A 107,680-nucleotide genomic window follows, 5' to 3' on the forward strand; every position below is an offset into this window, starting at 1 on the left:
AGCAGAGAAGAATCTCATCTAATTTTAACTCCCCTGATGGATGGGCTTTGTTCTTTCCCAGCAGCTGCCCCGCAAGGTATGAAAACACTCAGCTATGTTGATGTAGAAAAACAAAACACACAAATCAGCCCGTTTTCTTCTTCAAGGCCAATTTACCTGGAGCTGTCAGTGGAGGGAGGGGAAGTGATGAGCCCTGGGGAGCCGGGGGAAACAGCCTGGACCTGCAGCTCAGTGGGTACCAGTGTAGTTGGGCTGATGCTCGTGGAGCATCTGGTCCATTCACTCCCTTGCTTGCAAGTCCCAAAACATCTCAGACCTACAGAAAACAGGATGACATTTTCTGCTACAATTCCCCAAAGCGCAATTCTGCTCATGCCCCAGGTCATCCTTCTAAACAAGGGGAGCTGGGTGCAGACCCCCCAAAAAAGTGGTTCACCACAAGCTGGGCTCCACCTGGGTGCCTCTACCACACTGAGTTTCTCACAGATGCAATGAGGAAGGCAGAAATCCTCCGAGCACATCCATCCCACCTGCCTGAAGGGGCTGACAGGGTGGGGTGAATCAGGCCCTGAAGAAGTGTAACAGCAGCTCGGGGCGAGCAGGGTGGGGGTTGATAAATCCCGTCGGCAGGGGCAGGTGTATCACACATGTAAGGGATGGAGGGACAGATGGATTTCTGTTTGGGAAGTGGGAGCTGGCATATGGGACTGCCTTCACCACCTCATAACCTGGTCCCTGCCTCTCACTGAGCCTGGTTCTGGTCCCAGCACCCAGCACCCATCTCCTCCCCAGGATGCTCAAAGGGGAACCAGGATCTACGGGGACCATGTGGTTCTGACACAGCCATGCTCAGCCCCTCCCTGCCAGCCTCGTTAATTACAGAGGATTCATTTGGGCACTTTCTTACAGTTTCTCGTGCCTCGCTTTCAATGCAGCCTCCCTGTGGAGCCCATTTGATCTCTGGCTCGGGGAGGGATGTGCCAGAGTCCGTTCCTTGGGGGAGTTCAGGACAGGGCACCCCAGCAGCCCTCCTGCAGCACCCACCAGGTGCAAACAAAACCCTGCTCTTATTGCACGTGGTTCTCTGGGCGCTGCAGCACCCACCTGGATCTCCAGTCTTGCAGGAGCATAGAAGCTCTCTCCAGCTTCCCATCTTTGACCTGGAAAACCCCAGTGGCTCAGCCTGGGGCCATCCTGGTGAGGCTCCTCCTGAGCAGAAGGAGCTATTTCAGCTGGCTCGGCTCTGCTCAGGTTGCTGTCTGCCCCGCTTAGCCCAGCTGCCTCCTCACATGCTGATCCCCCTCCCAGCTCCTCTTACGCATCCTGCTATTTTTAGGCTTCGCCTGCAGACCCTGCGACGGGTTCGCACCGCTGAGGGCAGACGGCTTTGGCGAGCAGAAGGGAAGGGAGCTGGTGGGCTCGACAGGAGCTGTTGCCTCCCTGTACCACGCTCCTTCCTTCCCCACAGGAGGGCTTGCATTTGCTACCAAGAGCAAAGCTGTGCAAAAAGTCCTTCTCCTGGCAGTGTGCAGAGGAAACATTCAGGAAACTTTCCAAGCAGCATCTGATTTTGAATTCCGGTGCTGTGGATTTGTTGAGGAGTTTATTCATTTGCTGCCCCAATGGGGTTATTTTGGCTTCTCTTGAGCACCTGGATATGTGGTGCGCTGTTGCCAGAGCCCCACAAAATGCTTTTGTTGAGGGCAAGTGGAAAAGCAGACAAAGGGATGGAGGAAAAAGGTGTCCACACATGTGGTGTTCCTTGCCTGCAGGTACCATCCAGCACTGGTTCATGCCAGGGTGTTAGGAAGGGTCATGGACAACGATGAGACCAAGATGCAGCACTTACGGTGGCATTTCAGTCAGTCCCCATCCCTGCAGTATCGATTCCAGATGCTAAGCTCCAGGTCTGAGCAGTATTTGCCTTGAAAGCAAAACCCTGCACACATAAAAAACCTGCTTGTGTAGCACTGGGAGGCGAAGAAGCGGCACATGAGCTGCAACGCAAGCCAGGGAAAGCCCGTGCATCCAGCACTTGGGGCAGCTCATCTTACCAGAAGCAACACTCAGCCCAGCTGAAAGCCATTGCGCCCTGCTGCCCCAGCACCGCTTCTTCACATTTTGGGCAAAAATCCCATAAAAAGGGGAAGCCAAGCACCGGGGAGGGGGAACAAAAATTATATCTTCCACTTTATGCATCACAGCCCTGAATTGTCAGAGGCAGGACTCGAGATGGCTGCCAAACTAGAAAGTATATCAATATAGAAGTATTTATGTAATTTTTTATACATTCATATCTCAGTTCTATACCTGGCAGAGCTGCCCTGGCTCCCCAGCTCACACCTTGGCCCTGTGGCTGTCAGCACAAGCCCATCTTGGCGCTGCCAGAGCCCCGGTGCAAGGCTCTTTCCAACAGGACCATGGCAAGACAAGGTGAGCAGCACGGATGGAGGCTTGGTGTCCTCCTGAGTTCCGGAAAATCTTTGGGGGGAAGTCATCTCCCATCGTTTCCTCCTCCATTAACCTCCAGACATTCTCATGGATTTTGACTGAAGTCCTGCCAGAGCAGATTCATAACTCCTGTGTGTTATTTTTATGGCCGTTTTAATTAAAAACAATAAATTCCAGAGGGGAAGGGGGTCTTCCCACAGTGAAATATGCTTTGTTGAGTTTGCAGCCTCTGAGTAAATCAAAACACTGCCATTAGCTACAGCTGTAAATCCCCCGACAGACCCCAGCTTGCCGGGCAGATGAGCAACATGAATTTTCCTCCTTGAGAGCCTCAGCATCGCTGTCACCACCCCAATTTAACACTCTCCCTGCACAGGGGGCGTTTGGAGGGGGTGGGAGAGGGCAGCATCCCCCTGTTATCCAGGTTGTGGAGGAGAAAATACAGGCTAAGACGATGCCACGGAGAACTTCCTAAGAGGAGCAATCCCCTGTAGGAGAGCAAGACTCGACCCAAGATAAAGTGGCATCAATTAAACCCAGGGCTCAGAGAGACGTCCTGGCCATGCCCTCGTTCCTGCCTGGGGGCTGGCCAGCCCAGAAACGGGGTCAGGACTTGCAGGAGCCATCGCTTCCCTTCTCCTGCTGCACGCACGGTCCTCAGGCTCCATGCACCGCAATGGGGTGATGCTCTCCCCTCCATCGTGACCTCCTTGCCTCATTTTCCCTGATTTTGGAAACTACATCCATGGCGCTAGCCCAGCGCAGGAGGTGGAGCAGCAACAACTCAATGCAGGCGGATGAGCAGCAAAGCTCTTTAAAGATTTTCCATTTGTTTCATGTATCTGCTGGGTTTATTTTTAACATTCCAGCTGAAAAAAATAAATAAATGCCGGAGAGAGCTGAGCCCAGAGGATGTGTTTGCTGGAACCTGCCAGGATGATTAGTCCTTTGCAGATAACCCCTTGGAATAGTCAGTGCGGGGTCTCTGGCCGCACCAGGAGCCAAGCAAAGGGATGAGCTCTCTTCCAAAGAGCTCCTCAGCCACGCTAAAAGCTATTTTGCAATCCCCGACCCGACGTTTCCCTCCCACCGGGAGCGATCAGCAGCCAGACTGCGTCAGAGCTGTGCACATCAGAGACTCGCCACCTTGCTCTGGGCCTGGGAGGCTGTTATCACCCCGGGAAGGTGTTTAAAGCCGAGGCCTGGATGACACACAGGTGCAGGACGCAGACCCCTGCCCTGCCTGGGCTCTCGGTGCCTCCTTGCAAAACCAGCTCAGGAATGGAAACACCCTCCAGGCAGAGAGGCTGATGCATCGCGTCAGGATGCAGAGTGCAGGACCCAAGGCAGATATAGCACATTAAAGCCATCCTCACGCTCTCCGTTCCTGCCAGTGCCCACCCCACCAGCCCTCCGGGACAAAGCTGGAGCCGCTGCCACCAAAACCCTCACCCTGTGACGGCAGGGACCCACCGCACATCGCTGCTGCCTCCTCGGTCAGCAGCCCAGGAGCTGTTTACCATCTGAACCGTCAGATGAATGAAAAGCTATTAATTCCCTCCTAGGCATTTTGATGAGGCTCTTGATGAAATATCTGGATGCTTCGACACTGCAGGAGTTTTGTGCTGGCAGAGCACTACGCAGACTGAAAACCCCATCTCCAGGGTTGAACCAGCTGCTGGCCTTTCCTCCACATCCTGCATCCACTGCTCCATCCCTCCTGAGCTGAAAGCTCCCCAGATCACAGCAAACCATCCTCCCCAGTCGAGCCTGCTCTGTCCCAGGGCGCAGGGCAATGGATGAATCTGTCCCCAAAGCAAAGAGGCGATGGAGTCACCCCAAATGTGGGTTCCCACAGCCCCTGGGTCTCCAGAAAAAATTAAGGCTCCTGCCTCTTTGCTTTGCAGACTCTGGAAGGGGGAAGACCTGCCAGAGGAGTGGGGGTCCTGCCCCAAGGATGCATTCTTGGTAAGGGGAGGGTGACGCTCAGCATCCCACGGAGCAGGTGGCACAGATGGGTCTGTGTTTGCATCCGCACCGTGCAGCATCCCCCTAAATCCCTCACCCTGCAGCAGCACCCCTCCTTCTCCCCCCCAGCACCCCTCCTTATCACCCCCAGTGTTGCTCCCCCAGTCTCTCTTCAGCATTTCCCCCAAACCCCTCACCCCACAGCAACCCCCCAGACCCCCACCCCACTGCCCCATCAAACCTCCCCCACAGCATCCCTCCTGACCCCCGTTGCAACATCCCCTCAAACCTCAGCATCCCACAGACCCCCCACCCTAGAGCATATGGGGGGAGAGAAGGAGGGGGAGAAAAAGCACGGGGCGGGGGAGGGGGGGCGGAATTGGGGAGACTCCAGCTTTGCTTTGAGGACAAGGGGATGTTTGCACACTCCCCCCCCACTTTCCAGACAAAGAAAATCTGAAAACAGCTGTAGCGTGGAGATACATCGTGCTCCCCCTCAAGCCCGGCTCCCCCGGGATGCTCGGGGCCGCCCCTGCAGCCCCCCCGGCAGGGAAGGTGGCAGGCAGGGATGGGGGGCAGGCAGGGATGGGGGCGGAGGGGTGGAGGCAGGGGCTGGGAGGGCATGGCCCGGCAGGGAGACGGAGACAGGCGGAGGGGAGGGGGGGACGGAGGGGGAGAAAGGCAGGAACGGAGGGATGGGGGGAGGCAGGCAGGGCCGGGGGGCACGGGTGGGAAGCACGGGGTGCAGGCTGGGAGCAGGGGGGCTGCAGGTAGGGACCGGGTGGGCATAGGGAGTGCTGCAGGCAGGGAGCGGGGGGCTGCAGGAGGCATGCAGGCAGGGAGCGGGGGGGCTGCAGGGGGGCTGCAGGCAGGGAGCCGCTGGCGGGCGGGGGGAGGCAGGGCGGGGGGAGGCCGGCAGGGAGTCGGGGGGAGGCGGGCAGGGCCACCCCCGGCCCCACGTGGCTCGGGGGACACGCCGGTTTATAAGGCGGGAGCGGCCGCCGCGCGGGTGCGGGAGGCGGCGGCTCTGGCGGCAGCGGGACTCGAACCCGCTGATTTCGGATGCGCCCGGCCGCCACGGCGGGGCCGCGGCCACCCAGGGGCCATGGAGCTGCCCACGGCGCTGCCCACGGCTGCCGGTACCGCCTGGGGCAACGGCTCCGCCTGGGCCCCCCTGCCCGGCCAGGGGGCCAACGACACGGGGCCACCGCGGGCCAAGAACGCCACCTCCATCCTCATCGCCATCGTCATCACCGCGCTCTACTCCGTGGTGTGCGTGGTCGGGCTGCTGGGCAACGTCCTGGTGATGTACGGCATCGTCAGGTGAGAGCGGGCACCCCGCGCCCTCCGCCGTGCCGGGGAGGGTGTGAAACAGGCGAGCGAGGGGCCTGGGGTGGGCTGGGGGTGAGAGGGGAGCGTGTGCGGGAGCTGAGTGTGCGCCTCGGGTGGGCATGCATCAAGTGTGAGCCGGCAGCCAGAGCCAGTGTGCACCATGTGCGAGGTGTGAGATGGCAGCAGAAGTGAGTGTGGCCCAGGATGGCGTGCGCACCAGGGGCAAGTGTGCACCAGGGGCGTGACAGCAGCAGGAGCGAGTGTGCACCAGGACTGAGCGTGTCCCACGTGTGACAGCAGCAGGAGCGGGTGTGCACCAGGACTGAGCGTGTCCCACGTGTGACAGCAGCAGGAGCGAGTGTGCACCAGGACTGAGCGTGTCCCACGTGTGACAGCAGCAGGAGCGGGTGTGCACCAGGACTGAGCGTGTCCCACGTGTGACAGCAGCAGGAGCGAGGGTGGGTGTGCACTGGCTGCGTGTGAGCAGGTAGCATGGGTATGGGTGTACCTGATGGCTGTGATGTGCGTGTGACCAGCAAGCACACACATGTGGGTGGGATGTCCACCCCAAAAAAAGGAAAAAACAAAAGGAAAAAGCAAAGACGGCACGTGCACAAAGCAGCATGGGGGGTGCACGGGAGCCGGTGGCTGGGGAGTTGCTGGGGGACACACCCCGACCCCAGCAGCCGCCTGTTCCTCGGCCCTGTGTGGGAGTGGGGGTTGAGGAGCCGCAGGGGTGGTCACACTGCGGCTGGGGGAGGCGAGAGGCTGGTGGGGGTTTCTTTCCGACATGCAAATGCCACCGTTGAGAGTTGCGGTGTCTGCAGGGAGGCTCCCGAGCCCCCACCCCCACCCCAGCCCAAGGAGAGGATCTGGGGGGTCCCACCAGTACCTACCCTGCTCCATCAATGGGACCCGAGATGCGCAGAGCGTGGATTACCCACTCCAGCCCATTCCTGGCTCCACCGCAAGCTCGTGCTTGTGCCGTCGGCAGCTCCCAGCCGGCTGACTCCTGCTTTTCTCTAACAAAGAGCAGGACCCGCATCGCCCAGCCCCAGCTCGCACCACGGCTGAGCTGTCCCCCGGCGCCCCAGCACGACCTACCGGCTCCAGCACAGAGACACCCACCCGTGTCCCAGGGGATGCTGAACCCCGCTTTGGCTCTGTCCGGCATGGCAGCGGGGAAGCAGGCACCGGAGCAGGACCTTGGCTGGCAGAGGCACCTCTGCTGAGGGTATCCCTGGGCAGGGAGGGGGTCTGATGGGTGTCTGCACCCCAGGACAAGCAACCCACCTTCTCAGACAGGGCAGGGCGAGACGCTGCTGCACCCAGCCCGGGGTGCGACATTCCCGGCCCCTCTGAGCCCTTTTGTCCGAGCCGCTGGTTGATCCTGTCTGGGTAAGACGGGTTGATGTGGCCAAGGCTGCTGTCAATATGGGGAAATCGATGTGTTGCAGACCACAGACCACCACCGGCAGCGAGGAAGCACGGACCCCCCCATGGCCCCCGGGCCCTGCCAGCAGTGGAGGCAGGAGCCATGCTCGCCATCACTCCGCTGCGGTGACCACGCAGAGACTTCACCCCCTCCAGCCTGGCAGGAGGGAGCACTCTCACTGGGTGCCTGGGCTTCACAGCGCTGAGGGGGGGGGCTTATCCTGGGCCCCCCAGGATTCATGGGGTTAACCCCAATTCCCATCACCCCAGGGGTTGCTGTAACTCCAGCCGGGGCCAAAACCCTGGGGCCAAGCCAGAGCTTGTGGATGGATTTAGGCAAACCCCCCATTTTTAACCATTTCCACCACCACCCCCCCAGCACTCTCAGTCCATAGCAATCATTACCGGAGGTCAGCATGGCCCGGCCCTGCCTGTGCACGAAATAAATGCCGTGACTCACCGGCAGGGAAGGAAACCAGCCCCGAACGTGCCCACGAGCTGCACCAGGCTGCCCATCACCCTTGCAGCAGGTCCGCCACCCCTGGCTCTTGGGTTGCTCTGGTACTTTTAACCATTGGAGAGGGTGGGCGATGGGCAGTGGGATGGGGGTGTCACTTGCTGACCCCACCTGACACCAGACGGGATTTTTCATCCACTCGAAGGGGCTTTAAAAATCAACCCTAGTCTAAAAAAGCAGATTAATGTAATCGTGGCAGAGACATACGCCACGTACAGTGTCATGGTGAAGGATGCATGTTATTAGACCCCCTCCAGCTGGTTCTGCTCCGTGAGGAAAAGGAAAGGCATTTTAAAGAGAAAGCTTTAATGTGGTACAAACAACATCCTCCCTATTAACTCACTGAGTAACCTAATGTTACCCGTGCTTTAGAAAGCCTGACTCTACAGCTTCCACACATCCCGAGAGGGGCAGGGTTTCTTGTCCCCCATTTTCTGACCCACCAGCTGATGCTGGAATTAAACACATCTCCCAAGGAATGAAGAAACGTTCCTCAGAGCCGTGGGGCGGGAGGGGCTGGCCGAGCCTGCTGGGCATTTCATGGTGCTTCGCTGGCCGAGTCGCTCACGTCGCAGGGATCGGGCCAGGACTAGGTAGGCTCCGCTAGGGAAACCTGTGTCCATGCAGGATAGGGCTGTGGGATGGGAGCAGCTTGGATTCAGAGCTTGCAGCCTGCAAGCACGGCTGGAGCGTGTCCTGCAGGGCTCAGGGTCCCTGGGGATGCGGTGCTGAGGATGCTGCAGAGTCCGTGCATGCCAGGGAGCAGGCAGACGCAGGACCCTGCTCCAGGGCCCCCAGCTGAGCTCCCCAGACAGACACCCAGCACCACAGAGAGCCAAGCACAGCTGAAACCCAAAGCACTCCTTGCTCCGAGCTGCCAACAACCAGCCAGGCGCCCGGAGGAGCTCAGCACCCTTTGACAGCAGCGCAGCCGGCAGCTCTGACAGTGACCAGCACTGCAGTTACCACTGCATGGTCAGGCGTTTTTAAAAATACCCCTGGAAGCAATTTGCAGCTGCAAGCTCAGGCTTGCAAGTGCCCACGTCCCCGCAGAGCCCATCAGCCCCCCGCCAGCTCCCACACAGGCTGCGAGGGCATCCCTTTGCTGGGCGCAGGGTTTGTTGAGCCAGGCTCCTTAAGGCAGCAGCTTTTAGCAGCTCCAGGAGTTTTGCGAGTGGTTTCTTTCACTTATTTATTTTCCAAGAGGTTTGGAGACCTCTAAGAGGGTCCCTACCTGGGAGTCCAGATGACGGCATTGCTGTTGGCATGCAGAGGTGCCCTGCGCTTGCTCCGGCCCCTCCAGCTCCATCTCCGTCAACACCTTCCAGATTGTTTCGTTCAAGTGCGTAACTTCCCAATCAAGGCACTTGCTTAATTGCGATGGGTTTGGCAGCCTGGGGAGCTCCATCAGCAGAAGCGGCCGGTTTGCTCTGCTGCCGGTGACAAACCTCTTTCCTGGAGCAGCAGCTTTGTCTGCAGCTCTGGGGGTGTCACCAGGCTGGACCCCCCACCCCGTGCAGTGGGTTTGACCCTCAGTCCCAGAGCGGGATGAATCCTGCACTGAAACCCCAGTTCCAGGGGCTAAATTGTCATCCCCATCATCCCAGTCATCCCCATCCCTTCACCAGCACAGCCCCATCCTGCCTGGGGAGGGGGCTACAGCGCTGCACAGCCCCCCCTTCCCCCCCCCCCCCAGCACAGCTGGCAGGGGCTTGGGGAAGTGCTTACCCAGCATGGCCGAGCACGCCTGGCAGAGCATGGCATAAATCACCGATTTTTTCCAGAGACCAAAGAAGTGTGAATCTACCTGAAACGACTATTTTTTAATCTAGGCGAGGTAAAACCTAACAATAAGACAAATCCTCAGCATGTTGTTTAACCTGGAATTAGGCTTTTCTAAGAGATGCATTTGCAAAACAGCTTGGGAAAATAACACTAAAGAGAACTGAAAAGGACTTTTCAAGGAAAAGACATTTTTAATGCCATATTAAAAATAAAACAAAAAAAAGTTCAACTGAAATATTTCCACCCTTGGGCAAGGGGCTGCCGTTTGCAGCCAAGGCAAAGGAGAAGGGAACGCTCTTGGAGCTGGGTGCCCATCCAAGCTGCTCTTGTCTCCCAGAGATAAATGGTTTTTTGTAGCTTCCATCTTCTGATTCTACCGACAGTGCAACCCAGTGGGTCTGTGTCCCCACCAGTGCGCTCTCCTGACCCTGCTGGGATGGATGGATGAAGGGGCTGGATACCAGGGGATGGATGCTGGGGCTCTTTCCTACAGCAGCGTGCTCTCCGGCCAGGGCAGCAGAGCAACAGCCATCTGAGATGGGAGCTACTCAAGCCCCTCACCCCAGTTTACCCACCAGACCCCCACACACGATGGGGTCCTTCTATATGAGCTGTGCCAGTCACCTTGTCACCTGGCAGCCAAAGGGTTGCCTTCCCCCCATGCACTGGGGCTGAATTCAGCCCCCCTGTCTCTAGGGCTGAACCCCACCCCGGGGGTGCTACAGGCAGGTTTAGCCACGCATGGCAACGCTCGTGTTCAAACTGACACTTTTGTTAATTAATTAGGGTGCATCTAAGCACGCTCAGGGCTGCGGGGATGCTCTGAGCAACAGGGACTTGCTGGAAGCGAGCGCAAGGAAAGGGTTTGAGCCGCTGGTGTCACCCTGCCCACAGTCTAGCAAACAACTGGGGGCTGCTGCAGAGCCCCCCCAACCCAACCCAAACACACTGCCCTTTGGGGACCCCCGCCAGCCCCTCGGCAGCAGGGATGCGCATCCATTTTTCAACCCAGCCACACCATTCAAAGCATCGCCTTGAGCCACACCTGTGGGGCTGGATGCTCCAAGGACCCACCCCCACCCCCACCCGCCCTGGCACCCACCAGAACTGTGCCTCATCCCTTCAGGAAGGGTTTCGGTGCTCAGGACTGGCTGTTTTACCATGATATGACAAGGGCTGGAGCCGGCACACCAGCCACAGGCGGCTGCAGCCCTTGCTGAGCACCCTGGGGAAAGCAGCACCGTGCCCCTGAGCCGCGGATGGTGACCGAGGCTTCCCCAAAGGCTCCGGAGCTGGAGCCTGGATAATTGGGCTGCTTCCAGATGGCCTGTTTCCGAGGGTCATCGATCCAATTTCTGCAAGTAAACTCGACAGGGAAGCAAGCTAGATAATCACGATTTACTGGGTGGAAAATCAGATAAAGGAAGTTTCGGGAGGTAAAGGACATTGTGCAACTGATTCAGGGAAATGGAGTAAATCGATTTAGTTGGAGAAGTGACTTCTCTGAAAATTTCTTCAGATTTGCTTGGAATAAAGACAGCCACAGGAATAAGTGTCATCTCCCTGGCAGGGTAAGGGATAACCACTTCGGAAGGGTCCAGGTGCCAGGGCTTCAACCCACACTAAAACCATGCACGGACACAAGCACTTTCTCAACATGCTCCCTGGTCCACCTGGAAAGGTGCTGAGCACACTAGTGGAGCAGAAGGGCACGTCACAGGCACGTGCCTTTGCCCACCGAGGGCGATGGCACCTTGCGAGCAGCCAGGGAAAGCCAGGCTGTGACCCCTCCTCGTCATACTGAGCATGCACGTGCTTTGGATCACAGGGTCATTTAGGCTGGAGAAGACCCAGCACTGCTGAGCCCACCACTAAACCACGTCCCTGAGCACCACATCTACACGTCTTTTAAATACCCCCAGGGATGGCGACTCAACCGTGTCCCTGGGCAGCCTGTTCCCATGCTTGACCACCCTTTTGGTGAAGAAATTTGTCCTAACACCCAACCTAAACCTCCCCTGGGCAACCCAAGGCCATTTCCTTGGGCATGGTAAGCCAGCCCTGACCACCTGTCACAGCTCCCTTCTCTGCCACCCCCAGGTACACCAAGATGAAGACAGCCACCAATATCTACATCTTCAACCTGGCCCTGGCAGATGCGCTGGCCACCAGCACACTGCCCTTCCAGAGCGCCAAGTACCTGATGGAGACCTGGCCCTTCGGGGAGCTGCTCTGCAAAGTTGTGCTCTCCATTGACTACTACAACATGTTCACCAGTATCTTCACCCTCACCATGATGAGTGTGGACCGCTACGTCGCTGTGTGCCACCCAGTCAAGGCCCTGGACTTCCGCACACCAGCCAAGGCCAAGGTCATCAATGTCTGCATCTGGGTGCTTTCCTCCCTCATCGGTGTGCCCATCATGGCCATGGCGGTCACCAAGTCAAAAGGCAAGTGGCTTCTGGAAAAGGTCCCCTCCTGTCCCATCTGTCCATCCCGGGGGGGAGCTGGCAAACCCAAGCCACCGGTTCCTGCAGCAGGTGGGAGCTCAGCGATGGGCACCCCTCTGTGGGACCATAGCATGTCCTGCCACGGAATACTCGGCACAGTGTTATTTTCTGTCTTGGCTTCAAAGGCTGGAAACTGTTCCAGAAATTGTCCTCCCCCCTTCCCTACCTCCAGTCCAACCAGTGCCTCTCCCCAGCTCCTGGGTTGCAAATCAGGAGCCTAAAAACCCCCGCAGTGGTATCGCAAAGACCCCAGCTGGCCCACGCTGAGATCCGCAGCTTCTGTGTGAGGACACCAGCCCTCGGCTGCTGGGAAAGTTCTGGGCGTCTTGGGGAAGTGGGCAGGTTTCAGTGGAAGGTGACATGGGGATGTGACCACCACAGTGGTTGGGAGGAGACAGCATGGGGATGGCCCAGGAGGCTCTGCAGGGAACAAGTCCCTGGGTCACTGCACCCACTGCATCCTCTCAGCACCCCGGGGCTGGTGGCACAAAGTTCCTGGGAGGGTCTCTGCAGAAAGCTGGCAGGTAGGCATGCCTCTCCTTGTGTTTCTAACAAGCATGGACATGCCCAGCCATGACCGATCAGAAGGCAGGCAGTATTCACAGCAGACACTCCACCAGCTCCCTCTCTCATCATCTTCTCTCTCACAGACGGGATGGTGCTGTGCACGCTCCAGTTTCCTGATCCTCCCATCTACTGGGACACCGTGACCAAGATCTGTGTCTTCATCTTCGCCTTTATGGTGCCCATCTTGGTCATCACCATCTGCTATGGGCTGATGATCCTTCGCCTGAAGAGCGTCCGCCTCCTCTCGGGCTCCAAGGAGAAGGACCGCAACCTGCGGCGCATCACGCGCATGGTGCTGGTGGTGGTGGCAGCCTTCATCATCTGTTGGACACCCATCCACATCTTCGTCATCGTCTGGACGCTGGTGGACATAGATAAGAAGAACCCCTACGTGGTGGCCAGCCTGCACTTCTGCATTGCCCTGGGTTACACCAACAGCAGCCTCAACCCCGTCCTTTATGCTTTCCTGGATGAAAATTTCAAGAGGTGTTTCCGAGAGTTTTGCCTGCCTTTCCGAGCCCGCGTGGACCAGAACAGCTTCTCCCGCGCCAGAAACACCACGCGGGAGCGGGTCTCCACCTGCACACCTTCCGAAGCTCGCAACAAGCCAGCATGACTAGACGTGGGCAGCTTCCAGCGGGGCTGCCGGGACCACGGAGGGGACGACCTGCGCTCAGAAGTGACCCAGGTCACCACCACGGAGCTCTAGCAGGGTGGTGACCTGGGTGCTGCTCGATAATGCCGCTGGGTTTAAGTTCAGACTGACAGCAAGTGACTGCAAAGACTTTTTTCATCCTGGAAAACCAGGGATGGGGGAATCGGGACCCCCCCAGGCAATGTGGGGAGAGGACCAAAACAAGAGGCAACCTGGGCAGGGCTGCTCTGCTGCTGGTCCCACCGCGGCTGGGGACAGTCGGCAGCCCCGTACACCCAACGAGGGCTGTCACCCTCCAACACACGGCTACTGGCAAAGCCTACGCATCCTGGGACACCGTGACTGCAACGACCACCTGCTTCTCCTGCGTGGGCCAAGGTAGCACCACAGCCCGTGGCAAGAGGGGAAACGCTCCCCTGGCAGAAGCGGACTGTGCCAGGGGGTGATGCCACATCACGGGGCCTCGCTCCATCCCCCTCTGAGCTGTGTCTGGTTGTTTTTTACAACCAGAGATGGGAAGAGAAAACAACACCACTTCAGAGACACTGTTATCAAAGAGCCCCAGGTCCACAGGAAAAAATTTACTGGAGTTCTTCAAACAGGGACTGCCTCCAGAGGACAACTTTCTACTGTTAACGTCATTACTGTATTATTTAGAGACCTCTGGCTGCAGCCAGGGCAGCCCCAGACACAGATGTGATAATGGGAATATGGATACACGGCCAGGGGCTGGGTAGAGGGATGGAGCAGGACACATCCCAAGCCCAGCCCGTGTCCACGTGCCAGTGCCAAGTTCCCCTGGCCCAGCATCCATCAGGGCGACAGGGAAACCACTTCCTCATCCGTCTGCCTCCGAAGACATTAAGGCTGAGAAAGATCTCATTAAGGGAGCAATTCATGGGAATTTGAGGAGTTTCTCGCAGTGCTAAAGCAATTAGGATGGACTAACGGGCGGCGCTGGGAGGGCTCTCTCCCCTGCCTGCCAGGTGAAGGATGAGCAGTAGCACTGCCCCAATTTCCTTTAGCAAAGCCAAAAAGGATAGGGTTTTTTTTTAGAAGAAGATGGGAAAAACATCACCATCATTTCATGATTTCCCAAGCAAAGACAGATGTCATACAAGCACTGGGAAAGGACCCACCACCCACAAGAGGCACAGATTTTGGGATTTCATGCTCAGCACTCATCTGGTTGGAGCAGCCATCCCTCCGAAGAGGCAGCCGAGCTCCGAGGCAGCACATCCTGCGGGAGCCACCGGCCAGGGACCTCTGGACCACATTACCTGCTGCTAAACGATGACTGATGGGTCCTCGCAGCCTTCCGCTCACTGAATCTCCCGTGCTGGCTGCCAGCAGCATCCGGGAGCCACGACTTTTCCTTCCTCTCACCTTCCCACCACTGTGGCTGCAACTGGGAGGTCAAACAGCCGGAAGAGGAGGAGGAGGCGGTGGCTCGGAGGGAGCCATAATAGCATTTATTGGACAAATTGATGCAGCTGGAGGAAGCAGGCGAGTGCCTGGGTGCACCTGGGGCTCGTGGGCTGGATGGAGAGCCTGGGCTGCATCTCTGGTTTTTCCAGTTGCATCAATTTAGCCTAATAAAGGCCATTACCTCTCCTTACCAGCCCTACCTTTCTCCAGAGCCTGTGGAAATTGCAGCCTCCCTGTTAGGAAGGCAGAGACGATGAGGCAGCCAAAACCAATTTCTCTTTCAAAGGAACCAAATAAGGTGAAATTGCCCATCTGGATCTCGAATCAATTGCTGCCGAAGCACACGAGCCATCCCCTTGTCTGCCTGCCCCTGTCACCCTGCCCCGAGCAAAAGCATCTGGCTTGGTGTTACGTCAGCCTGGAGACCTCCAGCTCCCACCCAGGGCTCCTCTGGATCCCTTTGCAGGCACGGATGGAGTCCTGGACCACCAGCAGAGCCACGCTTGGTCTCCTCGTCCCCTGCCACTGCAAGCCTGGCTGCTTGTGGAGCATGGAGCATCGGGTGCAGGAGGGCGAGCAGGACAGGCTCTGGGGCAGGAACTGGGGGAGACCCCCAGGGTCCTACGAGGCTGAGCTTCAGCTCCATGGGAAGAGAGACTAAGGTGTCCAGAAGGAGTTGGAGACCACCTTTCAGCTCTCCACCTCCACCCACCCTGGGGGCAAAGCCCTCAGCAGCATGTGGTGGGAACGGCTCTTGGTCTGGAGCTGGTTCATGGTGAGGTCTTGGCAATGGTGGGGGTCCCACCAGGGCTGGGTGTCCCTGCAGGGGTGGAATGTCCCACTCTGGACCAGGACATCTTGGGTTTCACTCCAGGATTCAGCATGAAGCTGAATTCCAGCTTGATATCTTAATCTGGGGGGTACCCCCAAAAATTTGATGACTCAAAATCATTGACCTCTTCACTCACCTTGGCCAGTGTCTCAGTGTCTCCTAGAGATGCCAACCCCATGATCCAGGCCGGTAAAGGCACGAAGGACAGCAGAGTTCCCAACCACAGCAGCAGTGTTGCTGAGAGCACAGCGAAGAAACTGGGGGACACGGGGGAGTCGAACCCCATCAACCGTGGATGGGGCATCTCTGCCCCAGCGCAACATGCTGTCATGTTGGGGGGGTCCAAGCTGCAAGTGCTGGGGGCTGCAGGATGGCTTGGGACTCCACAGGCAGCTTGGCCACCCCCCAAATCTCAGCCACCCCATTCCCCATCCCCACGGGGCCTTTTTTCCATCTGCCAAATTCTCAGCTTGCTGGGACATGTGCCTGCAATGGCCTTAAAGCAGGTTAAAAGGCTTCAAGCCATTATTTTTTAAATACAGCCACGCTTGGGCAGAACTCGGAGCCCAGGACACGGGATCGTGGCTTTTCTTAGCTTAGGTTTTTCTGAAGAATAATAAAAAGGAATATTCCTGGGGGAAAAGGGGACGCTGATGGCAAACACTGTGCCGGAGCCCTTGCAATGACACGGCCCCAGAGCATCACCCACCTGCTTGTTCCAGCAGCATTTGAGGGCTGGTCTGGCCTCTCCCCACAACAGCAACCCCCCCCCCAGCTCCACCAGCCCCTCGTTCAGGCTGGGAGCACAGGGTCAAATCCTGACCCAGGGAAACACCACTGGGAGCTTCTATCTGCCCGTGCAGGGCCGTGCCGCAGCTGGGATGCTTGGAGGGCACTCTGTGTACTTATATATATATTTAGATATATGTATATCTCTCTGTCTATAGCTGTATGAAATTCAAGTGACCCCAGGTCACCCCAGCCCACCCTGCTATAGCAGACCCTGCTACTCTGTGTGATGGAGCTCGGGCTCCTGCCGGGTCCGCAGCACCGACTGGGACCTCGCAAAGAGCTTCAGCTGGTACCTCCAGCTCCAGCCCTCGCGATTCTGGGCTTTTGATGGCATTTCTGTATAGGAACGATGCTTTCTAAAAAACTAAATAAAACAAGAGATAGCAAACAGTTTCCAGCTCTCGACTCTCAGGGTGATGTTCGGGGAGTGATGGGAGAGGAACCTCTAAATTCAAGTTTTAAAGACCCCCATACCAGGAAAAACCCACCTTTGTGAAACAGGGAGTCCCTTTAGCCGAGGTTATTTTGCCAGCACCGATAACCAAAAGCCTTTGCACTGCACCAGCGGCACGTGAGGGGTTCCTCTGCTGCCGGTCGTCCAGATAGTTTTATTTCAATAGCCCAGCAGCTCAAATCCTAGCCCAAATTACATTTGTAATTTAAATGCTAATGAGGATTTAGTGAAAATCCAACGGAAAGGGGTGTTGGAGCCTGTAACTCCATTCCCACTTAGTGAGACTTTGGATGTCAAAGTATTTATTGCTTCTGCCGTGTCAGTTTGTGAAGTGTTTTGTGAGTTCCCAAAGAACGGCAAAACCGCAAAGAGCACAGGGTGGATGCGAAAACCAGACTTCCCACCTGGAGATGATTTCTAGCAGGGTCATCGCTGCTCCAGCACTGCTCCAAGACCCTTCTCCATCATCCAGCACCCTCGGAAACCGAAGCTGGGCACCGCCTCCAGTGATTTCACAGCCCAGTTAAACCAGCAGCCAGCCCAGCTGAATAATGCAGCGACGCGTGCCAGCACACGGGAGCTGCCACGCACCTACAAGCTATTTCCAGGGACCATCTTTACAGTCTAGTAACACATTCGCTGCAGAAAACATTCTTTTTTTTTAAAAAAAAATTAATCCACCAAATAATGAACCCTAGTGTAACAGGCTTTATTCTTACACGTGTGATTAATTATGAAGCTGCCTGTTTCTTTGTCTGCACTGCAGGTTTAGGCTGACTTTGTAATTGCATTATTATGCATATGGAAATGAGTAAATCTGGCTTTCCTGGCGAGGACATGGGTGGTATCTCCCACTACCCTTGCTCCAGAGCAGCCCGGGGTGGATTCAGGCTCTCAGCCCTGAAGAGATGCTTCTCATTTTGCAATTCATCATTTAAAAAGAAAAAAAAAATCCACTATGAATAATTACTAGGGTTTTCTCCCCCCCTCCCCTGATTTCATAGATACAAATTCTGCTCAGCTTGTGCTATTTTATTCCCTGTGCAAGTGGGACTGGGGGGAACACGCAGAGCCCAGGCGCCGGCGTGGGTGGTGGGTGTCCCATGGGAGCACAGGGGCTTCTCCAGGCAGGGAAGGGGCCAGGCTGCTGTTTCCAGCTCCCGAGGGATGTCCTGGGTTGGGTGAGAAGTTTCCTGAGTTTTGGCCTGTTAAACGAGCTGAACCAGGACTTCAGCAGTTTTGGGAGCGGGCAGAGAGACCCATGCGTCGCTATTTCAACCCAATTCCCATCCCCAAGAGAGCCCACAAGCTCCTCTACCAGGAGCCACACCAGACCATCACACGCCCCACTTATACTGGCATATACTGGCCAGTTTCCCGGCCTTAACGACAGGACTCTGGGAGGTGAGACCACCCGGTGAGATGACCAGACTCCTTAACTCCAGCCATCGTTACAGACCTTCGTGACCCGACAAGCTGTAGCAGGCTGTTTAATTAGCCCAGGGAAAACTACGTGGCCCTGCCAGCAGGCAACTTGGCAATAATTAACACTCGTTTCCTCTTGGAAGCAGGAAAAGGAGAACAAGAAATCAACTTAGCATCCCCCAAACCCTCTTGAAGATGCAGTTCCCTCCCAGTAGATCCTGCAGGAGCGTTGCATAGGTAGATTTTTTTGGCATTCAAAAAAGCATCATGTTAAAAAACAAGAAAAAAACCCCAGAACCCCACCCATCGCTCAAATGACACACAAAGTGCTTTTTATTCTGGAGACAAAAGAGCTTCACAACACCAGAGCTCATCCACTGTGGATGCTGAAAGCCCCAAATCCCATTCTCATCTTTTGTCTGTAAATTAAAAGCCTTTTACACACTTCAAATAGCAGCAGATGGGGACCGGGAGGGTGGGGATCAGAGCCGCTGACCCGGGACCCCCGGCAATGGGAAAGGGTCTGGCTGTGCCGGTGCTGGACCGAGACCAGTCCCTGGCACAGCCAGGAGTTCCTCCCAAACCCCACCACAGGACTCAGTTTTCTCCTCCTCACCCCCAAAACACCGCTGCCTTGCTCTGCCAGTGCAAAACCTTGTTAATGAGACATTTCCCTTTCCTCAATTAAACTGTTTTCCTTCGCCCACCCTCTCCCCTCTTCGTGGGGGCTCATCCTTCCCCCAATTTCCAGCAACTTCCCATTGAAGTGTCACTCTGCCTCCCAAGACAATGCCGGCTGATTCATCAGCTCTGAATATTTTAAACCCTATTGTTCTCCCCAGCCCTGTTTTCCCCCTCTTCTTGAAAATACCAGCAAGCTCAGGGATGTTTTCCCCTTCCCGGGAGCACAACCAGCCCCTTGAGGATGGGTGGATGGGAATGATCCCATCCCATTTGGGAATGACTGGGGTTTTGTCCCCGGCTGCAGGAGCTGGAGGTGCATCGGCTCCTGGCAGGATCTGGCCCTGGGGCCTCTTGCACCGGCTTTTCTTGGTTCAGTTTTGCATCATGAAACTTCCCTGTCCAACAGCGGGACTGAGAAGGCGGGATTGAGAAAAGCTGCCCTGAGCTGATGGAAGGAGAGGAGCTGGGAGCAGAGCCCGACCCACCAGGGATGCCCCAGGGTGCCAGTCCCTGGTGTGATGAGGGTGGGGTGATGAGGAGGGGGGAGCCAAACCCCAGCCAGCCTGGGTTTGCACCGGGGAGGTTACAAAGCAAAACACTTTGCTGACGGCTGGGCAGTCGCCGGGGTGCGGTGGGTGCCTTGGCCAGGCTGGTCGGGTCCCTCTCTGGCCGCTTTGCACATCCCCTTCCCCTCCAAGCTGCCAGCAACGCCTCGGGGGGCTCCAGCCCTTACCAGGGTGACTTTTGTCCTTCCTAAAATAGTTTTCTATGAAGTTTTGAACAGGACATCACCTCTACAGAGTCCTTACCCTCTTTGGCAGGCATCCGCACTATCCAGGAATGGCACCAAACCCCACACCTCAAACTCCCCAAACCCAAACCTGGCTTACCTGGCGATTTAACCCATCTGCATCCAGCCCCAACCAACGCCGGGGGGCCCGGGGCCGCCTCCTTCCAGCCGGGTGCCAGGAGCCCCTCAGAGCCAGAAGCTGCTCTTCCAGCCCCAGCAGCCACGGTGGCTTGTCAGCATTGCCCCGATGCCGGAGGAGTCCCACGTCTCTGGTTATTAAGTCTCTCTGCATTTCTTAGCTATAAATAGGTCAGCGAGGTTCAAAGCGAAGGGCACGAAAACACATGAAAAGCAGCCGCTGGAGCAGGACTTTGCGGAGCGCAGCACAGCCATCTGCGTCACGATGGCATCCAGGGGCTTGGAAAAAGAGTGGCAAAGCAACTCGGAGTGGGACAGGGTTTCTTCCCTGGAAGGGCTATAAAAATACCAGTGCTGGTTTTGGAGACAAGACATTAATGTTGAGCTTGTCGCTGGGAATCAGGCCCAAGACAACGAGCAATTTCCCCATCAGGTACCAGGACCAGCAGGTCACGTTTGATGGGAGGAGGAGCATCAAATGGAGGGTGACCGTCCCTGGGGAGCAGCATTAACCGTGATATTAAGGAACGCTTGCCCCTGGCTCAGCCCGCAGTGATGGCAAACTATGGGCTCCGTCCTCAGCGGCAGAACGCTCCCCATGGGCCCACACCCCACCCGCACGTGGTGGAGAAGAGAGCCCTTTGCAAGCCCAAATCCGCAACCACCAAACACAAACCTGGCCTTTAGTGGTGGGAGAGGCGGGTGCCCAGCCTCCTGCCGGACCCCCTGCCCGTGGAGCTCATCCTGCCCCAGCCCAAAAGATGCGAGAGCAGTGGAGGCAAGAGGCTGCCGGCAGCCCCAGCTGCTCCCAGGACCCACCAACCGCCTGCCCAAAGCCCGTCCCTGGCTGGAGGCTCATTACAGAACCTGCTCCCTCCCAAACTAATTAAGACTCAACAGATGGGGACTCTGGTCACACCAGGACGCGGAAATTGGCTCATCCGTGCCAGTCTCTGCCGGAGCACACGCACGCGCCCGGCTCAGCTCCAGCTCTGGGAGCAGCCGCAGCACCCAGCCTGCAGCGGGGATGTGCCAAGACACTTTCCAGCCACGCTGGTGGGCTCAGCTGAGCCTCTGAAGGTCCAAAGACACTAGGGATGGCCCGCCACAGGCAGGGTGCTGCAGGGAGGGTGATGGGGACAAGCAGGACCCCACCGGGACCATCCCATCCCTGCCCCACTTCTCCCAGTGCAGCGCTCCAGCAGTCCCAGCGCCTTCTCCTGCTGCCATCCCGCGGCCGCGTCCCACAACTGCACACACGTGGCACCGGGCACGGCTGCGACCGCCACAGCACCCAAGGGTGGTCCTGCACCCCTACAAAGCCAGCTCCCATCTCGACCTGTCCCCAGGTGCCACGGGAACAGAGGACTGGCTCCTTGTCCACGGGTGGCAGGAGGCCAAGGTGTCCCCAGTCTGTCCCCACCTGCCCCTGAGCACGGGCTGAAGGATGCTGAGCCTCTGCTCAGCCCTGGGCTCCCCTCCCTGGGGCCACCTTGGTGCAGATGCCGAAGCTCAGGTGGCAGCACAGCTCCTGTGGCAGCTCGGGGACAGGAACGTGGCAGGGTCTGCGGAGAGAGGTGGCAGGAGGGTTGCCCACCCCTCCAAACCACAGGAAACCCCAGGGTTTATCAAAACTCTGTTTATTCCAAACGTTAAAAGATTACATTTTTTTTCCCTCTCTTCATCAATTAATCAACCAAAATACTTTACATTTTCTTTTAAAAAAATTCAACCTATTCTGAACCATTGTACAAGTCCCAACCACCAGCCCTGCGCACACCCACCGCTTCCCCCTATTGCTACAACTTAATGTATAAAATTTCATCTTCACAGACCACCTTCCTCAGTCCAGGTACCTGGAAGGCAGCACGGAAAGACGGGGCAGGCCGGGCGCAGGGAGCCAAGACCAGCTGGACCAAGACCAGAGGCGATGAGGAGGCAGTCCCGTTGTTTCAAGTGATGCGATGCATAGCTGGGGTTTGGCTGTCTTCTCAGTGAGGCCCTAACAGCAAATGAAGCCCCTTCCTCAGCAAAGGAAAGAGAAAAAATTAAAATAACAAAGTCCCCACCTGTGGGATGGATTTTGTTGGGTTTTCAAAGGCAACAGGAATCAGCAGGAGCAGTTGGGACTGCAAACGGCAGCGCTGGAGGTGGCCTCTCCAGGCAGGAGCCCCCTGCCCTTTTCCAGCAGCCCAGCTCTGCACGCAGCACGGGCTGGGCATCATCCAGCAGCGTTCCCCCTCGCAGGCTCCCAGCCACATCATCCACCCCACCGCAACCACAACTGTCGAGTGAATTGGAGAGAGCTCCCCAGGAGCATGTCTGCTGGACCAAAATCTCAGCTGGGCCAAGCCCAGAGGGCTTAGGTGGGTGGCCACAGACAAATCCAAGCTGGAGAGGCAAAAGATGTTTAGGTTAAGGGGATGAAGGAGCACCCAGAGATGGGGAACATGGGGACCTCAGAAAGCCTGATGCTCAAACCCTTTTGTGAAGAACAAGGCCTTCAGCTTTGCCAGTGCAGGAAATACTAAAAAAAAAAAACCCACCAAACAGATGAAAAGCGGAAAACCCATCCAGTCACAGTACTGAGACCAGTTTAGGACCAAGCTGACCCAGGGGAGCTGCCAGAGCACTGGGCACCTGGGAAGACAGACACACGCTTGCAGGGAGAAAACACGAGCATCCCTGAAGAGCCCTGCTCCAGCCATGCAGACACCGCTGGGGCCTGGCTCTGCCCTCCCCACTGCCGTCAATGGCAGCCCAGAGCTGGAAACCAGTCACCCGACCGGGGCAGAAGGCGGGGGTGCGTGCACAGGTCCTGCAATCCTGCTGGGCTCAGCTGCGTGGCACTGCTTCATCAACTCTGCTCTTTGTCCTTGACCAGCAGCACAGTGTGTTGCCCGCCGCTGGACACGGCCAGGACCGTGCGGTTTTCTAATTGCTTGCCCGTCATCTCCACGGGGCTCCAGACGTCATCCTCCTCCCCTGTGCCCAGCTGGTAGTTGGTGCCCATCCCCCAGGCAAACGCTCGTCCTGCAACGGAGGTGATGCAAGTTGTGACTTCCAAGCGGCTGCATGGTGGGGTGGGAAGGGGAGCCAGCAGCCAAACCCAGGGCAGGGGGCTGGGCGATGGGCGCCAGAGATGCAGGCAGGAAGAAGAGGAGCAGCTATTGCAACTCAAAGAGGTGTTTCATCACATAGCCAAGGCAGTGTTTTGCCCCTGGGGAGCAAACCAAATCCATCAGCCCACCACAAACCCTCCTCCCACAGCTGCGGGCTACAGACGCGTGTGCAGCGCCAGAGCATGGAGGTCTCGCAGCAGCAGAGTTCAGGGTGTAGAGAAGGGACTGGCAGGCCAACGACCTGGTCAACACTCTGGTTACAAACCTCACTGCCAAGGGCCCACAAAAATATTTGAGCAGCTGCTGCCCAGCTGCCCCCAGGCCGGGTGGTCAATCAGCGCCAGGACTTGGCTCCAGTCCCGACCCAGCTGGCAGCGTGTGATGAAGACAAGCGGGACTGGCCGGATCCAGGGGGATCAGGACGGACGGATGAGGGGTGGGGAAGGAACACAGGGTGGCAATCCCAAGCCCCCGAGGCCCCCGGCACTCACCATCACTGCTGACAGCGTAGCCGACCGATGCGCCGCATGCGACAGAAGAGATGCTGGGGAGCTCCGGGATGACCGTGGGCGTGCTCTTCTCCTCTGCCCCTGCACCGAGGCCCAGCCGGCCGTACTCTGCCCTGCCCAGGCTGTAGGCTTTACCTGGAGCACAACGCACACACGAGAGGGGTGGCACGAGGCGGGAAGAAGCCTGTAGCAGGCCACAGCCAGACCCTCTCTCCCCAGTCTGACTCCTGGAGGAGCATCACTCCTCTCTGCTACACCCTAGATCCCAACCAGGAGGTGCAGGGTGGGACAGAAACCTTTGAGCTCCCCAAAATCAGCAGGGTGGGTGGGTGCCTGGACAGACTACTGAGCCTGCAAGAGCAGAGTTCACAAGTGACTCCAGGTTCCTGTTACCCTCCCTGCCTTTTGCTGCAAATTCACACCCTTGTTGCCTTGAACACCAAGGACCTGGAGGGCTCCAGCACATCACCCTCACCCCAACACCTCCCCAGCTGGGACGAGGGCTGTGGGCCTCCCCCCATCCTGCACTGTGTGACTCCCAGCCCGCCTGTCATGCCTCTCAGGGTGCTCACCCTCTGAGTCGACGCACACCGTGTGGTGCTGCCCGCCGGAGAACCCGACCCAGGACTTGGTGGAGTTCTTGAAGCACGTCAGGTTCTGCGGCGAGAAGCAGGGCTCTGTGCCCTGGGTCCCTGTGGGGCAGGATGCACAAACCCAGGCAGATCAGGTCCGCAGGCACAGACAGCCCAAGCCAGGAACCGGCAAAAAGCCATCTGCCCTGTGGCTCACCCCACCAGAGCCTAACACAGCCCCCCCCCCAAGCCCCCAGAAATCAAATTTCTGCCCAAATCCACCAGCTGCTGCGCCTGGGATCTAAAGCCAGAGCTATGCACGATGACCCCCCCACCCCAATTTCCAGCTCCGGTGTGTCTGGCGGGTGCTTGGTGTTCAGGATCTGGGACGCTCAGCAGTGCTCCCCCCCAGGCCAGGGCAGTACAGGACTGGGAAGTCCACACCCAGACCAAAGCAGGCAGGAGATCTGGAGGGATGTAAATGAAACTCACCCAGCTGGTGGTAGTTGGAGAGGCCAAATCCATAGATGTGTCCCTCCTGCGTGACAGCGAAGGTGAAGTAAGCTCCGCAAAAGGCATCCTGGAAGCGCATTTTGCCTCTGTTGCCTTTACCTCTGACAGGGACACGCTGGGGGACCAACAGGCGCTCTGGGGCAGGAGACAAGGCATCATACAAGGACTAATGATTTACACTCTTCTCCCTCCCCCTTAGATCCAGCTTACTGAGTTCAAGTAACGGATTTACATACAAGCCCTTGAGCAACAGGGGAAGAGACTGGGTCTCTTTGCTCCTCTGCAAAGTTGGGGCCAAAGGACGCAGCACCACACACCTCCGAGCACCACAGCAACTCACCCAGCCCTTTCCTTCCTCCTCGGTTGGCAAAGAGTGCCGGCACTCTCCCCAGCTGGCCCTGCTCGCCACAGCCGCAGGTGAAGAGGTCGCCATCCACCGTCAGCATCACCAAGTGGTCATTCCCTGGGAGGGGATAAGGGAGAGGAGAGAAGCAGGAGTCATGCTCCAGGAACCCAGCAAGACCCAGGGGCTGAGATCTCACACATAAACCCCAGCTCTCCCAGCTTTCCAGAATTTAGTAGGGTTTATTACTGCATCGGATACCTTGACACCAGCTTCTGGCACAACTTAAACCCCCAGGATCTCCCTTTTCTTGATCCCAGTTCCCCAAACGAAACTTCAAAGTTTTTCTGGGAAGGTTTAGGGGCACAGGTCTCCCCCAACCTCACCTGGGCCCTGGACGAGTTCCCTGGCTGCTCTGCTCAGCTTCCCCAAGTCTAGAAGAGGGCGAGTGCTTTGACCCTGTGGGATCGTGGTTAGAGCACTCTTGTAAGGCATTCTGCATCAGATTGGGTCAAATATTAACATTACCATCAGGGCTAGAAGAGACACAAGGTCTGTTCTCTCAAGAGCCAGACAAGAGCAAGCACAACCCTGTAGCTGGCTCGCAGCAGCCAAGGGGGAGGAAAAGGACATGGACTTTCTGGACCTTCACCTTCTCCCAAGGGTTGCAACTGCCTCGTGCACCAGCCTGACCCAGGCACACCCCAAGACCTTGCTCACCTGAGACAATTTTAATGACAGGTGCACTGAGCTGGAGCAGCACAGGAACGGAGCTTGTCTTCATGGGCTCCAGCAATCCGATCACCCCATTGTTATCCTGGGTGGAGAAAAATGCAGGGAGATGAGTCACAGAAGCAGCAACCATCAACAGAGCTTCCAGCGTCCAAGAAATCAACATACCCGGAAAGAGCCCCAGACAAAAACCCTGCCGTCATCTGTCAGCGCAGCTGTGTGACTGTCCCCCGCAGAGACCTGCACCACCTTTTCCTGCAGCTCCACCAGCCCTGGTGTGGTCTCTGACCCTTCTGCTGAGGTGTCACGCCCAAGGGCACCTTCATCGTTGCAGCCAAAGGTGTAGATCTGCAGAAGAAGAGCGAGCTGCTCAGGATGGGACCCAGAGGGGCAACAAGCTGAGTTGAAGTGAGGGGGCAGAGACCCACCGGGCTGAATTATCCCTTTGAGTCCCCAAAATTCTGTGGTCCACGGCATGGGGACCACAGTCATCCCTGGAGCTGAAGGGAGCTACACGACTGGGCAGAGCAAGGTCTGATTCAGACCACCCCTGCTCAAGAACAAGTCCCAGAGCTCGCGGGGAAGCACAGCTCAGTCTCCCCATGCCCCCCGCGGGTGCTGCCCTGTCCACGCTGCACTCACTTTTCCCGTCTGGCTGAGGCACACCGTGTGCATCCCTCCGGCTTCCACCTGCACCACCATCTCCGGCAGCGACACCAGGGCCGGCTTCTTCCTCTCCATCACGTCCTCCCCCAGGCCCAGCTGGCCAACATCACCCTGCCCCAAGGTCAGCACCAGGCCGGGCTGCGTGCAGTGGGACGGGTGGCAGACTGCAAGATGAGAAATAACACGCATCACACATGGGAAACGACCCTTCCGATGCAACCGGTCCCTGGGAACAGGGAGGGAAAACTCCCAGGGATTTTTTCTTACCTTTAATCTTCTTCCTTCCTGCAGTCTCTTCCAGCACCGGGCTCTTCTTCGCAGTGCGCTTCCCCGGCATAGTGCCTTGGATCTGAATGCCAACGACACGCTGTCAGGGGGTCGCCCACGGGCCTGTCGAGTGTTCGCCCCTCCCCCCTTTCCCGGCTTTAACGTCACCTCGGGTCACCTGGGGGGGGCTGCCGAGGGAGCCGGGCTGCGAGCGCCCATCTCTGCTCCCTCCCAGCAGAACGCAGCTTGGGTGGGATTTTCCTTGCGCGTTTTATCGCGGTCCCTCTGCGGCGCTGCCGTCAGCCCCCATCAGCCCCCCGCCCCGCGGCGCAGCACCCCGGGGGGGCCAGGCCTGCCCGCCCCCCGCATCCCGCCCCCACGCAGGAGCACGGCCCGCGGGGGGCCCGGTGGGACCCCCAGAGCTAGGCCGGGCCCACGGGCGGCGTGTCCCGCCCCCACGGACGGCGTGGGCCCAGCTCACCGCCCGCGGCCCCCCCCCGGCCCGGTCGCCCCCCCCGCCGGCCCCTTCCCGCCGTTTGAATTCCCCGCGCCGCCTCACGTGGGGCCGCGCAGGCCCGCGGCCCGGTCTGGCCCCTCCCGCCGCCGCCCTCCGCTCGCCCCGGCGGCCGGGCGCACCCAGGGCGGGCCGGGGCTCGGCGGGCGCGACACACCCGCGCCCCCCCACCCCCCCTCCGCGGCCCCCCACCCACCGCCCCCGGGGCCGCGCCGCGCTCCCACCTCCGCTCCGCCGCCGGCCGGGCCGCCGCGCCTCCGCACCGCGCATGCGCCGCCCGCCCGCCACAGCGCCCCCTGCCGGCCGGCGGCTGCGCGGGCAGAGCCCGGGAGGCAGTGCCAGGCCGGGCGGGCAGGGGAGGCAAGGCAGGGAGGGCAAGGCAGGCAATGCCCGGGAGGGAGGGCGATGCCAGGCTGGGCAGAGCGCAGGCAGCACAGGCAGCACCAGGGAGGGCACAGCGCAGGCAGGGCAGGCAGCACCAGGGAGGGCACAGCACAGGCAGGGCAGGCAGCACAGACAATGCAGGCAGTGCCAGGCAGCTGCCACTCCGGAGGCCCTGCGCAGGGTTCTGTGGGGTGTCCTGGCCAGTGCATGCCTGTTACCAGTACACTGCCTGTCCTGATGCCCCACCTCTAAGAAGCAGCAATTCCTACGGGCAGCACCACAGGCACAGCAGGGAGGGGACAGATCTGCAGCGTAAGGTATTTAACCCAAGGAGTGCCTAATTGGACAATGTTAATGAAGCAAGACAAGGTATCAACAACATCCCGCGGGCCCACGCGCTGAGGTCTGGAAGCCAGGACCGTAGCCAAGCTGGCATCTACCAGAGCTTGTTCTGGAGGTATCTGATGGAAAACACAAACTTACGTAACTTCTTTATGCCCTATTTGATCCCTTTGGATTGGTTTGGAACAAAAGCCACAAGTTGAGTAACTCGCGTTGGTGTGATGCCGAGGTAGCCCGCAGCCCGTCCCGTTCTGGGTAGTCAACCGAGAAAGCAAGTTGATTTCAGACCAAATTTTCCAAAGCATCTACAGCATTTTTGACCGTTTCAAGCGTAACAAGAGATGTTTGTAGCGGCCTTCTCCGGCTCAGGAATGCCTAATTATGGAAATAACGATTGCACGAGTTGAGGAAAAATTGACTTGTCTACAGAGGATTAAAAGCATCATTTACAACATAAAAGGGCTTCACTTGAGGCTCCTGCCCATGGGGTGGAGGACTCTTGCAAGACCCCAGTGTGGCTGAGCTGGGTGTTGGAAGGTGGGCCACCACCACACGTTCCCTGGGCCACTGCCGTGCTGGCAGGAACACCTCCAGCTGCTGGGTTGTGAAGAGCAGCTGGGTATTATTAAGCACATTTGACCCAACTGAACTCTTCAAAAAGGGTGAAATGCTGTCCAGACCGCTCATTTCCCGGTTGCTGCCAGAACCCAACCATTGCTTTGCCCGTTTGTGTGGAAACGGGATGCTGAATTTCTAGCATTTTTGGCAGTTCGTGCCATCAATGTTCCAAGTCAGTTTCCAGGACCGCTCAAAACCCACTGTCACGTGTAATCAGATTCACCTTCACAATCACACTCCTTAAGAGTTGCAAGGACACTTCAGAGCCAGTGACTGGAGTTTTGGAACTTTCTGGTCCTCATAATTAGCATTACAATATAGCTTAAGATGAAACCAAAAGCTTTTATCCATTTGGCTTCCTGAGAGTATTGAGGCAGAGCTGACCACAAGGCTCATCCCCATTATGGCCCTTCATCCTAATGTTCGTTACAGCACACTCCACCTTTACCATCACCTGTCCACTTTTATTCTTGGAGCAGGAACTGGATAGTTTCTTGCTGTCACAGCAACCAACAGTCTGTGCTTGCACCAGCAAGGCCTGTCTCTTACCCAACAGGAGAGTATTTCCTATTCCACATTAGTACTCTTGTTAATTTGCAAATCCACCCCTCGGGATGCTTTAGACCAAAGGTCAACATAATCCATTTGGCATGTATTAACTTTTTTTTTTTTTAAACAGAAGCCAAGCCAATTACATACTTAGCCAACAGGCCAGCCTCATCTACCCTTGAACAGATCTGGCTCCTGAGGTGCGCTACCCACCCAGCCAGTAGCCCAGGTGATCTAACACCCTTCCATGGAAAAGGATAACCCTGGAATGTTTTATCAAGTTTTTCCAGACACCCACTGGATCTCTTTGGATGAGCTGATGGGACATCCCTTACCTTACCCTTTCCCTTTGCATTTCACGTGGCCAAGGGCAGGATACCCAGCCAGCTGCTCAAGGGCAGCAGTAGGTAGCCAATTATTTACACTCCAATCCTTTAATCCTAAACCACCCCCACAGAAACCACCCATCAGAATCGTTCCCCTTTTGTTGCCATTCCCCCCACAGCAGACCCGACCACAATCAGGCTTCTGGGTAGGTACTGCCCACTACTAATGCAGCCCAAATAGCTGCCAGCACGGGTTTGAAGTGGGTTTCTGCAGCTTTCCCGACTAGGAATCCACTGCTGATTCCAAGTGAGAGGCATCAATGTCCTGGATGTTTCATACTCCAGGCCTAACCAAACAATTCGCTCACAAAGAAACACACACCAAGCAAAAAAAAATAAATTTATTTAATTCTTTACTGCAGCTAAATACAGGTTTAGAAATCGGGAATGTAAGGCCTTTTTTCAGGTAACACAGATGCACAAATTGCTGGCCTTGCCCACATCCCTCCAGTATCAGCTTCCCCTGGAATGTCCTGGCCACACATGGGAGTCAAATCCACTTTCCCAGCAGCAGGACTGGCCCCACTGGAGAGCAGGGTTGCTGGTCCACAGCGCTCCTTCCCATTCCTTCCACACCCCAGGCTCCCACCATTTGAAGGCACCCCAGATGCAGCTCCTTCCTGGCATGCCAGGCCACCCACAAGTCCCGCCCTTGACTTTGTGCCGCCTTTCAGGCACACGCAAGCCAATTCTACCATAGTCCCATGGCTTTATCTGCCTTTTTTGTGTGCAGCCAGCCCACCAGGCTCAGCCCCAGTCCGTGCTTCTTGTACCACACAACTGAGCAGCCATCTGACCCACCACGTGCCCAGGCACACTGCAGTTCTGCTCGGGCCCCCAGAAAGCTACTTCATGGCAGTCCCCAGGGTGAAGCACATGCTGTTGGAAGGCCAACAAACGCAGATCTTTTTTCTTTCCACTTCCAGCCCATTCCCATCTCTGCAGCTACATTTTGATTACACACACCACATGAACTGAACCTTAACTATCACCCTTATTAAGTATTTGGGCTGGTACTCTCAATATACTCACCCTCTCTTACCAGCCATAGGGATTCTTTGTTAGCAGCATCTCATCTCAATTAGCGACGAGTGCCTGCAACAATTTAGGAAAAAAATGTTTGTTTCTCCTCTTTCCCCAATTCCCATAGCACAAACAAGGCCCTAAGATAATCAAATTATCTCCACTTCACCAAGGACTCTTTTTTTCTCTTTAAGATGATTCTGGAATAAGGTTTTTCCCCCCCACCCGTCCAAAGTCCAAAAATATCTTAGAAGCTAGGGAACGCCTGAGCTAAGCTTTCACTGTTAACTAACACCTATAAAGTCTGCATCGGCATTCAATTACTTTAAGCCTATCCAATTCAGTTTTCATAAGGAACTGAGAAATAGCAAGCCAACTGAAAATATAAACTAATAAGAGAACCGTATAGTATGTACGGCCAACAACATTAGTGCAAAATTACCTTCCAAACCAGTGCTCTGCTCATGCCAAACTTTTCAAGCTTGGAACTGGAAATGATAAAAAAGTACTTTAAGCCATTGCTCAAGGGTTTTTTTCCCCACTCGCCCTTCGCTCCCCTCCCCAAGCCATGCAGCCCAGCACATGCCCCCCCCCCCCGCCAGCCATTTTGAGTGGCCAAAGTGTTTCCTGCATGGTTTGTCTCCTCTGTCACCGCCCGAGGGCTCAGAGAAGCAGTAGGAATATGCAGGCTGCAGACTCAAGGCCCGGCTTGTTCTCCAACGTCGTGGAAAGGGACTGTACGTCAGGGGCCCGAAGGCCTACGCTCCCGTGCGCCACACGGACAGAGCCGAGAGAGAGCGACTTCTCCGGGTATCCACGTTGGACCGACATTTTAAAGCATTGCAGGCCCCCTCCATCCCCCCCCCCCCGCCACGCAGCCCACAGGCGGGACCCCACCAGGGACACTCACACGACGGAAGCAGAGCTGGACAAGGCGGGACAGCATCAGGCGTCAGAAGAGCCTTAAGAGAAAAAGATGGTGAGGAGCGCGAGAGGACTGCGGCCCCGGGGTGCCCCCCAAGCAGCCAGCTCGCCACCTCTTACGAGCATGGAAAAAGAAACACAACGTTCCCAGAGCTGGCCACAGGCAGCGTGGCCCTCCACGGCCGCAAGGACCACACGCCACAGGGAAGGGAAGGGAAGCGGAGGCCGCGGCGCCGCCGCCGGGAGCTAACTTACCTGAGCCCGCCCCGCCGCACGAAGAAAGAGAACGAGATGCGGCGCGGCGCGGTATTTATAGGGCGGGCGGGGGCGTGGCTAGGGTGCGCATGCGCACGGCGCACAGGGAGGAGCTAAAAGTCCACGCGCCGTGTGGTTGGCGCATGCGCCACGTGAGGGCGGGAAAGGCCCCCAGGGCCACGCCCCCCGCGAGGCCGTGGAGGAGGAGCGGGGCCTGGGCCCCCCACGCTGCTCCCCCGGCCATAGCATTTAAAACACGACCACGAAAATCAGGGTTTTTTTTAAAAAAATCCTAAAATACTTTTATTCAATAATTAAAATCTGTCGCTGAGGAGACTGATATACAATGCAATGATTTAGTCTACAGACGAACTGTACAGGGGAAGCTGTGAGGGAAGCCCCCCGCCATCTTCCACGGGCAGGCCGCGGCTGTGGGGTGCAGGCGGCCGGGGATCCGGCCCCGGCGTTGGCACGGCGTGGGCAGCACGGCCAGGGCCACCCCAAGCGACAGAGGCTGTCTGTGAGCAAGGCAAGTCCTCTCCGTTCCTGCATCCTCCTCTTCCTCCTGCCGTATTCCCTTCCTTCACCTGAAGTGGCATCTCACACATGGGTTCAGTTCTGTGCATGATACAGCAGTGGCCAACACCAGATTATTTTTTAAAAACACCCACATTTAATGGTTTGACTTGGTGATCCTGAGGGTCTTTTCCAACCTAAATGATTCTATGATTTAGGAAGAACCAATATGAAATCATTCTCAGAAGAGAAAGAACATCTTTTTAAGGTCACTTTTTAAACCTCTTCCCCTCCCTTCCACCCACACAGTGAAATTATCAAGTTTCCAGTAGGTTTAGCTGTAAAAATGAGAAAAGGCAAGTTTCACCCTGATCTGGGAGCGTAAAAAACATCTGAGAGGAAACCACAATAAAAAGAATTGACTACTCTCACAGCTTCCCCAAATTAAGAAGTTTTAGAAAGGCAACAGTCATTTCCTGGTTCTGTAATATGTTAAACCAGCCTAGATATCTCAAGACAAGATCTGTTAACATCACAGCAAGTGTGAGAGTGGGGAGGGAATGTTTTGTACATTTAAAACTGTATTTTTCTTTTTTTCTTTTTTCTTTTTTTTTACAAAAAGATGCAGCATATGTTAATATCTATACAATTCCCTTCCAAGACAACAAACCATTGGTCAGTAGTGATTCAGGACATTAAGAACATGACAGAGACACAAGCAAAACCAAAAAAGTTAATTATGAGTCACATGTCAGTTGTCTGGCGGGTCAGCACCTGCGCAGGGTTCTCTGTACACAGCTAATATACACACGTGCTTCCTAGCACATCCACTCTCCACTCCTCAGCTTTCCAACATTAGAGCTGCCTTTTTTTTTTTCCCCCTCTCCTCTTGGTAAGGAGGAGGAAACAAAGAGTTGCACTCCCAGGAGGAGTATGTACAGCTGAGAACTGGGCCTATCCAGGCTGAGAAAGGGAGCTGGGGAATGAACCGTTCGTTCACATGTGCATGGTCTCCTGGCAGGGATGCTGGCGCTGGAGCAGAGGCGTATTGCTGAGCCGAGCGAGGTATAGTGTTCAGTTCCAGCCTGATGGCACGCGAGATGTGTTTGTTCCAGTGAAATGCTACATTCAGACAGGATTCCCCTTCCCTGGCCGAAAGCCCTTTTCTGGATATGTTTTGAAGGCAAACCTTGGAAGAGCCGAGGTTCCACCCTCGCTGTATTGCCTAGGAGAGGGACGCAGAGAACTTCCAGTCCTCTCGAGTCTCTTGCTCCCTTCTTGGAAGATTATGGTCGATGGTACCTAAAAGCCAAGTGAAAAATTCGTGTCATCCTTGGAACTCAGGTTAAATAGTTACTGAGGCACTACAGATTGCCAAACCCAAAAAAACCCCAGAGTAAACTGAATTATCTCTGAACTCTCAAGCTCTCAGTGAAGCTGTTAACATCAAATGATTTCACCTCTGCCTTAGAAAGCTCTTGTGCTCTGCAAACACTCACCCTAGCCACACTGAGCAACTGTTGGGGGGGAAAATAATCACTTGAACCATGATCCACAGGTTACTTCATAGATAATACCTGAGCTAACTACTGAGCTGTTTTGTGACTGTGGCTTCTGCTGCACATGTCTCTAGCCCCAGAAAAGCACACGCCAGCTACAAGGTCACACTGGTTTCAGATACACCTCAAACCAGCCACCAGTCACTTTGAGTTTCCAGGATCAAAGTCCCAGTTTAAGGAAGAACAACGCACTTTGTGCCTGCTGCTCCTCCAGTCATCCAACACCACCGAGGCAGACAGGCACGTTAAATCTCTAAGTGCTGTACAGGTCATTTTCCTAAGGTTTTTAATGTTTTGCCTCAGCACAGCTCTCCCAACAAGATCAAAACTCCGAGTAATGCATTCTTACTCACCTCGTGAACTGCTTGCTGTCCTCGTGGACCTCCATTTCACAGCTCTTAAATTCATTCAGCTCCTTCCGGATGGCAGCCTACACAGAGGAACAGATCTTTTTTTATCTCCTGAGGCACACATATATTACTCTCTCGGCCATCTCAAGGGAGCTCAGACATGGCAAAAAGGTGTTATACCTCCAACACCCCTGCTCACATCTGATCTGTACCACCCTTCAGTGGTGAAGAGTTCAGAGCAGTTTTCATGGAACTACAGAACAGCTGGGGTGGGAAAGGAGCTCTGGAGATCATCTAGTCCAACCTGCTGCTAGAGCAGGCTCTCCTCGGGCAGGCTGCACAGTCGTGTCCAGGTGGGTTTTGAATGTCTCCAGAGAAGGAGACCCCACAACCTCTCCAGGCAGCCTGTGCCAGCTCTCTGCCACCCTCCAGGTAAAAAAGTTTTCCCCCATATTCAGCTGGAGCTACCTTTGTTGCAGTTTGTGCCCGTTGCCCCTTGTCCTGTCGCTGGGCACCACTGAAAGGAGGCTGGCCCCATCCTCCTGACACCCACCCTTAAGATATTTGTAGACATTGATAAGATCCCCTCTCAGTCTTCTCCAGAAAAAACAGGCCCAGCTCTCTCAGCCTTTCCTCATATGGGAGATGCTCCAGGCCCCTGGTTTTGATAGTAGGGCTGAGTGCCGCAGCTCCTCTGGTAAAGGCAGGAGCTCAGGTTGTGGCAGCACCCCAGCTTTCCCAGTCCGTTCCCACTGGGCTGAGTTTAATCTGCCCCACCTCCTGCACACTGAGGGCTGGGCAGTCCCACAAGTGGCCAGGGAATGGCTTCCCTGCAGCCTCTTGCCTCAGCCTGCCCCAGCCTGCAGGGAACAGCACTCCTCCGACCAGCACCCCTACACCCTCCTGTACCGCTCAGAAGCGGAGGCAGCGGCCACAGGCCGGCGTGCAAACACCGGGCTCCACACCGCCACGGAGGGTGCAGGAAGGCAGGGCTGGGTAAGGCGCACAGGGTGAAGGGGCACTGGTGGTGCTTGGTGGGGTGGCAAAGGGAAAGACGAAAAGGTGAAGCAAAAGGAACAGAGCAAATCTCCTTGGCTCACGCCCCTCTGCATGGGATGCCCTGATCCAGATGCCGCCCTCCACACCTGGGGACAGGGCTCTCCCCATTACCTTGTCAGCCGGTGTCAGCTTTGTCCACGGCTTATCTGCTCTCCGGTCATAGTCTTGAGCATCTGTAACTTCCACATATTCGTTAAACCTCAGGATCTTCCTGGCCTGCAGCTCTGCCACTGTAGGCCTCTGGCTAAGCTGAGCACCAGCAAGAACAAAGGAAGTTAGTTTGTGCCTTGTCCACAACGCAGTTCAGAACTAAGCATCCCAAGCAAAACTAAAACCAGTTCTCTCACTGAGCCTGAGCCACAGATAGTGCTAGGTCCTGCTGGCCGCCTGCAAGGAACGGGCAAACCCTCTTACAGTGTAATCTCATTTGGATTACGAGGTCAGGCTGGGGCAGAACCAAGGCCACATTGCCAAGACTATGACAGACACCAAGGGGTTTGGGAACAGCCTTTACACCCCTAAAGCAAGCAAGCTCGTTCCCTGCTTCTGCAACAGCAACGCTCACATTTCATACCCATAGGCCCCTGAGATGTTTTTCCCAGCTGTGAGTAACAACCACAGGTAACTTGGAGGTAATAGCTAAAAGCAGCTGTTGCTCTGCTCCACTTCTCCCACACCATTACTTTAGAAACGGACTTTGGGGAGCCTGGTGTGAACACAGTGTTAGAACAGCCAGGCCAGCACCAGCAAACCTTCCAAGTGCCAGGTGCCAAATATAGTTCTCATCTAGCTTGTTACGCTCGATGCCAGCTCAGATCTATCACTGACAAACGTGGCCACCAGTGCCAACGGCTCACCGTTGGTGACAGTCCACGTTCCAAAGTCACTGCAGTCAGAGGGCACTGGGGACACTTACACAATAGCCCTGTGACTTCACCCCCAGCACGGTACATACGATGTGCCCATAGCCACCACCATCCCGACAGCTCTGCCAGATGGCGATCACAGCACGGAGGCCAGCAGTACCTTTCTGGTGAGCCTGCGTTTGATCTCTCGCTTCTCAGCTTGACGGTCAGCTTCATTTTTCGCTGCCAAGAGAAAAAAAAAAAAAGAATATAAAAATACATTTTTCCTGTAAGCATCACCGGCTTTGAAAAATGCTTTCTGGATTTGAATGGAAAGCAGTACTGAGCTATATCAGATTATCTACATAGCTGAAAGCTCACTGTGGCACATCTGCACTTAGGACAGGCAGAGAGTGCAGTCCAACTCAATACCCTTCCCCACCAAGCACCCCCCTGACTCACAGTGGCACTATGGGCCTTTACACAGCGTGAATGAGTCATTCTCTCCAGCCCTGTGCGTGTTAAAGATTAATGGCTATATTGTCAAAATACATCTGAGCCACTTTGCAGATTGCTCCTCCCCAAAGCTATTATACTAATAGTTTGAAGAGAATAACAGCACAGATAAATATTTTAAATGGAAACTTCCTGAACTGACATTTCCCTTTCCTCAAGACGTTTATTTAAAACTTTTGCAGAACGAGTTATGGCCAAGAGAAACACCACTGACTGAGCAATGAACTGCTGCTTTTTGGATCATGTAATACAATGCTGTAATGTCTGGACCACAAATACAAGTCCAGCCCAAACAAAAACACCTTTAACAGTCCTTGCTGTGTAACATCAGAGCCTTAACCAGTTCACACACTTTTCCCTGAGGTGTCAATAAGATGCTTTGAATCTTATTGCTTGGTACCACTGCTAAGGTCTGATTTTACCCAGAGTCAGTTTCTGACAGTAACAAAGTACTGGGGGAAAAAAAAACCAAAACAGCAGAACTGCTTTACTACAACAATATAACCAAAGCACAGTTCTCCATTACTACATTTCAAGCAGATTCCAGGTACACCTGGATTAAGATGTTAAAGGCAAACCTATCGTGTTACTTAGGACCACTAGAGAAGTATTACTCACGTTGAAGTATGTTCCTCTGCTCCAGCTCTTCCGCTGTTGGTCTCTGACTCAGTCGCCTAAAGAAAAGTGTGGCAAGTACATAATGTTTTATCTGGTCATTCATCACTAGGGGGTGAAGAATACAACTGCTTGGTTTCAGTGCACTGGAAAGCCTCCCTGACACCCTTCCTTCACCAGTGGAGATCACTGCTGCTCTGTTTTGCACTCTCCTCCACTCAAACTGCTGCTCACCCACAGGCACGGGTCTGGGAAGTGCTATGGCCTCTCAAAAGCTCAGAAGCAACACTGCAGGGAGCTCAAGATGACAGCAGAGCCCAGACTATCAGCAGCCCCAGCTTAATCCACCATCTAAAGCATCAGCGCTCAGCCTGCATCTATCCACATCTTTCTGCACCACCTGTGTATCATAGCAGTAACATTTCTGTAGTCCTTGAAACCTTCCCCTCCCGGTCCATTTAACCTCTGGAAACAGCGGTCTGTCAGGGGATGTTGCTCAGCTCCAGGAGGAGCTTCCAACTTTCATAATTGGGGAGGAAAAGCAACACTGAGCCTGCCGACCCTGCCCCAGCAGCAGTGCCCAACCACCCATCACATTCCAGCACAGGCTGCTTAGACAAGGCGACAGCTTTGTCCAGTCCCACCCCTCTCACGCTGTGCCAATGGCTCAAACTTCACGCCCTCCCTCCATTCTTTGTACCTGATCAGCGTCGTCCCAATCTGGTGCCGAATTTCATTCCACTCCTCCTTGCTCTTCCGAGGGAAGACAACCTTCTCCTCCTGCAGCGTGGTTGTGTTTCCCAGCTTTATAGCTAGCGTGTCTTTCCTCTTCACTTTGTTAGCCAGCGTGCCTGCGGGGAAGAAGAGCAACGGGATGCGACTGAAGACTGCAGTGCCCGAGCACAGCGATACGAGCACGTGCCCCTGGCAGTTGTGCTCTCCCCCCTGAGGCTTGCCTTCCAAGCTCTGCACTACAGCTCCAGAGCTAGTCACTACAGAAACTGCCCACATTTCTGCGTGATGCCCACATGCTCGCCCACCTGAAGGGGTGGGACAGCACAAGCTGTTGCAGGAGCCATCTGCAACTGGAGGGGGTGCACCTCAGCAGATGAGCATACAGGTTTGGCTGTTAGAGCCTTTGAGAGAATGAGGAGGAGGACATGTGGTACACCATGAAACCAAGAACCAGCTGCTTTGAAGCACTGTGTGAACTAGGTCTTTGATCCAGATCTCAGTACGGCCAGGCACAAGTTCAGCAGAGAAAAAAAGCCAGCTGCAATGTCAAAGCCTTACTGTTATGGCTTTCATCTTCTTCCTCATCCTCATCATCTTTGTACAGGATGGGCCCCTCAGAGTCAGAGTCGCTCATCCCTTCATCTCCTTCCTGCTCCTCTGGCAGGACCTGGGGCACCAGTTTCGGGATGACTGTGACAGATGGCACATCTCCAATATACACACGAGGGCCCGAATTCTGCTCCTCTTCCTGGTCATCATCATCTTCTTCCTCATCGTCTGGACTAACAAGAAGCACAGTATTGCATCTCTTAACACATGCCACAGGGGCTGGGGAATACCCCTGAGATCAAAGCCTTGTTAGCTCTCCCCAGCCTGCAGAAGGCAGGTCTGTGGGTAGCCCCGGAATCAGAGATGCACGAGTCACCCCATGATCCTGCAGTCCCCTCTCTCCAAAGCACAGGGAGCTCTGGCAGAGGAAATGCCAGAGGCAGGTTCTTTGCAGAACCAAACAACCCTCTCACCTCGCTACTCTGGGATCTGCAGGTTCAGCTCTGTTATAAGTACGAGACAGTCCTTTTCCCACTTCTGTTTTGCAAAATGCTAAGGCAGGCCACAAACGCATGAAATCTTGTTTTGTCTTGGTGCAATTAACGATAGGCCAGGCATCAGCTTGTGTTTTTAGTCTGGAACTCATTTCCCTTTGTGAGCAGTAAGATCCCAGAGCCAGCGTTAATTTAATGGGGAAGATGCATTGGCCCCACTAAGAGGCTGAAACACAGATTCAGCCAACAGACAAAGCCGTTTCTAGGCTGTTGCACAAAACAGCAAAGAAACCAGCCCTGCCCACAGCCCTCCTCAGCACCACAGCCTCGCAGAAGCAGGGAGTGACACCGACATCTCAGAGCCCAGCGTGACCCACACACCACTGCGAGGTGTTTACCGCACACGTGTACAGGAGGTACTCACACTTTCAGCATTTCGATGGTGACAGGCAGTGACCTTGTCCTGCCCAGCGTGCCATTGTCTTCTCCAAAGCCATCGTTCTCGAAGAGCAGCGAGTGAGCCCTGTGTGACCCCTCGGCAGGCGGCGTGACAGGCTGAGGGCTGGCCAGAGCCTGCTGGATACGGATGTGCAACGGGATTTGGGGCAGGCGAGGCAGCATGAGAGGTTCGCCAAACCCTTGCTCTGCTGTCCTCTTCGACACTTCCAAGGACCTGAAGTCTTCTGGAGTAGGAGTCGTAGTTGTCGTCATCTCTTTGGGTAGGTCCAGGGAGTGCGGAGGGTCCAAGACAGGGGTGGAGGCAGGCAGGGGCAGGCGTGGAGGTTCAGGGGGTACGTGTGTGGGCAGTGGTGGTGAAGGTGAGGGTGGTGGGTAAACAGAGGTCATGTGCATCGGTATCAGCGTGGGGCGGTTAGCTGTCATTGTCCTGTCGTTTGGGGGCTTGGAAGCGGTAGCTGCCTCTGACGTGTTGTTAGGCGGGAGGCCTCTCTTTGGCGGGAGAGGAGGGGAAGGCTTGGACAAGCCTGTACCACTGTTCATCGCTTGAGAAAGTTCAGCTGAAAATAAAAACCCATAAAAGTCGCTGTATTTAAGAGGGCATTTTCCAGATATCCCTCACCAGTGTGGAATAAGCATGGCAAAACACTCAGAGCCCTGGACCAAGCAATCTCTTCTGCTTTTCTGCTAGAACACGGTGCCAGAAATAACCAGGTTGCAAGCCTCTAGTTTGTCCTTCCTGCAGCAAAGGTAAGACCTGGGAGAGCAGCCAGAAGCGAGCAGGCTGGGAGAGGGTCTGCGCATCCTGCTGCTTCGGAGAGAAACAGCACCAGCCCTCCAGTGACAGCAGATGGAGCTCACCCAGATCAGCACACAGCCTCAGCCAAGGAACGCAGGTATGTGGGGCACTTTATGGCTATATTTACAGCATCAGTTTGCAAAGGAATCTGAGACATCCAGGACACCCCAGAACTCCAGCTGTGTTAACAGCTCCTTTGCACATTAGAAACTTTTGGGGAAGTCTCGCTCAACAGCGGAAGTCAGCAGAACTGCAAGCAGCAATGTGTTCTCCCTGTTTCCATTCACCTGCCAGACCCAGCCCAAGAATACCTTGCTGCCAGCAGCTCCTGCCTGTTTCAGGATGAGGTTCTGCTCTCCTCCCTCTGCACTCTGCTCCTTCAGCCCCATATAAACTTCTCTGCAACTACAAAATAACTAGAAAAACTTCCAAACATACTTAAGAGCCTTGGGACTACACAGAGCTTATCTGCTGTGTGATAGAGGGGAGAGGGAGAAACAGAGACTGTCTCATCTCACAGGAGCTGCCTGCAGCAGGCAATCGAGGTTCCTCAAACACCCCTTGGTTCCTAGAGAAGAAGTCACACCAGTGAAGACTGCTCCTGCTTGTAGCCTTTAACATACATGTGTCAGTAGCTTCTTGGGCTTGGAAAGGTTTTGCCCACCTGCTTGAAGAGGATCTGATTTACCACACATTTCACCTGGAGTGGGTGATGGCCCCAGCACAGAGCTGGGAGGACTCCCCAGTACCAGACACCGCAAGAGGGTGCTGCTAGCAGGGAGTGCTTCACCCAGATAAGGCTGCATAACTGGAGAGAGGTGGGCACATTTTTGGGATGTTTGGCATTTTCAGACTTTCCCCTTGTAGATCAAGGGCCAGATTGTGCAAAACACTTGAGTGCCCTCAGCTCCCATCAACTTCAGCCCAGAGGGACTCCAGTATCTCCTCAGCAGTGCTCAAAGCCTGGCAGGACCAGGCTCGAGGCACCTTTGGGTAATTACAGAATTTGAAAGGGACCAAGCAGCTGGCAGAAGGAACAGACAGAAAAGGGGCTGGGTGCCACTCAAAGCATCCTCCCCAGCCAGCCCGTCTCCCTTCAGTGCGATAAACCCACTGCACCAACTGGCACCACCTTTTGTGACATGCCACCGTGGCCAGAGCCGGTGCTCTTGCACAGGCTACAGTAACTGTGGCTCCTGAAGCCCATTAGCAGCACCAAGCTCCCAGCCAGCGTGGCAGCACCGGTTGCCTCTGCTTGCTTTTGCAAGCTGATACCAATTCCCATTCCCCAAGGGTTTCTGAGCCTTACTTTCAGATACTGCATCACACACTGGAAAGGCTCAGAGAATGAACATAAGGGAGCATTTTCAGGAGGAACAAAGGGGTGATCTGCACAGTAATGGCCCTCCCCTCCCCACCTTAGGTCGTAACAGCAGCACAAAAGCAGACACATGAGTCAGAGCAGGTATCAAAGACCTGTGGAGAGCTCATGAAGCCAATTCCACTGCTGCTGCTTATCCCAAAGCCACAAAACAAGGCTCATGCAGCAACGACTGCACACGTGCCGCAGTTACAGCTCCACTGTGCCAGATGCACAGCCCTGCAGAGAGCTGCAATGCCTCTCTCTGCATCTGCATTCTCATCCAGGAGACAAAAGAGGGGCTGACTGCTGTCTCTCCTCTCCACTCCCACACCCCTGCAGCCGCAGGTGCATCGAGCCCAGCCCTGTATTGTTGGGGAGGGAGGCAGGCTGGGTATGAACATGTTTGATAGACTGCTGTCTCCAGCCACATTTTTTGTTCCACAAGTACCTCCTGCAATTAGCACTGGGGCATTTCAAATGCCATCTGTGATGTGTGTGCAAGCAGCTTAAAGAAAACAAGAAAGTATTTCATCAAGTGCTCAGGCATGGTCAGACTAATCAAGCTGGTCTGGCATACAGGAGTGTTTAACACCCTATCAAGGTCACTTGCAAAACCTGCTAGAGCCAGGTGAAGCTGCGAGCAGAAGAGTGATGCAGGTCCTACTGAAAGCAGTGGCCCAGGCGGCTTCAGATGGTAACTTGCACATGATCTAAGCTTCTACCACGGCCTCCCAAACCACACCTGGGTACCGCCTCCAGTTTCTGTGATAGCAGTGCAGACCTGTCTGATTGATCTTCCCAGGAACGGCTCTCCTGATCTGTACTAGCCTCTGCTAATCCAGTCCAAAGATCAGGAGGTGGTCTGTGAAACATGAACAGCCATTGACTGGATGGAAGGTGTCTCATTTAAAGATGCAATATTGCTGGAGCAAGATTTCTCAAATTCCTAAAGAGAGCAGGGACTCATGCAGCTTTGAGAAAACCTCCCAAGACCTGCTTAGAGACGTTACAGAGATAAAGGCATTACGTTCTTTAAGTGGGAAGATTCAGCTCAAATGACAGTTGAGCTGATTTATCCATGGGACAAGACTTAAGGACAAGACTATTTGGCAATACCCTAGCCACAGACCTTAGAGCAGGTGCCCAAGTATAACCAGGGAAGTCTGAATTATCCCTGCCAGCTCCTGGCTTCCCTGCACTAAGTGGAAACCACGTGGCCCAGCAGTGACAGACACTGTTTGGTACGATGTGGATTTTTTTCATTTTGTTGGGTTTTGAGTTGTTTTGTGGTTTTTTTTTTCCAAAGACCAGTTGAAAGCATCTATTATCACTGACCACAGTCTCACAACGCAAAAATCTCATGTGCTGTCCCCCAATTCCAGCTGTCCACAGCTGAGTCCAAGCCCTCAGTGAAGCACCAGCATTCAAAGACACTGCCTTCCCTCTCTCCTTGCACCATCCCCACTCCTGCCGAGCGCAGGCAGGGTCTCCCTCCTGCAGGTAGCTGTTGGAAACACATACGTCTGACAGATTGGATGGCTCACGGCAGAAGACTCCGGTAATTACACTGTTCTCAGCACACATGCACCTTGGCTAAACACTGTCAGATCTTCTGAGTCCAAACTGGACTGTATTCAGGAAAGATACAACATTTGCTACACCATACTAAAAAAATCTTCCCTTACCAAGGGAAGAGATTCTCAGAGCAAGGGCTCCAGAATATCCCAGGCTACAAAAACCAGCTCATGGAGGCACTTACCTATTACTGAGTTGCTATTTCTGTTGACAGGTTTGGGAGGAGGGACGGGAGGCTGTTTGGCAGGAGCTGTGCTGGTTGTACTCGTGGGAGCAGTAGTGTTGGCACTGGCTAAAGCAGGGGGCAGAGTCCTTGGAGCTGGGGAAGGGGCAGCTGTGGAATTGACTGTCTTTGCTACAACAGGGGCTGTGGTGGAGGGTACAGTTTTTGTAGTGCTGCTGGCAGGCGTTGGATCCTTTGTCTGCGCTTCGTTTGCCTCCTGGGAAGTGGAAGGAGGTCTTTTTGGAGGAAGCAGAGGCTGTCTGGGAACATATGGCTCCTGAGGTGGTTCTAGTTCAGGTCCAGAGTGGCTGCTGGAGGAGCCTGCAAAGTGAAACAGCTCGGTTTATGACACCGGAGGGCCCAGAGAGGAGGGGGAAGAATCAGATAAGAGTTCAAAACTGACCCTGGAAGAATCTAAAGCAACTGATTTTGCACACATCTGGTTTCTTACCCTGCCTTTTCTTTGGTTCCTCAGCTGGAACAGGCTTCCTAAGGCTGGATGGCTTTGTGGCCTCTTCCTCCTGGCTGGGCAGGTTACAAAGCCCGGGACCGCCGATCGGAACTGTGTGGCCATTCTTCAGTGCAGGTGGGTTCAGCTTGTCTGGTTCTTCACTATCTGCAAGGGGATGGGGAGGGCAGAGAAGCAAACAGAAAACACTCAGAAAGCAGGAGACTGAGGAGGTGGTATGGCTGAGCTGACTGAACCACCACTGATCCACACCAACTCCTCTGGCTTCTGAAACAGCTGGTCTTCCAGCGACCTTCTGCAGAGGAGCACACAGCAGCATCAACTAACTGAAGCTGAGAGCCCTTGAGTTCATTATCAACAAGCAAAACAGTACAGCACTGTATCCCATCAAGTGGTTTTCTTCTTCAGCAGTATCTTAATCTACCACCTTGTTCAGAAAGAACATTACTGCATTTAAGACTAGTATCCCCGATGCTGTGCCACAGCCCACGTTGCGATGGCAGTTAAAACCTCCAGCAGCTTTTGCATCTACCCGCTGTTACAGTATTCATAAATTCTCTGCTGTAATACAAATTCCAACACTAGCCAAGTGACCTACTGGACATGCAAACCCAGATTTTGATAGTCTTAAAATTAGTTGAAGCACCTCTATTTTCCTTCTGTTTCTACCCCGAATTTGGCAAAAAAACCCCAACACTGCTCTCCCCAAAACATCCCACAGCAAGGCTTATTGCCTCACTTTTTTACCTTTGTGTTAATCACATTGAATGACACATCTTCAGAATCTGATGTAGTTCAGCTCAACTTTCTGCTTTTACAGATTCTAGCACGGAGTTTCCCAAATGTTAGACACAACACCTCTTTTGGAAAAAAACCCAAACCACCCTCTTTTCAGCCCACGCTTTTGAGAGCACTTAAAGCCCTAGTCACAGTGAGGACACTCAGACATTCTCTGCCTCTGTAATTGCCCTAACAGGACAAACTCTTGATAACATTATTCCGAAAATCAGACTCTAGCACCCGGCTCTCGTGGGGCATTGCCCATTTTGACTGCTTTCCAACTCAAGAAAACTTGAATAGCTACATCACCAATTTGGTTAAAAAACCTTAGTGTTTTCAGCCTACCATCTCTCAAGCAATTGCAGCGTACAGCATCACAGGCCCTCAGGGGTCAGACCCCAGTGTGCTCTGCTGCTCTGATTTTTGATGATTTATTCAACTACTGTCTCCACCCCTCCTTTCCCCCTCCAAGGTACTACCTCTCCCTTTCTGTAACCTGGTGTTACGCACAAGCTGAAAGCAAAGACGCCAAGGAGCCGAAAGCTCCCCAGGCTTTCTTTTCTGTAAAAAACACCCTTAGCTCCTGAGAGGCGATGGAACACCACGCTGCCTCGCTTGCTTCGCTGCCCTTCCCTGAAACGCAGGATGTACAGACAGCCACAAGGAGTTTCCTTCCCAGCCGGGGCGAAGCTCAAGAGCTGAGCCAGAGTTGTTTATAGTAGCAGTTGCCTCTGGCCAGCTGAAGTTTTCAGCCAGGGAGACAGGACGGGTATGACCTAGCTTCCCTTAGCACTCAGACCCCGCATGCCCTTCTGGGCAGGGAGCTGCAGCGCACACAGAACCCTCCTGATGGCCTTTCCACACCGCCTTACTCTCGACTTCAGTTCCACTGACCTCCTTCAAGGTCAAGGCAGTCCAACGCTATCGTCTTTCCTTACTGTGAGCCCAGCACAACCTGCTGGCTGCCAACCCCGAGAGCAGCAGGGCCTCCTCTCCCAGCTGCACCGGGTTTGAAAACCTCCACTATACTTCTCTTCCCTGCCTCCTCGCTTACTTGTCTCATAAGATTTCCAGCATTTTTTTTCCCTTAAGAACTCGCCTAAGAAAATTTACTGACCTTGTAAAAGCAGGTTTTAAAATTACAAGCAAATACAATAACCAACCATCACCATTTTATGGCTGCCCAAGTGTCTTAAACTCATAGAAGGGATTAAGATAATGAGCTTTCTAATCTAACCCTCCTGACAATACCGACTGCTCCCTCAATACCTTGGGTTTGCACTTCATCCAGATTCTAGCCATCTTCTGTTTCTTAAGCCAGATCAGATGACTCAAAAGAAGAAAATAATTCCATCTCAAGCCACGCTTCTGTTATACCCTTACAGCCTGGAAGATCTCTCCTCTGTCATCTCTAGTTGGAAGCTTGTTATCCAAAGCCTTTGATCTCTCTTCCACGGTTTCATCCTGTGACCTCACACACTTTTGTACCCCAGTGAGCTCTTTGCCCAGCCCAGCGTTTACACCCTCAGGTAGCTGTAGATGGCTTTCATTACAGTATAGCCGCAAACAACTGCGTTCAGACTTTTCCTCTCAGTTTTGCTTTCAGTGGTTTGGTCTGAAAACCACTTTTTCACCTCCACGTTTCCACTTTGCATCTTTCTTAGAACCACCTCGAAATTTGCATTAGGTGAAGCATGCCACTGAGGTGCAATTACACACTGCTCTAAGCCAAAGACCATGCTGCCACTCAGACGGGTGGGCTGCTAGCCCAACACACATTCCTGCCCCCCTCCTCGTACCCACATCACCCAACACGCAGCCAGGTGACTGGATGGCGAACTCATCTGGCTGAGAAGTTATTTTGGCAGGGTGGCCCCAACTCAGGATGCATTAGGGATGATAGAAAAGGGGATAAGACTTCTTTGACAGCAGGGCAAGCTTATTGAAACTTAGCCATGGCTATTATGACACCATACCATGAAGCATCTTGTCTATAACTCCTTGAGGACAATGCCCCTACCCAGGCAGCTCAGAAGTCATCAATTTGTTTCTTTTTCCAAGACTAAGGCCTTTGAACCGGAGCTCCGAGGTCAGTGCCTCTCCCGCCATGGTCAGAGTGCAGTCTGGAGTGGGATCAGGACAAGCTGGAGATGGGGAGTGCAAGTGTGACAGAAGAGCTTAGCAGGACAAGACAAGGTGGCTGGAGCAGGACACGTACAGAGGGAGAGGACAGGAAGTGACAAACAGAACATCCCTCCCCGCTGGCAGCAAACAGGAAGATGCCCAAGACAGGCACCGCACTTTCTTAGCAACATCTTCCTCCCTGAACAGCCTGCCTTCCTCGCCAGGTGCAAAAGTCAGACGAGGGAGCATATCGAAAAGGGCAAGACAAACAGACAGGAACCACATTAGCAAAGAGCCCTTAAATTTGTCTCCCAAAAGAGAATGGCTGCAAGGGTGAGGTTTCACCAGAGGAAGATCAGCTACACAGAACACAGACAGGAGGAGAAGTTCGTTTGCAGACTCACCCTGCTCAGGGTCTTCCAACAGAACCCCTCTTTTTACCAGCTCCTCTCTTGGCTTTCGCATAGAAATCTTTCGTTCTAAAACTGATATTAAATTGAAAAAAGGCACTCAGAAAACAGGGTAAGCTAGAAGTTCAAGGAGATACTTTTTTAAAGGGATCTTCTGGAGGAAATAAAAAGGCTTCAAATTTCACTGTTTTTGCATGGATTAAGAAGAGGTAGGAAGGACTGCACGTTCAGGCCTGCACTTCACACTAGACTGGTGATCGTGGAGCAAACCCTCCCTCCCCACAGCTGCTTGGGGAGGTTCCTTGCAAGAAAGGAATTTATTTGTCTGAAACTACTGCTCCATGGCAAGGTGTTTCTGGAGAGATTACAGGTGCCAGCCCATCACCAAAGTCACATTTTGGTTCTTACATGTGTCAGCGCTCAGGCTTGTGACAGCAAGCCCTTCTCACTAGCCAGATGGCTAACAGCAGGTTTCCCAAGCAGAGGAAGGGACTCCCACCCAGCCTCAATTACCTTCCGAAGTCTCCTTAAATTTGTCACTGCTTTTCTTTTTCCTCCACTTCCAGGGTTTGAAGATCTTGCCAAAGCTTGAGAACTTGCTTTTTCTCTTTGTAGGAGGTGTGGTGTCACCTGCTTCCAAAACGTCTACCCCCATGCCGGCATCAGCTGGGGAGTGATCCACCTCTTCGGCTGCATGAAAAAGAATAAAGAAGTTACCTTTGCGCCGCAGATACCAGCTGCCATCTCCCACCAGCCTGCCCCTTGCACACTGCGAAACGGTGGCGTATGTTCATGCAAAGAAGGTAGCAAGACTCCATGCCTTCACGTAACCAGTCAGCATTAGCTTGGGGTGACGAGAGTGGGGTTTCCAGTGTTAACAGTGCAAAGGGTAACCGATAAGAGGCTTTCTAACAAAACAAGGATTAGTTTCAATTTGCAGCGTCACAGCTTCGCCCAAGGATCGCAAATCACTTTGCTGCAGTTTCTCATCTTCAGTTGGAAGCAACTGGTGCTAGATACAAGTAATTACGCCAACACAAATACTTTCCAGACTGCAGAGCCGACTTTCATGACTGTCTACACACACCGAAATTACCGGACCCGTTATAACAGCTGTATGTGCTAGCACTTAGCCTCTCTGATTTTCTCCTCTATAAATAAGGCCAGCAAAGCTGGCCAAGAGCAACAGCTACACAGGAAAGCAACACAATACAGGCCTGCACTCCACCTACTGTACTTGAAGTCTCTGGAGAACACCACAAGAAGGACACAGAGGCGGGAAGGGACACACAAAAAGCCCCGATTTGCTGCAACAAAAAACCCCCACTCGCTCATAAAGAAACAACTTGCGAAGCAGAACCAGAATCCAAAACGCTAAGCTGGTGACTGTCAGTTCTGGCTTGCCTGGTGTTGCTGTTTTCTGGGTATTTGATGAAACATAAGGGAACACTTACAATCAGCAGAATCTAGCGATGGCTGGGGAAAAAAAAAAGAATCAGTGCACACAACCTAAGTGAAGCCAGCTGGTGGCCTGTTTCATGGTCTTAATTTACAGACCAAGAATCCCTTAGCTTCAGCACTACAAAAGACAGGAGCACCCAAGCTGCATCGCAGAACTCCGTGAAAACACGTGGTATTGAGAGCGCCTCGAGACTTCCTACAGCCCTGCTGAACACACCGCAGGCTGAGCGCACTGCTACAAACTGCACTTTCACGTTTTATTTTTGAGCCTCCAAGTCAAACGTTCTGGAGTTCGTGAGCCTTCTGGGATCACAAAAGACCTTTCAGTCAACTTCAGACAAGCCTGTATGACGTGCTTGCAGAAAAGACAATACCCTGTAGGCAACGTGGAAAGTTCAGCCAGGAATCCCATCTCCTGAGGCCAAGGGATTGGGAAAAGAATTTTAAGGGAAAGCCATTTTGCACATAGGACAAAGAGTGAATAATGGATCTGCTATATCCTACAAATATCCACCAAGGATACAGACCCAGACATGGAAAAGCAGATTCCTGTCAACATGGAGAAGAGCAGATTCAGGACAGGGGAAAAAAGACAAACAGGAAAAAGAAAAAAAAAAAGAAAAAACAAACCCAAACGAGTTGTTTGATGGAGCTCTACCTGCAACCCTGCTGTGCTTCCTAGCATGAGATTTCAGACCCCGGGAAGCATCAAGCCCAGGGACCCCCTGCCAAGCAGCCTCAGGCTGGCTCTTCTGGGGACAGGCTATCACTGTACAACACCGCAGGCCAGGTGGACCTCAATTTTTCAGTCTGAGCACAAATAAAATGGAGTATCACTGAATAATAGGGAAGAAAAGAACAACAGAGACCATGCTAACAGCGCAAGAGAAACCAGAGCCTATTTCAGTAGGAGGATCTAGAGCATATGCCAGAAGTGCAGTTTTTAACCAAGTGATGGAGGAAGAGGAAAGCCAGCCCAGGACTCTGGTTTAATGAGAGGTGGGAGTGGCAAAGAAATGTCACTGTGTCAACCAGCAGGAAAAAGGGATTTTCAGCACTAACTGTGGCCATTTCAGACTTTACCTAAAAATGCATAACCCCTTCCAGCTCTGGACAGGCTTCTCTCCTCTCGTGGGACTCCAGATTTCACACTGGTGGTTGATGGGGTTTTCTGTTTGGTAGTTGATTTTTTTTTTTTTTTTTTAATCAGCCCCTTAACAGAAAGCTCACCCAGAACCTGTCAAAAGCTGATGCCAACCAACATTTATTTGAAAAAGCAAGATCAGTTCAGCATCTGAGCCACTTCTTAAAGGAAACCCCACAACAAAACTGGATTCATAACATGAGAGAAATTGGGTGGAAAGTAACATACAAGATGTCAGCACTGATCTGTGATTTTCTGCAGCTCTATTCTGTGATTTTTCTGCTGGGAGGGAGGGAGGAGGGGAAGGTGGAGGTAGGGACAAAAAAAAAAAAAAAAAAATGCATTTCAAGCTCCCAGAAACTCAAGAGCAATTGTCTGGATGTTTAGAGGCACTTTCTTCAGAGATTAGAACGCTAGCCCTGGAGTTGTACGTATAATTTTGAAAAGCAGTATTCACTTTATTCAACAGAGCGTTCCCAAAGTTTACCGGGCAGGCAAGACCACTTACCAGGCACAAGCTGTGGGCTGAATTTGCATCCCTAGTGCCACGCAAACGCACCTCCCTCACCTCCCCAAGGAGCAGTAACAGCACTGAAGGCGGCCTTACCAAGCTCACTTCATCTATATCCCTTCCCTGAACTGCTCTTAGGAATGTAACTTATGTGCTGCCTGCCACCCAAGGTGTCAGAGTGCTGCACTAAGCAAAAAAAAGTTATTAAAAGAAAACTCAACCATCAGGCCCACAGATTAATGAACAGAGACCTCAGCAAGCTGTGATGTCTCCATTTCCAATTAGAGGGAGAACGACAAGCATTCACCTCCGAGCAGCCAGGGAGGAATGGTGGACATGAAAGGATGAGGCGAAACTGCAGGAGACACATGATATCCCCAAAGCAGGAGCAGCTAAAAGCATGGGGGGGTGGGGGAGAGCCCACATGCGAGTTTTACTCCAGGCGGAAGAACCTCTTTCAGCAGCTTCTGCCATCCAGGTCTGGCTGTCAAATCAAATACCATCTCAGGGTGGAGTTTCACACCAGGTGCCTGACTGCCATTAATTGCAATTATGCAGGTTAATACAAAAGCTAGGTTTCACAATGACATTCAGCATCAATATTAATAACTCAGTTCTTGCTTCTCTGCCGTGCTACCGCATCAGCCACGCTATCAACTGCTCCTGGTTTGTGCTGTGCCCTCAGGTCTTGTCCAACACGAAAACACTCGTTTTTGCTGTTTTATCATCGGCTCCATGTCAAAAAACAGCCACGCAAGCAGGGGAGACAGGCATCCCGTGTACCCCTTCACATGGCAGAACCTCAGCCCAAATAATTTTCACTGAGCCTTTTGCTCTGTGTAGAATGAAACTCAATACATGTTAGTAAACAGTGTGAACATCCCGAGACCACCGCAGCCCACCCGGCAATACTGCTGCCGTGAAAGCAACTCCCCTCCCCAGTACAGGAGGAGATTTTCTGTCCCGTTCTGCAGCGCAGGCCGCTCACAGGAGAGCTCAGCTCCTACCGCCCTTCCACAGCACTCTTCCTTTTACAGTCCATAATTGCCACACGGACATAGACATTCAAAACAGTCTGTTGTGATGCAATTATGAATTACATTCACTGCTAATTAGCAGGTGGATCAGCAGCTGTAGGTGTGCTTTACTGAACTGTATTTTAAATACCCTCATTGTTCAGGGATGGGTCACATTAGATACTGCTCTTACTCCCTCCGGATAGGACCTTCCCTTCCATTCACAGCCCATTGCCAGCTCAAATTTCCACGAAACGGTGCAGAGAAATGGACATTTCTCGCCCAAGCTGCCTTCTTCACTACGAAGGGAGCCTCAGCAAGGTGGATTCCCTGTGCCTCCTCTTGCTCTGCTCTGCAAGGTACAGGAGGGTCTGCTTTGCCACACAAGGCAAAAACCCCTCCTTATCCGAGTGATGCACTGGGAAACTGCTAAGGAACCACAGTGCAGTGCTGGGGGGAAAAAAATGGAGCAAAAAAAAGAGGACTTGTACTTGAAGGGAAGGGCGAAAAGCATCAGGAAGCTGATGCACTTGCCCAACCCTTGCTCAGCACAGAGGCTGTCGCATGGCAAGTCTGTGTCCAAGAGACCAGCCTCACCTTCACCGTGGTGCCAGGCTGGAAGGCTCATTTCAAAGTTATGAAAAAGGTGAAATGAGGTCACGCAGGCCTAGGGGAACCCAGCAGAGGCCTCATGAGAAGACCAAGAACTTCCCAATAAGCAAGTCCCGAGTGTGCCCCCACGTCAAAGCACAACCTTGCTGAACCTTTCTGCAAGAATGACATGAAGTACACGCTTCGGAAAAGCGACCCTGAAGCCCCACAGAGCCCACGCTGACACCAGCACACCATGCCCACCACAGTGACCTGCAACAGTGCCCCACCTGAAGGAAAACTCCAGAGTAAAAACATCTACTGCAAACTTCAGCACCTTCCCCAGGCAAGCATGGTGCTTCTCCTCGAGCAGCCAGCCCGGAGCCCTCAACCCACCATGCCTGGGACAGACCCCCGGGACCAGCTGGGCTGAGGAGGGAGCCGTGCCCTGGTTGCCTCCCAGCTTCCCTGCCGCAGCCTGCTGCCATCTCCCATCTTTCCTCTGAAACACTTAACATGTCCTGATCTTGTTCCATCAAAACAAGCAGGTGAATTTGAGCTGTTTAAGCAGCAGATCTCTGTTAACCCAAAATGTTTAGACTGAAATAGTCTAGGGAAACATCACAAAATTGGCACAGCCTGGAGACACAAGAAGGCAGAAAGCTCCAGCAGTGCCAAGCAGCTAGGGATGCAATTCTCCATCAGTCTGCCTGGCCAGCTGGTCCTTCAGACCCTCCCCTCGCAGACTGTTACACACATTTACACTCAAATCTTGCAGTTAAAACACAGGCGGAAAAAAGCTCTTCTCCCACCATACCTTATATTTACGTGAAAACCGTCGTGCAAGAACACAGGTGGTGTTGAGCTACTGCAGTAATGGTTTTTTTCCAGAGAAGAGAAACCATTTCAGTGGAAGAAGCTGGAGACTCGTAGTTGTTCTCCAAGCTCATCGTGCAGTCGGCAAGTGGCTACGGTGCTGCATGTGTCATCTGCTCCCAAAGCTTTTGTCACACTTGGGGCTGCCAGTGCTATTCAAGATGGTAAAGCTTTCACTTCTACCACTACTCTCAGTGGGTCAAACCAGCAGAGCCAGGATCCGTGGGGTCAATTAAAAATACCACATGTGTTCACACCATTGCTACGCATGGAGGACACTCACAACAGCAAGCAGCTATCTAGCTGACCTTTACGAAATACCAACATATAAATGTAATGGTTTAACGAGTCACACCATGGTCCGATGGAGGAAAAGCCATCATGTGAGCAAATATAGTTAACCCCCGTCTTCAGAGATCAAAACCCAGAACACCCTTCTGCACAGCAATGCTCTACCAGCCTAGAAAAAGGCACAGCAGAAGCTTCAGATACCAACATGAATAAACAAAAAGCATTTATTTCATTAAGGATCATCTCTCACAGGGAGGATACCTGCAACAGTACATGAGATAGTAGCAACGCTGATACACAGTATGAAAAAAAGTAAATTTTAAACCAAGCTGCATCTAGTGTAGGTCATTGCAAGATTAGTCCTGGTGAATTTTTAAACCAATTCAGCTCGGGCCACACACCATCAAAAGCCAGCATGGCTATGGAGAAGTTCTATTTTGTTTTGAACTGACGCACCACTATATAAGCCAAAAATCACTTCAAGGTCCAAGTTAGAGACCCTAACAAAGCAAGACTGAAGGCTGTGAAGAAATCAAGGAATTCCATCCCAGATGCTGACAATTCATATTATATTGCTGTATGCCTGGGAGGGAAACTACCAATTTCCAGTGTTCAGGGAGAAAATGGCACAATGGTTTAAGGATGAAGGGTCAGTGAGCCCCGGGACAGGACTGCACACTGAGGCTGTTAGCCAAAGACGGAGAAATGCCGCCTTTCTCTCCGCAGTATCTCTGCAGGTATCCAAGAGCTGGTAGAACACACTAACTCCAAAAGAAGATGCACCTCACCACTGCATGCACCGCAACAGGCTCTTTGCCCCAGTCCTTTTCAGAGATGCAAGATTAGTTAAATTCCATCTTCACAAAGAAACATCCTCACAGAGGGTAGGAGAAAGCATCAGTACTTTGCTTTGTAACCAGACTTGCACAGTGTGTAAATCATGAGCTTCAGCCAGATTCTTTCCATCTGCAATCCATAGCTCACCCAGAACCTGATCCATCTCTTATCATAGTAGTTACTACAGGATTTCCATAAAACCCAGGAGTTTCTGTTCATAAGGAGCTCACTGGGCATTTCTGTCTCACAGTCACAGCCTGGAGGCTCACATCCAGACACAACTGTGGCAGTGAGACTGTGCTAGAGCAAAAGCCAGTGTAAACGCTCAGCTGAGAGCTAGAAAGCACTCAGACAAATCAGGCACTTGAGCAACTCTGAACACTTCTGCTTGATCACCTTTATTTCCCTAATTTACACCACCCCCACCCCCCCAAAGTTCTGCTATCACACCAGCCCAGAAGGTGCATCAGGAGCTTTTGCTGAGAACGTGGCTGCTCATTGCACACCCCGGACGACGTGTGTGAGGAGCACGTTTTGCAGCACAGCCTGGACCTAAGGCTACGGAGCGGGACCAACCACCTGGCAACGTGGAGCCTGCGCAGCATCCTCACTGGCAACGCTGCAGGACTGCAACAAACTCTCCTGCTGCCGAAGGACTGTGGATGCACAGGCAGGAGAAGAATTCAGCTCCCTCGTCTTCAGCGTTGTTGTGCCAGGCAGGGCAGTTAAAAATCCAAAAAGCTTTCAAAAGCAAACAGCTACAACTCAAAACAAAAAGCAAACAAAGACTCTCTTGAGGGAAATGCTGTTAAGGTTAAAGTATCAAAAAAGCAATTTAGGTAAATGTTTCTAAGCTTTCTATAACAGCTTTAAAAACTTCACGTGCATTTCCTGAATAGTCCAGCGAAGACGTGAATCCCGACCTCAAAGCAATAGAAGGCTGCGGTCACAAAACAGCCTCAAATAGTCCCAGCCCTCGGCTTCCCTGTCATTTTTATGTTTCTAATCACCATAATCTTCACAAGACTTTTCTTTTCAATAGCATCCTGCCAAAGTTAATGCAAGAACCATCTCTTCAAGTTCACAATTTATTAAGTAGGAACTTTGCAAGCTGTGCCGTGAAGAAAGACTTCAGACAGCAAATGACCAGTTGAGGAAACACCAAGTCTGCTGGCCTCCAGTCTCCAGCAAAGGACACTATCATCACACCAAGTGAGCCCACTGCCCTGAAAATTACCACGGCCTCCGGTGCCTGATGACAGAAAGAGCCCAAGACTGAACAGGTTGGCTTCTAACAGCACATGAACCCAAGGAGATGATGCTGTTAATCTCCATCGACAGTACAAAGATGACTTAAGTCTTACTTCTCCCTTCCACTCTCTCAATACCACCTATTTTTAGCAGCTCTTGAACAAGGCTAGCTGGAGTGAACTGGGGGTGGGGAAGAAAGAATCACTGTTTAATCTGAGCCCTAAAAATACTTGGTAGGTTCAAAGTCATAAAAATGAGAAAGTATGACAAAAAAGAAATCCGTACCTCAGGGAGCTCTCCACTTGCAAATGTCAAGTGTTTCTCTAAAAATCAGGTACTTCCATTTTACAGATGAGTGTAAGCAACTCAGCCCAAGCAGCTGACGGCAAGTTAGTATGAAATAAAAGGCAACAGCGTGATATGTAAAGTCTCCTCTTATAGCCAGCGCATGGCAGTCCCAGCGCTGGGAACAGCACCTAAGACAGAGACCTGGAAATAACACTGACCTACACACAGTGTTGTGGAAGTAGTGCTACTTCCAGGACTTCAAGCAAGGTTCTGTTTACTACAGCCTGACAGTTACTCTCTCTACTCTGAGTAGAGAGAGAAAACAGGCAGGAAGGTGACTGTGAAGCCCCTTCTCCCCCCAAAACTAGTATAGGTGCCCCCAAAAGCTGGGTGACATTACACACAAGGAGGCGATTCTGGGCAGCTTTGGTCCGGGCACACCGTCAGGGCTGGCTCCTACCCCACACAGGTGAATTTTACCGCTGTTCAGGTGCTTTGCAAAGCTAGTGTCCCCAAATCTGGCCGTACAAGACAGAGGCTATCTCTAAAAACAGCAGCTTGCTCCCTTCTCTGAAGATCAGCAGAACATGTTGCACAGCAAATCCATGTGACATGAGTAAGCGAAAGGAAGGAAATGGAGTTATTTCTCTGGTTTCTCTTCCCAGCTCCCCGAGTCGGACGCAGGTTACACAAGCCCCACATTCCACTCCTCCCAACTCCTCGGTTTCACCTGCAATCCTGCCCAGCCGCAGCCCCAGAGGTTCCTCTGTCTCCCTTGCCCTCCATTACTCACCAAAAGCAGCTGGATTTACCGGTCTCGAGAAGTGTGGCTGCCCCATTAGATTCTTTTCTAAGCAGCTCTCTGGGAGGAGGCGGGAGGGGGAGAGAGAGGGGAAAAAAAAAAAACCTATCCTGAGAGAGCACTTTAGTCCTTTAAAACGATAAATCCACGCTTCAGACTAGGAAAGAGCCCGGCGAGCGAGGCGGCTACCAACTCTCAGGGAACGGCTCAACGCGGGTCCCGTTCTCCCCGTACCCCATGGCCGGGCACTTGATTCTCATAAATAGGTGTCGGTGCCAGCTCCCTTCACGCAGGAATGCCTGTCATTCCAGAGCCGAGCTGGCTAGGGCTGAAGCTCAGGAAGGGGAGGAGACAGCCAGCCACGCTCCAGCCTCTTAGCTGCATAATCCAAATCATCAACACCCCTCGCTCCTTCCTCGCATCAAGTTGAGCAAGAAGAGAGAAAAGCTGGGAGCAAAGAGAGGGGGGAGACCGGCGTGTTTTGCTCAAGGAAGGGTTTGGAGAAACCATGCACGCCAAAACACGGAGGGGTTTCACCTCCCAAATGGAGTCAAGGAGGTACCACAGTACCTGAGCCTGCAAAATACAAACAAAGGCGGTCACGAATGGGAAAGTGTGGTGCTCTAACTGTCCTAGCAGCTGCACTATCCTGAGGAGTAAAAGACTGCCTGAGCTGATCTGCATCTAGCCAGCCGTATAATAAAAATACAATTTCATAGCAATTCCTCTCTCCACTAAAGTTACCAGGAAGAAAGGAAGAGCAGGGAGTGTTGTCTTCTCATTTAATTTGACAAAGGAAAATTTAAATTTAACATGGAAATGACAAGTCTATTTTTTATTTGTGTGTCACACCTTGTTGGTTAAGGTAACAAATATCCTCGTCAACATTTGCATCACAACAAAATAAGATCTCCAGAGTTTAAATGCGTCCACTTGGCTGCTTTTATTTGTCATCAAACTCTGTGTTAGGACTTCAGTGAACCTACAGATGTTTCCAACTGTTGTACACCATACCACAGAGTGGGAAGTTCTTTAAACATCCACAAGCTTAATCTTATCTTAGGGGAAAAGGCAAAACCGATTTCAAAAACACACAGGAATTTGCTGCAGCATCACACCACCGACTAGTTAGGAACCTGAGCCCATCCGACACATCCAGGTTTGCACTCTCCGGCTGTAGGAAGGGCGATCGGAAAAAGCAGTTTTAAACACACTGAGGTCCCTGTCCTTGTCAGGCCAGCAGCCGTGGTATTTCAGTATCGCCAAGTATTACTCCAGCAGCCAGGAAGAGTTCAGGACAAGCTCACTACTGCAGCAGTCCCAGTAGTAAAAACCTTCTATTCTGGGAAACAACAAAATCCAAGATTGTCAATTTGGGCTGGTGCAGCTGGGAACAATCAATGCTGCACAAGCCAGAACAGACACCCAAAGCAAGTGCCCGCTGCACAGTGGCAGAGATGGCCGGTCACAACCGCACGTTGCAGTGGCAGGCAGTTTTGCAGCCAACGCACCCCAGAAAAGGGAAGGAGGGAGTTTTGAAAGCTGGTCAAACTCCACCTGAGCCACAAACACACCTGGAAGATGTTGATGCTCTCAGTTCCTCCCCTAAGATACTAGACATGCCATCAGACAACTTGTAAATCCATCCTCTCTCCCAAAGCGCAGCTGTAAAAGCAGGGGAGGAAGCAGGACCCTTCTGCACCATCTCCACCTGCACCAGCACCCTGCTTGGCCCCGGAACCCTCGCCCGCTTAGCAGCCAGCCACCATCCCCAGGGACAGCAAGAGCACAGCGGCAGAAGCAGGTGGAGGAGCAAGGATCAGGAGACACGTGGAGGCGGAGGAGCAAATAGCACTCTCCTCCCTCACGCAGAACACATGGACCTTCCTGAAAGCGTTGCTTTTCTTGGCCTCCCACCACCAGACATCTCTGCGCTCGGAAGAAGAGTCTGCGTTCCTGCCTGGTCAGCCACAGCAGTCAGTCTTCCAAGTACTTTTGATTTTCATTGTGGGCAATTAACATACTGAATCACAGGCATGCTCCACCTCATTTAAGACTCTTTGCTTTGAAACAAAGAAAAAGCCATTTTAAAGCCATTTAAATATGCTGCCACCTGGCAGAGACCCACAAAGTTCGGGGGTACAGGCTGGAAGCCTTCTTCAAGTCTGTAAATCAGCTGTCCAGCTTGGAAGGAGGTCTGGAAAAAATATCCCTGCATCTGGGAATGCTACAGAACGCTAAACACTGCATCTAGGCTTGTCTGACTTCCAAGGAGATTAAAGCCATTGCATTTTATATTGCATTTGCTGTGAATTAAGAGCGCACAAAGCTCTGCTGCAGAACAGATGACACATGGTAGGTTGTTAAAGCACAGCAGCACAATCATATGCCTGACCCCTCATTTCTACATCAGTAAAACATGAAACGTTAGCTTAAATTTCAATGAAAGATTTAAACGAACGCATTTAGACTCCCAGCAGCTGCAGTCCAAGAGCCCAAACAACAGTTACACAGGCTCTGGTGCCGCACAATAACTCACTAGGCTGTGAAAACACAATCATGCAACAGAGCCCTTTCACCTTTCTGTATCGGTGATCAGGCCTTAGGAACCATCACAAAGAGAACAAGACTATTTGACAAAGGCACTTACAGTCATTTGTACCAGAAGCGTTAATATTTGCTTCAAAACACAGAGCTGTGGTGCTCAAGGAGCAGAGAGATACAAACCTGCATTTCCAATTACAACTGGCTTTGGACTTCAAACATCTTTTAGGATTATCAGCCACAACTCTCTCTTCTTTGGGGCAGAAAAAACAAAGAGCCCACCAGAAGAGGGCTGACAAAACGCAGAAATCCAAACCAGAGGTAACACCAACATCATTACTTTCGAGCTGGACTCCTGGACAGAAAAACATGTTGGTCCATCCTTCAGCTCCACGTCAGGTAAGAAAGGTGCAAATTCTGCACCAGCAGACAACACCAAAAAAAATGTCCCTGTCTCACCTCCAGCCTGAGGACAGAGGATAAGAGCAGCCATACTTACTGCGCTCTTAAGTAATCCTTTGCATCCATAGTGCTTTGTTTCACAGCAAGGGGGTGGGAAATACGGGACAAAACAACCTGGCCAAGTTCCCTGCCAGCAGCACACGAAGAGCACAGAGCACCAGCACCCAGGGTTTAGCACCCTGTCTAGTGAGGTTGCCTCAGCTCTACCCAACAGCAGCGAGACAAAACCTCAGCCCTCATTCCAACTGAACATCTAGGATAAAGGAAAATCCACATTTCAAGCAAGGACAAGCAACAAACGTCCAGAATTCCCATAATAATGCAGAAGGGCCATCTGACTCAGCTGCGCAGCATCCAGAAGAAATGAGAGCAAAGCCTGGATGCCTCGGGGACAGGTGAAGACTTTTATGAGAAGGAAGAGCTCAGAATAGCAAAGAGCTTTTTACAGGAAAGCAGAAAGGGATACAGCTGTTGTCCCTTCCGTATCACCTTCTAAAAGCATAGTAACCAAGAAATCTCAGTTACATGAAAATTTCACAGCATTTCACGAGAGTCAGATGGCTAAAACAAAACAAGACAACTGGCCCAAGAAGCAGGGTACATCTCTGTCCTCTGAAGCTTCATTTCCTCTCCATCCAGACCAGCATCCCATTAAAAACCTGGCATTCACATGTTAATAGTCTGTTTATATACATTGTAAAAGGAACTCTTCTGGATTGTCTTACTTTAAAATCTAATGAAGCCCATAATGAGCACAAATATTAGCTCCTCTAATAAAGACACTGTTGTTCACATTTCAGTTCACACCAACGTGAAACACCACATTCATCCGCAGTGACTCAGACATTTATGTTCCATGATTCAGCCACAGGAACATTAAAAGGATTCTTGCATTATCCCATCCGTGCAGACGGAGCTGTCTATTTAAAACCAGTGATACTGGGCGTTCTCCTTAAGAGCCCATCAGCCAAAAAGTCCACAGTAGCAGCGACAGGATGTTTAAGGCTCTTCCCTTGCCTTAATACTAACACAGGCCCACGGTACCACATTACCAGGAGGGTTGGCCGGGAGAAGAAAAAGTGGCAGCACCACGACTTTGGCTGTGTTTCACTACAATCTGTTTGCTAGCAATCCTCAGCAGCTTTGGCAGAACAAGGAGAATACATATATAAAAAAATAGTATGTATTATATATACCTAACAGCTCTGGCTACCTATGAAGATGGCCATTTCTGGGCCACGCTCCAAAATAGATGTGGAAGAGCTACCGACTGCGCCGGCCGCCCGAGGGGAAGCAAGGGGGTAGGAAGCTGCGCAGGCAATCGGAGAGGTCACAAGCCACCACAACGTGACGCTCTTCCTTTCTCCTCACATGGTATTAAAAGTCAGCCCAATAGCCGGTGTGGAAATGGAAAATGGTTTATTTATAAGCCAGCTGGCATCGCATTGTTCAGGTTCTGTATACTTTGATGAAAGGGCACTGGTTTGGATGAGAGAGAAAAGTGAGGTAACCGCTCCTAAACCGCATGATTTCCTCCATGCTTCCTGTGACATTTCCAAGAGGGAAACTCCTATTTCCCAGAGCATTCCAGTCCCCTTGCCCCCACCAATTAGTCAGCGCAGCAACAGCAGCTGCTCGATCTCTGAAAGCAAAGGGCAGTGGATCAAACACACCGGGGACCATCTTGGTGCCACCACGTGTGTGCCGGCGGTGGGGGGAAGGTGAGCAGCCCACCACTCACCGGGACGGAGCGCAGCAGGAGGAAGAGCATCGCTGTGGGCTGCGCCACCGCCTCTGCCAACAAGCTGACTGACAGCACGTTCAGCCTCACATTTAGGAAGGGAAAACAAAGCTGAGAACATGCTCCTGGAAAGCCTCGTGATCGCAGCGGGTGGCTGGGACACAAGGAATCACTAACTGCCACGAGGACCCGGCTAAGGACAATTGCGTAGCAGGTCTTGGGGCCAGGAGGAGCTTAAGGCCAGAGTGTCTCCAAGCCTTGTTTTCCAGTGGAGGAAGCACAACTTTCGACGAGAGCACATTTTAGCCAGTAATGAAAATGTACCGTCTTCAATGCCTCCTCACCATTCACTAATTACAACATATGCTAAATAATTTCTTGTTTACTAGTGAGGGAATGCTAAGGAATGTGATCCTGACAAAATTAAAGATTCAGTCACATCTTGGCTAACTCGATGGCTGTGGTGATTCATGGTTATGCCATCTTGAGACAAGGGAACCTCCAAAGCTGACAAACTACTTTTTGGAGCACCTTGAAGCAGCATTAAAAGAAGCACTGGTCAGAAGCCAAAAGAAGCACAGATATAGGACACATTCCAGCAAAGCATCAGCATATTCCCAACAGTGAAGCACTTGGAGGCAGAATACCCATCTGCCACTTCCAGCTATATTATTAGGAACACATTAAGCAAAAACAGAGAAGAAAATTACATTAATTATTCCATTGTTTAGGGAAGAAGCAGGCATGGCATTTAGCTTAACTCTTGTTTAACCCTCTCCCACAGCAAAAACTAAGATACTCCAAGAAGAACCTGTAAATTGATATCACTTAAGGCTTCCCATTGCAAAACACAGGAGATAAAGAACGACAAAACTAACAAAGCTTCAGCAACAATCAAAAATACATTCTTCTCCTTTCAAATCTCTACCCAGCACGTGCTTTTAGGACTTGCCACAGCCCAAAGCAAGCTGCTGCAGGACAGATGGGCTAGACATCACATCCTCCACGGTAACGACCTTACTGGACAAACCTAACTCACACAAGACTTCACAGCTTTATACAGACATGATTCAAAATAACAGAGTCTTTTGGCAAAGAAGTAAGCCCATCTACGCCACCTATAAAACTGATGGGGCCAACTCTGTTAAACACTGCACTGGAGACTGCAAATTAACAGCAAGAATAGCAGTAAATACTCAACCTCTAAAGTAAGATTAAATTGAAATTAACCCTCAGAGGTAACGCTGTATTTTACTCCAGAAGTTAGGCTGCAGTGTATAGGTCAACAGTATCCCTGCTCGGATTCATTAAAAGACTCATGATCCCAAATTTCTCTTCCTACATCGAATTCTTCAAGATGACAAACAATTTAAGCTGAAAGCCTCTCTGCCCACACGGTAGCTGAAAAGGCAGCAAGATTTCTCTGTAAAGGTCTGGGTTCCTCTTTTTAACAATTTCACAAAAACCTCAGCAAGTGCATTTGTACTTCATATCCCAAGATAAAACTGCCGCAAAAAATTTCAGGACTTCCTCTGCCACCCCAACAGGCTCAATGCAGGCACACTGCACCAATAAGCCAAATTATCCTTCAACACCTAGAGCTCTTCAGTCTGAAGTTACATTTTTTCCAAATTACTGCATAAAGCCAGCCAGCGCCAGGGCATCCTACCATCCTTCACTCACTTGGCTCTGCCCAGGGAGGCTTACAAAAGCGCCTTGGTTTAGCTTTTGGGGAACACCCAACTTCCCCACCGCACCTGCTCTGCCTTAATTATTGACTAAGCTAGAAGCTCCTTATTAAAATGCAAGGCAAGTTTGGCACACAATCTCAGCTTCTGATCATCTCGAGCAGATACATTTGGAAGAAAACCCCAAATTCCCTGCCACGGTTCAGAAGTTAAAAGAAATGGCAGATAGATTCGGCTTAAGGCACTTAAATTCAGCAGGAAAAATACTTTTGCACCCGAGCAACTGAAAACTCCCATACAATTTTAAATTTTAAACCACAGCTTTAGATTCACACACACAAACATCAGGTTTAAAAGCTTCCTTCCAAACGTACTGTGTTTTTACAAGCTATTTCTACCCAAGTGAATCTAACAGGTAATTACAGGTTTGACCTCCTTCTATTGCACAAATATGCCTTTTGAAACAATGTGGATAAATATTTGCCCAATACAAGACAACAACTCCAAGAGGAACCATTCCAGTTTATCAACTTTGTGATTCATGTTGATACAAGCTTTATTCTCTATTTAAGGAACAAGATAACACTTAGGAAGTTCATCTAGCCAAATGTTTCATAGACCTACCAGGGACCACCCTAAACAGTGCCACATCCAGACCACGGTCACACCCAGGCAAGAGCCATCAACAAGACAGTGAGTGAACCCAACCTCAACTCTCCAAATATTTACTATTGCTCAACCAACAAGGTGTCTCCAAGCAGCAGCCAGGCTTAAGATCGCAACACACCGAGTAAAAAATTGCTGCTAGCGTGATTAAAGCAATGCTTGGGTTTGTGTCGTGGATCATCCCCTTCCTTACCCCTTTCGAACTGGCTCGCTCGGGAGAGAACGACGGAGGCCCGAAGGGGCTGAAAGCAAAATGTGAGCACCCTAATCAACCCCCTTCGGCTCCCCTCAGAATCCCAGCCCCTGCCCTGATGCTCCTGTGTTTTCTGCCAGCACCAGGAGCTCTTGTGGAAAGAAGACGTGGCAGCCAGCAGCATGGGAGCCATCCCAGAACAAGATGCAAAACGCAGACGTGACAATTGCATGCAGGCAGCTTGTGTCCCGAAACATACACACATCAGGTCCGCAAAACCAAACGCTGTTTACGCATCACGTTGACTCACACAAGCTGCAGAGACAATGCCATGGCAATTGTTTACAGTGTCAAGGCCATTTCATATAATTAAAGGAAATGTCAAGAGATGAGATAACACCAACGGTTCAGAAGGTACAGCTAATCGCAACCTTGTAAGCTGTTTTACCCCGAGTTGTTCCCCCCTCTTGCAGATGAGGGCTGTGGGAATGCGTGAAGGGTTGCACTTCACCGAATTTCACATCATTCCCTTGCTCCTGCACTTGTACAGCACCAGCAGCGACTCTTGCTTAGCAGCAAGTAGCACCACAGCAGAACAGCGGCTTGAAACCCCTTTCTAAGACCGTCGATGCTCCTGTCCACTCACACTTGGCACGGTTGAACGTGGGGCTGCAGATGGCCTCGTAGCACCACTGCAGGCACCTCTGCCCAGAGAAAACATGGTTAAACTGAAACAGGACTGCTTCTGCAGTAAGAGGTCTGACCATAGCCCAGCGTGACCGCTGTGGTCCATCAGGACAGGCTTGGAAGCAGCCAGCTCAAATGCCACCTGCTTGTACCAGCCATGAGCTCTGCAAGGGTGAGCATCTCAAATATTTACTCACCTCCTCAGACAAATTTTGCAGCGTAAGAGTTACAGCACACTACTATTTCAAGTACGTAAGCTAACAAGCTCACGGTCAACCCAGCTATGTGAGCTGTAGTCCCACCTTCCCTTGCAACGGAGGTAACCCCCAAGTCAGTGGGCCAGACAGAGCAGTGTGACCCACCTCCCTCCTGCCCAAGGCCGCCTTTGTAAGCATCACACCTACGTTAAACACCTTGAGATAGGGGCTCGGATCAAAGAATCACACGACAGAGATTAGGCAGCCACGGAGCCCCATGCTACATCCCATGGCTCCATGAGGTTACAATGCACGCTTCCCAGCACGCAGAGGTCAACACTGCTGATTAGGGAGAAAGACCTCACAGCACAAGCCCCCACGCCCCACCCCGTGGCCTCCACCAAAGAGCTCCTGCCTCAAAATCCGTAACATGCAAGACCGAGCGGCACCAAAACTCAAGTTCAGGGGTTTTCAACTTGCAGCAGGAAGAATAAGCAAGAACTATCTTTAAGGGGTCCAAAGAGAAGCCACTTAGAAAACCAGTACATTTGATTAACCTCACAGGGGTCTCTGCCTCCTATCAGACAATGTTCAAAGGTGCACAAATTAAAAGTTGAAACCCATGGCTCCAGCAAGCATATTCTTCAAGCAGTAGTTACAGCAAGGATACATTAGAGCAAGCATTTGAATTGGTGCATGAAATTGGGGTGTGTAAGCGCAAACATTAAAGCATTTCTCCATGCACTTCACGTTTGAAATGGGGAGTTTGTTCTTGTGCTGGATTCCCATCTAAAAAAGCCTGCGCAAGGCGTTGGCTCCCTTGGTGTAAGAATGCCATCCCAGGGCTTCCCCCAAGCTCCCTGAAATTACAGGCTATGCCATCATCTAAATCCATTACCTTATCAACAGCAGGGCTAGCTGGCCCCTGGGCACCTAAACTGAAGCCCCAGCTAGTCCAAAATACTAGGTGGCCCCTTGGCTACACCAGCCCGCATCATCTCACTGCCGCCTTTGAGGCAGGCGGGACACAGGAGTCATTAGCAACCCTGAAGCACATTTCTGCTGTGAGGGAGCTCCACCAGCTTCCCGAGCAATTCTCACCTTCATCAAGGGAGCGGGGGTGGGGGAGGGGGGTTGGGGAATAAAACCCCACAAAAAAACCTGCAGTTCTTAATGAGATTCAGATCAGCCTTATAAAGCAAAAAAGAATCATAGCTTGGAAACTAAAAGCTGACTGACCCTTTAATGGAACTTTCCCTTATTTATGGAAATTTCTGGTTTGGCACAAGAACATCTGCTCATTTAGGGAGTGTTGTAGAAATCACTTCTATACTCTAGTGATGCTAAAAGAGGCCTGGTTTATTGTTAATTGAGCCTCTGGCTACAGACTAGAGAAAAAATTGTTTCCCCTGACTTTGAAACTCCAATTCTCATTCTCATTCTCACCAGGGTGTATTTACCTCTCACGACACTTGGTGGTCTGATTTCTGTCCGTAACTGCAGAACTGTGCCCTGCTGCAACCGAGGACATAACCTGACCTGGCAGCAGCAACGCCGCTGCTCCAGCTCATGACAAACCCCACAGAAACGTCAGGCCACTAAAACCTGGAGGTCTGTGGGCTCGACAGGAAAGCAATCCCGTCTGTAATGAACATCACCGAGCAACTGAACATGTGTTACGGCTTTTCTCCCTCCCCCCTACAGGATCGTTCTGATTCTTGTGCTTGGTTCCCTTGAAATTTATCAGACTGTTCAAAACCAAACTCAAGATAATCCTTTTAAAACCCCCACCAGTTACTTTTGTTTAGAACAATTGCTACAGGCTATCAGGGATGCAGAATGAGGTTTTCAAACCAGAACTGATTATACTCTGGCAAATATGATGGCCCGGGAATGGTCTCTAGCACAGGAACTCGCTCAACTGCAGATTCTCGATGCCAGGAAGGCATGACGAAAGGAAGTCTCCTTTTATACTTGTCCTTGTTCTTCAGTTCTTTTCCTAAACATTTATTTAGGGATGAGCTCAAGAGATCTTGGCTGGGGAGGGCTGAATGGCTTCATAAGGCAACAGGGTGCTCATTCTCAAGCTCATTAAAAAAAAACACAACACAACAATCCAGCACCACTGGAAAACAGTGCCCCAGACACCACCTCCCAAAATTAACTTCAGGAAGCCTGATCAATACTTTATTCTGAACAGGAAAACAAGAAAAAGCCCTGAACAGATAGGGAGTGTTGAAGGTGCCAGACTGACTAGTATAATCCCATTATAGAGTTATCCAGAGCAAGCAGTTTGCTCAATATTTGAGAGATAACAGGATTAACTTCATGTTCAACATCATTTCAGCCTAATAATTGCAGAATCACTCCGAAGGCCCTAATGTCATTGATTCAACAGGGGATTCCCATCAAACCCCCCACCAGCCCCAGCTTTGAAAGCCCCTTCATTAGCATCAGCATCTTAAGTTAATTACATTGAGACATTTTCCTTTCCTTCCCAAAGCAAAATGTAACTTAACCCCTGCAATGCTCAATCAGAACAAACTCCTGCCTTCCCTCCGGGAAGGGACATGTTTACTTTCCTAATCACCACTAGCATCTCGAGATTTCACGTTAAGATCAAAGGGCTGGGGGGAGGCAGCTTTTTCAGCATTTCAGTTGAATTTCAACAAAAATCATGGCAGAGGCTGGTCACAGCCCTCTCAGTGATCAGGGGTCAGCCTCAGCCATCTGCCTACCTCCGCCTGCCCGGGGAGAGGGTGCTGATCTACCCTTTGAGATCCATCCCGGCAGATCCATCCAGCAGGGATCACCACCGAGGCTTCAGGAGCCACTTGCCTTGCCAAGCTGACTCCGGGTTCAGCTAGCCTTGGCGATGATCCCTTGCTGCCGCCGTGCTCAGGACTTACGGGGAAAACACACAAAGCAAAGAGCACACAGAGCCGTTTCCTAGCTGGCGGGAGCGAGCTGGGGAGCACCGCCAGAACCAGGCTGTGTTTTTCTACAGGATTCTTATACGGAGCACGGAAAATTATTAAATTCCACCTTTTCAAGCACAGAGGGAGGCTTTGGTTTGGATGCACTACACCAAGCAGGCCACCCTCATGTCCCTAACCTGATGCAACTGCAGCGCGGCGCTGAGTCACCCACTCCCAGCACCCTGCTGGCCCACTGCCTGTGAAGGTCACCATCCACGGCCACTGTGTCGCTGCATGGTCATGGTTTCTTTCAAACCCACCTCCACCCCCCAAAAAAAAATATGTGGGGGAACCCCAGGGCCCTGCCCGTGCAGGGGGGTGCCCTACAGAAATGCAGCTTTTTGGGGAAAGCACCCAGGTAGGGGCTGCGGGCACACCGTCCAGCATCTCTCCGGGATGAGGGTACGGTGGGTGCGCGAGGGGGGGCCCCACCGAGCCCCCTCCCCCCCCCCCGCCACCGCCAGTCCCGGTGCCGCCCGCCCCCTGGCGGCTGCAGCGCACATCCACACCCGCAGCCCCCCGGGGGGGCTTTGCGGGGTTCAGACCTGGTGTGGGGGATACACAGCCCGGGACAAATCCGCACCCCAGCAGCGGGCCAGTGCAGGAGGCTGGCGGTGGGGGTCCTGCAGTGCTGGCCTCCACCAGACCCCTCACGAGGGGCTGAGCCCCGTCCCAGCGGGGAACCCACCGCCCCCGCAGCAAGCATCCCCGCTCATCCCATGGGAGAAGGCACACACTGGCGAGGCGACATCTCGGATCTCAGCACCAATTCTGGCCTCTTTACGTGACTTTAGCACAATTTGCTTCTATTTCCATCTCTCCATTTCTCCAGCAACCGCTCTGCGAGCTGCCAGCTTAGCAGTACGCCTGGGACGAAGGCAGGATGACACTGACAAGAGGACCGAGACACTGCAAGGAAACCGTAACAGCTGAGTTACACCAACATACGAACCTTTATCTTACACAGCCATAAACCAAGCTCTAATAGACCCTGAATCTGTAAAGCTCAGCTCAGAACGGCCCGAGTACCAACCAGCTAAATGGGTCTAAAAGTGGAATTTAGTAACTCCTATAAATATTATTTTTAATGTACAAGGAAATATAATTTTATCATAGCCCAGCTGGTAAGTGCTTCAGAAATCTTAAAATCTCTGCTTCATAAAGCAAGACAAAACGTGGCTGGGTTGAAGAGCAATATTCTTCCCAACCAAGCCACAGTTATGGCTCGTCCCATCTCATCTGGATTGGTGTAACCTGCAAAAAAAAAAAGCCACCACCACATCTCTGGTTTCTTGTTGCACTCCAGTGTTTTAGGAGACAAAAGACACCTTCAGAAATCAGGGCCAGGCTCCTTTTCAAGACAAATGAGAAAGAAACAGATAAAGCGGTGACGTCAGCCGTGACCCTGTGGATGTGTTAGCCACCGGACTGCAAGTCTGGACCAGCCCTGCAGCCCGCGGGGCCAGGGCAGCTCTGAGCTGCCAGTGTCTCAGCTCACACTATTTACAACTCACAAAGGCAGCAACGTTAATGAGAACATCCAGTATTTTGTTTTCGAAAAGCCAGGTTTGCCATTCAGCCTGGACGTGCTGCTGCTGTGTGAGCTAAGAAAAACAGCAATAACAAAAACCATTTATACTCAGCCCACTTACCTCTGGTTCCAGTCAGGCTCCTCTTCCACCCCCAACCCCAATAAAATCAGCTACTAAAAACCTCTGACAGAATTTACAGCAGCAACGTTCCAGAAAGCAAGGTGAATTTAAGGTCCAACAAGTTGAAAATGAAAACTAGAAACTCTCGAAATCTGACCCTTCTGCTCCATGCCCTACTTACTGAACCACAGTAACTCTACACTCGCTGTTTTACAGTGAGTTGACCTGAATTATCCGGAGGATTGATTTCATGTCCTACAAGGTCTTATCTCTTAATACAAGGAGTAAGATCATTCAATTCAATCACGAAGCACTTCAGCCTTTGCTACTATCTTGCTCCAGCCAGCCTGGAGGCCAAAGCATCTCATTCCCAGCACATCCACAGCTTAGCCACTAAACCACAAAACCAGCAAAATTAACCTCCACTGTCCTCCAGGCAGAGCTATCTGTAGAAACTGCATGGCCACTTACTACAACAGCTTTAAAAGTCACTTGAAATGGGGTGCCACAGAATTACAAGGTCTCTGGCAGGTCAGCAAATAATCTCTGTAAAACACTTGGCTCGTAGATCAGCAGGGAAAGGCAGCAAGCAAGAGTTCAGACACCCACTCAAATCATAAGGGGCTCATTCAGGGGGGAATTACTGGGTATTTATTTTCTTAAACTCCACACCAACTAGCAGATGGATAGCTGATCCAAAATCACTTGCAACTACAGCAGGCAGAACAGCAGCACCGGCATCCCATTAACTGCCCCAACGCACCCGGACCACACTCAGCACATTAATTGCACTAAGAACACAGAACATCCAGTCATTTTAAGAACAAAAAGCTGTCGGGACAATGTCCTGACATTCCACTAACTTGTCAAGTGCACTTGACTTATTTATAATAATGCTTTCAGGTAGGTAACCAACTGCTCTGTACTGCACCTGGTTTAAAAGTCAGTCTCCACTGAGATCAGTTCAACCCTCTGGTAAATCTGACTAAGGAACAGTAGGATTTTTCCTTTCTGCATGCTTGCAAATCAGCAGACCTCAACTGTAATTAAATGTTTAATATCAGGCACTTTGACTGCTTTGGCTCTCTTCGACCGTATTGCACGAAGCAGTTACGTTGCTGTATACATAATGTACGGGATCTCATAAGGGAATTGCAGCTTCTGTGTCTTTCTGGGAGAAAAAACTGGTCCGTTTGTTCTGGAACAGACATTATAAAGAGATTTCCACTGGTTAGTTATCGTTAACTGTTCTCCTCTGGCAGACTTCAGGGCTGTGTGACAGCAAGGCACTCAACGCCGCAATGCTCTATGTTTGACTCCCCAGATCAAACCCAGAAAACAATGAACGCCATATCCAGCAGCTTAATTTAAATGAAGAACCACATAGTCATAACACTTTAGTTCAACATAAAAGTTCGCATTTGACAAGTTTTCCCTAAATGCTGCTGAATGGTTAGTTAAATGCCTGTCCTGGCAGCAGACTTGGAGCAGCTGATTTCCAGTTGAAACTTAGTCATCAAAAGGGGATTCCCAGCCAGCCAGCCCGGAGCACCGGCTGACGAACCCCTGAATCAAAGGCTGGCCTTTCATCCAATGCAGAGAAGAAAACCAAGTGCCCTCCACCTCACCCTCTCCCTTCCTGGCCCTACTTGGACCCGTCCCTTTTCAAAGCACATTACCCAAAGTACTGGAAGGACTGGCAGAGATTTAAAACCTTGTAAGGTTTCTGAGGAACAGAAGACACAGAGCAGCACGTATTTCCTCATCAACCCTGACACCCTGTGGCTGTCACCATCAGACCAGAGGGAGGTGCAGGTGCAGACCTTCTCCCCGTGTCTGGCAGCCCTGGTCCTTGGCAAAGTCCTTGTCTGTGCCACCAGTGTCCCATTCACTCCAGAGGCACAAGATGAGGAACTCATACTCACGATCTCTCTCCTTCAGTTCAAACTGAGGACCTACAAGCAAAACATTTGACATCCTAGCCAGCCACTCCCTCAGCTTTCACCGGTACTAAACACAAAGGGCTTCATAAACAAAGGAACGGCAAGAAGAAAGTCACTTGGCAGACACCTTTGAAGCAGAAAACTGGTTTTCCTGAGCAGGTTTTGTTTTCACACAACAGACCTGGCACATCAGTAGTCTTCTGTTCTCTTCCACTTGCACGTGGTGCCTACCCGGAGGAGATGCTGAGCTTGGTGGATCTTGGTGAAAAGCAGCAGCGAGGGGTCCTGGCAGAGTGCAAGAGTGATCCCACATGTGTTCCACACATCAGCCAGCAGCCATTTGAAAACAAAGTGTTATTTTCAGCTCCCAAGGCAGCAGGCTGATGGAAGCCAGTGATTAAAGCATCTTTGGGACAGGTCGTGGCTATTCCACCTTCACCATTACATTCAGCTCCCTTCTGAGCACTAGTTTTTTAAAAGGCAGCAATGCCAGAACCTGCTTGGACAATCTAGCCCTGAAAAGCTTGATATGTCTTTTTGACCTCAAACTTCCTTTCAGACAGCAGAGCTGCTAGGTTGGCAGCAACAGACGCAGACCAAAAGGGATTGCTTCCACAGACATGCTTTGAATGATCTAAATGATCTAAAAATCATTTGAATTGATCTAATAATCATTTAGAAATGATCTAAAACTCCCATTCCCTATGCACATGCAATGATTATGCCCTCATTTCCCTAATGGTTTTGAACCTCCGAACATCTGAAGGTATTGCTCTCATTTTTCGGGATAAAAATGGGAATCGGGTAGCCAGCCATGCATCCTGCTGGGAAAAATTAGCAGAGCTGGTGGCATAAGTAGTACTCACATTTCTAGCAGTTTCCTTTACTCAGACTATATTTGGAGTCTAAGTCTCCAAAAGTAGCAGATTCATATCACACTGGTTTCCTTATGAGGCACATAGCCCAGAAGTCAGCATAGATGCTAAAACAAATTACTTCTTTGTTTGCACAAAGGTTAAGGACTTGAAGAGTATTTCCTATTTTTAGTAGGAAAAGAATTAGGAAAAAAGCACAGCAGGAGATAAAGCAGATGAAAGTCAGCCTTGAATAAAGAAATAACTGCAGAAGATTCTTAAAGCATCCATAAACTTAGTGTTTCAAGTGCTATTCTATAAAAGCTGCTTTAGGTAAGAACTTGTGTGTGCAAAGGCTACTTTGCCAACTTCCCAAATGCTTCACAGTTGTCCCACAGAGATTTAGACCTTTTAGAGAAGCTGCTGAAAGGTTCATATCCCAATACCTGCTGAGGAAGTACGTAGCCACAAGCAGAAACCGTAAACAGAACAAAGTACAGGAGGGCAAAGGACCGAAAAGCAAACACTTCCCATGAAGAAAGGCATTGCCATGCTCGCTCTACAGCCGTTCACGAACGAATAGCCCCAGCATCACTGGGCAGGGGAACTGCAGGCCTGCTTCCTTCCACCTTCGGTCAACCCACCAGCACGGCACAGCCTTCAAGGAACCACAGGCACGAGGCGAGACTTGCCCTGCCAAGCACAAAGCTCCCACTGCTGCAATGTTTTGCTTTTTAAGATCTCACAGACTCACGGGCAGATGAAATGCTAGGTAAGATGGCAATCCCTTGACTAAGAAAAAGGTCCAAACCTAGCTCGTACCATGCTAAGATAAAGGAGCGGTCTTTGGGAGGGGGTCTGGGCAGCAACAGCGTGGGCAGTGGATGGAACAGCGGAAACAGGCTCCGAAAATAAAGTGTGATCCTTCACCCATACCGCAGGAAGGATCTGAAGAGGGGAAAGGTATTCCAGTGACATTTCCCTTCAACAGATCACTTGCGTAGGTGGGACCTTGGAAAGCAGGGAAACTCAGCCCAGCAACATGTGTATATTTAGATTTCATTTATTCCTCTCACCTCCGTCCTCCCACCTGCCTCACAGCTCCGCTCACAGCTCGGGGCAGCGCTCTCCCTCCAGCACAGGCTACACGGGGCTGTGCCCTGGCTTCACACCGAGGCACCATCCATCATCGCCACCTCCCAGCGCCTACACAGAACCTCACAGGTTCCCACCACTACAACTTCTTCCGTCTCCAGTAGGTTTCACAGCTTGAGTCAGCAGCTGAGGGCTCAGGCTGACAAGCTACACGAGTTACTGCAACTTGAGCAGTTCATGCATTCCGTAAGCCAACGCCAGTCACACAGCAAAGTAATTTGGTTTTGCTTAAGTCCGGCATCGGAGCGAAAAACTAAGCCATCTGATGCTGCCCTGGCTACAACATATGCACATCCAAATTACTGCAGATGGCTGACGTGTGGCAGCTTAAACTACAGTCCAGGACCACATCCCAAGGCTTCCAAGTAGTTTCTGTATATTCTTCTCTATACTTGAAAAACAACCTAGGGTAGGGTTGAGAGCAAATTTTAGGTTGCATACCTGCTCTAAAACAACCGTGTATAGACAAGCTCCGAAACCTTGCTGCAGCTGCCTGGAGACCGTGCTTCCACTAGTCTTCAGGGATGAGCATGAATTAAAATCTGAAGACAACAGCAAATTTTGGTTTTAATTAGCCAGGGCAGCCAGCCAAGGAGGGCTCCCCCACCCACCCATGGCTAGTGAAGCCTGACAGCTAAAAAGGATTTATGCTTCACTGTACAGTCCCAGTGGCCATTCCAAGCACACCAACTCTGAACACGCGCCAATGCAGTTAAAACAAAAGCCAGCCATGCAGCATTGTGAATGCAGTTAATACACAACCAGCTCAGGACAGCAACACATCAAAAAGCACCAGGCTTGGAGGGAACAAAGGGCATCGACTTCAGCTCAGCTCCTGCACGCAGCTCCACCTTACCTCATCTCCAGCCTCAGTGCCGGGAACAACCCAGGAGTCCTGAGCTTAGCAGCACTTGGAGAATGAGCATCCTTAAAAGCAAAGTAATTTTAAGGAAATAATGAAAGACCCATCTGCTTATCCTGCCTTTAACATGGGGGTCTCGGCTCCCAGCACGAAAGAGGCAACACATAAATCTTCCCAACCAGCTGCGTGGGGTGGCTGTGCACGCCAAGATCAAGTACAGAGACTCCATCCTAAACTTGCACAGCTGATGTTCAGAGGGAAAGGAGAGGCAATTTTACTTAAGTTGGCAAAATGCAAACAGAACATAAGGCCTTTCACATCCCAGGCCACCAGCACTGCTCAGTAACCTCAACAGGCTCCAAGCCCGTGTCTCACTGATCTACCCAAAAAACTCAGTTCAACCACACGTTAAAAGGGACAGAAAGCTTTGTGATAAGAACACAGCTGGCTGCTGGCAGTCCCAGCAGAGGCCGAGTCCTGGTGCATAAGCAGAGCTCACAGTGTTGCTCAAAGCCATGCCATTAATGCATGGAGAGATGGAAAAACTCGCCCTGCTGCTGTCTGTGCTTTGTGCTGGGGTTGAGCAGGGAGCTGTCGTTTCCACAGCCATCGCTTCAGCATCAGCTGCCAGCACCACACTCGCTTTACCCATCCTCCCCCTTCAAAAGTCCTCATTTGGGATTAGCTTGCCACGAGTAAATCATAAGGGAAAGCAATCGCTGCAAATTAAACGTGCACCTTACAGGCTAACAATTAGAGGGCACGGCAGCAACTCTTGCCACCACGATTCTAAGCATGACGTCTTTTTATGCAGGTGCTCTTGGCTTGTAGCTGCTCCAGCCACTGGGCTCCAACAGACCAGCTTTGCATGAAGTCAAAACCTGGCCTTCAGCAGCCAGGCCGGGTATATCTGCCACACCGAGCACACCACGCTGCTGACAAGTACATCGATTCTCTACTTTTAAGGATGGCATCACCTAACTGCATAGGAATAATCTAGAAATAATAGTTATGGTCAGAGTTGCACTTCACTATGAGTCAGAAGTCACCAACTGCAACATCACGGCTTACAAGGTGCTGGATCAGCATGCTTAATGGAGATGCCTTCCCATGGTGCAGGCAAGAGCTTTCATGCAAATTCATTTCAATGGTAGGGAAAAAACAGTGATTTAACTCATGTCTTCCACAGGCATTTTAGGCAAACAGGGGGAAAAGCTATTCAAAGCAATCTAAGTCAAAAAAATCTTATGAGTTTTAGTTGCAGCCATATCTTTGCATCAGTTAAGCCTAACAGCGATGAGTTTGCCTGCCTCAGAGCAAGTAGTACACAGTGCCTAAAACGAAAGCTTTAAAGGCAAATTTTGTTTAAAATCCTGTATCCTCTGCCAGACAGAGCAGCCTAAAGAAATAAAAACAGAAAGAGAAGTCAGGAGCTACCATGAGCTGATCCTTCTTCATGGCTTGCCATGTGCCTTGTTCAAACTGCATACCAGCTCAATGCTGCTAGCCTCTTACCTATTAAGAAAGGGGACATTATTTGTTTCCAAGAGCTTGAGATAGCCAATAGACTGGTACTCCAGGTTTCACAGATGGGAGATTTCAAAAAAAGATCTTCCAGACATACAACACTGCTTTAATCAGATCTGGTTGACACCATTAGTGAAGTACAGTTGCAACTGATGCATCTGCCAAACCACCTTATTTTCTAATCACCTTCTACAGTTGAATTGAAGACACAAAGTTTAAAGTAATAAGGTTCTTTATGATGCTTAACCAAGGAGGAAAGAACAGGTCCACAACCTGTGGTAAGATATCTAAGAGCGTACTCACCAGTGCTCTCTTCCATTCCTCTTGCACACTAGCTTTCTGAGCAATTCCTGCAAAAACAGGAAACAAAATCGACACGCAAATTAAAATTCCAAGTGTGACCAAAGCTCAGGTTTAGTTTCACTTCTCTATCAGCTCTGCTCAGTCTACGTATAACCAGCATGGAGGGAACCTAGAGGAGAAACCCTGCCCTGGCAAACTAGGAATTGGAGTGTGGCATCTTCACCCCTCTTTGAAGATATTACTAGCCTCTAATCACACACATGCTGCGTTGGAAAGGAGAGAGACACAAAATTAAGGTGTAGTAATTACAAAGCATTAAATGTTTGCTCCCCAGGAAGACATTCCACATCTGCCTCTTCAAGGAGGCGTGTGCCTGCTGTAAAAGGGAACAGCTATTGCTTATCTAGCAAAGGCAGAATAGCACATGCACAGAAAGTATTTTGGACGTCACACAACATCAAGACAGTTCTGAACGCACTGGGGAAAAAAAAGACAAAAAGGAGGAACTAGGATTTTAGCAAACCCAGCTTTTCTCTGGAGAAAGTTCTGAAATTGGGTGCAAGAGGAACTAAGTTTGGGGAAATCAGGAGAGATCTTGATTCTGATAGATTACATAGCACAGTAAAAACATGCTCAGCATTTTAGAAAAAAGGAGCTTCTGTCCTGAAGAGCTTGCAGTTCAAAACAAGACAACCACAATAGGAAGCGTCAACAGGCACAGCATAGGGTGATTGGGAAAGAGCTACAAAATAAGCATGTTTCCAGTGCCCAGAAGTCAAAACCAGCTTTTATCCATAGCATATTTCAACGTAGCCCTTCACCACTTAGGGCAGCTCACGACCTTAGCTCCCAGCAGCAAAGAGCAGTTCGTTGGCTGTAACGTAACATCAGATCAGATGGATTGTCTCCATCTGATAATTTGCTGACTTCACAGCACGTGCTCGGCTCGCAGGACAGCATGGCAGGCCCACAGCACCAGAGGAGACAACCCTACCACGCCATCACTGGAAGTGCACCTGAACAAGCTATTGCCAGCAGGGCTCTTAAGCTTTGCTGAACTGTGTGGGTGAAACGCTTCTTTTGATCAGACAACCATGCTCCAGGCTACTTCTCTCTGTTGCAGCTACAACACAGTCGCGGCAATATTCTTACATGGGGAGAACACCTCCACAAAGCCATTAAACTCTCAGAACATCGTTGTCAATTGCGGCGTTTAAACGGCTTAGCAAAGAGTAGCGCTATCTGGGCAGACTTCTGAGCAGACAGTCGCCTGAGAACATCAGATGGTCTTCGCTGCAGAGGCAGATTACCACAAGGTTACTTGGGAAACACCCTCAGAATCCCTCCAGCTTCATCCACTAACACTGTTAAAATACAGCTCACTTTTCACCCGCGTTTTGGACACATGATTTGGTACATCCATGTGATACACCTAACAGCTACATCAAGGACACCGTTTCCAAGAACTGGAACAAATGCTCCCCACTGAAGGCAGAAAAGCCGTAATGATTTTTACAGGTATCATTTACGTTCACACAAACCCAAACCCCCAGTTAGCAGCAACTCTACTGCACGGGGCACTTGCAGGTAAGGTCTCCCTGCCTGCCCCTTCCCATAAGCCCTTCTGGGAAGGGAAAGCAGAAGAGAAACAAAAGCAGACACCTCAAAACCTACTTGAACCTCAGCACAGACGACAGCAACCCTCCTACTCCCCCAGAGTCACTGGGGAGTTCAGTTTAATTTGCCTTTCAAGGGCATTCCTGCACAGGCTGCACCGAGCTTTGCATATTACAAGGGGCACATTTGTGCCTGGAATACTAATCCTGGCAGCCCGTCACTGCTGGACACTCACTGTACGCACCAAGGACATCTGTCATCGCCTGACAGCATGGCTGGAAGCACCTCAGTCTGTACCAGGAGGGATCCTTCTGAACAAAACACTAAATCCACCATCATCTGATTATTAATAGAACAAGCATAAAAGGCACACTGGAGAAAAAAAAATAATGAAGCGATGCCAGGTTAGAGCAAGAGGGAGCGAAGTCAGGACTCCCACAGCATTGCCACGAGGCAGCCAAGGCAGGAGCACATGTCTCTGCCTGTGCTGGGAAACGGGCACTTTCTCACCGAAGCAGTGGATTAAGTAGTGCAGATCACGCTGCCAACGTTAACTAGGACTGGCTAATTGGGAAGCTGTATTCTGCAACGGGCAGTTTGAGATAACCTGTCCCACAGAAGAGAAAATTACTTTTATCCCCCACCGTCGTATGTTTCCCATGTATGTAAGCCTGTGAAAACGTGGATTTTGCGTTCCTTTAGCATGACACATGTTACAGCTCCTCTGAATATTCATGTCCTCCAAGTGCTCACACATTCCCTGGGCCTGACAGCTGTGTGAAATTCCTGTTACCGGAGAGCTAAACTCCCGTTACTGGCACAGCACAGCTCCTTTCACCGCTCCGGGGATACATGGCTTTGCAGCCCTGCTGCCTGTCGCTCGCTGCTGCTCAGCATCCCAGCGAGCAGAAGCACGGCCTTTGTCTGCCTTGTTAGTTCAAACACTTTGTTCCCCCGCCTTCCCCAGCTCTTTGTACCAATTTAAGAATATATTCTTGTTCCATTGACCCGTCTCTGAACTCTCAGCAGCAAGGTGATGGCTGTTTTCCAGCTAGGCAGCTAATCCACACACAATAGAAAACGACTGCTCTGCAGCCATGCTGTAGGATTTTTCTACAGTTTTCTACCCCGTTTCTTCAGTCTCAACGTGCTCTCTGCTGAAGTGGGGAATTTCATCCATCCCAGCTCTGCCCATGGGCTCGGCCAGGTTGCATCCTCCTGAGGGTACAGTCCTGCAGCAACACAAACCCACCCAAGCCCAGACCCTGGACCTCCTCCCACGCCTTCCCACCCCCTTCCTTGTGCCAGCGCTGATCCAACCGCCCAGAGAGCTGTCAGAGCCGACCCAGATACAAACCAGGCACTTTCAGAGGGGCACGAGGTGGGTTGGGAAGGGCACAGGACCTTGAGAGGCCCAGCTTCAAGCACTGGGTCACCACAAACTGCACACTAAGGTGCCACTATTTTCTCCAGCCTCAGTCAATCCACGTAATTCAGCTAGGAGCCTTACTGATTACCAGCTTACACACTCACGGTCTTATTTTCAGCAGCCCTTCCCCAGACCTCTTGAATGTTACACTTTCAGGTCCCTCCACAGTGAAGCTCATTAGCTGTACCACTCTGGCCTCGCAGGCGTTTCTGATCTAGGACTGCTCATCTCTTCCAGTAACACCAGTTTCCTTCAAAAGACTAAGGGATGTTTCCAAAAGTCCAACACAAAACTAAGCCAATGTTGGTCGTTTTTTCCAACTAAACTGAAAAACTGACAACTCTTCCAAACAGAAGTGGCACATTACTTCTCCGCAGTGCCTGCTAACAGGCTTGCCTTAGGCGTGGAAAGCCAGTTTCCATGCTGGCTCAGCTCTAAATCACCATTCCAGAGAGGGACACGACAGCAGCTAGGCAGCTACTACAGGGCTCTTACTGTAATGAGACACAAAACCGGAGGCTGTCTTGGAAAAAAAGCATGTGGGAGAGAAAAAGGATGTTCCTCTCTAACAGTCTTGAACTATACCTATCAGTTGGAGGGAGGGGGGAAAGCGAAAACGTTAACAAACACCCAAATGCCCGAGGAACAAAGTCCTGCATTAATACAGACCATTACCAGTGCTCAAGTGACATACCTGTGAAATGAAACCAAGCTGGCTTGACAACCTCCTGGAAGATATTTTATTTTGACCTAATACAGTGCTAGTAACAGTCAAGAAACAAATATAGTATTACAATTCATTATGCTAGTTCAGTCCTTCGCTTTACACTGTTGTAAAAAAAAAATAATATTACTACAGCAGCACCCAGAAGGCCAAATCCCAAACAGGTCCCTGCTGAACCAGATGACAAGATTAGTCACTGGATGCCAAGATGCCATTAGTGAGGGACCAATGCTGCCTGCAAGAGCTCACAATTACAATTAAAAAAAAGCTGACAAGAACAAGGCTAGCTGGGAGACCAAGGTCAGGCACCGAGCAGCCTGCTCTTCATCGCACAGCTTAGCCGGGAAGGTTCCAAGTCTTCATCCCAGACTTGCCAAACTTTACTCGGATGGCTGGACCAAGCCATCAGGACTCTTCTCAGTGCATCAAACCCAGCTGCAGATACACCCGAAGGGCTAGGCTCACAGCAAAAACCGCCCAAATGCCTCACCAGATCTGGTTGTCCAATCCTTTTTGTAAGTGCAATTAAAAAAAAAAAAACCAACAACATTTTATTCTCCCACCAATCAATTACTCATTCTGGGAAGACAGATGAGCAGATTTTTGCAAAGCTGAGATAACTCCACCTAATGCTATGGGTACGCTGTCCACGAAGTCCCATGAAGTCCCCAAGGGAAGGGCTAAAGTAACTCAATTTATCCGCCAGCTGTAAGATTAAGAGCATGGTAAACAATATTAAAATTCTGTTCTACAAAGCAGAATAACTCAACAGCACAGAACACTTCTCCCAAGGGGCAGCTTACAGCACGGGTGCACAGACTAGAGTTTAAATATCACAAGGGAAATTCTTAAAAAAACCTAAACAGATCAACCATGCCAAACTCACTACTATATATTACAAGCCAAGGTGTAAAGGTGGAGTTAACCTCTTGTTGGACCAAGCAGTACAGAGGGGAAGAGAATTACACAAGCCCTTTAGGTCAGTGGATGCCAAAAAGCTTGTCTGTTTTTCTGACTGTGTCTAATAACAAACCAACTCCACCTAAAAAAAAAAAAAAATCTTGGTTTGCTGATGTCCTTCAGTTATATTGTTTGGACATTATTTGCTACAAATGGGTACGCTGGTTTCAAAACCCTCCAAGCAGCCTCCACTGACCCAGTTTGTTCTGCACTAATCGCGCCCAGAGCAATGGAGGGGTCAACTCCTCCGCATCCCGGAGGTAAAATCAGAATATTCCCCCTCAATAAAATGACACAGATGAAACCAACTTGTTCTCTCAGCCTTATCTGGCAACACGTCAGTGAATCGGGTGCACCAACAATTAACAGCCCTGCAGTTTTTCCTCTCTTTGCAAAGATCCCAACGCTTCAGGCTGGAACACGGCTTGCGTTACTTCACTTTTTGGAAAGCAATCACTTCAAGCAGGAAGACAGTAGCTGTTCAGCACAAGAAGAGAGCTTTGCGGAGGGGAACAGTAGAAAAATCAGGATATAGTATAACAACTATAAATGCAGTTTAAATAGAATACTAGAATAACTAGGTTGGACAAATCTAAATACAATAGATATTACAGCAAATGAAACCAGCAGCTTTTCATCACAGATGTAACATTTGATAACTGTCTCCCCATGCAAACAGCAAATATTTTTCAGCAGCGTGGTAGCTGCCTGTGGGTGGCACAGTAATATAACATTACCAGAGAGGAACTGGAAAGGGATGGGAGCTGCACCCTCTGTGGCTGCAATATGTGGTAGGCGAGTGGGTTTTTTCACCATTTGTGCAAAGTAAGCCTTAAAAATACTCACCTACACACTGTGCAAGAACATTGAAGTGGGGCTCCAGACCCACCTTCGCTCGCAGCTCTGCTACGGACCAACGCATTGGACCCTGGGCAAGGCCCTTTATCTGTGCCTCAGTTTCCCCCTCTTCAAGGGAGGATTAACTGCTTTCATAAGGCAATTCAAAACCAAACTTGCAAATACTCTATTTCCTAGAAGCTGCTACCTTATATACGACTCCCACACTAGCACCTGGACACCCTACCCAGCTAACAAGCCAAACAGCAATTTTTTTTTTTTTTTAATTATTTTATTTCTACTTGAAACAGACCCTACAAAGTCTGAAAAAAACCACTATAGCCTCTCCCAGGTGTTTCAGCCCACTGAATGGGCCGTATTTACTGAACCTTAAACAAAAAGCCAGCAGACTATAGGAAAGCACAGCATGCAGATGAACACAGCATGACTTCTATGCTAGCTCCCAGTGACAAATGCTATTTCTATTTAGCTATCAGTACAGTAAACACTTATAATTCGCCTCCAGACCTTTTGGCAGCTGATCAACCACTCTGGAGGTGTGGATGCATGCAGGGGGAAAAAACCTGCAGTATGAATATAGCAAACCAGCTTCCCTACTCACTGTCCTTGAAGAGGCTGAAGGGCTTGCCTCTACCAAAATTACCTTCCTGATAAAAGCAGAGGGTAAAATTAAAGCAGAATGGCTGATCTGTACAGAGGACATGCTCTTGTTCTTATTATCGCAGAAGCTGACACAGGAGTAAGAGCACCCAAAGGGAGGCAGCAAGGCATGGCTATTCCTTGATCAACCTCCCAAAAGCTGGAAGCCTTAAGTCACCAAGAACAAGCGACTATTCACCCTCTGGATTCCTGACTGACAGCTAGACTGTAAAACTTCAGATTTACCTCTACTATTGAGTAAATGTGGAAGTTTTTCCCTAGAAGGCTTGACAGATGTACTCATCACCTGCACGTTACCACACGTCCATGTGCAGCTGGTATTTAGTGCCCCATCCTCAAAACCCCATTTCATCAGCTGTCTGCCCAACATTTAACAATGCAGGTTTCAGCTTGGAAATGTTTCATAAAAATCATAAAAGACAAGATTTTAGCTTGGCTCAGCAAGAAGGCTCAACACCTAACACTTGAACACCACCACTCAACACTCCCCACCACCACAGCTGCAAAACAGTGCTACTGCAGAAATCTCTTCAATAGAGGAAGACGTACATTTAATTAAATCGCAGAACAAACAAAATCGCCCATTTGCAGAGATGAGAACTAAAAGCAATCCAAGGGTGAGATTTTTAAAAAAGCCAGAAAACCAAGCTTGATATAATTAAAACCAGGACATTAAAGATGTTTAGACCTCTGCAAGACCAAAAGACACTACTTAATCTATCAGCACATATAAACCCTCAAAATACGAATCTTAAATTCTTATATTGAAGAAAGCAATTCACACATTTTTGCTATTACCCAGAAAAGTCTGGGCACACCAAAAGGAGAGAAGGAAAAGTACTGATGTATTTGTAGTCTCCACAGAGATCTCAGTTATCCGAGTACCCAACTCATTTTTGCACAGTGGGACTTAGGGAAATGAACCAGCTCCACCAGTACCTGCTTCAGCATACTGCAAGCAAAAAACAATGACTATTTGAACTGTAGAGCTCATTTGCCTGAAATCTAAGCTGTATTTTCTATTGCTCCTTCTTTCCAAAAAAGCAAGAGATGACAAACTGAATTCTTGACTACGTAACTCCCAAATTAGGATAATTATTGCTGCCCGAGCCACCACAGCACCAGAGCATCCCTAGCTAGCTACAAAAATACCAGCTGAGCCTCTCCAAACCTAGACCACAGCCCAACCTCTGCACAAGAGCAAGGCCTGTATAAATCAATTAGTGCAGTAATAGCAGGAGATCAAGAAATGCCTAGAGCTTTCAGAGAGGGTCATGCTAGTGTAAAGGGAAAGCATTCAGGAGCGTGGTCCCTATTCCCCAGACCTGTGAATATCAAGAACAGAAATGATTGAGATGCCTTTTTTCCCCTTAAGGGCTATAAAACAACACACGACATATTAGGCACTGAACACCTAGGATTCAAACCCAAGTGTCAGCCCAACTGCCATAAACCATCCTAAATGCAGGTCACCAATCAAACGACTAATTTTCACCCAGATCTTTTCCAGCTTGTTGCACTGCCACAAAAACACTAACCCCAACTTTTTTTAAAGGGAGAAAACATGGCATAAATGGGGCTGCAGAAGGTCTGCCTTCCAAAAAGTGACTAAAGGGCAGGCTGCACCTCCCATGGAATCCCAGCCCCAGCAGCACCACGCTTGTTTCGGCTCTGGAACTGGCATGTTTCCATCGTGTCTTTCTGCACAACTGATTTCAGTACAATAGGGCCTGTCAGAAATTAAAATTCCTTCATGGTCAGGACATACCTGCTCATACAACAATTTGTTCTTGTACCACACCTCGCAGGGAAGTTCAATTTACTCAAAAAGCATCTAACCAACTCTATCCATACAGAACCAGGGACACAATTAGAAATGAGAGAATTACTGACTCCAGGGTGAAGAAACTGCAGCAGCCTGAGGGCATGGGCCAGCTTGTCTGAAGTTAAGATCCAACACTGCAAAGCAAAGCAAGCAGATTCATGACAGCAACTTCATGATGGAAATAAATGCACCTGCAGACTTGCGCTCAGGTGTACACATGGAGTTACATCCTCCCCCCTCCCCAAGTTTTAACAATCGTTTTCCACCTTTTGAATTTGTACAGACCCCCATGAAGAATCTCACACCTCTGCCACAAAAGACTGATCAGAAATAATCATCCACATTCATTAGGTCTCAGCACCCATGCAGTGAAAAGGCTCCACAGGCTCTGAAGTAGCAAAAGCTTGATTTACAACCCAACAGGACCTCCCCAAGAACAACTACATCTATCGATCAAAATCCAGTTTAACCTGAAGAATGCTACTGAAAACATGAACCGAGTCCTCTGCTTGTGGTCGTCTGCCATGAGGCAGAGTGAGCTTCAGATGTATCAGCAACAAAACCCACCACCCTCGACCTACCATTGAGGCGTGCAGCTGAGGACCGTGGGCTGCACACATCATCTGGGCTATATATAATCTGTGCCTGCCTTGCACTGTAACACGCACCCAAAAGGCACGTAATAATAGGGTTACTTATTTACCTCTGGCTTCTGGGGTAAAATACAAACCACCTTTGCCTTAGTTTTGTGGTTTCCATTTTCGTCAAACTTTCAGTAAAAACAAAGTAGCAGAGTACAGGGCGCAATGCTGTGGTAATGCCCCCGTAATTACGACTCGATAGACGTTTTCATTTGCAACCACCATTTCCTCACTGAAATGAGGCCACTGCCTCAGCCACTGCAAATCCAGTTTGCAAAGCGGTTGTTTGTTTGGGGTTTTTTTGCCTCTTTTTGAGAAGCAACAGGAACGAGCTTAGGCACTATCAAAGCACTGAAAAGCATTTGTCAGAAAGCTCACCTGAACTCCGAAAAAGCCAGCAGCAGCCGAGGCAGTAGCTGAATTTGCAGTCCTGCCATATGGGTCTCTCCCAAGGCACCTTGCAAGTTTGTTCCATGCCACATGCCCAACTGTTTCCTGGGATAAACAGACCGCAGGGTACACGCAATCTGATTAAACCCCACGCTTCCACTGGTGCACATTCGAGCACATAAAACAGGCACCTGTAATCAAATTCCATACTGAAAGGCAATGCAATATTCCCACTTGAAAAAAATGTGAGATACAGGAAACTGGTGCTGTGTAGGTGTCTTTATCAACTTAAAGTAGAGTCAACACTCGTTAACTGGACATAGCTCAGCTATTTAAAATTAAATCTTTTTCCGAGTGGACGGACGCTCTGGAAGCACATCACTAAAGGAGCCTCACATTTCACCTTTTGATTCAGATTTTGCCAAACAGTAAGCAGTTCAGGCAGAGTTTGTAACTCAGTTGTAGCCTTATTTTTTTTTCCTTCAGTCTCACTACAGTAATTTCTAATTACTTCTGATTAAGATACTGAATTTCCTTAAAGAAACCCTCCCCAGACAATTTATTCGTCTTGTGTTCCACAGCTCCAGCTTTAATAAAAAGGTGCCCCAGTCATAACTAGGAAAAGATAAATTAATTCCCACCACTGATCTGGCAAACTCTTTATAACACAGGCACAGGCAGCGAGGCATCCCACCGTGAAAATAAGCCCATAAAGTTCCTGAACGAGGATATTTTCTTTAACAAAACCGCAATCATCTGTACTTCTCATTCCTGCGCACAAAGTTTATGAAGCGGCAACACTGTCTGCATGAGGACTGTGCTTACTGCAGCAACCTGACCTAACATGCCCCAAACTGATCCTGATCCGAGGGGAAAGTTGTGCCTTTCCTAACGTTCTTCCAAATGCTTCCAAGATAGGGATAAATACCATCGCTAATCCACACGTGGTCATCCATCTTTCAGACCTGTTGGGGGTTTTAGACTGACACACTCCCCCAAACCTCAGCGAGGATAATTTTAAAGGCGGTGGCAATCTCCTGAAATTCCAACATGAACCAGAATGTTTCTTTCAGCCTGCTCTCATTGCCACTCTGCTAACTCTCAGTTTAGAGATGACAATTTTCACATTTAGCTGCATTAAGACCTCAACAAACTATCACCACTTCTTCTCAGCCACAAAAGGACCTTCCACCATAACAAATGGCTAGAAAAACATCCAACCCAACAAGCAAATCTCACATCATGCCCTGCAGGCAGGCAAGGCGGTCTGGTCCCTGAAAGGCAACCCAGTGAAAATGCTCTTCTGACCAACTGTGCAAAATTAAACAAGGGGAATCAATTTCCACAGCAATGAGCAGGTCAGTGAACCAACAGGAGAAAGCATCAAGTGTCTCCAACCCATCTCCAAGGCACAGGAGCCACTAGCAGGGGAAATGCCCTCAGATGGGGGGTATAACCATAAGCCCACGTGAGCTGGCTCTCCGGTCTGCATCCCTGGCACGGTGAGCTCCTGGCTCACAAGCAGAGGATCCACACGGGAGACATGGCTCGGACAGGAGCACGTGCCCAGCAGCTCACAGCCCTGCCCGGGGAACCAGCGCACCTGGGTGCTCCGTCAGGTCGCTTGACTCTGCATCACCTTGAATAAATCCATCTAAGGGCTAAGAGAGAATTATATACACCTCACAAGGTGATATGACAGAAGTCTAATATGAGAAAACGCCTGTTAGGAGCTTCAGAAAAGAATTAAAATCCGGTAAGGAAAAAAAAAATCCTTAAAAAAAGAGCAGCTTGAACTGTAAGCTATGACTTTTTGGTGACCTCTCTTGTACACCAGATTCTGCCTTTCTGTTCTGTAATTAGGTATTGGGATAAATTCTTCCCTAATTTATCCTAAATATAAATATATAAATACAAATATAAAGTAGGTTTACATAAAAATAAAAAACCTAAAATAAGAGGGTGCTGAGGCGCTGGCCCAGGCTGCCCCGAGCAGCTGTGGGTGCCCCGTCCCTGGCAGTGCCCAAGGCCAGGTTGGACGGGGCTGGGAGCACCCTGGGCTGGTGGGGGGTGTCCCTGCCGGGGCAGGGGGCTGCAACTGGGTGGTCCTTAAGGTCCTTTCCAACCCAAACCCTTCTGTGATTCTGTTCAACTGCAGTGTCCTTGGACACGCTCCATGACCCCCCCACTCCAAAGCACAGCTATCAACAAGCCAGAAACTGCTGGTTTGCTCAGCAAACAAGACCTTTTGATAGGTACCAGCACGAGGAACGTTACAAAAGCACCCCCCTAATTCCCTCCACCTACACTAGCACTCCCAGCAAATTTTAAACAAGAAGGTTTCTGGGAATGGACTTAACTATATCAGAGCAACAAAATAAGATTAAAAGGAGTGAAACTGAAGGAGAATGTGATCACTTACAAATGTAACGTGGAAAAGGCGTATTAAGAAAAAGTGTTAACACTAGCAGGACCCAAATCCATACTGAGCCATATAAACTAGAAATAAACAAAAAGTGCTTTGCTATGCTTTTAAGACTTCAAAGGTAGCTCTGAGTAAGCCCCAGGAGTTAGAAACCTTCATGCATATCAGGCAGCCACAAGCATAAGATGACAGCTTTTCTGGAAATGTAAAAAATAAGCTGAAATCATGTTAGGATCGTATCCTTACCTACAGCTGGAAAAGTTATTTTACATGAAAGCTGACAACAGTCATGCAAAACACAGCTTGGTTCAGTTCCTCTAGAAGGTAGCAGGTGGTGAAATATTCCATTTTAACAAGAAACATTTTTCAGCATGGCCCATGCTTCCAAGGAGATGATGTTAGAGACTGCACAAGACATGTTCACTTAACCCCGTTAGATCTGTCCACAGACAGCCACACAGCCTCTCCATCCCTACCCCAGCACAACATGCCCTCCTAAGGAACAAACCCCACCACTCTGCCAGTCATCTCCAGCGCGTACACCATGACTCGGCGCACAGGCAAGGGCACACGTTCAACAGACTTGCTGCACGCATCTGCCATGCGAGATAAGGAGCTCGGTCCCTCCATGTAGGGATTGCATCGCTGCGTGGTGCCCAGCACACCATCACTTCTCATTTCCAAATGTCAAAGCTGTTCTAAAAGGACACCCTGTAGTAAGATGGCCAAAGGAAGTGTTTGTGCAGATTACACTGACCTACGGTGACAGGTTTATTAAAGGGAAACTCAGTCCTGCAATAACAGTATCGAGGAATAGCTGTTTTGTTGTAAAAAGGAACTGAAGCTTGATCCAATCTGACCCAGCTTCACTCTTTAAATTAATGATGCTTACAGCAATCTTAGCCTTGATAGCTATCTTTTCCCCTCTGACAAAGTCAGAGATGTAATACATCAGATGATGGGATTCATTTGAAGGCCACAGAAGGTATTTGTCAGCCAGCTTTGGGGTTTGCCTATAAATGGAAATTTCCTGAATGACTTCATCTGAGGAACACCTCAACTGACAAAGCTGTGTCCACAAAAAAAAAGTGTTTAGATACACAACACCTGCATAACAGCAATAAACAGCTAGCCCAGGATACAGTCAGCTGGAAAACACCCACGCACAACCAAACACAAACCTACAGCAGCTTTCACTAGGACTTAAGCTAACAGGTTTGCACTCTCGCATCCCAGCAGCTCGGAATGAGCATGCAGAAAGCTGCAGGAGCTCTGCCAACTACCAGTCATTTGCTTCATCATAAATTTATTTGCTGGAAACTGTAACTGCACCCCTCTGCAGCCTCTCCTGACCCTCCAGATGGGTCAGGGAGCTCCAGGAAAATGCAGCCCACGGATCAAGCTATAACCACTCTGCAGCAGGGATGAGCTCAGACCACTCAGCAGCCAAAGGGAATGAAGTCACCGATTTCTTCACCTGCCCTCCCCATCACTAAGACCTCCTTTCAGTCCTGGGTTAGGTCTGGGTATTAATTATCTTGCTGCAAGTCAAGCTTTGAGTAGCTTTTACCATAGCACAACCTAATGAGGTCTCTATGTCCCACACCTGTATCTGCAGTAAAGAGAACACCAAAAAAAGAACCGAAGCACCTGAATTTCCCCGATGTCTTGCAAAAATATGCATAGTAGTGCATTTGGGATAAAACAAGCTTTTTGTCAGGAGAAAGCATTCATCTGTGTGAGCCAAAGGAAAGAATGGGCTTCCCACAAAAATTAACCAGCTCGAGAAGCCCCCCCAGTAACAAACCATCCTAATCCCACAGAGCTCAGTGTAGCTCTTCCATGCCCGCAGCATCACAGCTCTTTTGGGTTAGTTTGCACTGAAAACAAAACCAGGGAAAAAACTAAACCTGAAAGCTTCCTCAAGGGAGCAGTTCAGTGGCGAGCAGCAGGTGAAGGCATACTGAGACAACCACCAGAGACCACAGCAACTGCACATGAACCCCAAAATACCTCCGCACAGAAGGCAGCGAAAGCTGCGGTTTCACGAGCGCTTGGCAGCGCACGGAGCAGCTCTGCCTGCCCTCCTTCCTGCTGGCACCGGGAATCTCATCGAGCAGCTGACCCCAGTCAAAACCAGCCTGGTGCAGAAACAGCTGGTTTTAATCCAATTCAGTTCCTCAATTTGTTTGTCACACAGTCCACAAACAGTTGTTTGAGTGTAAGGGAAGGGAGCGGATACACAGGACCTCTTCTTCAGCAGCTCTAGCAGTTTTCAGCGTTTACACAGCTGCAACCCAAAACAGGGGTCTCGCACTGGAGAGCGCAGCCCATCGTCACAGACAAGGGGTAAGGCCGGGTTGAGAAGGCATCAAGTCAGGCTTCCCAGCACCACAAACAGGCTTGAAAAATCTGATCCGAGTCAATCAGATCCTGCCCACCCCTCTATAACTTTTTCCATAGCAAACACCAAAGGTACCACCTTATCCTTCCATGCCATTTAAGCCAGTCAGATCACCAAGCCATGAGTATATACGCTAGATACTCTCGGAGTATCTAGTATTATGACAAAACAGGATTATTTACTCATATTTATAAGATTTCAGATCTCTGCTACAAAACTATTATTAAACTCCTCCGATACACTTAGAAGCAAAACCCTGAAACATCAACAGATCCCAATGCACCAGGATTTGCCAGCCCCAGGTTTTGAAATGAGCAGGACCTTGCTGTTCATAACCCAAGGCCAGGCATGACCCAGGAATTCCAGTTCAACCAGTTCCACCTTTTCTGCCCCTCATTCCTCCCATTTGCTTGGAACGAGAGACAGCAACAAAACCCTACCCCAACCTACAACGGAATAAACAATTCACTGTAAACCCATGCAATGGAAAGCCACCTGCTCCCCCACACAATTAAAAACATTTCCAAATTCCAGCTCGTCCTCAGCCAGCGCAGGCAGATGGACACACCAGGCACACGCAGCACAGAAAGCCTGCTCCACTTCCAGCAAAGCCTTTGTACTGCAGCGGCCCGCGACACAAAGCCTCACGGCAGAGCCTGCCTCCACCAGAACTGTTTTGTTAAGGGATCACAACATAAATCAGCAATCCTCCAGCCACAAAAACAGCTCAAACTCACATGCAGGCCAATTAAACTTGCAATCCGCTAAAACACACATGCACTCTCTCTGACTTCTGGGGACCACGTCTCTCAGCTGGCAGATCTGGCCCAGCGATCTAGCTGCTGTATCACCCGCCCCAGATGTCCCCAGATAGTAACTGTGACTAGATTTAAAATGCAATAGCTCAGTCATCACCAGACAATTACAGATTTTCACTTTCTTGCACGCCCTCCTGCCATTCAGCGCTATGCTACAGGAAGGAAATAACCCCTTTGCAAAGGAAGCGATAGCCCTGAGAGCAGGCAATAAAACGCTGAAGTGGGAGACCGACTTCTGCCTCGCTCATTCCCACGGGACTTGCCCCCAACAGCTAATCCCTCAAGTCTGCAGGTATTTGGGCCAGACCTGGACTCTCAGCAGGAGCAGGGCTGCGCCAGGCGATGGCCACCAGGGACTGCCCATCATTCAGATACTTGCTGCTGCCTTCGCCAAGACACACCACCAGCGCAAGCAGCCATTCCCGCAGTGCTCTGCAATGCACAGCAAGAACAACAAGCACTGAACACTGAAATCCCCTTCCCTCTGTTGTGATCTCCATGTGCTGTTTAGCAGCTCTGGCCACCTGCAGTACACCTCCCTTTGAAAGGCTGGCTACTGACTGGCAAAAGGCTGGATTCCTGGCATGGTTAATTATTTCCCCGGCAGACCTGAAGCAGCTCTGCTCCGCCACAGCTCCCAGGCCCCTCAGAAGCTGAAACCCGCACCTCTGGCACCCACGCAGCCACCCTCCCTCTCCACACCCCCAGCACAAGGGGAAGAATTTGTGAGCACAGTGCTGTGTGGCTCACGTTGCCCGAGCACCAATTCTTCCAGTCCCCTCAAACGTACTGGGAGCTCTATCCACAAGGCTCATCCTATCGAGCACCGCTCAGGAATTGTTTCTGTTGACTTTTGGCTTTCAGCTCAGATTTCTTTGAAGATATATGCTAATATCCTAAAAAAAAAAAAAAAAAAGGTTCACTGATCCAAAACCAAAGACTCATCACTCTTATGAATCACACAACGTTATTATTTCTCCTGCCCGTCAAAACAGAAATGTCTCACCTTGCAAAAACAAAAGCTGTGGTTGCCCAGGCTGACAAAAATCTATCCCATCTGTTAAAAAGCCAAGTGTACTGAATGAAAGTATTCAACGAGCGCTCTGCTAAAAGACAGCAAACATTCCACTCCACAACAGCTACTTCACATACAGTCAAGCAGCAACTGCAAGGCAGCTCCGCTGGGTTAGTACCAGCCATCAGAAAACCAGCTTTCCAGCAAGCAATTCTTTTTGAAGACAGAGCCTGTGTGGACACCGAATTGAAGGCTCAAGCCTGCAACTGCGAGGAAAGCTCCACAAATACAGGTTTACAAGATCTCGTGCGCCAACTTCTATAATCAGAAAGCAAGGACCCAACTGTTCCCGCTTCCCACACTAACAGAAAAGGCAAGCCAGCCAGGACCCCCACTTTACCTGCAAAGTCTCTGTTTAACAGTCTCTGACCTCTGACTGCGAGGGACACCTACAGTAACACAGGAGCTAACCACCACAGAGGGTGCGACACTACCAGCACCCACGGAGCCCAGCAGCATGCTGACCAGCAGTTGAACCCCGCACATGATTCATCTCGGGGACACAGACAAAAGTCCGTCTGCTGCTGGCGAGCCCCACGCACAGTGAGTTAAGCACAATTTTTAGCTGACATCTCCCTGACAGGCTCTTGGCAATGGGCACATTCTCCTCTTGTTTAATGCAGATACAAATCCGTTCCCAACAGATTCCTGTTTCAACTGCCCTAGCTGTCACAAGCCAGTCATGTGCCGTATCAGAAGCAGAACTGTGCACAAGAAAGCTTTTTTTGCTTTTAGAGCGTTCATGCTCAAACGAGGTACAAGGATGGACGTTCGATGCAGGCAGACAAGAGCCATCATGCTCTCCCAAGAGCAACCACGAAAACCAACATCAGACTAGGCTCTGACAAAGCCCAGCTCATTAGCAGCATGGCCAGCCATCCCACCAGTGCTACCCACTGAGGACCCATTCAGCTAACACACTTCTCCAGATCAATGTTATGCTCTAAGTTCAATAAAGCACCGTGTTTTTGTAGGACACGAGAGCAAGATGACAAGTGGCTTTAAACACAAACACTATCCACCACATTATCTTGATTATGCAAATCAAACCCCTTGCTACCGGCAGTAAGAACGAAGGCTCAAATAGCTTCCTCAGCAAAGTCACCTTGGAAATACCTAAAAATTTGAGCTTGCAATAAGACAGGACTAAATTGCAGTTGTAAAGTGTCCCAATAACTTGGGAGCCAACATCAAACCCCAAGGGAAGGATTTGTGGAGAGCACAGGAGGGCTCACCATCATCTGCCTGTACGTGATCAGGTAGTTCTACTATCTTAACTGATAATCAAAAGGTAATAAGCTAAACATCTTGCACCAACATAAGGAATCCTGCTCTTTGCATTTACTTAGCAATGCAGCCACACAGCACAGACCAAACCAAAGAAATGCCAATTATCAAAAAAGCAAAAGTTCTTTCAGTACTTGTGACATGTACCACAAACACAGAATATCCTTCAACATCCAAACCCCAATAAACATGACTCTGATCAGCAGAGCACACTAATGAATCAGCCATAATATTCACAAAAAACAGGCAATGAACGGAAAGTGAACTCCACCCTCTTGTTAAAGATTTCACTGCTATAGAAACTGTGATTAAACATACAGGGCCATGAATCAGCTACCTGAAACAAAGGTATGTCTCCGCAATCAGGGAAGTGCCCAGCACTAGCAGACTGACGTTTCAGTCACCAAAGACAGCCCCCCCCAGCATCCCAAAACTGCAGCATCCTGCAGACAAGCAGCTTTACCAAGGCACTTCACAGTTCCCACAAACATTTAATTTTTCTTACCTTTTTGGGTTGTTCGGTTCAGGGGCTTTCTTTGGGGGTTTTTTGGCAGTGCTCAAAGCTGCACGCACTCGTTACAGGAACGGAGCGAACAGCTTCCAAATCCATTTTGACACAACTGGATAAAGCACCTAAAACCAAACCGCGGATGCCTCTGGACCAGCTGTGTCTCTCTGCACTGCATTTCCAATCAAGCCCACAGAAAAGCTGGAGGAAGATGGCAGGGCTTACCAGCAATTCCCCTGTCTAGAGTCTGAACAAAGTAGATTTAAAAAGTTTAATTTTCCCAGAGACTAATACTCTCAAATCAGAATAAATCCTCCAAAAGAAGAGATTATCCATAAATTTACTAGTTAGAAATGTTAATATAGCCAGTGTTTATGCAAGGACTGCTGCTCCCTCTCCATGCAAGAGAATCACCTATCCAATCTCATATTAAAGGAGAAACAGATTTCTGCTAGTTTCTCCCCCCGCCTCCCTTTCCATACTGAAATGTAGCACAGCAGCTTTATAAATACCACCTTCCCAGAGCAGCCGTAATTTACTGAAGAATCAAGGTAAACGTGTTCCTATTACACGAGAAAAGCTCTGAAAAATCCTCTCCTGCAAAGGAACTTTGCAAGTCCAAAAGGAACTTTTGGACAGAAAAGTCGAGCGTGAAACTTGGAAAACCAATTAAAAAAAATGCAGAGCTAAAACTTCAAATTACACATTCACAAAATATGGGACGTGGGGCAAATTAAGAAACAACTACTCAAACGCTGCTGATTCAACCAGATCACGGCAGCAATACCCATCTGCATTGCTGGACTGACCCAACACGTACCTGCTACTCAGCCAAATGCTTCCTCCTGTTGTTCACATTGTACTTACTAAAGGCCCCATCTACACACCATATGACATGTAGTATGATGGCACCAGACCAGTATAACCTGGCTGCTAATTATGGCCCTTAAGGCTGAGATGCATTAATACATCCCTCTAGCTATGAACACGAGTATGACTACACCCTCACTAAGCACATGTAATCTTAGGATAGACAGGAGGATGAACAGGTACAGGGAAAAGGGACTTGCCTGAGATCAAACAGCACAGCAGCAACACAGCTGGGAGCTAAATTAAGCCTCTTGTCCACCCAAGCATCTGTATTTTCCCTGTACTCTGTCTAGTTGATAGGTAGACAGAACCCAGTCATTGGAATACAGATTGAAGGCTTCGTTTTGAAGCTAAAAGGAAATGAGAAATAGTACTGATTAAGATAATCACTGATGTCAAATTGATCTTGGAGACCCAGCAGTCTCACAGCACTCCTTCATTCTACTTTCCAAGCCTGATGTGTTCACACAGGTTTCTGCGTGCCTAACGCTGGTGAGCAGGCTGCAACATATTCAAGACACCTCAGAAAGCCTGCTTAATAAATTAACCCTGAAAATTCCCAGATTTCTTTCCATCAGAATCATTCTAAGTCCACCAGCATGCCCCAGAGAAGCTGGATGATTCCTTAATGCTCCCAAAATAACAGCCTCGATGGGTGAGGAACAGAAGCAGCCAGCCTGAACGTGGGTATCAGCATCAGCAACTGAGCAGACAACGCATGAGCGAAGTTTTCCAGCCCACGAACTTCCCTCCCTGCAAACCTTATTTATCTTCATATTCATAGAGTGGCTTGGAAGGGACTTTAAAGATCATCGAGTTCCAACCCCTTTGCCATGGGGGGGGGCATTTGTAAGTATTAATAAGACAAGTGAAGCAGAACAATAACAGCAGCAAAAAAACACTTCTTCCAGCGTTAGGTGTCAGGCTGAGTTAGCAGGTACGGATTTTCCTCAAGTTTCCCCGCTTTGCCAGTGCTGGCCCTCTATTAACTGTCTTCACTTTGTTCTGAACAGGTAACAGAACAGCCAGATGGCCTAAAGCCATAGCTAATTTCCAAACTGCTGTAAAATAGCACAAGCCAGGACAGCCTGACAGCCCTCATTCGACAATTCCACCCAGAGGTTGCTATCACTCTAAAAAGGCACAGCTGAGCCAAGAGAAATCATGTTTAAACATGCCTACCACCTCAGCTTTTTCAGTCAATAATTGTGGGACTGTATGTTAAAAAATGATTTGGAAGTACAAGGTGAAAAATTCTATGACCTTGCTCACCTCTGGCCCTGACCCACAGCAAGGAGGAACAGGATACACATCTAGCTAGGAGCAGGATATAAGCACTAATTTACCTCTCGGCACAAGGTGAATGAAGCTTCAGCGACCCTACAGGGAACGTGCCACTTCTCCCCTGCTACTAATCAAAAAATGTAAGTGAAAAAGACTTTGCTTCTAATTATTTGTTCTGTCTTCTGGCATCACATCAACACTCTTTACAGGGGCACAAACCCAAATGGACTGAACAGCCCTTTTTCTACTTTGCCTGTTTCCCACCCGGCAGTAAATTACACCTGACTTGCAGACAGACAAACTAAATACCCCCAACAATAAAAGCCCAACCTCGCTAGCACAGCTCAGACAGCCTACCACTTAGTAATTATTATCCTCCTCCTCCTCGGTCCCAGCTGATAAAGATAACCTATGCAGCAGAGGGTCACTCCATACAGGGCCATGGATCAGTAACTGAAATTCCGTGGGTCCATCCTGATGGCTGTCAACATTGCAGCTTCACAAAAACGTATTCCCACAGAACCTGAAGCATTCAGCCAGCAAGGACCAGCCCAAACCCTCAGCCCTGCTCCTAGCCCTGTGTAAACCTCCTGAAGCCTCTCCTGCGCTAGGATATGAAGGCTTCCCCATAACAGCCGTACCTGCAAACCTGCTTCCTGCAGATCTCTGCCGAAAAAAAAAAACAGCAAAAATTTTTTTAGACAGCTCTGGAGATGAGAGCAATCAATAACATAACACCACCAGCACTTCCACGCATGCATCTGCAGGGGAGCTCTTGCCAAGGCAGAAATAATATTGATAGAAACCACACTTGCAGCAGGCACTGCTGGAACAGCCGGTTACCCCAGGCCCATACCAGCGAATTTAGTCAGTGACACAAACGTTACCGATCTGACTTTAAAGAGAGAAGAATTAGACAACAGAACGCAACCTTCAAAGGCATGCGAGTACAGCAAATGCCAAAGTCCCCTTAAAATTGGCTTAGACAGTTACATGCCTTGTTCAAAGCTCAAGTTCTCCAAAGGCAATGACCTCTGCCTTTTCCCCATCCATAAGCACCTCTGGAAACTCCACCCCTGCGAGCACCGTCTCTGCAAACCCAGCGAGACATGGCTTGCGATCTTAACCGCCTACCTGAAGGCCACATCTAGCAAATAACCTCTTTTTTGCTAAGGCTCCCTCTGCAACGCAGTGTTTGTGACGCCAAACAAGACAATGCCTCTCAGACTTTGATCCAAGTTTACAAATCGAGACTTCGCAGCAGGACTCCGGCCAAATTTTTCTTGCTTGCACCCTTACAAGCTAACTGTCTTTAGAGGAGAAAAGTAGGCATGTTCAGAGACATTCATCCCTCCCCCAGACAAGTGGAAGGCAAGGCAGGAAGCCCATATGGGGCTGCCTCCAGTTTAAAAATCAATGATGAGGATTAATCTTGATGGATTTTAGACAACAAAGTCTATGGCAACACAGCTCTAATTAAGGGCTCACTTTTGTGGCTTGGTTAGTGAAAAAAAACCTGGCTGCCAGTTACTCATTTGTCTGCAAAGAGGTTCATGCTTGTAGCAGAAGCTTTCTGGAGCTGGCACAGTGAAAAGGTTCAAACCCTCTAATGCCATTAGACTTTGGTAAAGTCCAATGATCTTTACCAAATCTGTTTCAAAAGGCACACAGCTGGAGCAGACAAGGATCTTAGCCCAAGAGCTAGCGAAGTGCCAGACTTGCCCAAACCGACCTCATCAGTATGCACCTTATTTTGCCCCATGACATTCAGCAGGCATGGTTAATTAGTTCGTGACAATGCATTGCCCATCACGACTTCTGAACTTAGCTGTGCAGCTGGTAGGTAAGCAATTCTTAACTGGGTTTTGTAATCAGCATGCCAAAAGCACAAACACAAAAGAATAAAGTTAACAATCTGTTTACCCATTCCCCCCCTCCTCCTATTGCTGCTGCTAGCCAATGGCTTAGAAAAAAATAATCTATTTCCAGGATTCAGCTGAGAGAAATCATTTGGACCCCTCTCAATTTTCCTATCTTTGCCACTGGTGCTTCATGTTATTTCACACAATCCATTCAGTTTGGAGACGAAGCCTGTTCCTTTGACTAACAGCATTAAAAGCCTCTCTCTGGAGATAATTAGTCCTCCCTCCCCCATCCCTTCCCCAGTGCTACGTGGAGAGAGCATACAGTCATCAGTAAACAAAGAAATTCAAACAGTGTGACAACCAGGTTGTAGCTGGGGCTGAAAGCTGCCTCTCACCTCCGTATCTCAGTATCTCAGCACGGCTGATAATCAAAAACAAGTCAACACCGCAAGCAATAGAACAAGCAACACAAGAATAGTAACTACAGATTAAGGGCTTCGTCACTTAGAAATCAGGAAAACAACAATTCCCCATTTGCAAGGAGCGTAAATACCAATGCATAATTAGTCATCGCTAGAGGTTTTGCGCCATCACCTTCCAACCCTGAAAGATTGATCAGAGTCCTTCAAAACCAGCAGATAAGAGCCAGAATCAGGCAATCCTGCAGTCTTCTACCTATGATCCCAAGGCTGTCACCCAGCCATCAGCAAATCACACCAACCTTCTCACCTCAGTTCCTTGCGAGACACAAAAAGTCCTCCAGGGCAGAGAAAAATTAAGGGCAGTCACCATTTGGAAAGCACTTTGACACCCTTAGCTGAAGATTCTCACAATTCTGTGTTCTCTGCATGCTGACCCCTCACCTGGAATCCACCCTGGGATTTTGGGGGCACAGTCGGGAAGGAGTTAAACCCCCCCAGAGCCAGAGCCAGCCCAGGGTATGACTGCCTGGTGCATTCACTGCCTGACGCGTGACCCCGCTGCGCAGAAAAGGACTGGAAATAGTTATCACTGCAGCACTGACAAGTCAGCAAGAGCTACTAATTAAATAATAAAAATAGATCTCTGAAAGGGCTTTTTTTCCCTTCAACACAAAGCTGAGGCCTAACGCTGCTGCGGTCACACATCCATTAGTTTTCCACCAGCTCCAAACCTGCCAGCAAAAACCTCATTCTCACACTCAGAAAAAACCCGCACGGCACTTGTATGTGGAAAACCCCAACTAAACAAAATTAGGGAGCAGATCCTGAATGACGTGGAGCATCGCTTCACTACGCACACTCCACTCCCACCCATAATGGAAGCAGGAGCAAGATGACATCCTTGCCCCCAACAGCCGTACCTGCTTCCTTTGCACTCCCTGTAGTCCAAAGTTTCAATTTTGCCTGAAAAATGAGCATGTTTCGAGGTGATCCAGATGACCCCAAGGATATCTGCAACTTGCTTTGTGCACGGCATCACTTAGGCCATGGATAAAAAAAACACTGCAACTTCCACTATTGCGTGGGTTTTGCTTTAAGCCCACCCCCCCTCAACTCCCTGCCAGACACAGGTTTTGTCTAGCTCGTAACTGAATATTCATCACCAACTAATAGACCTGCAGGAACTGCAGTGTCAGCGATTTTTAATACATATAATGCCCCAACACATGCCAAACACAATGAAATTTGATCAAAATAGAAGCCATTTGTTTAAATACAAGCGATTTGGCTCTCAAAACTGTCATCAAATTAAACTGGAAATCAAATTAACCAGTGATTGAATGAAGTAGAAAGCTGTATAATCACAGATTACTGATCCAGCAGCATGAAAACAAGGATGCAATCACATTCCCCATGTTTGTGGCAGCCTCTCTGCGCTGCCCCGTACTCCCAACAGGACTCCCCCCTCCCCGTCTTATAAGATTTGAGGATACTTTGCCGCAGATACAGCTCATCCAGCCACTTCTTGGTAGTCCAGAAAGGAAACATTCCTTACAAAACCAGCCTTTTGAGATATTACCCAACTACAAAGGGAGCCCTTTGAAAGTACAAGCTGACACACTTCAAGCCACACTTATTTAGGACAGACCAGCGCAGTCATTTCCAGCACTGTTGGGAAGAACAAGTTTAAACCTACTCTGAATGGATGGGGAGAGGGGTTTCTCACCATCCCTGTACGAGGTATTAACTTCAACTGGCGTAACTGTGTGCTGACCAGGTTCCCTCGTAAGCGGCCTCAGTTTGGCTTTATTCCCCCCGTTTTTGCGCTCTCATTTGAAAAGGAATTTAAACTATGTAAAGTTACAACTTTAGGTCTTCTCTACTCTTAAAAGTAATCGGGAGTAGTTCAAAGGGTGCGTTTGAAGAGCAACAGGCATTTATACTGAAATCATAGCAGGCAGAGGAATTTCATTATGCTCCCGTGCAACTTCTACACCACCAGCACGTCAAGCCGAGTCAGCTGAACCAAACCTTTACGCACCGAGCAGGGGGCACAGGGAACTTCATCATCCCCTTGCCCTGCCAGCCAACCTGACCCTGCCCGATTCAGGTGTTCATATTTCTGAAAGGCAAGCTTTGCGTTCCTAACTCACCAACACACAACTCCAGGTGGTGGTTTTTTTGGTTGGTTTTTTTTTTTTTTTTTTTTTTTTTCACACACAAGAGGAGCAATCGCAGCCATTCCCGCTTCCGAGGGTTGGTTTAAACATCTGAACGTTTGAGGAGAGCAGCTTTTAACTTCTTTTCAGCCTCACGAAGCACCTCCTGACACCATTCAAGTTTTTTTTTCAATACCTTCAGCCCCAGAGAGGGGCACCCAGCCCTCACCTACCTTCCCCTGGACAAACACAACCCAAGGCAAGGCCGAGAGGTAAATAATTCATCTGCACGCCAAGAGAGGGAAAGAACAATTAAAGCAGAAAGCGCAGCAGGTTCCAGTTTCAGTCAGCGTTAAGGCAGATCAAACAAAGGAACACCGGCGGGGCTGCCCCAGAGGGGACGTCGGGGGGAGGGACAGGGCCCCCCCGGGGGGGTAGGGAGGGACAGGGACCCCTCGGGGGGGTAGGGGTGGGGGTAGGGAGGGACAGGGTCCCCCCCGGGGGGGGGAGGGGGGTGGGGGGGAGGGACAGGGTCCCCCCCGGGGGGGGGAGGGGGTGGTGGGGGAAGGGAGAGGGCCCCCCCGGGGGGGGGAGGGGGGTGGTGGGGGAAGGGAGAGGGCCCCCCCGGGGGGGGGAGGGACAGGGCCCTCACGGAGCGGCGGGACGGCCACGCTGAGGGAAAACCAGGCTTTACTCTTAGTGCCAGCCCCAGCCCGCAGAGCACAGCGCCGCACCGCACAGCACAGCACCCAGCGCCGGCCGGCCCGCCCGGAAGGGGGGTCTCCAGCATGAGGGGCGGCCCGGCCCAGGCAGCCCCCGGCCCGCCTGCAGAGCCAGCCCAGCGGGCAGAGCCCAGTCCCCGGGGGCGCCGGCCAGACGCGGCCCCCACCAAGGCCGCCCGCAGCCCCCCAGCACCCCCCGCGGGCACTTCTGCCCCCCGCCCCCTTCAAAGCCCCTCGCCCGCGCACCACCCGGGGCGCAGCCGGCGGGGAGAGGGCCCGAGCCCGGCCCGGCCACCCCCCGGGGGGTCCCCCGGGCCGCCCGCCCGCCCTCACCTGCTGCCCGCGGCCGCCGGCTCCCTGCGCCGCTCCCGGGCCGGCCCCGCCGGAAGCCTCGGGGGGAAGGGGCGCGCCGAGCACGCCGGGAGTTGTAGTCCGCCCGCCGGCAGGCCACGCCCCCGCGGCAGGCCACGCCCCGTCTCAGGTCACGCCCCGTCTGGAAGCCACTCCCCCTCGGTGGGGAACGGGGCAGAGGGGCGGTGTGAAGGCGGCCGGGGGGGCTGGCTGGGGGGCTGGGGTGGGGCTGGGGGGTCGGGGGGTGACAGGGCCCGTGGGCGTTGGGGCGGCGCTGGAGGGGCTGGGGGGTCGGGGGGTGACAGGGCCCGTGGGCGTTGGGGCGGCGCTGGAGGGGCTGGGGGGTCGGGGGGTGACAGGGCCCGCGGGCGTTGGGGCGGCGCTGGAGGGGGCGAGGTGAGGCTTTGGGGTTGGGGGTGAGGGGTGCTGTGGGGATTGAGGGGGGGGTGATGCTTGGGGGTCAGGGGGTGATGGGGTGCCCTGGGGGGGGACACAGGAAGGATTTGGGGTTGGGAGGATTAGGGGTGAGTAACCAGGTGCTGTGGGGCTTAGGGGTGGGGGGTCTGGGGGCCAAGAGGGTGCTGGGGTGCTGTGGGGTGGGGACTGGGGGTCAGCTGGGACATTGGGGTGTGGGTCTTGGGCCAGTTCCCGCAGCACTGCAGGCAGGGGGATTCGGGGTGATGGTGGGATTCGGGGCCAGGGGGAGCTGAGGCCGGTGTGTCACTGGGGTGCTGGGGGGGTGTTGGGGGGCAGTGGGGAGGGGGCGGGTGAGGTGTGGGGTAGCCAGAGATGACAGGCAAGAGGAAACCCTACGAAAAGCATCTCCTACCTGGGCTGGGTGTTGGGGTCCCCCCCCGGACACCCCAACCCTGGCAGGGCTGTGGCACGGCTCCGGGGGCCGGGACACCGTTCACACCATCACCAGCCACCACGTGAGCTGGTAATTACCGGGATGAAGGTTTTACTCTCTAATCTTTCCAATTAGCTTGTACAGCAGCCGCTGGGGCCTCAGCGATGCGGCCGCAGCCCCGGATGGGCTCCCAAGGACCGGCTGGGCTGCAGGGGGCAGGGGGGGCACGGGGGGCACAGCCAGCAGCACACCCAGAGGCATCGCACCCCACCGCCCCCTCCCCGGCCACTCCTAAATCACGGGGTGAGGGGCTTTGTGGGGCCGCTGGCTGCCCCAGGGACAGAAAATCTGGCTTAAAATGCTCCTGGGGCACACACGGGGCTTTGGATCTGACCTCCTGGATAGAGGGAGTATTTAACATGAGCAAAACAAGAAATACTTTAAAAAATTTCCATTCTCTCTGATGAGAGCTCAAACACCACCAAACTCCTGTTTTCCCTTGGTTAATTTTTATATTAAAGTTTGCAATCACTGTAATACATCAAATAACAGAATACAATCAAATTACTTGCTATACTGGGAAAAAAAAAAATCTCATCCCCGACAGCTTAACACCAACTTTCTGACGCTGCAGCGTGAGCGAGATCCCGGTGTCCAGGGCGCCCGGCCGTGGGCTCACTGCCCGATGTCTGGATGCACTGATCCCCCGGCACAGCATCCATCCTGCATCCCTGAGCCCTCCCTGCCACCCCCCCCACAAATCCTCCATGGGGGAGGGCTGGTCTCCCTCATCTTCCCCCTGCCAGTGGATCCCAATGGATCCCAATGTCCTGATGGATCCAGATGTCGATTCAGCGGCAAGGCCCGTGTGTCAGACCCCCTTAAGGCAAAACATCACCTTCAAATAATAAAACACGGGTTGGGGTTACTTGCTGCCGTGTTTTCTGGGTTTGAAGGGGGGCACGTGTCAAGTCCCGCTTGTGCCCGTTGGCATTAAGACCCCTCCAGGGTGGGCACCCCTCGGCCTCGATGCAAACCCCAAATCATCACAAAACGGCCCGAAAGCTCCAGCCCCTGCAGCATCCCCCCCTCGCCTCACGCTGAATCCCCCTCCCCACACCCCAGCGAGCGGGATCTTCGCCTGCAGAAGCCCGAGGTGACGTTCCCTGGGTCCCCTGGGGTGGATTTAGCCCTTAGCGCCCCGGCACGGCAAAGCTTGCCCCGGCAGCGGAGGGTGCTCACCGGGGCAGGGCAGGTTTGTTCCAGGGATTCCCTGTCTCCTCCGACACCCCCTACTCCCCCCGGGCACCCACCTCCCACCTTTGGGCTCCTCTGTGCAACGCTTCCATTGCAGCCTCATTAACGGGTGGCCTGCAGCTCCGCAGCAAATGAATCCTGGGATGTTCAAGGCTCTGTGAGGGATTTCTGCAGGGAAAGCTGCACCCGGGCTGTTTCCCAAGCTGGGAAACCACAGCCGTTCCCTTCCCAGTGACACCAGTACTGTTGTCAAGTCGTACAGGTGCTCGTGACAGCTGCGGGATGCTGACACAGAGATCCCAGGGCTGCATCCTGCTGCCCCCCAGTTTGGATGAGCTCTCCCAAAGGAGCCAAGGAGCATCTCCGTGCTGCCTGCAGAGCCGGGCAGGCAGCCTGCCGGCATCACGCACCGCTGGGGTGCCGGGAGAGAGCAAGCAATGTCGGGAGCCACGGCCAAAATCACTGCCGGCCGCTCTCCCACAGCTCCCGGCACAGCTCCGGTTCCCCACGGAGCGTGGGGCTGCGTTGTGGATGCTCAGGGGCTTCTCCCCACCGGGCTGCATCATCCAGGTGGGGGTCACCGCACCACCCCAGCTCCCACCATCCCCTCATGATCACAGATCACCTTCCCCCATGACAGACCCCAGGCTTTCGGTGTCACAGCTTCGGCTAATGCCCACTGGAAATGTGCCAAGTGACGCAGTGCTCGCTCCTCCCTGTTTCAGCACGAATACGTGGATTTAATTTCCTTCTTCTGCAGCCAGCTCTGGGGAATGTGACTCACCCTCCAGCCACGGCTGGGTTCCCCTTGCAGCTGGAGAGCGAGAAGCCACCAGGGCAGCTGGAAATGGCTGTTGTGCATCGGCACCAGCCCGACGTCGTGGCACGGGGTGAGGGCGAGCAGGGCTGGCTGGGTGCTTACGGCCACCCCAGTCACCCCAGGGTGGCAAAACCCAAGGGCAGCCGTGCCTGGGACAGACCCGGGAGTGAGGGTCAAGCCGTAACACACCCTTATTAAACGTGTGGGATGATAAAGCTGGTGGTGGTGGAATCCTGCTGATTCCAGCCGAGCCGGGACTGAGGTGAGATGAGATGCTCGCCCACTCACCCTGCATCCCAGCAGGAACAGCCAGGGATGCCCATCGGCTCCCCCACGCCTGTCTTTCCTCCTCCAACAGCAGCGACCCCTGCTCTAGGGCCTTTAAACCCTGGAGAAACCATCTTGGAGAGGCAGCAAGGCAAAGCCAGCGCTTACAAGGAGCTTCCTCTAACATCTCAGCCAGGAACAGCGATTTTTATCAGCCGGAGAAGCTGCTGCCGGGCGATGCGCCTTCCCCGCACCAGCACAAGCAGCATCCTGTGCACATGCGGATGGCAACAGTGCCAAACTGGTCTGTCACACAGGGAAACGCCTTGTGTCCCCAGCCCTGTGTGACTCATGGCTCAGCCACCCACCTTTGCAAAGGTGTGCTGGGGCGGGGGGAGGCACTGAGCCCACGAGCCCACCCTGGGGTGATGCGCTCGGAGCCACCGACTCACCCCTGCCCCTTGGTCACATCAGGGGCTGGTGGGTGTTTGCAGCTCGAGACCATCCACACTGTGAGTCAAGCTCAGAGCCCACCCAGCGAGGGGATAAACATTATCCTGCGAGGGGGGTCAGGGCACAAACGCCCGCAACAGCTCCTGGATGCTGGGCAGCATCTTTGCAGGAGCAGAAGCCGGAGCCAGGGCGCTGCGTCCTGGCTCCAAGGCACCTCCAGCTCACAGCAGCTGCTAAAACCCCCGACGCTGGTGTCAGACCCTCCTCCCCAAAGCTCCTGGCAGTGAGAGGGACCTCTTGGAGGTGTCGGGAAAATACTGAGAGGCAAAAGGCTTGCTGCTGCAAAGCGCTGCGTGCTGCGGAGCTGGCTGGGAGGCAGCCGGCCCCCGCGGGGGGGCAGGGAAGCCAGGCTGGGGCTCTGCACGGCCCAGCACCTTCGCAGCCCCCCACCCCTCTCCTCCCGGGCCCGTTTAGATAAGAGCATCACGCCTTCAGCTTTCAGCCCTTGCAGGACAGGCTGGCTGCAGGGAGCACCCCCACCTCTGTGCCCCCTGGGGAGGGAGGAAGATGGGCCTTTCCCTCCGCAGCCATCCAGGCTCTGGGCATCCCTGCAGGGCTCAGAGCAGCCACGGGGCAGGGGCCAGCCTGGCTCTGCTCCAGATGTGCCACAGCTGCAGCACGACAGAGCAGGGAGAGGGCTGGGGAGGGGGGCTAACACCCACAGTGCCCCCACCCTGAGGGTGGGCAGCCAGCTCGAGCTGATGTGCCAGGAGGGGCAAGGATGCGCTCAGTCCTGCGTGGGAAAGGGAAGGATGCAAGTCGGTTTGTTGGCTGGGGTGGGCCCTCGTCCGCCGCCGCTGTGAGCCAGCCACCGGGCGAGGAAACGGCTGAGGGTGGCGAGGGTGGCCTTCCCCAGCAGGGCCAGCAGCAGTGCAGGCAGGGCCAGCAGTGGGGCTGGCAGTGGGGCTGCCAATGGGGCTGCCAGCGGGGCTGGCAATGGGGCTGGCAGCGGGGCTGGCAGTGGGGCTGGCAATGGGGCTGGCAGTGGGGCTGGCAGCGGGGCTGGCAATGGGGCTGGCAGCGGGGCTGGCAATGGGGCTGGCAATGGGGCTGGCAGCGGGGCTGGCAGTGGGGCTGGCAGCGGGGCTGGCAGCGGGGCTGGCAATGGGGCTGGCAATGGGGCTGGCAGCGGGGCTGGCAGCGGGGCTGGCAATGGGGCTGGCAGTGGGGCTGGCAGTGGGGCTGGCAGCGGGGCTGGCAATGGGGCTGGCAATGGGGCTGGCAGCGGGGCTGGCAATGGGGCTGGCAGCGGGGCTGGAAATGGGGCTGGCAGTGGGGCTGGCAGTGGGGCTGGCAGCGGGGCTGGCAATGGGGCTGGCAGTGGGGCTGGCAGTGGGGCTGGCAGCGGGGCTGGCAATGGGGCTGGCAATGGGGCTGGCAGCGGGGCTGGCAATGGGGCTGGCAGCGGGGCTGGAAATGGGGCTGGCAGTGGGGCTGGCAGTGGGGCTGGCAGCGGGGCTGGCAATGGGGCTGGCAATGGGGCTGGAAATGGGGCTGGCAGTGGGGCTGGCAGTGGGGCTGGCAGTGGGGCTGGCAGCGGGGCTGGCAGTGGGGCTGGCAACGGGGCTGGCAGCGGGGCTGGCAGTGGGGCTGGCAGCGGGGCTGTGGGGCAGGTTTGCAGCAGTGATGCAGGGATGGTTTGCAGGGGGGCAGGTTTGCAGCGGGGAGGTTGCAGCAGGGGTGTGGGCCAGGGTTGCAGCACGGATGCAGGACAGGGTTGCGGGGGGGCAGGGCTGCAGCGGGGCAGGTTGCGGGGGGCTGCGGGGCAGGGTTGCGGGGGGGCAGGGCTGCAGCGGGGCAGGTTGCGGGGGGCTGCGGGGCAGGGTTGCGGGGGGGCAGGGTGGTATCGGGGCAGGTTGCGGGGGGCTGCGGGGCAGGGTTGCGGGGGGGCAGGGTGGTATCGGGGCAGGTTGCGGGGGGCTGCGGGGCAGGGTTGCGGGGGGGCAGGGTGGTATCGGGGCAGGTTGCGGGGGGCTGCGGGGCAGGGTTGCGGGGGGGCAGGGTGGTATCGGGGCAGGTTGCAGCGGGCTGCGGGGCAGGGTTGCAGCGGGCGGTTCGCGGCGCTGCTGCCGGCCCCCAGCGAGTGGCGCTGCCCGCCCAGGGAAACCGGGGGGCAGCCGGGGAGGAACCGGGGGGGAACCGGGGAGGAACCGGGGGGCAGCCGGGGGGCAGGCAGAGGAGCCGGGGGCCGAGCCGCGGCGGTGCCGGCTCTTCCCCGCTGTTGCACGGGCATGTGCTGGGGCCCCCTTGGCACCCACCGGGGGGCTTCGTCCCTCGGCTGGCGCAGAGCTGCGGGTGGGGGGTGGCACCCCAGGGCCCGGGCGAGGGAGGTGGCAGCAGCTCGGGGCCACATCATGACTTACGGGCTCCTCTGGTGCCAGCCGCCCCGCGCAGCACCGTGCCATCGCTGCTGCCTGGCCACTTGTCAGGGACTAAACCCCCCCAGCAGCCATCTGGGATTTACAGCCCGCGGTGCCCAGGGTCTGCAGTTCCCCCGGGACAAGCCCAGTTCGTCCCCAGCAAGGACAGCAAGTCGGCTTCTCGGTGACAGCCAAATTGTCGCTATTAAATCCAATGCAAACAACTTATTACCTGCTGCAGAGGAGCGAGAAGGCTGGGTGCTGCTCTGCCCGCCCCCCCCCCCCCCCCCCGCCCCTCCCCCCAAGCTTTCCCTCTGTGCCTGCAAGGATCAAGCTGCTTTTTGGAGGGGCTTCTGGAGGGACTGTGGCTCCCAGCCCGGTGCAGGATGGCTCCTGGCACTGCAGAGACCCAAAGGTGCCCACCTTGGTGCACAGCCGGGTGCAAAATTGCACGTCTGGGCAAAACCTGGCTGCAAAAAGCAGCGCTCGGCGTCCCGCAACGCCACGTGTGCACCCGGGTGGTGGTGTCCCTCCCACAGCAGTGACACGGTGGCACGGCCACGGGCTGGCAGCCCCGGCGGCGCTGGGCACAGTGTGGGTTACACAGGGAAGCAGGGCTGGCGCCGGGTGCAGGTGGTGCCAGGGGATATTTTGGGCTCCACGGGCAGGACAGATTCTGATCCCATGAGCTAAGGCAGCGACGCAGGGGCTGGTCCCTTCCCTCCCACGCACCGCCCCACAAAACCTTCACCAGTGTCCCTGGGCAGCTCCAGGGCTCCACTGCTGGGAAGGGGCTGGGAGGGACTGGGAGCACTGGGGCTCAGCTCTATCACAGTCCGGGGTGACCACAGCCGAGGCTTTGCTGGGGCAGCTGCTCATGG

At 51.8% G+C, this 107,680-nt stretch overlaps 3 protein-coding genes and 1 non-coding gene across 12 annotated transcripts; 1 reads left to right on the plus strand and 3 right to left on the minus strand.

The window, feature by feature from the left end:
- Window positions 1-5,386: 5,386 nt before the first annotated feature.
- Window positions 5,387-14,051, plus strand: OPRD1 (opioid receptor delta 1). The gene is made up of 3 exons (XM_037382048.1): window positions 5,387-5,742; window positions 11,588-11,937; window positions 12,645-14,051. The coding sequence occupies exons 1-3, from the start codon at window positions 5,525-5,527 to the stop codon at window positions 13,178-13,180; spliced, it is 1,104 nt and encodes a 367-aa protein (XP_037237945.1). The 5' UTR covers window positions 5,387-5,524; the 3' UTR covers window positions 13,181-14,051.
- Window positions 14,052-21,386: 7,335 nt separating this feature from the next.
- On the minus strand, window positions 21,387-31,558 carry RCC1 (regulator of chromosome condensation 1). 3 transcript variants are annotated; one of them, XM_037382045.1, is made up of 14 exons: window positions 31,482-31,558; window positions 31,213-31,264; window positions 30,745-30,790; window positions 30,312-30,374; window positions 27,873-28,101; window positions 26,487-26,568; window positions 26,196-26,383; window positions 25,722-25,901; window positions 25,542-25,638; window positions 24,819-24,941; window positions 24,458-24,613; window positions 23,966-24,085; window positions 23,376-23,528; window positions 21,387-22,795 (listed from the first exon to the last, which is right to left on the minus strand). In XM_037382045.1, exons 5-14 carry the CDS (start codon window positions 28,029-28,031, stop codon window positions 22,620-22,622), a joined length of 1,434 nt encoding a protein of 477 aa, XP_037237942.1. In that variant the 5' UTR covers window positions 28,032-28,101; window positions 30,312-30,374; window positions 30,745-30,790; window positions 31,213-31,264; window positions 31,482-31,558; the 3' UTR covers window positions 21,387-22,619. The 3 variants fall into 3 exon arrangements, with proteins under 3 accessions (XP_037237942.1, XP_037237943.1, XP_037237944.1); XM_037382046.1 differs by having other exon boundaries at window positions 27,868-28,101; XM_037382047.1 differs by lacking the exons at window positions 27,873-28,101; window positions 30,312-30,374; window positions 30,745-30,790; window positions 31,213-31,264; window positions 31,482-31,558 and adding an exon at window positions 27,225-27,258.
- Window positions 30,921-31,125, minus strand: LOC119145711. Its single transcript, XR_005103516.1, has one exon. It is a non-coding gene; the product is annotated as a small nucleolar RNA SNORA73 family (small nucleolar RNA).
- Window positions 31,559-32,583: 1,025 nt separating the features above from the next.
- PHACTR4 (phosphatase and actin regulator 4) lies at window positions 32,584-100,793 on the minus strand. 7 transcript variants are annotated; one of them, XM_037382039.1, is made up of 14 exons: window positions 100,715-100,793; window positions 75,439-75,485; window positions 47,432-47,608; window positions 46,913-46,993; window positions 43,587-43,751; window positions 43,097-43,456; window positions 39,144-39,735; window positions 38,235-38,458; window positions 37,642-37,792; window positions 36,945-37,000; window positions 35,992-36,053; window positions 35,077-35,214; window positions 33,910-33,986; window positions 32,596-33,299 (listed from the first exon to the last, which is right to left on the minus strand). In XM_037382039.1, the coding sequence occupies exons 2-14, from the start codon at window positions 75,452-75,454 to the stop codon at window positions 33,284-33,286; spliced, it is 2,115 nt and encodes a 704-aa protein (XP_037237936.1). In that variant the 5' UTR covers window positions 75,455-75,485; window positions 100,715-100,793; the 3' UTR covers window positions 32,596-33,283. The 7 variants fall into 7 exon arrangements, with proteins under 7 accessions (XP_037237935.1, XP_037237936.1, XP_037237938.1 ...); XM_037382041.1 differs by lacking the exon at window positions 100,715-100,793 and adding an exon at window positions 88,981-89,003; XM_037382040.1 differs by lacking the exon at window positions 100,715-100,793 and adding an exon at window positions 84,093-84,154.
- Window positions 100,794-107,680: the final 6,887 nt, after the last annotated feature.

The sequence above is a fragment of the Falco rusticolus genome, chromosome 3 (assembly GCF_015220075.1).
Source record: "Falco rusticolus isolate bFalRus1 chromosome 3, bFalRus1.pri, whole genome shotgun sequence".
NCBI classification, from domain to species: domain Eukaryota; kingdom Metazoa; phylum Chordata; class Aves; order Falconiformes; family Falconidae; genus Falco; species Falco rusticolus.

What these genes read in the sequence shown, in the direction of transcription:
- OPRD1 (XM_037382048.1), top strand. Translation starts at nt 5,525, where the DNA reads ATGGAGCTGCCCACGGCGCTGCCCACGGCTGCCGGTACCGCCTGGGGC. An exon ending in GTGATGTACGGCATCGTCAG is followed by an intron (nt 5,743 to 11,587) that starts GTGAGAGCGGGC and finishes TGCCACCCCCAG; the next exon opens with GTACACCAAGATGAAGACAG. An exon ending in GGCGGTCACCAAGTCAAAAG is followed by an intron (nt 11,938 to 12,644) that starts GCAAGTGGCTTC and finishes TCTTCTCTCTCA; the next exon opens with CAGACGGGATGGTGCTGTGC.
- RCC1 (XM_037382045.1), bottom strand. Translation starts at nt 28,031, where the DNA reads ATGCTTTGGAAAATTTGGTCTGAAATCAACTTGCTTTCTCGGTTGACT. An exon ending in GCCTCAGCCAGACGGGAAAA is followed by an intron (nt 25,902 to 26,195) that starts GTGAGTGCAGCG and finishes CTTCTTCTGCAG; the next exon opens with ATCTACACCTTTGGCTGCAA. An exon ending in TGTCATTAAAATTGTCTCAG is followed by an intron (nt 24,942 to 25,541) that starts GTGAGCAAGGTC and finishes ATCCCCTCCCAG; the next exon opens with GGAATGACCACTTGGTGATG.
- PHACTR4 (XM_037382038.1), bottom strand. Translation starts at nt 56,023, where the DNA reads ATGGGGCAGCCACACTTCTCGAGACCGGTAAATCCAGCTGCTTTTG. An exon ending in GTTGGAAGACCCTGAGCAGG is followed by an intron (nt 43,752 to 46,912) that starts GTGAGTCTGCAA and finishes ATCCCCTTGCAG; the next exon opens with ATAGTGAAGAACCAGACAAG. An exon ending in AAATAGCAACTCAGTAATAG is followed by an intron (nt 39,736 to 43,096) that starts GTAAGTGCCTCC and finishes TTTTATTTTCAG; the next exon opens with CTGAACTTTCTCAAGCGATG.